This window comes from Eschrichtius robustus, chromosome 20 (genome assembly GCF_028021215.1).
Source record: "Eschrichtius robustus isolate mEscRob2 chromosome 20, mEscRob2.pri, whole genome shotgun sequence".
Lineage (NCBI taxonomy): Eukaryota > Metazoa > Chordata > Mammalia > Artiodactyla > Eschrichtiidae > Eschrichtius > Eschrichtius robustus.
In genome coordinates, this window is record NC_090843.1 from 62547655 (window position 1) to 62691833 (window position 144179).

A 144179-nucleotide genomic window follows, 5' to 3' on the forward strand; every position below is an offset into this window, starting at 1 on the left:
TAGAGAGAAGGACGAGGTTGACCACTTGGTGGCTTTGTCTAGGTCTTCAGGAAGCTAGCTAGCATGGTTAACTCCAAAGGTCTTGTTGAATTCCACGATTAAATGAAATTGAAAATTAACTGAGATTGTCTGCATGGCATTTAACATTTAATTGAGAGTCCTGTGCATTTGTTTATGCCTCTGGCCAATCATATTGAATTCCTGGATTTGGGTCCAGGGGGTTGGGAAAGGATCAAATTGCATGGCTGTCTTTCAAATCCTAAGTTGTTAGAAAGCTTTAAAATTTAATGTATCTTCTATTTTTCATGAAAAAGGTCGTGTGGGTCGTGGATATAATTAGGATTGAAGCAGAACATTTTTCAGTGGCAATCATTGGAATCACTGATTTCATTGAGGTATTTCTTTTTTCATTCCTTTCAAATATTTTTTGCTTGGAGCACAGGCAAAAAAAAGACCCTGTGATTTGCCGAATTCTTTAATGTCATCCCACCTTCCCTATTACAGCCCTTCAGAATGCTACAAGGCATCACCCAGAGGCACAGGGAGAAGGAATTTATGTACCCACCAGGCCTGGAACGGAAGTTGAAATCTCAGAACACTTCATAAATCTAGGAGGGCTCTCATGCCTGTTGGCAAACTCCTGGCCCCTGAGCCATACGTCAGGTTGAAGAGCAACTTTCCTTTAAGAATCTCAACTATAAAGCATGATCCATTGTGCAAGAAGAAGGTCCCTGAGGGCCAGCTGGGTCCGACTTCCATTGCTCTATTGAAAGGAGGTCAGTGTGTCCATCCATTCTTTTTTATTTTTAGGCAGTAAAAGAGAGACACAGATAGGCAAAAAAGCCTGTGACACTGACCTACATTAGCTTCATCCTGAAAATGTGATAGTACGTCTGACCCTTTTTTGCTTCAAGGCTACAGCTTCACCCACTGACACGGCGTTTACTGCCAAGCGTGTGATGACAACATAGCTTTTCTTAATTGCTCCTGAATGTAATGAAGCAGGAAGGAGAAGACAGGTCTTTGGATTCCTAGCCCCATCAGTGGCTAATGAATCAAGCATTCCATCCCGGGATGCCGCTGGTTTTAACTAGCAGTAGGTGTGGGATTTATTGGGGCAGATGGCGGTTATACGGGATGCGGGTGTGCGGAGTTCCCCGGAGTTGGAGAGGCGCGTACCCACCGGGGCAGCCCGGTGCTGTGGAACAGATGTACTTCCTGCCCTGGTTACTTCACCTGAGTTCTGTAACTAAAGAGCTCCCTGCTGACAAATTCCTCCAACACTTTAAAACCACATTTCCTGTGAAGGTCTTTCGGAGGTGAAGTAAAAGTTAACGGGAAGCACCGTGAGGCGCCGGGATCGGGTTGCCTTGGGGAAGTTTATTACGATTCACACGATGCTGTAGACCCTGCAGACGTATCCACTCTGACGTGACGTGGTGAACTTAGAGGGACGCGAGTTTGCCACTTCCTTCGCGTGGCTTGTCCCTAGAGCAGGGGTGGAGCTCCCCCCAGCCCACACAAGAGAGGCCGTGTTGGTGGTCAGAGGCGCCTCCCAGACCTCACCAGGAGGGGACCTGCTTGGTCCTGAGTGATGTTAATATCGGTGACAGCTCACATTTATCAAGTACCTGTCACTGGCCAAGCCCTGCTCTCAGAACCTGATGCACGCAACTTTATTGAATCTTTAAAACAGTTCTACAGATCTGATGTCATCAATACCCCTATCAACAAAGGAAAGTGAAGCAAATTGAAAACACTATCATCTGACTCTGAGATCTCTGGGAACCCAGATATCTTCTGGGCACCTGTATTTCAGCTGTAGGTCTGGGAAGCTGAAATGTGATTAAGTTGAACATACTATAAAAGAGTAAGTTATCATTTGAGACCCTGGGGATCTTGTCCATCTTCCCTTCCAAGCCTCACTTTTCCATTTTATTCCTAGAGTTCATGCCCTGAACTCTAGAGCAGGGATGGCAAATAGGGTTATCACATGCAGGGGCTTCAGTCACTTGGTAGGAGGTTCACAAAGCATGTGGCTGGGGAGGATTCTCAAGGGAATCGGGGTTCAATATGTCAGAGCACTAAGATGAAAGAATGGCGTCTTCCGTGGGTACAGGCGGGAGTGGATGAGGCAGGGGAGGCGGGTTAAGACCGTCCCCACAGTGGTGCCATTGTATCTCCGTCGACCCTTCCATAGGGACCTGAAACAGTAAATCAATTCATTAACTTATGTATCCTGAGATGCTTCTCTGTGGTGGCACCGTGTTTTCTCATGCCTTCACACCACCAGCAACAATCCCATCCATCCTGGGAGGTTCGGGTCAAATACCATTATAGCCTGAGGGACGGTCCACGGTGGCGAGGCTGGAGATTCAAAGGAGAGTTTCACCAGCTACTGGCCCCCAATCAGAATTACTTTACTTGAATCTCCGTGTAAAATAATAAGGAATGTCCTATAAAGAAGCACCAGTGAATGACAGCAACAGACCCTGTATCGTATGAAATGGGTGCCATTTATTACATACACTATAAAACACAAACAAAAAATTTTTTTTTAAAACAGAAATAACACGGAACAGAAAGTATCCAACAAAATATGTGAAGACAGATGTTTGAAACTCTTTAAACCTTTATCACAGAAAACATACATATTTTATGTTACATAGAAAGAGATAGAAAACCTGGTGCAGTGATGCAATTTAATAAATACATTTAAAATGGGATTTTCCAATTTTAAGCTTAAAATTTTTTTTTTTTTTGGCCTCACCCCATGGCCTGCGGGATTTTATTAGTTCCCTGACCAGGGATCGAACCCGTGCCCCCTGCAGTGGAAGCAGGGGACCGCCAGGGAATTCCCTTAAGCTTAAATTTTAAATTTGTTACTATTGCCTCTAACTTTCCTTTTTGTAATTTTGTCACAGTGAGTCTTGATACATTAAATGTAATTAGTACGTTAAACAGTGTCTAGTTTAAATTACTAGAGTAGAAAAGTTAAAGAATTAAGAAAATTCTCAGAGAACCATTTTGAATAAAAGACTGTAGCAGCTTTTGTAAGAACTGATCAAGAATGATGGACTGAAAACAGAAGAAGAAATTATATTTCCTCAGAGACAGAAAATGGTCAGTTGTCTCAGATGGGGTAGAATTTGCAGTACTAAAAAAGAAATTTCAAAGACTTAAAGCACATAAAAGCTATCTTTTTTGATAATTGTCAGAGAAAAATACTTTAAAGGAGCTTTGAAAGGCTTTTTTTTGAAAGTTAATTGTCATCAAATACGACCAAACAACTTGGAACTTCAAATAGAGTGCCCCCTTAATACAGCATATATGTAAGTATAATTTCTACTTCAACAAACATGAGAAAATAAATTGCATCAAATCAACATCCACGACCACCAGTGGTCTCCTTTCAGCTGCCTTTGCTCTCCAGGGGGAAGAAAATAAACAAACACGTACAATTGGCTTAACGGAACCAAACCGTGAGGGGAAACTATGAATTTGCTCGTTTTTTATGAACCTTAATATGTTTGCAGAAATCTGTAGGAAGCCCAGATGTACCCTTGAAAAATTCCAACTTTTAATTTCAGAAAGTCAGGGAAGCTAAGACTGTTTAACCAATTTGATAGATATATAAAATGCTATTTAGTCCTGGTCCGTAAGGCCGGGAGACTTGTAAAGTTTTATTTCATAGCATATAAGTCCTATTTCATGGTAAATACCTTCATTTTATAGAAGTGCTGCTAAAGAGCGTTTCTGTCATACTGAGGTTTTGCAACTGTAATCGTGAATTAATTCCGTGACCTCAGAAGTCTGGTAAACACAGCATCCCAGTTTCATTAACCTAGTTTATAGTCGAAGAGGTTGGACAACACCCTTGCCAGTGTGTGAGGCGTCTCTCACTAGGCTTCTTTCCCTGAAGTTATCACTTGAAAAATCAATGTATTTTAAACTTCCGAGCCATCATCTTTCTTCCTCTTCTAATAAAAACAGGTAATGTGAATTTACGTTGTCTCCATACCAGATGATTGCAGAAGTGGGGTGTGGCGTAGACTAGTTACGAAATCTGCTGGCTCACTGGGCCGGTGGTAGTAATTCTTACAATAAAGAAAATACTCTGCCATGTAGTTGCAAAGGTATTACCGAAGAAGAACCATTGAACTTAGGGGCTCTGAGGGATACTCGGTGATGAACATGAAAATATCCACCTTCAGGGGCTCTGACTCCCCCCCAGAAAAGTTAGCCTTTGGCGTCAAAAGTCTTGGGCAAACTTCAAAGTGACCACAGTTATTAAAATGTGTCATCATCAGGCTTAGCCAAGCGATCATGTTTTCAAGTTTGACAAAAACGTGCACTTTTCCTTGTTTAGAGCTGGTGGGAACCTTCAAAACCATCTATTCTGCTTCCCAAGGAGCAAAGTGAGACTCCAAGAGCCCTAAGGATTTCTGTAAAGCCACAAGAGAGTGGGACACGAGGCTGTGGGGGCTGCGCCAGCCCTGCCCTGGGGAGACCCACGGGTCACTCCACCAGGTAACCCCACGGGTTTGCTCTCTGTAGGATGACTTACAGTGGGCAAGCCTATGTGGTCTCCCTCCTGCCCATGACTTGTTTCTGAAAAATAGAGGCGGGGGAGGTGACTGAGGAGTCACAAACACAGACTCCATCAGTGGGTTTACGCTACTCCCCTCTCCTTCCATCTCTGGGATTCGGAAACTTCCAGTGTGTTTGAGCAGTCTTCTAATTTCAGGGTAAAATAACCTTAAAATGGAGTGCAGTTATCCCAAATTGCATAACCTCTGTGCAAAGAGACCTGGAAATGCATAGGAAGATAGGGATGCACCTGTATGTAAACGTATTCATGCAAACAGTCATTTCCTAAAAGCAAGAGAGGGGGTCTGTAACGCTCCTAAACAGTAGCAAAGAGAAAGGCTGAAACGTGCATCCTGTTTGCTGAGCACCAGGCATTGATACAAGCGCTTCACGTAGCAACTCAACCCTCACGCCAACCCAGTGCTTTAAGTGCTATTGTTATCATCCTTTCTTTACAGGTTAGAAAACTGGGCTGCAGAGAGCTTAAGTATGTGTCCCAGGGTCTTCATAAATTAATACATTTAGAAAGTAATAAATCTAGAATTCAAATCAAATATCCATGCTCTTAACTAATAATTTACACAGACTCTCAGGGTTAAAGACTTCGTTAGAAAATAAGGTCAGACGGGCTTAAGAAGGATGTGAGGTGGTTTGTGAGTTATATGAACATATCTAGTGCTCCTGGTCACCATGGGATCAGTTTGATCTGGCACCACCAGTTAAAATTAAAATACAGCGTCATCATTCCTTTCAAATGGAGCTGAGAGGATGGTCTCCATTGCACTGGGTTGTCCTTGTCTCTTACACGGCTCCATCAGCCTCTCCTGTAAGTTACAGCTACCAGGCGGGAGCAAATGACGAGAATGAGGAAGAGGAACTGGGGAATAAATCAAGAGCCTTGCAACACTTCAAATCAAGGTGAATTTGGAAGTGGTTTTGGGGAAGGCCGTGTGCACGTGGCTGAGTGTGTGCCCTGGCCACATGCTACTGTGATGAGAAGAAGTAGGTACAGGCTGGTCGCCTTCCAGAGCCCAGAATGGAAAAGCCAGACAAGCTGGGGGCATCAGGATCCATCCAGATGAAGCCGCCATGTGCTTTCAGGATAGATGATCAGGAGGGTCTCTGGGATGTGGAATGTTGGGAAGAAGGCAGAGGAAGCCGTGGAAGAAAACAGAGGATGAGTTGGTCCTTGTTGTGGAAAGAAAAGGGGGAAAAGCTGATTTCATCTGAGGGACGGAGAGGGGGGAAAAGGTCAGGGAAGGGCAAGGAAAACGAGAAACAAGTCTATGTACTTAAAAAATAAAAAAATTGAAAAGCCCCAAGAAGAATGACAAGAAGAAGGAAAGGGCCAGAAACAAAGATTTTGAGCCAAGGAATAAGAGTAGAAAAAAAGCATCCTTTTCCCCCCACATCTATTAGGATCGCTATTATCAAAAAATTCAAATAAAATAAAAATCAAACAAAATAACACGTGTTGGAGAGGATGTGGACAAATTCGAAATTTCATGCTTTGCTGGTGGGAATGTAAGATGGTGCAGCGGCTATGGAGATGTCTGGCAGGTCCTCAAAGAGTTAAGCGCAGAACTACCCTATGATTCAGGAATCCACTCTGAGGTATATGCTCAACAGAATTGAAAGCAGAGACTTTAGCAGATATTTGTACACCCATGTTCATAGCAGCATCATTCACAAAAGGTGGAAACAGCCCAAGGGTCCATCAAAAGATGGATGAATAAATGAAATTATATATATATATGCGCAATGGAATATTATTTATCCTTAAAAATAAAGGATCATCACAATGTAGGTGATCCTTAGAGACATTATAAGTGAAACAGCCCAGACACAAAAGGACAAATATTATATGATTCTACCATGAGGTACATATAGGGGAGTCAAATTCACGGAGACAGAAAATAGGATAGAGACTACCTGGGCTGGGGGAAGGGGATGGGGAGTTACTGTTTAATGGGTACAGAGTTTCTGTGTGGGAGGATGAAGTTTTGGAGATGGTTGGTGGTGATTGTTACAGGACAACATTGTGAATGTATTTAATGCCACTGGATTATACACTTCATGGTTAAGACGGTAGATTTTATGTGTATTTTACCAAAAAAAAATTTTTTAAGGACCCTTTTTAAAAAAGAGAGTTCAAAAGATCCCTTGGAAACTAAGTAAATTCCCACAAATCCATGCCAACTAGATTTAATTATGAGGACCTTAGACACAAAGCAATGGATAGTGCCTTTTCTGGTCCCTTGAGGATAATCTTTGGGCAAACCCTAGACTCAGAAGGCATTTGTATGTTTGATCAAGAGGCAAGAAGTATGGTCCTCATTTCCAAATGGTTATCAGTGGTGCATTTTCTCAGTAGTAAAGGATTCACAGAGTGAGGTTCTGTCTTCTTCCTTTGCAAGCAGGGAATGAATGGTGCAGGAGGTGGGAAAAGCCAGAATATTAAAAATCCATGGAAAATAGCATATGTCAAAGGAAAAACATGGTCTGTCTGGACCAGATCAAAGTGATGGTGAAGGATATGGTTAACACAAGCATGAATGAGTTTCTTTATAGCTATATTTTACTGTTCAAGGTGGGAGGTAGTCTGTAAATTAAAGACCCAAAATGGATGGATGAAGATAGTCCCAAAGTAGAAACTGTTATTAAGGACCTTTTTTTTTTTTTTAATTTTTTAATTTAATTTAATTTTTTTTTTTTTTTTAACAGCAGATTCTTATTAGTCATCAATTTTATACACATCAGTGTATACATGTCAATCCCAATCGCCCAATTCATCACACCACCATCCCCACCCCCCCACCGCTTTCCCCCCTTGGTGTCCATACATTTGATCTCTACACCTGTGTCTCAATTTCTGCCCTGCAAACCGGTTCATCTGCACCATTTTTCTCGGTTCCACATACATGTGTTAATATACGATATTTGTTTTTCTCTTTCTGACTTACTTCACTCTGTATGACAGTCTCTAGATGCATCCACGTCTCTACAAATGACCCAAGTTCGTTCCTTTTTATGGCTGAGTAATATTCCATTGTCTGTATGTACCACATCTTCTTTATCCATTAGTCTATTGTTGGGCACTTAGGTTGCTTCCATGACCTGGCTATTGTAAATAGTGCAGCAATGAACATTGGGGTGCATGTGTCTTTTTGAATTTTGGTTTTCTCTGGGTATATGCCCAGTAGTGGGATTGCTGGATCATATGGTAATTCTATTTTTAGTTTTTTAAGGAACCTCCATATTGTTCTCCATAGTGGCTGTATCAATTTACATTCCCCCCAACAGTGCAAGAGGGTTCCCTTTTCTCCACACCCTCTCCAGCAATTGTTGTTTGTAGATTTTCTGATGATGCCCATTCTAACTGGTGTGAGGTGATACCTCATTGTAGTTTTGATTTGCATTTCTCTAATAATCAGTGATGTTGAGCAGCTTTTCATGTGCTTCTTGGCCATCTGTATGTCTTCTTTGGAGAAATGTCCATTTAGGTCATCTGCCCATTTTTGGATTGGGTTGTTTGTTTTTTTAATATTGAGCTGCAGGAGCTGTTTATATATTTTGGAGATTAATCCTTTGTCCGTTGATTCGTTTGCAAATATTTTCTCCCGTTCTGAGGGTTGTCTTTTCGTCTTGTTTATGGTTGCCCTTGTGGTGCAAAAGCTTTTAAGTTTCATTAGGTCCCATTTGTTCATTTTTGTTTTTATTTCCATTACTCTAGGAGGTGGATCAAAAAAGATCTTGCTGTGATTTATGTCAAAGAGTGTTCTTCCTATGTTTTCCTCTAAGAGTTTTATAGTGTCCGGTCTTACATTTAGGTCTCTAATCCATTTTGAGTTTATTTTTGTGTATGGTGTTAGGGAGTGTTCTAATTTCATTTACATGTAGCTGTCCAGTTTTCCCAGCACCACTTATTGAAGAGGCTGTCTTTTCTCCATTGTATATCCTTGCCTCCTTTGTCATAGATTAGCTGACCATAGGTGCGTGGGTTTATCTCTGGGCTTTCTATCTTGTTCCATTGATCTATGTTTCTGTTTTTGTGACAGTACCATATTGTCTTGATTACTGTAGCTTTGTAGTATAGACTGAAGTCAGGGAGTCTGATTCCTCCAGCTCCGTTTTTTTCCCTCAAGACTGCTTTGGCTATTCAGGGTCTTTTGTGTCTTCATACAAATTTTAAGATTTTTTGTTCTAGTTCCGTAAAAAATGCCATTGGTAATTTAGGACCTTTTTTTTAAACAGAATTTTTTTTGTCAGAATCCAGAAAAGATAACGGCCTTATAGTCAAGGAGTGAGAATGCCAGGATTGCAGAGAAAATAGGAAGAAACACACAATTCAAGGGCAGTCATCACTCCTCTGACATTGACAAATGTGGCTAAGTGATAAAGGAAGGAAAGGTTTGGTGGCCAGCTAGCACTGATTCTTATCAATAAAAGCAAATTTTGGTCACAGTTTTTAGTGGCCTATGGGAAATAGGTAAAGTGATTGATTTAATGATAAGCATTTTAAGAGACAGAAGAAAAATAATTGTGACAGCTCCAGCCATAAAATGTTTCCAGACATTTCAGTTGGACTGAGCTTGACGGTACAGTTTATCCTGTGCATTTTTTAAAATAAATGAGAAAATTGAGGTTTAGTGGTACTGAATGATTCATGCAAGACTTCATCATTTCTGGTCAAATCAGGACTGTTCACAAAATAATCCACAGGACATGGGGTTTCATCATTAAGGCACAGAAAAAGCTGATGAAATGAAACATCTTTTTTTTTTTTTTTTTTTTTTTTTTGCTTTTTTAAAGGAAGCTAGGGTTAAGAAAATGGATGGATTGGACAGGTCATGGATTCTTTTCAAGGCATATTTAACTTTGAAGTGTGAGATAAATCTAGTGACTATATAATCATATTATTTATCAGTACGGCTCTACCCCTGGCCTCAAACAGTGAGTGGAGAAAAAAAATTTAAGTAATGTAGGAAATGAGAAGGGCTGCTTAGGAAGGGTCAGGCAAAGGCAGGCTCAGCAGAGTTCTAGACACATAGCAGACATCACAGTGGCCAGAGTAGAAATAAAGGAGAGGACAGTAAAAAGGATGACAATCAGGCTAGAGAAACTGGAGCTAGAGTCAATTAAATAATGAAAGTGCCGTAGGAATAAATGGGCCTGAACAAGCAGGGAACAGACTGGCGAGAGAGCTAGAGACACACATCGAAGGACTGATGATGAGGGAAACAGACTCCGGGCATTGTTATCACACGGGAGATTTGCAGCTTGACTTAGGACATGCTGGTGAAAAGAGATCTGCTTCCCATTTTTCCGTGTATTCATTATATATGGCTCAGGCTAGCGGAGTCTATCACTCCGTTCATACAGAACTTTTTACTCATGGCCTCATCAAATAGCAGAGGCCAAAGAGTCTGAACAAGAGCTCATTATTTACAGCTAGATGGGAGAAGAGCTAAACGTGTTCAGTACAGAATCATTTCACAGTTGGGAGCCAATGCCGTTTGGTGCTTTTGCATCTTAGTGGGTAAGAAGGGATCAGAAAGCTACATCCCCAAGAAAGTTTTCAATTCCAGATGCTCAGACGCTAGTGGGAAGGGGATTTTTCTCTAAAGAGAACTTTTCCTAAAGTGAAAAGGCACACTCTAAGAAAAGGTAAAGAAGATCAAAGAAGGTAGAATCAAGGCCAAGTTTGGAAATAAAAATAAGGTATCGTTCTGGGGCCAGATGGTTACAAAAAGGGAAAAGTAACAATTAAGAGTCTCATTGAAAAGAAAGGCAGGAATCCAAAAAAATAAAGATGCAAGATGACTTTTGGCATAAGGATTTTGATACAAAAAAGTATTGCAGGGTAAAATGTCACCTAGAAGAAAGATGATATGGAAGTAAGAAGGGTGGGAAAAAAGGGGTGAAAAGATATTTGTAAGTTATTCAGTTGAGGGGAAATGTGGAGTTCGCTGGAAATGCCGAAGAGCTATAATAGCCTAAACTTTTTTTTTTTTTAATTTAGAAAGAAAGAAAGGAAAAAAAAAAAAAAAACTATTCAGGCCTAAATATGGTATAAAAGTGCTTTATGACTCATTCTATATATAGGTAAGTTATTACTATTCTAGAATATTTATTTGGACTTTTCATGACAAAGAACAACTGATCTGGGGTTTAAGGGGTAAGATCAAGTGGTCTGAAACAAGAACTATGTTTTGCTCTAAAGGTATCAGTTGATAGTAACTCATCAGGAACTCTTGTTCCCTCTGAAAAACTGCAGTGAAATGACTGCAAAGTTTTCTTGCTTCCTACTGTTGCCTAGTTGACCAGCTGTTGCAGGCTTGAAATAAAGAAATCTGAGCTTAGATAAGGCTTTGTGGGAAAACAGGTGGGAGAAAAATGCCATTGCCCAGACCAGAGGCAGACAACCTTTCAGGAGTGGAATGCCAAGTTGCTGACCCTGGTTCTTCAGGTCAGGGATGAAGGGCAGGGCCCTGGGAACCTGGGAAGTGTCCTTCTAAGAACACCTCCAGCTCCAGTCAAAAACGTGCCCACAACTTTCACCTCTGTTTCATCCATCTTCCTTTGGGCCCTGTTTTCCTAATGTAAATATTCTCGGGGAAAATGAAACTCATCTGACCTGCATCTGTCTGGGTGTCTACATCAGATAAACAGACTACTTTCCGTAGAGCTAAAGCTCAGAGCAGTTGCCCCAGGTGGACCACAAGGTGTTCCCCAGGAATCTGAAGTGTGAAGTGGACACCATCGAGTACGGTGCTTCTGATGAGAGGGTAGAACTTAGACCAGTAGGGTTAAGCCCACAGGGACACAAGGGAGCAGTGGACACAGGCAGGATGAGGGGGGAGAAGTTACTTGAAAAGTGAAGGAAGCAGGGATCTAGGAGGTAGGAGGGGAAAAGGCACATCACTTCTCTTTGTGATGAAAACAAGCCCCCAAGGATGGTAAACACTTTATGATTACTATAAAGTGACTTTGGGTACGTGGACCATAGTTGGACAATGTCTAGACCAGACAGTAACCTGAATGCCCCTGAGGAATTATCAGTTAGCGCCAAGCTAGGAATCTGGCCTCATCACGTACCAGCCAGGCAGAGCTAACAAAGGATGCCGTTTCTCATCATATGTGATCCTTCGAATATACCTAAAATATCAGACCCAGGAATTTGGGGATGAAAAGGACTCAAAACAGTATGTATGATCCCTCTTTATTGTTACTTTTTATTTTGACAGTAAAATTAGAGGAGAATTAAGATGTTGAGCTTATAGCTATTAAAAGAACACAACCAACTGTTGGAAATTTACCTAGATAATTAGGGTTATAGCCTGAAACATACTAAGTATCCTAAATGTCCCACAATGGATTCATATATTAGAAGCAATTTCTATTTTCAGTTTTATTTCCTCCTGACTTAACAAAAATCCATTATTTTATTACTCTGTATTTGAGGTTGCACTGCCTTGTAATTTTCCAAAATTCATTTTTTTAAGCTTTAAACGAAAGACCTGCCATTCCAAAATTTCATGATGTGACAAACAGGTCTATACTTTCCCTATCCATGTTTTTCACCCATATAATTGAGACTCTGAATGCAGATCTGTTTTCACATAGATGAAGATATTTCAGAGACCATAAATTCTACAGTAGCACTGACGTTTCTTGATGTTTGGGTTTTTAAAGTCCCGTTCTTCCTCAGTGGTTACAGGATGGAATAGGAGAATAGGTGGGTATTTTATTTCTACACTAAGACTTTCAATGGCTCTGAGCCATATTTTCTTAATTTGGGGAACCATACGATTCTCTCTTCCCTGGTTCTATGGTGGGCCCATACAAAGACCTGGGGTTTCTAGAAAATGTGGCCGTAAGAGTTCATCTTCCTTTGCTATTATTCAGCCACTCAGGGCCAATTGTAAACCATAGCACATCCATCTGGATTTAGCTGGTTTACAGAAGCCCAGCCATTTACTTCTATTTCTCGACCCTTGGTTGTGTCAGGTGACAAGAAAGAACTGTCATGGCACTCTCATGGAGGCAAACTGAAGCTGCAAAACTTGAACTTGAAAAAGACTTCAGAAATGTTTTATCGGAATGATATTATTTTTCCACCTGAAGCTGACTGATTCCACTTCCCAGAAATGCAGTGATCCGTTTGTTACAAGCTGCTCCTGTATCTCAGTTGTAAAAATCCCAGCTCAGCTATGCTTCTCTCTTTAGTACTTCTCTTGACAAAGCGCACCCTTAAACACTGATCTAGTAACTCTAGTGGAGTCACTTACAGAGTTAGAGAAGGAAAGGTTTTCAAGAGAAAACCTAGAGTGGTGAGTGAAAGAATTACTAGTCAAACCTTAATTAGAGTCTGGTTTTTAGACCTGGTTTGGACACAGACTAGCTGTAACTGGTGTACTTCTTCTTCAACTGGAAACCTCAGCACCACTGAGGTGCTGATATCTGTGTGTGTGTGACAACAAAGAATTATCACACATTTTGGGTGTGATAATACTTTGTTATGAAGGCTCTCATGTACATTATTAGATGGCATCTATAATCCACCATACCCCAAAATATCTCCAGACATCACTTGGAGTGAAAAATTGTTTTTCGTTGAGAGCCACTGTCTTAAGTGTTAGTTTTTTCATCTGTACGGTGGAATGTAAGTGGAGAGTAGGTGTTGGTTTAAGGGGAAAAGATGTACTTAGGGTAATCTGCTACATTAATATAAGCTATTATCGCTGTATAGACATATTTATTTATTCACATATTAAATGCTGGCTATCTTCATGGGTAACAGATTTGGCAGGTCTCTGCTGACAGAACAGGATGAAGGTGTTTAGAAGAAACGTATCCTCTTTACAACTGTAAAATCAAGAGTTAATTTAGAGACACATCAATGTTTTAAACCCCTGCATAACCAGCTAAAGAAAGGATTCAAGTGCCAAATGGGGATTTAATCCACGTCACCATTCAGGTTTATTCTAACTTTGAGGATCTTTGAAAATAAGAAAATTAGAGTGGGATTAATACTTCTGGAATAATAAATATCCGTTCTCTAGAAGCTTATTAATCTATAGTTAATAGGACAAAACTAATTTCCCTTAAAATTTCTTAGTTACCAGAAGAATTTATACACTATAGGCGTGGCCACAAAAGCAAACGATTCAGAATGAAGCTGTAGACCTCTGGTGGTTCTCTAAGAGGGGTGAGCTTGGAGGAAGGATGATTACAATGTTGAAATCAACAGCAGAGCCTATTATCTGATGTAGCTAAATGGATGAAAGAAATCCGAGGCCAAGTCCGTGTACAACAAGAGGAAGTACCACATAAAGGCAGAAATGGAAAATTCATGTTCTGGGGTACACTGATCCAAGATCTTTATACACTTGGCTGGGATCTAAAACCTCTACCACTCTTATGAAATCTTAGAAGTTAGACGGTTTTCCTGGAATGCTCTGTAGTCATTCATTTTAAAAATCATATGACCAAACAAAAAATCTACATGCAAGAAGAGGTTCTTTGCACTCAATTCTGTTCTTTTATTATTTCTTAACACAAAAAGATGAAGGTTGCTGAATACAGTTGTTAGATGCACTTGTGTCCTTGTGCAAGCCACCTTCGCAGAAGGTCCAGCACATGCTTATTAGAGAATCAGAAGCACAAACATGAGTTAAGAGAAAAAACGAAAAGAGTTTAAAATGCGTTTCTTGTTGCTGGTAGTGATGATTCAAGTAAGTAGAACAAAAAAACAGGCTGTAGCATCGGGAAGTTGAGGGCGTAGAAGGGAAGGATATCGGCTGGGAAAGGGGACCTGGATTGGGGGTTTACTTAACCCCCGTAAAAGAGAATTAATAAATCAATCCAGAGATTCAGAGCAACGATAGAATATCTAGAAACTTAATTTTTTTTCCTTCATTTTAATCCCGTGTTAGACTTCTCAAGAAATATTTACTTCACCCGATGCAGCATCTATGTCAAATGCACAATGAAACTGCATATTTTAAAACAACTTTAGTTTCTTTTGATTGACAACACTGGAGAAGAATATTGTTTTAGAATACTGGAGTGTCTGGTCCTTTACGTTTTTAGCAGATATGGAAAATTTCCATGAGATTGGAGACATTTTCCTCTTGGGTTTAAACCTGTAATAAAAATGTTGCTGACAGACCAATTATGAATGTTTTATATAGTTTGTGCATATGTGCTCTTCTCTAAACCAATTTAATTCCCATTAATGCTAATCTCGTTAATGCCCACTCAGAGAGGAAAGGAATACTCTTAATAAGCTATTGATTTATTTGAGCTATTTAAATGGGGAACAGGCAGAAACAGATGGGAGAAGAGGAAAAAGCACCACTTTACCCATATCTGCATTTCTTAAGGGTATTTTCCAAATATTAACGAATATTAGGTTATAACTGGTACAAAGAGGAAATGGGGAAAAATAAAGTGACAAAGTGACAGCCCTCCCTCCACCCATGAAAAATTGGGGCCTTGTCAATGAGACGTTGATTGACCTTTTTTTAGTACTAGCTGCAAGTTTAGAAATAAGATATTACAAAGAGAGGCAGATTTCCTTTGTTAAAAAAGAGGTTTATAAAAATGAGATTCATATTTGTAAGCTCTTACTGAAGTGGGTTTTTCTTTAAGAAAAAAAGGAAAACACAGTCAAAACAAGAATAGGTAAATTCTTCTCCTACCACACCTTGTCCTGCTTCTAGTGTGACTGGCCATCTTGTTCTCCATACAAGAATCCAATAATTATTTCTCTCAACTTCAATTGAGTCGAGATTTCCATGTCTCAGGGTGCTTTAACAACAACAACCCAAGATTGGCTCTTAAAAGATGTTGTGTCCAAGACAGAGTGGTTTCCTTGAGTACGACTGTGTAAGGTGTCTGAGTGCCATAGAGGCTAGCCTAGAACTTAGAAAGCAACAGGAAACCCTCTCTGTTGGTCCCCAGACTAGCTAACCATTTCTAAATGATGTCTGTGCCTTTCCCATTCTCACTGGAAAAAGTGGCACAAAATAGGGAACAAGTGGAAGATGAGGTTTTGTCCAGAGTCCACCATCTGGCCTCAGGACACATCACTTAACCTCCCTGAGACTCAGTTTCCTTATCTGTAAAACGGGGGTAGTAATCTCCATGCCTTATGTTATTACATCACATCTGAGTATCAGGATCAAGAAAGATACTGTATTTGAAAGCACTGTGGTAACTGGGAAGGGATGTGCAAACATACAGCATCACTAACTGGGAAAGGCGTTAAGAAAAAGTGGCGCAGGAGAAAAACTAAAGGGAGAAAAACACAAGGGCAGACATCAGTCTTATCCGGGCTTTGCTAAAAAGAGAGAGAGAGAGCACGAGCTATACCCTCAGGATTTTCTTTAAGTGTTAATGGCAACTGATGCTCATACTTCATAACTGTGCATATAAGACGTGAACTGAAAATGGAAAATGGAGAGAATTTAGATGCGTGCGGGTTTCCTTTTTTGTTTATCCAAATGTTTGCGCGCGCAGTTGTACATGACGGTGAGGGCGGAGGCGAGAACAATCTCTTTAACATTCATGGAAAAAAAATACTGAAACATATCAGCAGCGCAAATATTAAACTGCCTCTTCTCTACCGATTGGTAAAAAAAATATATTATCTTCTGATATTTTTTTTTTTCTTTTTAAATTATAAGGTTATCCGTCCCAGCCGAAGTCGTGGCCCGTCATCTGGTAGAACTTGCGGTTGAAGGGCCGGTAGAAGTCGCGCAGCCGCCGCAGGACCTGGCCGTCGATCTCGGGGTGGGGTCTGCCCTTGGTCTTGCCCAGGCAGTGAGGGCGGCCGCTGCCCTCGGCCTTCTTGAGGCAGGGGAAGCCCTTGGTCTGGTTGAAGTAGAAGTGCTTGTCGGAGATGATGCGCTTGAGGCCCAGGAAGTCCTGCACGCGGCCCAGCTCGCCGGCCGGGTCGCGCACCAGCCGCTCGCCGCTCACGAAGAGCAGCTGCCGGGCGGGGAAGTGGCGCAGCCAGCGCTCCAGGTGCTCGGCGTACAGGCCGATCTGGATGGCGCTCCACGCCCGGTCCACGAGGCCCGCCGTCCGGTTCCTGAAGGCCAGGCTCTCGAAGCTGGGGATGTCGGGCCGCTTGGACAGCGTCTGCGTGTAGTCCGAGACGGCCCTGGTCACCGGGTCCCGCACCACCACCAGGAGCTTGGTGTCCTTGGACATGGCCGAGATGCGCGCGGGCGCCTCGCGCGTCACGAAGTAGCTGGGCGTCTTCTCCATGGTGATCTGCCCCTCCAGGGTCCTCGGCATCAGGTCCCTGGGCGGAGCAGAAAGGCACGTTAGAGCCTGAAGACTGAGCGCCTGCCTTCCCCTGATGGCCACCGCGAGCTCCTTCCCGGGAGAGGGGTGGGGGGGGGTGGGGTCTTACAGACCCGGAGCCTGAGTTGAGGTACCGACCGCTCCACTTAATAGACGTGTGACCGTGATCGCGGAGAAGTCGCACAGACGCAAGGCTGTGCACCCCTGGTTCCTCGTGGATGCACTTAATGGGAAATAATAATACTACCGACCTCCTACGGTTGTTGTGATGATTAAGCGTATTAATATACCTCAACAGCTTAGAAAAGTGCCTGGTATAGAATAAGCGCTGTGTAATTTTTATTTTGTATAATTATCAACCCACAAGGCTGTAAGAAAATAACCTTGATCAAATTCTTTAGGTGAATTAGGATAGTGTCATAAACACAATTATATGACTATGGGATGGTGTTAAAATACCCTGAGCCCTTTCTGTAGTTTTCTAACAAACAAAGCAATTACAGTCAACATAATACCATTGCATAGTACACAAAATACTTCTCTCTATAATTCCTGAATTTTCCTGTAACAAACAAGACATGAAATAATCCATCTTTTATCTAATAATTTGAAATGCCATCCTTCCAGTAGTCTAAATATCTTGGTTCCTCTTTCCATTGGCCCAGTTATCACATTATGGTATATTTTCATGTACATCAAAGTAAATTCTGACTCTGTTGTTCAAAACGTTCTTAATGATTCTTGTCTGTTTATTCTTCCAGATGAATGTTAGAATCACTTTGTCATGTGGAAAAAAAAAATCCTGTTGGAGTCTTGATGGAGCAGAGATTGCTACCTAGTTCAAGCATGCGTTCCTGCTGAGAAGTGATGGGTCTCGAAGCCAGTCCAAAAGCGTAAGCAGGAGAGATAAAACCTATTTATTCTTCCAAAAGTGTACTGCCATTAAAGCCACTATTTATGATATATGTGAAATACACATTATATATATATATATATATATATATATATATATATATATATATTCTAATTTTAAGGCACCGTCTTTCTAATTCCAAGTTTTATAAGAAATAGACATTGTTCAAATCAATATTAGATAAATGTATTTGGGAGATTTATTGCAATGACAAAATGTATTTTGTCCTTTGATCCACTGATCCAAACTGATAAATAACCTAATATTAGATCCACTTTTATTCCTGGAATAAACCCTATTTGATCATGGTATATTATTCTTTCAATATAGTCCTAGACTTGATTCATCATTATTTTGCTTTGGATTTCTCATCCATATTCATTAATGAGATGTTCCTTAGTTTTTCTTTTGATCAACAGCTTAATCAATTGTGAGAACATGAATTATTCCACAGATAAAATGAGTTGAGAAATGTTTCATGTTTTTCTATATCCTAGAGAAGTTTCAATAGCAAAATAATTTTCTATCCCTTCAAAATTTGATGGGTCACCTACAAAGCCACCTACTACTGGTACTTTTGGGGTAGAGGTTAAGAAAGGGATTAGAATCTTCAAGTATCTTTTCAGTTTCTTCTGTGGTTATTGTTTTTTGTAATACTCTGCTTCATCTTGTGTCAATTTTGGCAATTAGTATTTTTCTAAATGAATTACTTTGAAGTTTATCTCAGACATCATATCAACTGGTTCATAAACAATCTGGTGCCCATCTGCATTAACCCGGCACAGATTCCTCAACAGCTGTGGCCATAAGCCACTGATGCTGTGTTAGTTTAATGACACAGGTTTTCTCACACTTTTGCCTTCTTTGATATTTCAGTCAGGTTATCTTTACTTTTTTTTTGGAGGGGGAAATGATAATTAGACATCTCATTTCTGTTGCTTTTTTCTTTGTTGTTTTAAAAATCTGCAATTCCTTTTTCAAAAGAACTTTTAATGTGTGCCCATTCCCCATTTCTTAAAAATGCCTGAAGGTCTGGGTAGGATAAAGCGAAGACCAGGGAGGTCAGTGTTGACACAGGGGAGACACAGACTGTCTTTACTGCCGACGCAATGCTGGAGCCACCGTGTGACATGAATTCACAGATTTCACCACTGTATATACATATACATACACACTATATATATATATATATATATATATATATATATATATATATATATTCCCTTCATGGAACTGAGAAATGGGCTAGACCAACCTACTTTGGAAGGTTAGTTACACTTTTATAAGATGAGCCCGGAGATCTATCCAGAAACTGTTGTTGGACTGTCTCCGGGAAGAAAATTGGCTGAAAGGTATGACAAAGTTTTGGACTGTAAAAGCAAACGTCAAGCATCCCTGAAACTATAAGAAGGAGTATTTGGTGATTTTTTTAAAAAGTCAGCATTCTTGCCTCTTTCCCTATCATCTCTGACTTTTAACCACTCGACCTCATATTTCGGCCAGTACGACAGAGATAATAACATGCTTCACGTGGGAGCTACTGGCTGGTAATCTCAGCTTTCCTGCCCTCCGGCCCTGGGGCAAAGCGCAGACTCCGCAGTAGCCTTTCAGCAGAGATTAAAGCTGCAGAATGTGCCGTCCCAGAGGAAATGTTACCAATATCTCTGAAAAAAAGAAACCATATTTTAAATTATCTCAATAGAGTAGGAAAAAGAGCTCTCCAAAATAGGAGGAGTTTGAAGAGGAAACAGCTAAAATAGGATTTCAGAGGAAAAACACATTAATTACTGTCATCTACAGGACGAGGAAAGCTGACGGGTTTAGCATCCCCATTGGGATGGGGAGTCCGGGTTAACTATGAACTCTCTGCAATCTACTTTCTTCAAAAACAAAGACGTGCAAGTGTAAATAAATCCTCAATGAGGCTTACGTTGTAGAGCACAGACAGTTGTTTGGTAAAAGGATTCACAACAGAATTCCTTAAATAGCAATCTCCCTTTTAAATTCTACATTCATTTTCTTATTGCGATTTGAATTTTAATGTTCAGAAAAGAGCTCCTCTATCACATAAAACAAAATGCACATGTACTTTGGAATATTGTATTTCGAGGTGTTTAGGCAAACTTAGAAATCTTCCTTCCTTACCAGAGTGAGGCATGTACTGTGACTGCTCTGTGCAGGGCTCGGCCTGGGATGGGCAATCAAAGAGCCGTCCCAGTACGATGAGAGCTTTGCAGAAACGCCAGGCATGCGAGGGGAGCGGAAAGGTGTACGCAATGAGAAGACATTTGAGGTTTGTCTAAAGACAGGACAAGCTGGGGTGGAGGGTGAGAAATTCCACTGAACGATGGGAAGGGGAGGTCCTAGGATGCCTTAATTTCCAGGCAGACAGTATTGGCTAGTCCATTCACTTCTCCGTAGTGAAAAGAATTTGGAGACATTTATAGTAAGTATGGGGGAGGAGAAATGGGTAGAAACTAGAATAATAAAGAAAAATTAGAGACGCTTATTTGTTTTCTCCTGAAGATGACAAGGAGGAGAAGGGGTTTTACAAGCAAATGAACGATTATTACCAGGTGTGTCCCACACATTTGTTCTTTGTCCCCAAAGAACAAAAGGAGAATTCACCATAGCCAAAAAGTAGAAGCAACACAAATATCCATAGAGGGCTGAATGGGCAGGCAAAATGTGATCTATCCATGCAGTGGGATATTATTCAGCCTTAAAAGAGGAACAGAATTCTGACACCTGCTGCAACGTGGATGAACCTTGAGGACTTTATGCTGAGTGAAATAGCCAGACACAGAAGGACACATACTGTGTGATTCCACTTGTATGAGGTCCCTAGAGGAGCCGAATTCACAGAGACAGAAAGTAAGATAGTGATCGCCAGGGCCTGGGGGTGGGGGGATGAGGAGTTCGTATTTGATGGGGACAGAGTTTTCGTTTTTTGAGATGAAAAGGGTTCTGGAGGGTGATTACTCAGCACCGTAAATGTACTTACCGCTGTTGACCTGGACACATAAGAATGGTTAAGATGGTAAATATTATGTTATGTCTATTTTACCCTGATTTATTAAAAAGAGAACTCACCCAGAGGGCAAAGACTTCAAATTGCAGCGATAGGCTTGAATTAGATAAATGAGTCTTTTTGGCTTTGCAGGTAATTAAACACTAGCATGAGGTACCTGAAGAAGATGGTGGCCTTGCTTTCCTCTTGCAGGACCAAAGGGGAATATAATCATGATGAGATTTTATGGAGCTGAGATCAGAAATGTTCGTGGCCTGTGTCATTTCTCATTTCCTTTTGGTTTACCTTTTTGTTTACCCTTTTGTTTATAGCGCTTCTGATTTTTTAACTGCCAGAGGGGTGACCACGCGCTACTCATAACCTTTCCAATCTCGCCAGAAAAATCAAGCCAAGAGCTTGGGAAATCTGGATTGTAACAAAGTGTCAGCACGACAATTTCTACAAGGAACACCCCGAAGCACTGCTCTTAAGAAAGTGACGCCTGGTGTACAGAATTCCCAGCAGTCGGGAGAACCCCATTCTGTCCGGATGACTCGGGTCCAGAGGAGATCAGAGACCCCCGGGCGTGTTCCTGGGCCGTCCACACACCTGCTCGCTTGAGGCCTCCTGCTGAGGGCGTTCAGATGGTGAGGAGGCTGACGTGCGAGTTGTGAGCTGGCGAAGTGAATTCTCTGCAAGGACAGCGGCTGGCTGCTTCTGGTGGGAGAGGTGAGCTTGGCGTCTCAGGGGCACCCGTCTCCTCCCGTGTGTGTGTGTGAGTGTGTATGTGTGTGTATGTGTGTGTGCGCGCGCGCATGTGTGTCTATGGGGGTGTGTGTGTGGTGCACTTGTGCCAAGAGGGACGCTGTTTGGTACCACTGCCATCTGATTCATGACACTGTGTCACCTCAGTGTCCCGGGGAATTCATTTGGGGGTCTGATCAGTCCCACGGGGCTGGGTTGGGTCTCCGTGGGCCTCGAGTTATTTGAGCAGTTGTCTGTCCACTGCTGGGGAAAGGTTAAGGCCTAGTAGGAACATGATAGACCAGCCAAATAGCTTCTTTTCTACTCAAACCCTAAATCAAGTGAGTAGTTGATGGTGGGGGTAGCAAGATGACCCACAGGATCCCCCCCACCGCAGCGCTGATAGGCCACTGACAGTCCCAGAGGCAAGGCCTCCCTTGGGACAAAATGCCACTGCCCTTGAAACGGAGCAGGAACCTGTGGTCCTTCCCCCCCATGTCCTCAGCCTGCCTTTTGCCCATGGAAAAACTTTAGCCAAAGAATAAGTTTAATCAGGAAAGTGAGAAAATGCAGAAGCAGAGAAAAGTGGTCGAACAGAACAAAATAGTTAACACTTTAGTCAGTAAGCAAAGTCAAGGACCTTCCCAAGGGCTATAGGTAATATTCTGAGCCGTATCCTGGGAGCTGTGGACACTGAAACCCCAGCAGGTAGGAGACGTTAACTACATTACAACCAGGCTGTAGCCATGACATGAGCTGCCACGATTCTGAGAACCGGCCTCAAGGCAATGGGGACAAGCCGACCCTGGAACTGCAGATTAGCTGTACCTGCAGCAATCAAGAAGACGCTGGTCAGACCACCGTCCCTCCGCCTATAAAAGCTCTTGCCCCCAGTTGTGGGTTGGGGGAATCAGCCTCTGCCCTGCCCGCCGGTTGCCGGCCTCCGAAGTAACGCAACCTTTCCTTCCCACGACTTGCTCCTGGACTGGGTTTTGAGCAGCCAGCAGCCGGGCCCCATTTCGGGAACACCCCGGCCCCGCGCGCACCTGCCCCACCTCCGCGGCCAGGGGCGCCACCCAGAGGCAGCCCCCGATGGCACGCCACAGCCCAGTCTCCGTGCATACAGCACACTGGAGAACGTATAAACAAGGAAGCCACCGCATACGTCTCGCCCTTCGTATCCACTGGGGCCGTTTCCCCTGCCCTCCTGTTGTCGTCCTGCCCCACCCTCCCACTGGAACTGCCACTGGCCCCCTCTCTATAGGTGCTTCCACCTAAAAAATTACCCTTCCCCCTTGTATTTTTAATAAATGGTGTTTGGTCAATTAGGTATTCATACAGAAAAATAAATCTGGACCTCTCCTCTTACCATATACAAAAATCAACTCCAGATGGCTTGCAGATATACAGGTGAATATGGTCAAATAGTAAAACTTTTGGAAGGAAACCTAGAAGAGCATCTTCTCATCAACACAATGTTCACATACACAGCCAGTCACAAAAATGTATATACCAGATGGTTTCGCAAAACCCACCTGTAGTGTTAGATGTCAGGACAGCCGTTGCCTTTGTGGAGGGGGGTGCTTAGTGACCAAAAGGGGCCACAGGGGGCTTCTGGAAAGTCAGGAATATCCCAGTGCAGGACCTGGGTGCTGGTTTCACAAGTGTATCCACCTTGTGAAAAGTCACTGAGTTGTATGCCAGGATCTGTGTCCTTTTCTGAGTGGTGCTATACTTCAATAAAAAGTTTATGGCACTTATAAAAAAATAAATGGACCAATTTTCCATAATTCTCCAAGGAACACATGGATTTCAAACAAGGGCATTTGCTAAAGCAGCTACATCTCCAGTTTGTGGAGGTTTAGGTCATAAAGGGAAAGGAATTGAGCTCCCATTTCTAGGAACCAGTGGTCCTCTTAGTGACCTCTTGCCCCACACCCCAGGTAAGTATCAGAACAGGAGCTGCCTGGCCTCTGCCCCAAACGAGATTCTCCCGGCGCTAAAAGCACTACCGGATTCACGTTATCATGGAAGATGTGTCTCTAAGGTGTGGACACAAGCAGAGGTATCTGAAGAATATGTTACGCTTGCAAAACATTTCATCAATGGTTTTCTCCCTTAAGATAGGCATTATGCTCCCCAATTTTTCTGATGAAGAAGCTGAAATTCAGGGAGGGAAACCTGCAGGTGCAAGTTCCCCCAGTCAGTATATGGAAGGTGACGGAGGTCCTCCCAGTGCCTACGGCCAGGTTATTTCTGTTGCATCGGATGAGAGGAAGTCAGCAGACAAGAGGGATGGGAAAAGGGTATGCCAGAGGTGACTTGGATGGAGCCAGTTGGACGGAAGGAGAACCCAAGGACGTGTGAAACTCACCCAGAGGGTAGCTGTGAAGAGCCTGAAAGGCCCAGACTCTGAATTGAACACAGATGAAGAAATTTGTTTGAAACAGGGGAACTGTATGAAATTAGACTGAACAGGTGAGTGTGTGACTAGTGTCAGTGGTAGATTAAATCTGACTCGGAGCACAAGTCAGGACGGATCAGGAAACTCGTGCAGGTAGTTAGATATTCTGCAAGGCTCCTCCGGTGTAATCCAGGGCTTGAGGAGCTGAAGACCTGGGTTAGGGGCTGATAGTGAGAGAGGAAAAGGTGGTGAGAACGAGAGGAACGTTGATAGGAGAACGGAGGAGGCTGCACAGCTGACTTATGGACGGAACACGTTTTCAAAGAAGATCCCAAAGTTTTACAGGTTGAAAATTATAGAAATTTTACTTTAAGAAACCCCCAAAACAGTTCCTTTCAAGAAAGAAGTAGGGCCCCCTTCCTCTTAAAAAAGGGGGAAAAAGTGTAAGTTTCTCCTTCAGTAGAGTTGAGGCTAATTTTTTTAATACATTTATTTATTTATTTATTTATTTATTTTAATTTTTGGCTGCGTTGGGTCTTCGTTGCCGCGCGCGGGCTTTCTCTAGTTGTGGCAAGCGGGGGCTACTCTTCATTGCGGTGTGCAGGCTTCTCGTTGAGGTGGCTTCTCTCGTTGTGGAGCACAGGCTCTAGGCGCGTGGACTTCAGTAGTTGTGGCACGCAGGCTCAGTAGTTGTGGCTCGCGGGCTCTAGAGCACAGGCTCAGTAGTTGTGGTTCGCGGGCTCTAGAGCGCAGGCTCGGGCTCTAGAGCACAGGCTCAGTAGTTGTGGCTCGCGGGCTCTAGAGCACAGGCTCAGTAGTTGTGGCTCGCGGGCTCTAGAGCGCAGGCTCGGCCTCTAGAGCACAGGCTCAGTAGTTGTGGTTCGCGGGCTCTAGAGCGCAGGCTCAGTAGTTGTGGCGCACGGGCCTAGTTGCTCCGCGGCATGTGGGATCTTCCCAGACCAGGGCTCGAACCCGTGTCCCCTGCATTGGCAGGTAGATTCTTAACCACTGTGCCACCAGGGAAGCCCAAGGCTAATTTTTTAAGTTAAGATTTCTGCCTAAGAATTCTAATGGAGACAAAAGACAACACATGATTGGCTTTATCCCAAAATATGGCTCAGATGGATCACATATTTCCATGAAGAAACCACAGTTTTATGGGAAACTCAAAACTGGGAAGAGAAATGTGGATTCAGTCTTGATTCTGATGTTAAAAGCTGTGTGATCTTGAGCAGGTCACTTAACTTCTCTGGGCCTTGGTTTCTTCATAAGCAAAATAAGACCACCGTCCTCCACGTCTCGAAGGCCGTCCCACCTCTCAGGTCCCATGCAGATTCAGGGCTTTCACTCCTTAGTAACTTGTCAAATTCAAAGTTCTGCACAGCCTCACACTTGCTGCTCTGTTCTGAAGTGTGACTCCACCAATCAAATAAAAAAGATGTGTGTAAATCATTAAGCAGGGCAGTTCTGCATCAACAGAATTGATTTCAAAATCAATGAGGTCGGAAAGAATGCGGCTCCCGTAACAGATGCCTAGGGAAAGTGCTCAGGCTGGTTCAGACGAAGGCTGTAGTGGCATGTCCCTCATGCCTGGAGCTACCAGAAAGACCAACAAGTCCACCAGCTGAGTGCTCTCACTGCCTTTAAGAGGGCAGGGATGAAGGAGACCCATCTCTGTCCCATGCGTCCTCTGTGCCCAAAACATCAAAACAAGATGTCACTGCTAGAAGGTGAGGTTCCCAGATACGGCACTGTTACCAATAACACATACAGGGCAGACAAGATTTCAATCCAAGTGTCCTAGGAAGAACATGATGAAGACAGAAGCAAATGAGCACTTACTAAGCGTTTACCATAGGCCAAGATCTGATGTATTCGTTCCTGTGTCTCACAACAGCAAAAAGCTAGAATTACTGGCATAATTTCTCAGGTGAGATAATAGACTCAGAGAGGTAACGTGAGTTGCCCAAAGACACACAGCAATGAGTGAAAGGGACAGAATGAAAAGCCAGGTCTATTCTGCTCTAAAGCACACGCTCCTTCCACCGTCCCAGACACCCAGGCAACGTCAGCAAGAGCCTTTGGGTGGATGGTGTAGCCATCTTTGACGTTCTGTCAAAACATAGGAATGTTAAATGCACTACTTCCCTATTCATCCCAGAGTGTAACTCATTGGAATCTTGCGAACAGGTAATAGACATAACATGTTTTTCAAAGGCCTTCTTCTGTAAGAGAAGGACCTGAGTGGTAAGGCAAAGGTAATTTACCTGGAGAAATAAATAAATCTGGCCGTGTACACATACAGTTTTTTTTTTTTTTTTTTTTTTTAAGTCTCTGCAACCAAAGAGAACCATGTGTCTGTTTTTGGAAGCCTCCAGCAAAAGCAGAAAATTCGAGGGGAAACATGCTCTTTTCACGGCCACGGCATGAAGGTGGTTCCCGGGGGCCCTGGTGGCGTGAGCCTGGAGCAGAGGAAGCAAAGCAAACTCCGGCGCTGTCGGGCCTGCGTCCCTGGGGCCAAGGCCCAGCCACATCGATATTTCTTTTCCTGCTGTTGTTATGTGGGACTCCCCTTCCCCACCCCCCACCCCCCCCCCCCCGCCCCCAGCCGCCAAACGTGCCTTGTGAGGCTGGAAAGAAAACTCTCTTTCATTGTTTTTTTGAGTTGGCTTCTGTGGGAGAGGAAGACGTATTGTTTTTGAACCAGCTCCCACACTGACCGAATCTGGATGCGCAGATCTAATAAGCAAACTGTCGTCAAGATAGTCAAGCATCAGACTTAAAGGCTGGTACGTTTCCCAGTGCCCTTGATGGCAGGTTCCTTCTAAACCTCTGAACAGTCAAGTTAAAGAGACAGAAAGGCATGGTTCTCACCCTTCCCAGGCTTAATTACAAAGGAAACAAGCTTATTTCAAGAAAGCAACGCAATGTTCCTTGGCACTGAGAGGAGAAGAGAAAAGTCAAGAATTCTTGGTTGATAATTTGGGGTGACCCATGAAAGGGCAGGAAACACATCTCTCAGGTCAGAAAGAAGGGCAGCCCTGAAAGGGAAGGGGCAAGGGTTATCTGGGATCATAAATTCAAGCAAGAATCCTTGATGTTTGTGTGGGACCTCAGAGTTTCCCAAGCAATTTCACAATTTTTCTCATTTGTGGGCTCTTAGGAAGTATAAAAATAGACCAGTAACTTACAAGGCTCGTCGCTTCACCCTCTGATTTTCTCCTTCTAAGTTTACTTCATTGGGAAACTCATGTATTCGTAAGATTTAAAATATCATTTCTAACCTTGTTTACAGCGTCCCAAACTCTGTTTTAAAATAGTGTCTGGCTCTTGGGAACAGATGAGCTTCTCCCAAAGTCCTAACAAAATATCAAAGAATATCCAGAAGGAAAGCCCTAACACCCTTAAAAACTGAAATTCACAGACCCGCTAATAATAATGGCAGAATCTATAAGAAAATCAGAGCCTAAGAAAGCACCTAGAAAAAGATAGGAACTTGCCACTTGTCCACAGTGGGTCTGCCTCTGGATGTCAGATGTTCTTTATGCATCAAGCTAGAAAGGGACAATTATTATTCTACCCAGATGCGAAGAATTCAACACTGCACTACCCAGAGAGGAAGCATCTACCTCCTCAACTTCTGCACCCTGTGTGCTACCGATGCCTCACGCTAGCTCTGGCCCTGGTAGAGACCTACACTCTGAAAGGTATTAGCAAAATGTTTTAGAATTTGAGGGTAAAGAAAGTATTTCATAGGCGTTCACACAGAAAGGCAAACCAAAGAGCAAAATAACTAGGCTGTGACGAATGAAGGTGAGGGAGGGGGAGCTTGGCCCTGACTTCAGTAATAAGGGCCCAGAGCTTATAAAGATGAAAGAGAACGAGACCTTTCGACTGAGCTCAGTTTTATTTCATTGAAAGTAGTATCCAAATACCATCTTCAGATATGCAGTGATTCCGAACACTTGGCATCTAGGCAAGCTTGAGAAAAGTGCAACCTTGAGGTTTCATTTCAACTGAACAACAGATAGAGCAAAATGAAAAGCTTGCGTGTTCAAGGAACGGAGGGGACATCTAAATTCAGTTTGAATAGAAACGTCTTGGGCTTCCCTGGTGGCGCAGTGGTTGAGAGTCTGCCTGCCAATGCAGGGGACACGGGTTCGAGCCCTGGTCTGGGAGGATCCCACAGGCCGCGGAGCAGCTAGGCCCGTGAGCCACAATTACTGAGCCTGCGCGTCTGGAGCCTGTGCTCCGCAACAAGAGAGGCCGCGATAATGAGAGGCCCGCGCGGCGCGATGAAGAGTGGCCCCCACTTGCCACAACTAGAGAAAAGCCCTCGCACAGAAACGAAGACCCAAAACAGCCATAAATAAATAAAAATTAAAAAAAAAAAAATGACCATAGAAAACAAGAGATAAACTGAGATTAAATTGGTCACGATCTAGAGCCTGAAAAATATTTAGAAACCCTTAGAAGTGTGTGTGTGTGTGTATGAGAGACAGAAGAGATCAAGAGTGAATGAGCTGGAGAAAGTAAGTCAGACAGACAAAGACAAATAACCATATGATATCACTTACATGTGGAATCTAAAAAAATAATGATACAAATGAACTTATTCCCAAAGCAGAAACAGACTCACAGACACAGAAAACAAACTTATGGTTACCAAAGGGGAAACATGGTGGGGGGATAAATCAGGAATTTGGGAGGAACATATATGCACTACTATATATAAAATAGATAATCGACGAGGACCTACTGTATAGCACAGGGAACTCTACTCAATACTCTGTAATAACCTATGTGGGGAAGGAATTTGAAAAAAGAATAGATACATGAATCACTTTGCCGTACACCTGAAACTAACCCAACACCGTAAATCAGCTCTACTCCAATAGAAAATAAAAGCTAACAAAACAAAAGCACGAGCTGGAGAAGAGGAAGCCGGTGTACTGGGCTGCCATGTAGGGCAGCGTCGCTGAGAACTGGGAGGGTCTCAGAAGCCCCCGACCCAGCCCCGTGGTTTCACAGAGGCAGGAAGTTCTGAAAAGACGTGCAGCCAGATGGACCCGAGGCTTGGCTTAACTCTGGTCTCCTGAGCCCTGGTTCACTGTTCTTTCCACGATACAGAATTCTTCTCCAGTTCTAGAAATCCGGCATGCTCGGGGTTTGACCACCTTGAAGTTTCAGCTCCCTAAAACATAAAGTTCATCCCTGCAGGGGAAATTCCCTCATGGTACTTTTGAGGCAGGAAAGGTGCATTAAACACGAGCCCTAATTAAAGGGAGGATTGACTGTCCTTCATCCTAGCTGGTACTTTTTTTTTTTTTTTAAACATCTTTATTGGAGTATAATTACTTTACAATGGTGTGTTAGTTTCTGCTTTATAACAAAGTGAATCAGTTATACATACACATATGTTCCCATATCTCTTCCCTCTTGCGTCTCCCTCCCTCCCACCCTCCCTATCCCACCCCTCTAGGTGGTCACAGAGCACCGAGCTGATCTCCCTGTGCTATGCGGCTGCTACCACCCTGAACGCGCCCGATCTCGTCTAGCTGGTACTTTTAAGCGCGTTCTAAGATCGACAATCCAGAGGGGATGTGGAATTCCTCATCAGAGTGGGCGGGGCCCAGGTCGGGGTTGGCGGGCAGCTCTCCCGGCTCTGCAGCCACGACCCGCACACCCCCCGGCTCGGCGCATCTTGCCTCCTGACGGGTTTTTATAAACGACTGGTGTGAGAGCTGCGCTATCAGCTTCTGTGCCACTGTGGGTGGGGCCCTCTCATCAGCCTGGAATCATCAGGTTTTTGCACACACGGCGCTGCAGATGAAGGAAGAACCGTGCTTTCCTGGCCTGAGGTCGACAATCTAAGGACGGTGAGGCAGCTGAGAGACAGGCCGAGGGCGTGATGAGGAAAACCCTGCCATTTTAGAAGGTTCTTTGTTACATTTTGACAATGGTGCATTTTTTGTTTTGGTTTCCTTGATTTTTTTGTTGGTTGGTTGGTTGGTAGGTTCTGGACACACAGAGTGGGTGCTTATCGATATGTCTTTAAAGTTTAAAACAGGAAAAGTGACGTGAAGCTATTATTTTGCAGGGTCTGGGGCCCCGGCCTGCCAGGATGTTCTTTCTAAAGTTCGCCATCAGGACTCTGCCATCAGCATCCCTGGGTTTGAACAACAGAAAACGACCCACATCCTGCCTCACTAACAGAACTTCCAAAATTATCTCACTCTGGTGACACAAAACAAACCTCCAAATCTATGGCGTCATCGTGAAGTGAGGCAAACGGACAAAACAAACTTCAGGAGAGCAACCGGTGAGGGTCCATTAGACCCACACCATCGGCGTAGCTGCCAGATGTGCCACCAAGAAGGGGAAAACCCTCCGAGAGGGACACAGGTGGCCCATGGGTCAAATCCAACTATTTTTGTCAGTAACGTTTTATGGACACACAGCCACGCCTGTTTGCTTACTTATTGTCTATGGCTGTTTCTGAACTTGGACAGCAGGTCAAGCAGTTGTGACAGAGACCAGATGGCCGGCAAACTCTAAAATATTTATGACCTTGACCTTTTCAGAAAATGTTTGCCAACCCCTGCTTTAGATCATTATTGCCACCAGAACAAAACTATTATAAAAATCTTGATGGTAACATACTTAGTATTTTGCTGAAATTAAGCAGGAGAAATGAATTGTACTGCAGAAGATATAATTGCTCATGATGTGTGTGTGTTTCCATTTTATTACTCACCCACACGTCACTGGTCCATCCACGGAACACCGAGCAGAGCAATAACAATCAAATCGAGTTCCCTCTGGTATTCTGCCAAAACTTTCAGACATATAAAAACAATAGACTTAAGCACATTTTTTTCTGTTTTGTTGTTACGAAGGAATATTTGTCAAAATAGGAGAATAGAATATATCATGTTTAACAGTTTATTAGCTTGATTTATCACTTTTGAAATGTTTAGATGCATGGGATGTGGGGTTTCCATGAGTAGTTTTGTCCAGGGACCTGTTAAGGGCGGATCAGAAGAGGACGTACCAGGGCTTGGAGAAGAAATCACAGAGAAGTGGAAGGCAGACAGACAAGGCTTTGGCTCCAAACACGCCTGAGGGCCTCCGGGAACTGGGCTTTCAAAAGGAAGCAATTCACAGGGACCAGGTGGTTCTCCTATGGCAGAGATGTCACAGACGTGCTGTCACTACATCTCTGTGATGGAACAGGAAGGAATCTCTCTCCTATCGGCTCAAGGAAACAAAACACCATATAGGCTGCAGGGTGAGATCATGGAGAAAAATAGCCGCTTTCCAAAAGGACTTTTTTTTTTTTTCTAATTAAAATTTTTAAAAATTTACAAATTGCACAAGTTAAAAAGAATTGCACAAAATTGCACAAATTGCACATTGTAGAAAAATGAGAAAATTCAGAGAAGCCCAAAATTCTGCTACACACGGATGTAGTATCTTGAAGTATATCCATCCAGACTATTCTATGCAATTCTTTATAACATTTGTGAAATGAGACCGTTTTGTACGTAAACCATTCTGAACTGCTTTTCTGCACTGAGGAACAGGAAATTCCTGACCTTGAATGCACATCGACTTCATTTTAAACGACTGTGCAGTAATGCATTATATGAATCGCCATAAAGTGTTTAGTGAATCCCTTGTTATTGGATACTTAGGTTGTTTCCAAAGTTAAACATTTTCATTCATGTTTAATTATTCCCTTGACGTATAAAGGAAGGTGTGTATATTTTAAAGGTTTTTGAATCATATTGCAAGCTGGTCTTCTGTAAAGATTTTTAAACTTTGTCTTTGAATTTGAATATGTTATTTTAGATATCTCAGTTCTATTTCAGTATATTAAAATATATGTCTTCTAATGCATTCATTTATACTGTGTATTATGATATTGCATAATTAATTCCAACAAACATATGGAAGTGATTTTTAAATATTTTAATACTTATGTTTTAAGCTAGTGAGCATTTTCTCATTTATTAGAAATGCTATTTTTAAAGACATTAACCTGGTTATGCATTTTTGTTTATTATTTTCTACTGAGATGCCTCTTTTCTTAGGTTTTAAGTATTTCCTTTATATTAATTTATTTATACCTTTTCTTTTATGTAGCAAATATTCTGGTTTATCCTTTCTCATTTCCTTTTTGTTCATAGTGTTTTTGATTTTTTAGGTGTTTTTAAATCTCAATCTTTTACTTTGTGACTTTTCCTTTATGATGTTTTCTAAGTAAGGTCGTCCTTAACTTTAATAAATATTAAATAAATAAGTATCCATCTTTGATTTTATTCATTTTGGAATTCATTTTAAATTATTGTTGAGGTTGACTTCTAAATATTCTTCTTTTTAAAAAATTACAGATTTTTATCCATTACTGATATGCCACCTACTTCATACACCGAATTCCTGTGTAACTTTCATTTTGTGTATTAAGTTTTTATATTCTTTTCTACGTTTATTTTGGCACTAGTAAAGCAGTCTTTTAATTATTGTAATGTTATGATACGTCTTAAATCTAACACGAAATTGCCTGTCCTATTCTTGAATATTTTTTATTAAATGTGTTTTCTTCCAAATGGACTAAAGGATTATCAAATATTTTCATCAAGTCCTCTTCTTCTCCTCACTTCCATTGGAATTGGGATTTCACAAAATGTAAGGACTAATTTAGGAAGAAATGACATTTTTCTATATTGAGTCTGTCAATCTAAGAAGATGATATGGATTTCATCAATACAGATTTTCTTTTATACTCCTCAGTAAAGCTTTTATTTTATACTTAAATTAACAAATAGTAAAATTGACATTTTCGAAGTATGATTCAATGAAATTCAGTTATATCTAGATTTGTGTAACCATGGTGACAATCAGAATGTAAAACAGTTCGATCACTTCAATACTGTGCTGTCACTTTGTAGGGTAAGGTATCCTTTCTTCACCCCTAACTCCTGGCAAACACTGAATGGTTTTCTTTCATGATAATTTTGTCTTTTTGAGAATATCTTATCCACGGAATCCTACAGTACATCACATTCCGAGACTGGCTTCTTTCACGCAGCATAAGGCCTTTGAGAGCCACTCAAGTGTTGCATGTAGCAACAGTTTGCACCTTCTCACTGAGTAGTTTTCCATTGCATGGATGGACCACAGCTTCTTTATCCAACCACGTGTTGGAAGACAAGTTGGGTTGGTTCCACTTTTCAACAATTATGAACAGAACTGCTGTGGATCTTTGGCACAGGTTTTTGTGTGAATATGTTTTTCTCTTGGTTAAATGACAAGGCGTGGGATTGCTAGGTCATCTGATAAGTAGACATTTCACTTTATAAGAAACTGCCAAACTGTTTTAAAGATTAGCTATACCAATTTGCATTCCCAAAGCAACGTATGGAGGGTTCCATTTGCTCCAATGTATTTCAGCACTTAGTATTGTCAGTTTTTTAATTTTTTGGTTTAGTCTTTCTGACAGTTATGTAGTGGTATCTCATAGTGGTTTTAATTTACATCTCCCTAAAGGCTAATGATATTGAACATCTTTTTGAACATCTTTTCATTTGCTTAATTGCCTCTTTCTTGAAATGTGTGTTAAAGCCTTTTGCCCATTTTTAAATTCGGTTGTTTATTTTCTTACCATTAAATTTTATAAGTCCTTTATATATTCTAACTAGAAGTCCTTTGTTGGATATAGTATTTGGAAATATTTTCCAAGTCTGTAGTTTGTCTTTTTTTTTTTTTTTTCATGATTACTGCACTAAATAGTAATGATTACATTTGAATACTTCTTTTTTTCCAATTTTTTTCTTTTTCTTTTTTCTTGGTGAACACATTTAAGTTCTGCTCTCTTAGCAAATTTCAATTATACAATACGCTGTTATCAACTATAGTCACACCATATGACTATAGTCACACGTTAGATCCTCAGACTTTATTCATCTTAAAAATGACAGTTTGTGGGGTCTGGGCAAGATGGCAGAAGAGTAAGACGCGGAGATCACCCTCCTTCCCACAGATACAGCAGAAATACATCTACACGTGGAACTGCTCCTACAGAACACCCACTGAATGCTGGCAGAAGACGTCAGACCTCCCAAAAGGCAAGAAACTCCCCACGTACTTGGGTAGGGCAAAAGAAAAAAGAAATAACAGAGACAAAAGAATAGGGACTGGACCTGTACCAGTGGGAGGGAGCTGTGAAGGAGGAAAGGTTTCCACGCACTAGGAAGCCCCTTCGCAGGCGGAGACTGCGGGTGGCAGAGGGGGGAAGCTTCGGAGCCACGGAGGAGGGCACAGCCACAGGGGTGCGGAGGGCAAAGCGGAGAGATTCCCGCACAGAGGCTCGGCGCCGAGCAGCACTCACCAGCCTGAGAGGCTTGTCTGCTCACCCGCCGGGGCGGGCGGGGCTGGGAGCCGAGGCTCGGGCTTCGGTCGGATCGCAGGGAGAGGACTGGGGTTGGCGGCATGAACACAGCCTGAAGGGGCTAGTGCGCCACAACTAGCCGGGAGGGAGTCCGGGAAAAGGTCTGGAGCTGCCGAACAGGCAAGAGACTTTTTCTTGCCTCTTTGTTTCGCGGTGCGCAAGGAGAGGGGATTCAGAGCGCCGCCTAAACGAGCTCCAGAGACGGGCATGAGGTGCGGCTATCAGCGCGGACCCCAGAGACAGGCATGAGACGCCAAGGCTGCTGCTGCCGCCACCAAGAAGCCTGTGTGCAAGCACAGGTCACTCTCCACACCGCCCCTCCCAGGAGCCTATGCAGCCCGCCACTGCCAGGGTCCCGTGATCCGGGGACAACTTCCCCGGGAGAACGCACAGCGCGCCTCGGGCTGGTGCAACGTCACGCCGGCCTCTGCCGCCGCAGGCTCGCCCCGCCTCCTCCGTACCCCTCCCTCCCCCCGGCCTGAGTGAGCCAGAGCCCCCGAAGCAGCTGCTCCTTTAACCCTGTCCTGTGTGAGCGAAGAACAGACGCCCTCAGGCAACCTACACGCAGAGGCGGGTCCAAATCCAAAGCTGAACCCCCGGAGCTGTACGAACAAAGAAGAGAAAGGGAAATCACTCCCAACAGCATCAGGAGCAGCAGATTAAAGCTCCACAAACAACTTGATGTACCTGCATCTGTTAAATACCTGAATAGACAACGAATCATCCCAAATTCAGGAGGTGGACTTTGGGAGCAGGATATATTAATTTTTCCACTTTTCCTCTTTTTGTGAGTGTGTATGTGTATGCTTCTGGGTGAGATTTTGTCTGTATAGCTTTGCTTTCACCATTTGTCCTAGGGTTCAGTCCGTCCGTTTTTTTTTTACTTAAAAATTTTTTTTTCTTAATAAATTTTCTCTTAATAATTTTATCCTTTTTATTTAAAAAATTAAAAAAATTTTTTCTTAATAATTTATTTTTTTATTTTAAAAAATTAAAAAAAATTTTAATAAATTTTTTCTTAATTTTTTTCTTATTTTTTATTTAAAAAAATTAAAAACTTTATTTTAAAAAATTAAAAAAAATTTTTTTTCTTCATTTTTTCTTACTTTTTATTATAATAGCTTTATTTTATTTTATTTTATTTTATCCTCTTTCTTTTTTTCTATTTTTTCTCCCTTTTATTCTGAGCCGTGTGGATGAAAGGCTCTTGGTGCTCCAGCCAGGCATCAGCGCTGTGCCTCTGAGGTGGGAGAGCCAACTTCAGGACACTGGTCCACAAGTAGACCTCCCAGCTCCATGTAATACCAAATGGCGAAAATCTCTCAGAGATCTCCATCTCAACATCAAGACCCAGCTTCACTCAACGACCAGCAAGCTACAGTGCTGGACACCCTATGCCAAACAACTAGCAAGACAGGAACACAGCCCCACCCATTAGCAGAGAGGCTGCCTAAAATCGTAATAAGGCCACAGACACCCCAAAACACACCACCAGACGTGGACGTGCCCACCAGAAAGACAAGATCCAGCCTCATCCACCAGAACACAGGCACTAGTCCCCTCCACCAGGAAGCCTACACAACCCACTGAACCAACCTTAGCCACTGGGGACAGATACCAAAAACAACGGGAACTACGAACCTGCAGCCTGTGAAAAGGAGACCCCAAACACAGTAAGATAAGCAAAATGAGACGACAGAGAAACACACAGCAGATGAAGGAGCAGGGTCAAAACACACCAGACCTAACAAATGAAGAGGAAATAGGCAGTCTACCTGAAAAAGAATTCAGAATAATGATAGTAAAGATGATCCAAAATCTTGGAAATAGAATAGACAAAATGCAAGAAACATTTAACAAGGACGTAGAAGAACTAAAGAGGAACCAAGCAATGATGAAAAACACAATAAATGAAATTAAAAATACTCTAGAAGGGATCAATAGCAGAATAACTGAGGCAGAAGAACGGATAAGTGACCTGGAAGATAAAATGGCGGAAATAACTACTGCAGAGCAGAATAAAGAAAAAAGAATGAAAAGAACTGAGGACAGCCTCAGAGACCTCTGGGACAACATTAAACGCACCAACATTCTAATTATAGGGGTCTCAGAAGAAGAAGAGAAAAAGAAAGGGACTGAGAAAATATTTGAAGAGACTATAGTTGAAAACTTCCCTAATACAGGAAAGGAAATAGTTAATCAAGTCCTGGAAGCACAGAGAGTCCCATACAGGATAAATCCAAGAAGAAACACGCCAAGACACATATTAATCAAACTATCAAAAATTAAATATAAAGAAAACATATTAAAAGCAGCAAGGGAAAAACAACAAATAACACACAAGGGAATCCCCATAAGGTTAACATCTGATCCTTCAGCAGAAACTCTGCAAGCCAGAAGGGAGTGGCAGGATATACTTAAAGTGATGAAGGAGAAAAACCTACAACCAAGATTACTCTTATCCAGCAAGGATCTCATTCAGATTTGATGGAGAAATTAAAATCTTTACAGACAAGCAAAAGCTGAGAGAGTTCAGCACCACCAAACCAGCTTTACAACAAACGCTAAAGGAACTTCTCTAGGCAAGAAACACAAGAGAAGGAAAACACCTACAATAACAAACCCAAAACATTTAAGAAAATGGGAATAGGAACATACATATCGATAATTACCTTGAATGTAAATGGATTAAATGCTCCCACTGAAAGACACAGACTGGCTGAATGGATACAAAAACAAGACCTGTATATATGCTGTCTACAAGAGACCCACTTCACACCTAGGGACACATACAGACTGAAAGTGAGGGGCTGGAAAAAGATATTCCATGCAAATGGAAATCAAAAGAAAGCTGGAGTAGCAATTCTCATATCAGACAAAATAGACTTTAAAGACTATTACAAGAGACAAAGAAGGACACTATATAATGATCAAAGGATCGATCCAGGAAGAAGGTATAACAATTGTAAATATTTATGCACCCAACATAGGAGCACCTCAATACATAAGGCAAATACTAACAGCCATAAAAGGGGAAATCGACAGTAACACAATCATAGTAGGGGACTTTAACACCCCACTTTCACCAATGGACAGATCATCCAAAATGAAAATAAATAAGGAAACACAAGCTTTAAATGATACATTAAACAAGATGGACTTAATTGATATTTATAGGACATTCCACCCAAAAACAACAGAATACACATTTTTCTCAAGTGCTCATGGAACATTCTCTAGGACAGACCATATCTTGGGTCACATATCAAGCCTTGGTACCTTTAAGAAAATTGAAATCGTATCAAGTATCTTTTCCGACCACAACGCTATGAGACTAGATATCAATGACAGGAAAAAGGTCTGTAAAAAATACAAACACACGGAGGCTACACAATACACTACTTAATAACGAAGTGATCACTGAAGAAATCAAAGGGGAAATCAAAAAATACCTAGAAACAAATGACAATGGAGACACGACAACCCAAAACCTATGGGATGCAGTAAAAGCAGTTCTAAGAGGGAAGTTTATAGCAATACAAGCCTACCTCAAGAAACAGGAAACATCTCGAATAAATAACCTAACCTTGCACCTGAAGCAATTAGAGAAAGAAGAACAAAAAAAACCCAAAGATAGCAGAAGGAAAGAAATCATAAAGATCAGATCAGAAATAAATGAAAAAGAAATGAAGCAGACAATAGCAAAAATCAACAAAACTAAAAGCTGGTTCTTTGAGAAGATAAACAAAATTGATAAACCATTAGGCCAGACTCATCAAGAGAAAAAGGGAGAAGACTCAAATCAATAGAATTAGAAATGAAAAAGGAGAAGTAACAACTGACACTGCAGAAATACAAACGATCATGAGAGATTACTACAAGCAACTCTATGCCAATAAAATGGACAACCTGGAAGAAATGGACAAATTCTTAGAAATGCACAACCTGCTGAGACTGAAACAGGAAGAAACAGAAAATATGAACAGACCAATCACAAGCACTGAAATTGAAACTGTGATTAAAAATCTTCCAACAAACAAAAGCCCAGGACCAGATGGCTTCACAGGCGAATTCTATCAAACATTTAGAGAAGAGCTAACACCTATCCTTCTCAAACTCTTCCAAAATATTGCAGAGGGAGGAACACTCCCCAACTCATTCTACGAGGCCACCATCACCCTGATACCAAAACCAGACAAAGATGTCACAAAGAAAGAAAACTACAGGCCAACATCACTGATGAACATAGGTGCAAAAATCCTCAAGAAAATACTAGCAAACAGAATCCAACGGCACATTAAAAGGATCATACACCATGATCAAGTGGGGTTTATCCCAGGAATGCAAGGATTCTTCAATATACGCAAATCAATCAACGTGATACACCATATTAACAAATTGAAGGAGAAAAACCATATGATCATCTCAATAGATGCAGAGAAAGCTTTCGACAAAATTCAACACCCATTTATGATAAAAGCCCTGCAGAAAGTAGGCATAGAGGGAACCTTCCTCAACATAATAAAGGCCATATATGACAAACCCACAGCCAACATTGTCCTCAATGGTGAAAAACTGAAACCATTTCCACTGAGATCAGGAACAAGACAAGGTTGCCCACTCTCACCACTATTATTCAACATAGCTTTGGAAGTGTTAGCCACAGCAATCAGAGAAGACAAAGAAATATAAAAGGAATCCAAATCGGAAAAGAAGAAGTAAAGCTGTCACTGTTTGCAGATGACATGATACTATACATAGAGAATCCTAAAGATGCCACCAGAAAACTACTAGAGCTAATCAATGAATTTGGTAAAGTAGCAGGATACAAAATTAATGCACAGAAATCTCTTGCATTCCTATACACTAATGATGAAAAATCTGAAAGTGAAATTAAGAAAACACTCCCGTTTACCACTGCAACAAAAAGAATAAAATATCCAGGAATAAACCTACCTAAGGAGACAAAAGACCTGTATGCAGAAAATTATAAGACACTGATGAAAGAAATTAAAGATGATACAAATAGATGGAGAGATATACCATGTTCTTGGATTGGAAGAATCAACATTGTGAAAATGACTCTACTACCCAAAGCAATCTACAGATTCAATGCAATCCCTATCAAACTACCACTGGCATTTTTCACAGAACTAGAACAAAAAATTTCACAATTTGTATGGAAACACAAAAGACCCCGAATAGCCAAAGCAATCTTGAGAACGAAAAATGGAGCTGGAGGAATCAGGCTCCCTGACTTCAGACAATATTACAAAGCTACAGTAATCAAGACAGTTTGGTACTGGCACAAAAACAGAAACGTAGATCAATGGAACAGGATAGAAAGCCCAGAGATAAACCCACGCACATATGGTCACCTTATCTTTGATAAAGGAGGCAAGCACATGCAGCGGAGAAAAGACAGCCTCTTCAATAAGTGGTGCTGGGAAAACTGGACAGGTACATGTAAAAGTATGAAATTAGAACACTCCCTGACACCATACACAAAAATAAACTCAAAATGGATTAAAGACCTAAATGTAAGGCCAGACACTATCAAACTCTTAGAGGAAAACATAGGCAGAACACTCTATGACGTAAATCACAGCAAGATCCTTTTGGACCCAGCTCCTAGAGAAATGGAAATAAAAACAAAAATAAACAAATGGGACCTAATGAAACTTAAAAGCTTCTGCACAGCAAAGGAAACCATAAACACGACCAAAAGACAACCCTCAGAATGGGAGAAAATATTTGCAAATGAAGCAACTGACAACGGATTAATCTCCAAGATTTACAAGCAGCTCATGCAGCTCAATAACAAAAAAACAAACAACCCAATCCAAAAATGGGCAGAAGACCTAAATAGACATTTCTCCAAAGATATGCAGATGGCCAACAGACACATGAAAGAATGCTTAACATCATTAATCATTAGAGGAATGCAAATCAAAACTACAATGAGATATCATCTCACACCGGTCAGAATGGCCATCATCAAAAAATCTAGAAACAATAAATGCTGGAGAGGGTGTGGAGAAAAGGGAACACTCTTGCACTGTTGGTGAGAATGTAAATTGATGCAGCCACTATGGAGAACAGTATGGAGGTTCCTTAAAAAACTAAAAATAGAACTACCATACGACCCAGCAATCCCACTACTGGGCATATACCCTGAGAAAACCATAATTCAAAAAGAGTCATGTACCAAAATGTTCTTTGCAGCTCTATTTACAATAGCCAGGACATGGAAGCAACCTAAGTGTCCATCATCAGGTGAATGGATAAAGAAGATGTGGTACATATATACAATGGAATATTACTCAGCCATAAAAAGAAACGAAATGGAGTTATTTGTAGTGAGGTGGATGGAGTTAGAGTCTGTCATACAGAGTGAAGTAAGTCAGAAAGAGAAAAACAAATACAGTATGCTAACACATATAGATGGAATCTAAGGGGAAAAAAAAAAAAAAAAAAAAAAGGTCATGAAGAACCTAGTGGCAAGACGGGAATAAAGACACAGACCTACTAGAGAATGGACTTGAGGATATGGGGAGGGGGAAGGGTAAGATGTGACAGGGTGAGAGAGTGGCATGGACATATATACACTACCAAATGTGAAATAGATAGCTAGTGGGAAGCAGCTGCATAGCACAGGGAGATCAGCTCGGTGCTTTGTGACCACCTAGAGGGGTGGGGTAGGGAGGGCGGGAGGGAGGGAGGGAGACGCAAGAGGGAAGAGATATGGGAACATATGTATATGTATAACTGATTCACTTTGTTATGAAGCAGAAACTAACACACCATTGTAAAGCAATTATACTCCAATGAAGATGTTAAAAAAAAAAAAAAAATGAGAGTTTGTACCAACCTCTCCCTATTTTCCCACCCCCCAGCCCCTGGTAACCACTTTTCTACTCTCTGTTTTATGATTTTGGCTTTTTTTTTTTTTAGATTGCACATATAAGTGATACCATGAAGTATTTGCCTTTCTTTTAGCAGTGTCTTTGGCTAAGTAAGTCAAAGTTTTTAATTTTGATGGAGTTCGATTTATCCATTTATTTCATGAATTATGCTTTTAGCATCATGTCTAAGAACTCTGCCTTGCCACAGATCACGAATCCTCAGTAAAGTTTTTTACAGGCAAGTTGTGCACACTTCTTATTGATATTATTCCTGAAAGTTTGTATTTTGGCTACTATTTTGAATGTGATATTGCTGTTTCATTTAATCTAAAAATACTACTTTTAAGTGTTTTTTAAGATGCAGAAGTCATATTTCTTATCCAGTGATTTTGTGAAAACTCTCTTTCTTCTGAGAAATAGAACATATCTATGTATTTACACAGAATTATGGTTAAGTAATGTCAAATGAGTCTTGAGACCTATTTGTGGTAGATGTTTCCCTTTTATCTATCCGTGAATCTCCAAAAATATTTTAGGGGTAGGTAAGATCTCTAAAATATAGAGATAGTGATATGGAAAATTCATATTCTGGCCACTTGCACACTTGTCATGAAGTGAGAATTAAGGCCTATGACAGGGGAAGGGTCATGACGGATGGTCTAACCCCAAATCCCCCAAATCTGTCCTTCGTGGAGCTAAGTCTGACATGGGGTCATGTTCCTATTAACTGGAGGTAGAGGTTCTCAACCGCGGTCCCAAGACTGAATACAGGAAGTAGAGAGCTCACTGCAAGTGTATGTAAAAATGGGAACAAGAACATATACCTATTTTTCTCAGGGAAAAGTCTGAAATTTCATCAGACTCTCTGAGAACACCGTCTGACGTCAAGAAGCCACACTGACATTCTTGCCATCTTCCCATTTCAAGTATATCCAACTCACTGCACATATTCAATAAATATTTATTGAATCACTGAACAAATAAGTATCTCTTAAATTATTTTGATATGGCTACCATTAGTTTTGACCCCCCAGGTGTAAGGTTTTTACTTAGCAAAGCTTTGTCAAGCGCCTACTGTGGTCAAGCGCCCCATTAGGAAGTGCAACTATGCGGATCAGAAGACAACATTCCCATCTCAGCGAGCTTAGCCTCCCGACAGAAAGACGCAGCAGCAAATGTGTTTGGGAGAATGACTGTAACGGGGGTGTTCAGATGTTCAGAGGAGCAGTACCAGTGTGCCCAGGGAACTCAGAGAAGCCTTCACAAACACAGCGGCGCCTGAGTGAAGCCTGGAATGACATTCAACTGCAAACGCTGGGAACTTGAGACACTGGAGGGTGAGTCCGATGCGGAGGCTGGCAGCCAATCACCGGCGATGCTATCCGCAGGCGCACTTTCTCCCGGGTTTCACTGTAGCTTATCGGTCAAGTGGAAGAGAGAGGAGGATTTTTAGAAGAAACCGTGTTTGAAAACATGGGGGCGCAGAAGACGGTGGCACACTCAGGGAATTACGAGTTGCTCAGTCTCGCAGGAAGATAAAGTAAGAAGGATCCCACAGGTTCAATTTACTGAAATATCAGTGTCAGTACACAAACCGTTATGCCAACGCGTGTCCACTGCAGCACTATCCCAAAGGTCCCAAAACAGAAAACAACTTACACGCTCAGTATTAGGGAACTGGATTAAAAACTGCTGGTCTGTTCATATAAACGAACATTTTACAAGGTTAACAAGATTGAATTATATCTGTTTCAAATTAAGAAAGGTCTTCAATATTGTATACGCCATAAAATGATAGGATAGGATACTATCTCATATTTGTAAAAACAGGCAATTAAAAAACTGCTCGTGTGTTAATTACGTTTCAGTGATTGTTAGGCTGGGTGTGTTGATGGCCCCAATTCTTCATTCCTCTCTCTCTCCTGGCCCTTTGCCATGAACTTAGCAGCTTTTTCATCATGAAAGTGGAATCTATTTTCCCATGCCTGGATACTGAGTTGCCATGTGGCTTGCTTAGGTCAATGAGCATTAGCAAGTGTATAGTTATTTCAAGAAGAGGCTTGAAAAACCTCCTGTATATTCCACTCATGTGCCTGGCCACCTCTGTGAGGACATGTCTGGATGAGCCTTCTCTGGAGGATGGAAGACAAATGGAATAACACTGAGTCACCAAGTTATCTCAGCAAAGACCACCTGAGATCAGCCTTCGGCCAGCTGATTCCCCAGACGTGTGAGCAGACCCAGGAGAGATCGGGACAGCCATCTGGTTGACTCACAGCTGACCACACACACATGAGTAAGGCCAGCTGCGACCTCAGGCCAGCCCGGATCACAGGAACCCCGCAGCCTTGTCAAATAAACAACTGCATGTCTCTGAGGTTTCATGGTAATGTTATGAAACACGATTTTAGCCATAATAACTCATGTGATGTATTTGTGTATAATATTGGCTTACTAAAAATCTGGACGGATGCACACCAAACTATTAACAGTGGTGACCTCTAGGGGATGGAATTGTTGGTCAACTTATACTTCCCAACGCCAGAAGTATTGCTGTACCTTCTAAAGAACTAGAGTCGCACCTTCTGATTTGATTCATTTTCCTTTCTTTAACTTACTCTTAAAATGCCAAAAGCAGAGTAGATAAGAAAATAGGCCCTAATCCTGGCAGCCTTAAGATGAAGTCTAAATGGTTACAGCACTGGCTTTGTTTGCAAAAGGTTTCGAATGGTCGTCTTTGGTTCTTGCCTGCAACATTGATGGTCCGAACATCAGTGAAGGAGCCACTTAACCTCTATTTTAGCCCATTTTTCTTTTGTAAACATGCAAGTAGCTCCTGTTTGGGGTGAGGTCATCGAGATAATGATTGTGTCTCCTAGGAATGGGAAAAGCCGGGATGAGAAACTGTTAGAGCTACCCAAGATGCTCTACACACAGGCAAATTAGCTGAAGGTGCTTGGTATGGTGAAGTTGATGATGTGATGAGTTTATTTTTAGCCACAGGAATGGCCACCTGCTACATGATCTCTTAAACCCCTTGAGGTTGATCTAGTTTGGACTTTCAGATGATGAAAATAAACGAGATATTTTTAAATACCGGACACTGATGTGTATAGTTATTTCATTCCTTCATGCCACGTGTCTGGGAGAAGATACGGTTATTGTCTAAACTTGACCAAGTCTAGAAAAAGACAAAGTCATTACAAACTCTTATGATGTGGCTGGATTTTTCTTCCCCACATTAAGCTTCAACAAATACTGTTAACTGCCTGTAAGGCATTTACAATAACTGTAAAATCCAAAATATCAGAGGACCATCCCCTGGTGTGAAGTACAGAATGCAGAGGTAGTAAGATGGGGAAATGGTGTAAAAACAGGCCAAGTTTGGGGACGAGAAGCATCTGGTTCCATTTCCTAATAATTATGTGACCCATAAGTGTCTTACTTTCTGTCTCAGTCTCCTCCTCCACTTAATGGAAGTAGAGTACCCCACCTTAAAAGTCCAGCTCAGTCATCTGCCACCATCTCCCCACTTCTGCCTTCCAAACAGTAAGCAGCCTGCAAAGGATCAGTGAAGGAAGAGCTGATTTACATACCACTGCTATTCACACTCTCCATAATTCTTACAATCGGAAAGTTTTAATTCGTTACTAACTCCCCTTTCCCCGGTATGCTTTTATTTTCTAATTCTGCTTGGGTGGAGATATGTAGAATCTGCCGTAATAGGCCAGTTCTATTATTATCCAATTCTCTTAAATCCATAGTAAGTTCAAGGGGAAACAAAGCTTTATAGATGACACCAGTCCAACCACACATTTAAATATCACAAAAGCCTGGCTCGGAGATGCAAAATAATTTGCCCGACATTCTACTAACCAAATAGGAACAAAAATCTAAGACTGCAGGCCAGAGCAACCTCTAGAATATTTCCTAACCAGTGCATGTCTGTGGAACCAATCCCTAGTGATTACAGCTAAGAATGCTGAAGAATAGGCAACATATTTCCATTTAGATAAATAAAAGGCATCGCTTATTCATAGAAAAACTAGAACCACATCCCTATATGCTGAGTTTGATGCGGGCTTGGTGAGACCACCCTAAACCTTCCACCCAAAGCAACTTCATCAGCTTCCTTCCAAACTCTCCATCTTTCACACGCATTCTGCTGAACTTTTCTGGTCCCACTGGCATCTTTTCTTCCCACTCAGGAGCAGCTGTCTGCAGAGGCACCCTTCCCAAATCCAGGCTTCCGAGTTTCAGTCACAACCTGCTTCTTGGCCGGGTTGGTCCACAGACTACATTCCAAGTCTCTCCACTTTGTGTTCTGCTTTCAGATTCTTTGCTAAGCGCCCGTTCCTTTTGAGGGGCACAAAAAGGGCCTTTGCTTCCTTGCCCCAGTGGGCAGGATGTCCTCTGCTTTCAGATGTCTTAGCCCTTCCAAATATAGTCTTGATCTTGGGAAAAGAAGTAATTAGCCTGATGGGGAAGAAACTGCCATTTCAGCAGTTTTCTCCCTCTTGGGTTTTGCAGTAATAGAGGCCCAAGCAGGTCAGGAAGAAGTTGAGGGCTGTTGGGTCTTAATGCCCCACTAAGCTCAAATACCAACTACGGGCACCCGAAGCTCATTAGTTCTAACCCGACCCTGCTAATCACCCTGAGTGCTGAATCAGCTTCCATGGACACTTAGAGAAGCATTCATTAGTGTTTTAACCTCAAAGTGCCCTGTGTGGCCTTGAAGACCTAAGTCTCACTAGTTGACCTACACTTGAAGAAAGAGTACGCCACGCACTAAAGTAAGGAAAAATGGGTCTAACTCTGTGGGGTCCCCTTAAAGACAAAAATTGTACTTATTATTCCCCTTGGAAGAACCTTGGCATATTAGTAGGGGCAGTGTTCCCCCTTCTTGGTAACCCTAGCAGAGAAGTGTTTTTAGATCTGTGGGCACAAAGCTTCAGATCAGCATTTCTGAGCCTCAACACTATTGACGTTTCAGGGTGGATAATTCTTTGTGGTGGGCTAGCCGTGTTTTGTAGGATGTGAGCGGCATCCCTGACCTCTACCCACTAGATGCCAGTAGCACCCTCCCCCCAGCCCCGGCGGCATGACAGCAAACAAAAATGTCTCCAGCCATTGCCAGATGTCCCCTGGGGGAGCAAAATCACCCCCTGCTGAGAACCATTGCTTTAGAAGATTGCCACCTGCATTAAAAAGAATACACCTCAATAAAACAGGACAGGATAGAAATTATCAGACAGCATCACATAAGATAAGAGAAAGTATTCTTTCTTTTTTTTTTTTTTTTTTTTTGAAAAGCACTTGTTTTTGTTTTTTTTAAATTATTTATTTTTTATTCTTTGGCTGTGCCGCGCGGCATGTGGGATCTTAGTTCCCTGACCAGGCATCGAACCTGCGCCCCCTGCATTGGAAGCGCAGAGTCTTAATCACTGGACCGCCAGGGAAGTCCAAAAGTATTCTTTCTTGAACATGTATTTCACATTTTGTTTGTATGTATATGTTCGTAAATAATGTGGATCATGGTAAAAAAAAAAAAAAAAAAAAAAAAAGTGAAAAATACTAATAGAGTATCTTGACCCTCACAAAAAAATTACTTATCTGTGCTTCTGCTAGGAGATGGGTATTAGTCTCCCACTTAAAAATCTCTAATTTTTCTTCAAAAATTTATTGCATGCTTTTTACTGGGTTCTTTTTAATTTAACATGGCTTTATTTCAACAACAAATGGGCACTTTGTCTTCTACCTTATTAAGACAATTGTGGTGATTTATCTCTACTCTAGATTTACAAAATTATCAAAACAAAACATTGTGGGTCATCCAGCAGATTAGTGACTATGGGCTGAAAGAAAACATGTGAATCCAAACGCTGCCATTTCAGGGTTTATCATCTATTTTAGGAGACCATGTATTAAACGGTGTTTCTTTAAGTCTAACTTTGCAGGCAGGTCACACAGAGTTAGTTGGTGAATATCAAGTCATACAAGAAATGATATCTGCTCTTTAGGGATGTCTGACATAAACACATTAAAAACTGAAACAAGTATACAATGGTAAAATACTCTTTCACAAACCAAAGCTGTTATGAGTCAAGCTTCATAGATCACCAAAAAAAAAAAAGTGAGCACAGAAGAACATATTGCTCTTAGTTTTGGCCACATCACCATAGAACACACAAGTGAAGTTTTGTAGGCGGTGGTAGAGCACTTTCTCAAGCTGAAATAGACATCTGGAATGAGGTAGAAATGCTGAGTGTTTGGAAATGAATCAGAAGTGGGTCAAGATAGGAACCAGAGGCAAGAGGTAAGGTCAAAGTGAGGCATTACACAAGCCAACAGGTTCATAAAGGAGAGAGGAGAAACTGGATCTCAAGGGTTCAGCATCGAAGACCGTAGAATCATCTGAGACTCTAGAATCAAGCAGAAGATCAAGAGAGGTTTTGTCCACTTTCCTCTGGCATTAGTTCCTTTCTAGAAAAAACTGATGTCAAGATCTGGCTGTGTAGTTGTGCAGAAAGTGGGTAAAAGAAGGAAAAGACAAAGAATCTGGTTAGTTTCTTGAGAAGGAAACAGGATCTGGTGATTGAAACAAAGAATATAACGATTGATGGGACAAAGCAGGGGAGGAAGAGGGTGGTGTCGATGAAAAACTAAACAGGGGATGGAGGAAAACCTTTTAAAAAGCGGTCCTGACCAACAATGTCAAAAATCAAATGCTGCAAAGATGTGGGTAAGGACGGTGAGGGCTGGTGGATTTGACAACATGGTGTATGTACCTTTGTTGCCCAAGGAAAGTACGCCCTCCGCAACTCCCCATGGTGAGGCCGTTTTTTTTCCATGCCTCGGATAATGATAACAGAGGAGCGTACTTTTCCATGGAGAAATCTCTAACAGTTTTCTCTCAGTAAGGTTTTGTCTGCTTTTCTTTGGTTGTTTTTAATTTACTTTGGATTGCCTTTCAATAACTGATGTCCTTTGCGTTTCCTGCTGACAGTTTTGGTGACTTGTGTCTTTCAGTAGATTATATATTTCAGGGATATAGATGGTCTGTGATTTATGATGCTTCAGCCTATGATTTTTCAACTTTAGATCCTGCAAAAGCAATATACATTCAGTGGAAACTGTACTTGGAATTTTTTTTTTTTTTTTTTTTTTGGCCACGCCATGTGGCATGCAGGATCTTAGTTCCCCGACCAGGGAATCAAACTCGTGCTCCCCTGCAGTGGAAGTGCAGAGTCCTAACCACTGGACTGCCGGGGAAGTCCCCGTACTTGGAATTTTGAATTTGGATATTTCCCCAGGGGAGTGGAGTGACAGGAGGTATGATGCCCTCTCGTGATGCTGGGCAGGGCAGCCATAGTTCCCAGCCAGCCCCGAGATCACAAGGGTGAACAACCCGTACACTTAGCAGCCATCGTGGACCCAGGCAACCGTTCTGCTTTTCACCTCAATCCGTTATATGAGATGTTCAACGCTTTGTTATCTTTAAATAGGCTTTGTGTTAGATGGTTTTGCCCAACTGCAGGCTAATATAAGTGTCCTGAGCACATTTAAGGTAGGCTAGGCTAAGCCATGATGTTCCGTGGGTTAGATGTATTCAATGCATTTTCAACTTATGATATTTTCAACTTATGATGGGTTTATCGGGATGTACCCTCATCTAAGTTCAGGAAGGTCTGTATTTTAAATTCACTAGAGTAGTTAGTTACATAGGATAGGTTTTCCAGTTTCTTTGATATTTTTGGCCATCAATTCTCATTGTTTTATTTACATTTTGCTACTTTTCTAGTTTTTGAATTTGAATGTTGACTTTGATTTCATTCCTTTCTAATTTGATATTAAAATATATAAGGACTTGAATTCACTCTTCCTACGTCATTGACTGTAGTACAAGTACGACAGGTATTTAGTTTATCATTTGGCCCTTATCTAAATGATCTTTTACTGCAGATTTGATTTCCTCTTTTTTCAAGGATTTTAAAGAAAATGGTTTTTAATCTTGTAGTGGTTTTATTGATTTTATTTTTCCTTTTAATATTACTTTTCACTTGTGGTCAAAATGTGAATTTAACATTAAATTTTCAGGAAATTTATTATCCTTTTTATGGTCAAGCATATAAACATTTTTATAAATGTTCCACAGACTTCTGAAAAGACTGTCTATTTTTTGTTTGTAGGATAGGTAGCCTTCTAATACCTATTATTAAATCAAAGTTAATTATGTTTTTGAGAATTCCATACACTTACTCATATTGTTCCAATTGCTCTGGCAAAGATTCAAATGAATGTATTAGAAAATTCTACTGGTATTGTGATATTTTAAACAATTTATGGTTGTTCTGTGAATTATATAAATGTCATTTTCCTGGTTTTGATATTGTACTATCATTACACAAGTTTGTCATCATTGAGGGAAGCTGGGTGAAGGGTACACAGCAACTTTCTGTCCATTTACTTGCAATCCTGTAAACCTGTAATGATTTCAAAATAGAAAGTAAAGAAGAAAAAAATAAGAACATCAAAAAAATCTGTGTGCATTTCTAACAGCTTACATTTTATATATTTTGATGTTAAATGATTACATCATCCAGCACATAAAGGTTCATGAAAATTAAGCTATGGGTTGTACTCTTGATTGTTAAAAACAGATCTTTTTGTTTCACTTAAAATCTATTATCTTGAATTTTACATTGTCTGGTGTGGATCTGGTTTTCCCAGTGTGCTCACTTTTATTTCCTTTCTTTTTTCTCTTTGAGTGGGTTTTGTCTGCACATGCCCACACACCTGGCAAGTCAGCTTTGACCATTCTTATATTTGTAAACATTATTTCATATTGTTTTAGTGTGCCTCGTATAAATAATGAATAACCAGTATATTTTTACGATATAATTTCAGTTCATTCATTTTTTTTTTCTTGGTATTTCTCTTTTTATTGCATTCGTTGTCTAACAACAATAATACTCATTGGCAAGAAATTTATTTACACGAACAAATTAAATGTAATCAAGGGATTTTTAGATTGGTTAGAAAACAAAGGACCACTGTGATATTTTGTTTGAATGCCTCTGAGAGTTCATTCATTTTTATTGTGATGCCTTAACTTTCTTTATCTTAACTATCTGAGATCGTTTGGTTGGTTAAGAATTATTAAGTCACGAACTTTTTAAAAAACTCCCTCAAAATTCTTGTAATATTAGGCTGGTGCTTTCTGAAATGTATTTTGGGGAAGACATCTAATGCTAACTTCATTTTTCTTCTTTTGAGGGAACCTGTTTTTGTCATCTAGATGATGGTAGGATTTTGTTCTGTTCTGTTTTTCCCACTTCATCCTTTGATTAAACTTTTCTCTTTGGAATCAGGATTCACTGGGGCCATTTTCATTACTTTTGCATAGTATTCAGTTAACCTTTTCCACTGAAGACTAAAATCTTGTTGAGAAAACAAATGAGAGACTTTTCTCAAGTCTTCTCCTGTTTCACACTGAAACTCGACACCATGGAGGGACAGGAAGGGAGGATATTTGCTCTGATTCCTCCACTTGGTTCTGTTCTCTTTAAGGACGGAGGCTTCTGTTTGAGCACCTTTCTGCGTGCTGACCTTCAGGGCGCCAGAAGTCAATCTATACTTGTCCATGTTTAAGCCTGAAACGGCTTCTGCTTTTCCGATTTCCTGTTGAAATCTGTCCGGGCCAGAGGAAGGGAGAAGAGAAATGTTATTTGTTTTCTGGGATTCAGTTTGTCAAATGAAAAGTCAAATGAATAGTCCAGCAGGAGGAGGTGGAGAATGAACGCAGGAGTGGCTGAGACCTGAGATAGCGGTGTGAGCCCCCATCTGCCGCTGGAGGGCCGGGGTCAGCGCTCCAGGCCCCAACCTTGACCTCGCCATGTGCAGGTGCGAAGGCTGCTTGTCCGGTCCTGGTCCCTGGTGTCTCCAGGTGTGGACTCGGGACGTGCCCTTGGTCACTGCACTGCACACACCCGCCCCCTCAGGTCCTGGCGTCTTAGCTGAGGGGTTTCCAGATGCTTCCTCTGCATCTTTCGCACGCCACACTTTCCTCCACTGGCTCCATGTAGATTTCCCTGCATTATATCTTAGAGAAGTTGTGAATTTTTTTGGTACGTGGAAGGTGACTTGCTCTTGTTCCGATACTGATATTGCTTTTTCCCTGTTGCTATTGTTTCTTTGATCTTTTTACTGGGGATTTGGGACAAGGGGAGCCTTGTATTCATATGACCATGTTGAAGCAAGACCCATCTTTAATTTTCATGTTTTTCATAGTATCTGGTTGGCCTAGGATTGGTTTTCATTTCCTTCACCAGAGGACACGTGATGGACAAGAGGGGAGTGAAGTAAAGGTCACGGCCAGAGGCGGTTTCCTACGGGGGCCCCTTTGGGAACGTCCACCACACTGTGCTTCTGGCTGGATGCTTCACTGTTCTGGGGACCAGGGCCCCATCCCCAGGGACTTCCTGCCCCTCCGCATGTGCACACCCCAAACAACCTGCCCGTTTCCACTCCTCAAGCCCCAGGATCTGTAAAGAGAGAGCTGAGACCGGCAGTCTGGGTCTGCCCTCACCTACCACTGCTCATGTCCATCCTTTCTAACTGCTTGTTCTTTTTCCCTTTTCTGCCTGGGCTTTAAAAAAAATACGAAACAAAGGCTTTCTGTGTCCACAAAGTGACACTTTAGGGGAAAGGGAGGGAGGGAATGGGGCACCAAAAAGAGATAAGATGCTCGAGAGACACAGAGTGGATTCTGCCTAATTATACTTTTTAAACTCCCCTAATTGCTCTGTTTAATTATTGATGTGGAAAGTGTTTCCTTTGAGGAAGTTCAGTCATCAAGAGCCCTCAGGACCAAGGAGACAGACATCACCTGCTTTGGGCTTGGTAATTAAGGCGCAATTGTCACCCGAGAGTGGGGCAGACCCCTTGGGAGGGGAAGGTGGGGCCGCGCCCACCGCCAGTGCACAGACCCCAACCCCCAAGCACAAATGCATCTAAGGCCTCGGAGCCCAGCAGCTTCTAGGAAGAGCAACTGCTAAAGAGGAAGGCACTCTGCTACCACTGACTCCCATTCTGTCACTCATCTTCCTCCTTCTACAAACACAAACTTGCCCACAGACTCCCAGCTCTTGCTGCGGCTGATGTGTCTTTGTGGGTTCAGCTCCCCTTATAACCTCTAATTGTTTGGGGACTTCAAGTCACAAAAGCCTAATATTTGAAGTGTCAATACAGTTTTTTGTGTGTGTGTGTAATTGAACCACTGGGCCTAGTGCCGATATCACAAATAATCTCATTTTCTTCCCTGACATCCATCAGCATTCATTTCCTTGGCCCCCAGGAAAAGGCGGTGCCTGCCGGGGCGGCCGGATAAATGGATACTTGAATGTCATTGGAATGAAGGAAGAGGAATGGGAATGGTTGGATTGATCTAGAAGATTCTGATTTGAGATTCAATTCAGAATGGATCCTAGAATGAAGGAAATCATAAGACAGTGTCTCCACTTCCTCGTCTGTAAAATGTAGAGGCTCCAGTGCATGACCGTTAAAGGTCCTTTCCGGCTCTAATATTCTGGGTATGTAGGTCAAAGAGTGAAAACTCTGATTAGCAGCAAAAACGATGGAAGACACAGAGATGAGCTACTCCGACCCCCTTTCGTGAAAGGACTTGCAGCCTGGCTGTGCTCCCAGCTGACAGGCCCCAGCAGTTGGAGCCCTTAGGGTCCATCTCACTGCGAAGCACAGGCTTTGCTCCCGGGGTCTCTCCGTCAAAGACTGGACAAGGAGGTGGCCCGGGGGCTCAGCCCCGTCTGCCCAAGTTGGGACGTCTCTGATGACTGATCTTTGCTCCGGGTCTCCCGCTGCGGCTGGCAGAGACTGGCAGGTCTACACTGGGTCTGCCCAACCCAGATTCCTTCCCTTTTCCTCCGCAGGTGGCCTCTGTCCAAGACATCTTTTATACACCTAACTCCTTCTCAGGATCTGCTTCCTGGAGAAGGAGAACCCAGAGGGTGATGGGGAATGAGCTGTAAACAAAATGGCATAAAACTCAGGAAAGGATGCCGTGAATCCAACCATGGGGGGAAAGCACAGTCACGAAGGAAGTGGCATTCAAGATCGCCTTTGAAGAATGAGTGGGTAGAAAAAGAAGAAAATCGGCATTCCAAGCAGAGGGATGGATGCATGCACAAAGGCACAATGATATAAAGATACAGGATGTGGGACCACGGGCAGTGCCTGGACATGGAGTATTCCGTGTGTGCAGCGGTGGCGGCAGGAGGGTGGGCCAGAAAGGTAAAGCTGGAAAACACGGGATCCAAGATATACAGCTGTCACAAAAGCCCTGTATATATAGTCCTATTGGTTTGTAGACTCTGATATAGGGAAACGGGAACGCTGAGAGAAGAATGAGCTACCCAAAGCAATAAAATATGGGAAATTCCATAGCATAGTACTTTTGACAGCCCTAAGAAAATGATATTTTACTTCTATGTAGGTGGTTTCCTTGAACGAAGACCACCAGCTATTTGTCAGGGAGAAAATGAATTGCTTGCCCCACGTTATGGCCAAATCAATCATATCATAACACCAATCTATGAGGGGAAATTCAGTCTCTAGGCCCATGTTTTCAGGAAAGAAATTGGTTGGCAGTTAATACTCCTATATCCCTTTTTACTTATTCAGGAGAAAAAAGGACCTGCCCACTGGGTCCCAAAATAACTTCCTTACGACCGTTATCAAATTCTGACGCTGAAGTTCATCCATCCTAACAAAGTTTTCATTTTATAAATCACAATTTGCTGTAATAAAAACAAAAACAAAAACAAAACAGCATTTCCCAAACTTTGTTCCAAGGAACACACAGTCCTTTGGGTTTTCATTGTCAGGAGGGAAACACCGTGCATGACAAATCCCATTTACTTGTCATATTGAACCTTAGAAACACAACTCTTAGAAGTCCACCATGAGAAAACTCTTAGAAGACCACCATTTAAGTTTGCTGAATCCACTTCCCATTCATATTTGACCACAAAATCTTCCTGCCCTCATAGCACCCACAAACACTATAGAAGTAACATTATAGGGAATACATTTTGCAGGCTGACTTTGAGGATTTCAAAAGCATTTCCTATCGAAATGTGATAGCAGTAAACAAAATCATTGCTTTCACAAAATTCCATCTTTTATTCTTGAACTTGGTGCCTCAGGACTCAAGGGTAAAGTTAAAGGGGTTTCATTCCCAACCAGGTATGTGGATGGTCCTTCCAACTGGTCATGGTGTGGAAGGTCCAGTGAAAAGTGGGATGGGGAATATTAAATTTACTGTTTCTGTGGTCGAAAGAAAAGCTCTAAGCTGGAAGCACACATTGAAGGTATAAATGAGAAGTTCCAGGCCTATGGTTTGCTGAGCTGCCAAACAATCATCTATTGAACGAACTTTCTATTCTGCAAAATTAAGGAACGTTTGTATAGAGTTGACTTAGTGTTTGTGACCTCAGGGCAATATTCCTGTGTTCACCTGAAGTTTCGGTGATGTGATCAAAATTGCACATTATTAAAAAATGATGCAAATCTGTCCCACACAGCTAGAGAAAATGCCAGCCAATGAACTGTGCATTCAAACTAGGCTGAACACAAACCTCCAGGCTTCTTGGAAATGTGTTAGGGACACCCTACTAGGTGAGAGGGTGGGTCAAGCAGGTGGGTTCTGGACACCCACCCTCCCTCATTCAGTCAGCACAGATTCTTTTATAGAGTAAGAGGTGGCAGGAGGTTTGTACAAACATTTGAAACCAGAACTGTAATCTATCTATCAACACGCACACACTGGAAGGTAAACCTGTCATTAGGAAAAGGGACATGACCAGGGGCTTGATCGCAGGGAAAGAAATGCCCTCCTCTTTATTGCTCTGAATAAATGCAACATGAAGTTCCCAAGGGATTCTCCTGGTTAGATATCCACAATCCCACCTAAAATACAGTTCTTGTTTTCGGCTTTGAAAATAAGAGGAAATTGCCAGGTCCAATGTCTCCAGTCACTTTAAGTGCAAAGGATGTTTACAAATGATGGGTCTAGAAATGATGGCTTCATGAGGTCATGGGTCAAATGACAAAAATCACAACAATAACAACAAGATAGTTCACATACACTATCTCTATGGTCTCCACCTTTCCGGATGGCAAAACTGAAGTGTGCAGAGATTCACCAACTTGTCCCAGGTTACCTGGGTGTAAGAAGGAGTGCTGGGACTTGAACCCAAGATCGGCAGTGCTGTTACAAAGGCAGTGGGTCACATTAAGCAACTTTAAAAAACCCTAAGTAACACATCTGTTCAGATATAGGACAAAACAGATTATTCTCAATGATCCTCAAGGTGAGCTTGCTTTGTAGAACTTGGAGGAAATTGCTACCAGCCAAAATTTAAATGGTGCTCAAAAAGCTGATAACCCTGAATCATGGCTTCCTCTGCTTAAACTTCCCAGTGGCTACACTCGGTACAATGTGCAGTCATTGCACGTGGACACATATTTAAAGTTTTGTAAATGTGACTTTTCATTTTGTTAGTGTCACGTGCAAGGATGAGGCGGGCATTTCCTCTCTTCCACCCAGTGGTTTTACAGCATTGAGTCAAGGCCTTCTCTCCCCCTGCCCAGACCTCTTCGAGGAGGGCCAGTGAGGGTGTGCTCACTCTAGCCTGCCCAGGAACGAACCCACTGGCTACCTATTCTGATAAACAGAATCAAGACCCGTTTCCATTTGAGCCAGTCAGGCAGCTATCCCCGAGGTCACTTTAGTGTCATCCAGAATTCGAGAGAATCCATCTACTGCCCAAGCCTGGATGTCTTGACTCATTCAATCAAACACTTAGGGAAGAAAGCACAAAAAGACGGCTGTGTAATTTTATCATGGCTTCTCTCCCAAGTGCATTCAAAACAAAGCATGGATTGAGTTTGTTCAAAGAATGGCCAACTCCTTAGACACACTCACTAGTAAACAGCTCGCCTTCAAAGTCTAGAACCCACGGTTGCATTTTCAGTTTTCAACCAGTTTTCGTCATCAGTGCAATTCCTGGGTGATCACCTACCCCCACGCGTGACATCCCCTCTCATCAGAACAGGAGTTTGCAAGTGGCAGCTCTTGTGAGGGTGGCATGGGGGTGTTGGTCCTACCCACATCCCAATATCGGAGCGAAAAAATAAATAGGTTTTGTTCCCTTAAAATGTTTCAGGCAGGAGAGACCGCCTTGAATGTTATAAACTTCAAGAGAGAAAATAAAATGTCCATTCTTTTTCCCCACACCCCACTCTGTTCGAGTCTCAAAAAACATGTAAATCTTGGCCCAGACTAAGCAAATCACCTCAAAAAGGAAGGTTGGAGAACTGTTTATTATTTGAAATGTCTCTCCCTAGGCCTTATTTTTGATAAATTGGCTTCGGCTCCATTACTTCATGATATATCTCCCTTGACATTTAATTATACTTACTTCAAACACATTAAGCGAATCAGTCTGAACAGCTTCTTATTAATATGCAAATTTCTCCTTTGAAAACCCATGAATCTGTGAAAAATCTCTTTAGGCTTCCATTAGACCCACTCAGGAAGTTGTATACCTCACACAGACACTCGCTTCATTCACTGACTCAATGATTCAGCATTTACTAATTGTCTGAGTTAACTATTCTGAACACATCAAGGGGAGTTGGGAGGAAAGCGGGGGGAAGGGGGGTGACAGGGAACCAAATGGGATTCAGAAGCTGAACACTTAAAAAAGATGAATGATCAGAAGCCCAGGCCTGAATTAGCGGCTGTAATTAGAGTTGAAAATCAAGCCTCTCTGCAAACACAATCAGCCAGATGAGTTGACACAGCCCACTCTGTGGCAGAGAAGCCCCAGCTCACCAGTGAGTGACTTCTCTGGCCATTGCTCTCCAGGCCAGAGTAGGGGCAGCCGAAGGTGGGCTCCTGTGTGCGACAGATCTCCGTGCAAGCTCAAGTGTTCCCTGCCCATGTGTTCACTTACAATCATATTTGCAAAAGACCTGGTTGTCCTGTAACAGGGGGGACCAAGATGGACTCTTGTAGTTCTCAGAGGAACAAGACAAAGACCAACGGGACCACTCAGAAGTTCAGACTTCAAATTGGCAAATGCATGGTCCTGAGGCTGTCAGGGGTCAGAAGCAAGTTCCAGAAGAAGAAGCCATAGTTCCCAAAATCATGACAAGAAGGCTACACTTCAGGAGCAAGCAGAAGTCCTGGCACCGAGGAGACAGAGGCAAGATGGTGGGAAAGTGAGATTTCTAGGAGAATCCAAAGCCTGAGGGGTCAGAACAGAAGTGGAACAAAGTGGAGATCAAGGGAGAAAAGGAATCTGGAGATCCAGACTTTATGAGAGAATTAAGGAATTCTTGGCTCTCTGTTGATGGGATACTCAAGATGGGGAAAGACCACCATTCTCCATGGTCCTCGGACAAAAGTGTGGGATTTGGGACATCTGGGCAGCAGAGGATAAGAACATCGAAAAGCAGCATGTGCCGGAGGCAGATTCAGTGGCTTTATAATCGTGATGGCTTTGAATATTCCCGAGAAATACTTGCAACTAGTAAGCAATATGGTGGCATATTTGCTTTGACTCGTGAGGAAAATGGAGGAAACGTTAACAGGTTATTTTCAGTGACATCTGTGAGTGCCACTTCGTAGCTGTGCCAACCTGACTCTTTGTTCCTATAAATGGTTTAGTGCCCTATCTGCAGTGTTGCTGAGAGAATCTAAAGATGATGTATTTAATTAAGGTACTTGGAATGAGGAGGAGTCGCGAATGATCAGTACTGTCATTAAACACTCCTTGAGGATGGGATGTGTTCTACTGCCCTTCGCATCCTTCACCTGAACAGGTGGGCTCTCAGCCACACAGTCAGTCTGTTCTCGTTATTCCAGGCACTTTACAACGTCCCGCAAACACTGAATGGGAGAATACTGAATCATGCTCCTAGGGGAAACGCAGGGTTAGGCTTCCATGAGCCTCTGGTCACAACATTTTCGTCAATCAATCAGTACATCACCTTGTCTTACGTGTGTTTCTGTTTAAAGACACCTCATTTAATATATCCTGTTGATTCATTAAGGTTGCACTTGCAGCCAACCATGCTCTAACTCAGACCTGAACAAAGGTCATCTAACACACGGATTTTCTCCATAGAGCACCTCGCAGCCTTAGGAACACCAGACAGCACTTCAGTTCTACACTTCGGGGCCACTTTAAAAAGTGAAATCACCAACACAAAGCACGAAAATGAGAAAAGCGTGGCACTAAGTAGATCCCCAGAAGGACATCTGTTCACAGTCTGAGCTGAAACAGCAGGGCAAGGCGTTGCTTTTTGTGATCTTGGGTGGGAACACACACACAGGGTGACTTCAGTTTTCTGTGCTCTGCCCGTGTCCAAAAATGACCCTGAAAGCGCTGCAAGTGAAAATTGGGGGATTGCAAATAAATTTTAGCAAGTAGGCGAATTCACAAACACAAATCTGTGAATAACAAAGGTCCACTGTATTTATTAAGTGGATGAATAGAAGGTGAAATGAAAAACCTGTAAAAAGCAGGCCAAGTGCATTGCAGGGCTTCTTCCAAATTAGGTTTTCTGCAGGTCAGAAACACACTCGTTCATACGAAATGGCACGTTGATGTCAAATTAGGTTTTCTGCTCTTACAAAAAAAAAAAAGCAAAACATCTTTAGGTCAGAAACACACTCATTCATACGAAATGGCACGTTGATGTCAAATTGCCTTCCCTATGCTAATAAATGAATGTACTGACCCACTGTCTATTCTCTGGGGCATGAAAAGGGAGAAAAGAACAGATCTACAGAATTATTTTAGATTCTCTCATCAAGACCAGAAACGGAAATATCAGCATGTTTTTCTGACGACTCCAGAACCTTCTCTAAAGAACCCAGAGGACCACAGAGTCGCTCATTGTGCGGCTGCTGCGTGCAGAGTGCGGCCTCTCAGAACTCACACGCCAAACCTGTACGCTCAGGTTCAGCGACCCGTTCACGGTTCAAGCAAGAAAAGGTATCCTTCATCCCATTCGCATTTGTCAATAACCCAGAAGTTCAACTGCAGAGCGCAAGCTTTAAAGAAGGCGCTTGGGTTTCAAGGTCTCTTTTCAAATACATAAACCTGCCAAAGTCGGTTGCAAAGTCTATTCTCCAAGATAGATCAGCTTATGCTAGTTTTTAAAACTTGCTGCTTGGGGACCAAAAAAGAGGTTTAAGTTGTTTTTTTTAAAAAAAAAGGCAAAGGCTAATTTTTAATGCAACTGAATGGACTTGGTTTCATTTTGTAGATATGAGAAAATACATTCTTCTTTAACTTAAGTTCTCCTTTGCTCTACAAGACAATGGCCACAAGCTTTCTGCTCCCCACCTTCTGGGTACCCACGAGGGTCCACAGACCTCTCTGCACAGACGCATGGTTTGCACAACAGAATAGGGAGAGGTCCTTCGGGCTTAAGGTTTGAATTTCATAATAGAGAGAAGATCCTACTTAATAATAATGTTGCTAATTGATCCCACCAGTGCTCCCCCCGGCTAAGGTGAAAGCTGACGATCACGTCCAATCCATTTAAGGCATGAAAACCGAAACCTCAAGATGAGAAAAAGCTTCTCGTCTCAGACTCGTCACGGAGTCGGGATGGGCTTTGTGGGCGTCAGACCCACCATCCCACAGGGCGCATGCTCAGAAGGGCTCCACTCTGTGTTCAGTGCTCTGCTGTTGCACCTAAAAATTCGCCATAATTTTTTAACAAGGACCCCTCCATTTTCAGTCTGCATTGCGCCCCATAAGGTACGCACCTGGTCCTGCATGGAGCTAATTACTGACTGAGGGAGGACTCCCCAGATCCCTGGACCAGTGCTTCTCCCATCTGGACGCAGTCACCCCACCTGAGGTCCACGGCACAGCTCACCTACACAGACATGTGGCATCAACTTTGTGCCCCAAGAACCCATCCATCCATCCGTTCATTCATCTGTCCATCCATCCATCTGCCCATCCATCTGTCCATCCATCCAACCGTCCATCTGCCCAGGGCGGGCTGTGAACCAATCTCTCTGCACTGCCCGACTCGAATGCACTGGAATCACAGCCTCCACTCTGCTCTGCACAGACCCAGTTTAACTTTATGAAAAGAATGAGCTAACAGACAGGCAGGTTAGGGATACAATTGTTTCCTGGATAAACAGCACGGCCTTTGCTCATATGGCTGCATCGGTGGCATATTTTATGCGTATGTATTTTTATAAAGCAGCTAGAGAAATAAAGCAACCGTATATCATCTAAGAACAACAATATGACTTTCTGTTTGGCCGGCTGCCCTGCAACCCTTCCCTCCACAGCTCCTGGAGTGGTCCCCCGCCTGTCCCCATTACTTTGCACAAAGGTGAATAAATCAACGTGAAACTCTTACTATCTTATTTTCTCTCTGCTCCCCGCCCCCCGCTTCTGTCCTCTGCATCTTGAACGGTTTGAGAAAAATTAATGCCCGTGTCTCTGGCAAACGTATTGCACCTATAATTCAGCTTTAAAACAAGCACACCAGCAGTGGCCAAACCTTGGGTAGAAGGTTCATTTTTCACATGAGTAATTGAATCCTTCCCTTCAATTCCCTTTCAAGTATTAAAGACGACTTATGCCTCGCTGAAAAATCTTATAAAACTTCCACCAGACACTTGTCAACTGAGGGTAGAGATGCCTCTTGTACCAGACAGGGATGGGGGGAGGGGAGAGGAGACAGCGGGAAAGCATTCTCCTGTGGTTCACAGGTAGAAGGTTATCCCGAGGTACTGAAAGTAATAAGAATCCTTTATTTCTTCAGCCTCCACTTTACGCCATCAATATTTCAGTAACATGAAAATCTGGACTTTAGTGTTTTCTTAGGTGACATCGCCAAATTTAACTGAGTTTTCAACAAATGCAATAAACATTCTTTAGCCGATTGTTTTGCCCTGCCAAGGTTTTAAAGAGTGTTTTCTATCAAGAAATATCTGTTTGGCCTGTAAGTGCTACATTTGTGTATTTTAAGTGACACATAAATTTTATAGTGTTTTTCTATCCAACAGAAGTGACAGGTCTGACCACTTAATCGTCAGACATCCAGCAACAGTTTCATGCAATGAAGCTCACTGTGGTACTGCATAGCTAAGTCACCCTTTGTGTTTACAGATGGTGATTCCACCTGTTTGTTGTTTTTCACATTTTTTTTAGCGTTCCCTGAAATGGCTCAGTGATTCACCTCCAACCGTCTGGATTGGCCACTGAGTTGCCCAGGAGAGGCGGGATCACCATTTTCCAAGTCCACTGAAGTTGTCTCTTGATATTTTGATGGTAGCACTTTCTTTTCCTTGAAATTCATCCCCCCCCCCCCACCTTACCTTATAAGTGTCTAATTTCCCATTTCTGGTCCTTATCACTACCCGCTTCTCCCTGAGGGTTTGTATTCTTAAGAAAGTGTGTGTCACCTGTCACTGTCTTCCTTTGCCATGAGAATTGAACACCAAGCACCAGTAAAATAACATGGAATGTGAAATTCATAAAACCATGACCTGCACTGGTGACCCCTCCTACAAAGCTGAGAGTCACATCAGGACACTGGGGCCAGGTCCTCCAGCCCCATCATCCAGCCCCACTTGGGTGGAAGGGAAGTTCTGCAGCGTCTAACACTGAGAAGTCCCTGATGTTTTGTTTTTGTTTTGCTTTCCTTCACCTAGAGTCTGAGCAGCCTCAGAAGACACAAAAGCAGCAGAGTCTACCAGGAGGAAGGAAAAGTATCAGGGAAAAGTCTATCAAACAAAATCCATCAGAAATCTCCTGGCCAACTGTCTCAGTTGGCTACTACTGTTTAACAAAGCACTCGACGCTTAGAGTGATACAAAGCATTTTGTGTTTTAGGAAGAGCTTGGCTAAGTGGTTGTTCTGCGCCCCACGATGTCACTTGGACTCATTTAGCTTTATTCACCTTGGAGCTCAGCTGGGGCTAGAATGACCAACACAGCTTCCATCACACGTCTGGGTCCTCCACTGCAGGGACTGAAGAGCTGGGGGCTGGCTAGGCTCTTTCTCCAGCAGGGTTGGTCTCCTTGTACGGTGGCTCAGGGCGCCAAGACAGCAAAAGCAGAAGCTGTCAGCTCCTCACATGGCTAAGCCTGGAACTGGCATGGCTTCACTTCTGCTTCCCTCTACTGGCCCCTGCAAGTCACATGGCCAGCTCAGATGCAAGGGGAGAAGAAATCATTAGATTCCACCTCTTGATGGGAGAAATGGATGAACAAATATGGATGGGAGGAACTGCCTGTGGCCATTGTTGGAGACAACTCCAGACCAAAGCCCAGTGTTCTTCTAATCCAAGGTCCTAGCTTAGGAGAGGGTACTAAAGGTCAGTTGGGGGAATCTGTGGTCATTCTCTATGATTTCACTTCACAGGCTAGATGCACTGCCAAAGAACACCTTTTCCCTTAAACAACACCGCGTATTTGCTATTATATCCTCATTTCAGGTTTATTGGAGTTACACATCAGTCCTATCACTAGAAGTCAATTTGTGGATAAAGTAGGAAACTTGTACAGTGGAATCAGATCCCATGCGATTCCTCAACGTACTCAACTAATCACTCTCAAAGAGAATGAAACACCCTAAAAAAGAATGGAAAATTGGGAGATTGGGATTGACATATATACAAGAATATGTATAAAATGGATAACTAGTAAGAACCTGCTGTATAAAAAACTAAATAAAATAAAATTCAAAAAAGCACAAATAAAACGACAAGTTTGTAAGAGTGCTATGAATAAACACACTGATGAGCTTTAAAATCAAAAAAAAAAAAGAATGGATACGTGTGTATGTATAACTGAGTCACTGCGCTGTACACCTGAAGCTAACACAACACTGTACATCAACTGCACTCCAATAAAGTTTAAAAAAGAAAGAGAACGAAACGTATAATATATTTATGCTGCCCTGCTTAGTTCAAAAGAGACCTCGGCTTCCAACAACACAGGAAAAAGAATAATATCTCAGTCAAATTTCCAGGAAGAAAAATAATATATGATTTGTCTTTGGGCTTCTGTGGGTCTAAAGGATTCTCAGAGACCATTTTGATTTTGTAGCTCACTGATATTAAAAGCTCAACACGAGGGCTTCCCTGGTGGCGCAGTGGTTAAGAATCTGCCTGCCAATGCAGGGGACACGGGTTCAAACCCTGGTCCGGGAAGATCCCACATGCCGCGGAGCAACTAAGCCCGTGCGCCACAACTACTGAGCCTGCACTCTAGAGCCCGCGAGCCACACCTACTGAAGCCCGAGTGCCTAGAGCCCCTGCCCCGCAACAAGAGAAGCCACCGCAATGAGAAGCCCGCACACCTCAACGAAGACTAGCCCCAGCTCGTCACAACTGGAGAAAGCCCGCGCACAGCAACGAAGACCCAATGCAGCCAAAGATAAATAAATAAAATTTAAAAAAAAAAGCTCAACACGAATCATATAAGATGAGATTCCACTCTACATGTTCCAAACGTACCACAGAAGAGCTATAAAGAAAGGGTACCCCCCTGCTCCCGAGTCTGGGCTCAGGTAAATAAACCCAAATTCCCTCCACGAAAACATCTGAGCCTTGCAGGTGAGCCTGACAGACTGATCTTTAGAGTTCCAGCAGAAATCAGTTCCTTGCAATACATCTCCGGTACAGATGAACTGCATTTTTGTACAAAGAAAGTAAATAGTTTCTTTTTAATTTCTGATTGACTCTGATTACTGAGCTTTTCTGATAGATCAAAATGTCCTCAAGCAACACTCCATAATGTTCTAGTGTTATCTGTGTCACTGACTAGCTTCTCAACATTGGGCAAGATACTTTTCCATTCTCTGAGCTCCAGTTAAGGGGTTCAGTGGCTGGTCATCAAGGGAATGTTAAAGAAAAGGAGTAAACATCATCCTCAACACTTATTCTTGCAAAGTGTTTTACAGGTTACAAAGCACTTTTATGTCATTATCTCACTTGATTTCAATTTCTGGGGTCCCTGCCATCTTCAACACTGTAGATTTGATGGATTAAAAAATGCATGGTCAATTGATAAAATACACCTTGTTTCAGCAGTTTGCTTTGAACAGTCAAAGAGTTTTAAAAGCTCCTGCTGTGGGGAAAATCTGATTCTTTTAATCTCTACATTTACGTTGGAAGACCACATATCATTTTCAAAATAGTTTTCAAAACTTACGGAGAGGTGTGATTCACTACTTAATGATCAGCTTCCACTCACACATGCTCTGCGGTTCGGGAGAAATTCACTGTAGAATAAGAACCTCCTAGAGAAAACGCATTCGATCTATCTTCTTGGAAGATCTTGGCGTTCGTTTCCGTTGGGGCGACCCAAAAGAGGGAAATCGAAAGGCGGGGGGTCTCTGAGACTTCACATCCTTTCTTCAAGCACAGCAACTTTCTCTTACCAGTATTGTTCTATTTTACTTCAGTGTAAAATTTCATTTGAACCAAGAGTTCTAAGGTCACCAAGTATTTGAAAACTACTGCTTAAAGAAACACATGTGGATTTGTAAGTCTTGCTGAATCTACTTAAATATTGTGATATAATTCTCCCTACCGATGCTGTAAAAGAACTTTTTTCTACTGAAATCTATGATATGAACTATTCAGACTGACCCTGCCTATCCCCAAAGGCCTCCTTTATAGTCCTACCCTGTAGTTTGAGTGAGTGTTGAATGGATGCCAAACATTTCCTATCTCCGGGCTAAAGAGCCTAAGACTGCAAAAGAAGTCAAGCCAGGAAAAAAAAAAAAAAACTAAAAAAAGATCCAGTCATGAAGTCTGAAAGAATTCTCAGATGTTAATTCTGACCCAAGTGCCAGAGTGATTCACTGCTGGGGGATGCTGAGTGATCTTTACTTTGGACTTCTTAATCCATGTTCCATTGATGGATTTTAGCCACAGCTCAAAAGGTTAGGAATTAAAGACCACATTTCCACCTCTTTTTATTAAAGTATTCTAACCTCATCCTGGGTACCTCATCACTGTCTCACTCACTCTTGGTATACGTGTCGGGAATGGAAGGGCCAGTCTGTATAATTACCCTCTCCACCTTCCCAAACATATGATAAGGAGTCAAGGCCTGGGTCCGGTTTCTTTGAGATGTGAGAGGCTGATTCTTCCGATTTGACATCCTGTGCTACGATACGACAGCCAGTTCCAAGAGACTCCTCCTCCATGAGAACTCTCCTCTCTCAGTGGAATCATAAGCTTGATTAGTTTCAACGCTGATTTAGGTTGAGTCTTCGAGCATCGTGGCCAGATGGCTATCTGTTGGCTGTTGACACAACACTCCTTCGATGGACACAAATTCCGAAGGCTATTCAAGTAAGGGAGATGCAGGTCAGCTCTTTTCCCATCTGTGAGTGGTGCTGGTTTTCTCTGTTTTCTGTACATGTAATAAAGTATGCTGAAGAAACGAAAACCTTGACCTAACTGTACCTGTTATGCGCTCAGTGTATCTCCTTAAAACTTGTGTGTTGAAGCTTTAACCCCTAAGTGACTGTATTCAGAAACAGGGCCTTTAAGGAGGTAATTAAGGTCAAATGTAGTCATAAGGGTGAGCCTTAATCTAAAAGGACTGGTGTCCTTACAAGGCGAGACAGAGACCACAGGGACGCACGTGCAGAGGAGAGGCCCCTTGAGGACACAGAGAAAAGGTGGCCATCTGCAGCCAGGAAAGAGGTCTTACAAGAAACCAGCCCTGCTGATAACCCTGATCTTGGCCTTGCTGCCTCCCAAACTGTGAGAAAATAAATTCCTGTTGCTTAAGCCACCTAGCCTGTGGTATTTTATTACGGTGGTCCTAGCAGACTAATACAGTACCATGTAACCTCAAGACCTGGAATCAGCATAAAGATTAGTTTCCAGGAGACATTAGGACTGTCTTTATGTGAGGGGTTGCTACACAGAGAATCTAATTTTTTTCTCTGTGTGCCTAGCAGGAAATCCAGAATCTGCTAGAATTATAAAGCTAAAGATTTGGGCTCAATTATAAAAAAGAAGTTTTAATGGCTAAAGCTATTCAAAAGAAGAATGAGCTATATACAAAGGGAAATGAGATCCCTTCACAAAATAACCATTTGTCAGGATTTTGAAGCATCATGTAGAACGTCAGACTACTATGAGTCTACGATGACTTTCAGTGGTATAAGTAGGATTAAGGAGACCTCTCATCAAAGTTGACCACTAACCAGATCATGATCTTGGCAGGTTGCATAACATCTCCATCTCAGTTTCCAAAATCTTTTTTTAAAGCAAGTACAATTGTTGTGAAAATCAAAAAAGACTATTAGTGAAGCATGATATGAATGGGAAAAAATAATCATCATCACCACCATCATCATGTTTTTTGTGACATCAAATGAAGTGCCTATATATATATATACGTATATATATATACATATATATACGTGTATATATATATATATATAGGCATACCGCGTTTTATTATATCTATGAAGCTTTATTGTGCTTCACAGCTTTGCATTTTTTACAAATTGAAGGTTTGTGGCAACTCTTCCTCAAGCAAGCCTAATGGTGCCATTTTTCCAAGAGCATTTGCTCACTTCATGTCTCTGTGTTACATTTTTGTAATCCCCACAATATTTCAAACTTTTTCATTATTACTACATTTTTAGGGTGTTCTGTGATCAGTGATCTTTGATGTTACTATTGCAAAAAGATTATCATTTGCTGAAGGCTCAGATGCTGGTTAGCATTTTTAGCAATAAAGTATTTTTTAAGTAAGGTACGTACATTGTTTTTTAGACATAAGGCTACTGCACACTTAATAGACCACAGTACAATGTAAACATAACTTTTATGTGCCAAAAAATCCACGGGACTTGCTTTATTGCAATACTCGCTTTATTGTAGTGGGCTGGAACCAAAGCCACAATACTTCCAAGGTATGCTCATGTCGGCATCACCCAGAGCATCCAGCACAAAAACTTTAAAAAAATCAGGTGAATCTTTATCTCCAGCCTCTTGCCTGCGTCTATATACAGTTGGCCCTTGAACAACACAGGTTTGAACTGTGGGGTTCTTGAAGATTTTTTTCAATAAATATTACATGATCCTCGGCTGGTTGAATCCACGGACATGGAAACGAGGATAAGCAGGGCTGGGTATGGGACTTCAGCATCTGTGGATTTGGTATCCATGGCGATTTTTTTTTTTTTTTTTTTTTTTTTTTTGCTCTGGGCTTGCTTTAAAAATATAAACATGTGTTTATTGAAAAGGCAATCATCTAGACTCCTCTGCAAACCAAACCCTGAACTTTTGTATTACATCAGAAGAAGAAGAAAAAGCAGAGGTGAACTTGGACAGAGGGTTCTGTTTTCCAAAATAGGTGTAATGGCATCTGTATAAGCTGTAGATGGAGAGAAAGAAATGTCAGTCCTTCATGATAAGGTCTGGGACGACCTTTGTAACTCGGACAAAACTGCCTTTCCTGTGAGTCACCCTTTGGAGGAAAGGGCCGTCTGCCCGGGAGCAGATCTGCTGTCTCCCATGCTTTCATCCATCACTCCTCGGGCCCTGGACGTCTGGCACAGCCCCAGCCTCTTTCCTGGCTCCCTTCGGCTCACGTTGCCGTGGAGAAGAGATGTCAGGAGACTCTGACTCAGGTGAGCGATAAGGAGCAGACGGTGCCTCCGCTACCCCGGCCCCTCCGTGCACCCGGCTCCTCGGAACGCGGGTAATTATTATAAATGGGCGGGTGCTGGGAGGAGCAAAGACGGGGGTTTTCCAAGGGGACCTGAAAGCCTCATCCTCTAAAGAAGAAATGCAGCCTCGGAGTTGGGCAACACAAAGGGACCCCTGATTGGACACTGTTTTCTAACACGATGCTCCCTCCGCGGGTTGTCCTAATCTGATTAATGAAATGACGGTGTTAACGGGGGGGGGGGGGCTTGCTGCATCTCGTGGCGGACCAAGTTGGGCAATTCCCTCTAGAACATCAATTCTCGGCGCCCTTGTCAGATAACTGTTTATGACGAGATGAATGCATGTGGCCATCTCGGGTAAACGAGGCTGATGGATGGGTTCGTAACGATGGAAATAATCAGCTGGGTAACAGCCGGCTCGCGTTCGTCAAGAGCCCGCCGGGAGGGTGAGCGGCCCTCAGGGCCCGCGTCTTTACCTCCAGGCTGGAGTCTGACAACTGCCCAAGATCACCCATGAACAAACACTGCGTCTTCCCCAGACATCATCAACCTGCCAATGCTGACATGCCTAAGTAACGTTGATATCGTAATGACACCAGAGAGTGTCCAGGCAATGAGAGCGGCGTGACGGGGGCGGGGACGAGGCATGGAGACATCGACCCTCTGCTCGCTCCAGGGGGCACTTCCCCCAGTAACCCATCCCAGGGTTTGCTTATCATCAGGCTTTCATTTTTGGATTTTTCTCTCCCCTTGGTTTGCCATCACCGCCCCAGAAAGCTTTTCTTTCCTCTCTAGACTTGGGGGCTAAGCATCTCTCCTCACGAAAGAAGTTTTCATGTTTTCTGTCCCACTCCAATGGGCCTTATTTCCGTGGTCACGTGGCCTCTGAAATAAGCCAACTGTGCTCAGGACGTGGATGAATGTGGATCCTGGATCTGGAGCTGCCATCACCTTGTCCGTGAGGTCACGGAAGAGACCCCGGTCCTGGACGTGACCGTCTCCTGATCAGTCTGCATCACCCAGAGCATCCAGCCCAATAACTTAAAAAGTACCAGATGAATCATTATCCAACCATCTTACGGCCTCAGGGGATCCCCCTAACACTGATTCCTCGCAGTGAACCACATCCATTGGTCCTTTTCTGACGGTAGCTGGTCCTTACTCTCAACTCTTGTTTACGGAGAAGCTCAGATCGGGGGATTTATTCAAAGACAGGACTAGGGTGACATGAGTCAGAGATTTTCCTCTGGTGTGCAATTTAAGGGGGCACAAAAAATTCAGTCATCAAGATAAATAAGATGTTAACGCGATATTTTAAGAAATCAGAATTGATGCAAAAAATATCGATCACAAGCAAATGAGCAACCTTTTAAATAAAGGCAGGATCACCGTTTATTTGCTCCAGCAGCGTCCTCCCCTAATTTGATAGGTTTCCACCCTCTACCATGCACACAGCACCAACGAACTGTCCTAAAGAACAGCTTGGATCTCACCCTGCCCTGCTCAGAGGACCACAGATAACTCTAAACTCCTGAGCCAGCACCCTTCACTCTCAGGCTCCAACTATTTTCCATGCTTTGATGAATTTCTGTCTCCGAAAAAAAAAAAAAAGCAATTTAAAAAAACTTTCTTTTGAATAAACTGTATTCGCTTCTGTCTTGATGCTGTGCTTAAACTGTTTCCCATTCTTAAATTTTCACTCTTTACCAAACCCTCTCTGTTAAGATCCAACCATCTCCTTCATGCAACTTCCTCATAATGACCTATTTGCCTCCTGCATTTCCTTTTCTGTTTTTCATATATGATTTAACCCAAGAATTATTATTCAACTTTGTAGGTTTGAATCTACTTTATTCAACTAAGCTGTGCGCTTTGTGAAAGTGAAGAAAGTTCTGTCTTATCCGACTGACAGGCACTTAACTGATTTGATTTAGGCCTGAGTTTATGGCTGTCTGACTGGCAATTGCTGTTTTTTGGTTTTGAACACTTTAATTTTCCCTTGGCTGGCCACGGTACTTACAATCCAAGTGCCGAGGTACGTCAGGGCAAAATACGATTGCGACCCTGATCGATAACAGCCTCCCCGTGAAAGCATCCTCAAGGGTGCATGGAAAGTGGATGTGGGGACGGTGGGAGGGGGGTTCTTTCTGCCTCTTCTTAGGTGGATGGCTTTGGCTCTGTCACCTCATTTGTAATTTTATTTGTACAAAAGAGTTCCCATCTGTACTGAAATGTGTTTGTCTCCAGAACTCTGCCTACTGGCTGGAGAGGCAGTGCCCCAATCTACCTTCAGGATCGTGATCATTCAGTACTGCATTTGTTATTAACTTTTCTGGCAGGTCTGGGGGACTTTCTCAAGTGCAAATTAAGGCAAAGAAAGGTACAGCTAAAACGTTCCCTCTTCCAGCCTCTTCTGCAGCCCTTGAACTTGAGAAGGGGGATGGAAGCTGCAGAGTAGGGTAAAGAGCTTCCCACACCTAACCTTTCTGCAGCAAAAGCAAATAATCAGAACCTTCAGTAACCCAGTCAAGGTTCAGATTATTTGGTTACCGACTAATACTGCTTCCCCTTTAGCAGGGAGGGGATTGCAACCAATTGCTTAGAGAAGTGGCCTTTTGGTGTCATTTGGACATTTGGTTCCCCTGGGACTAAGGCTTCCTGGCTTTTTCCATGATCAAGTAGTTTTTTTTTTTTTTTTTTTTAAATGCTTTACTCTTTTTTAAATTATTATTTATTTATTTATTCATTCTTGGCTGTGTTGGGTCTTCGTTTCTGTGCGAGGGCTTTCTCCAGTTGTGGCAAGCGGGGGCCACTCTTCATCGCGGTGCGCAGGCCTCTCACTATCATGGCCTCTCTTGTTGCGGAGCACAGACTCCAGACGCGCAGGCTCAGTAGCTGTGGCTCACGGGCCTAGTTGCTCCGTGGCATGTGGGATTCTCCCAGACCAGGGCTCGAACCCGCATCCCCTGCATCAGCAGGCAGATTCTCAACCACTGCGCCACCAGGGAAGCCCTAGTAGCTTTTTTTTTTAAACTTTGTATTTTATATGGGAGTATTGTTGATTAACAATGTTGTGATAGCTTCAGGTGTACAGCAAAGTGATTCATTTATACATATACGTGTATCTGTTCTTTTTCAAATTCTTTTCCCATTTAGGTTGTTACATAATATTGAGCAGAGTTCTCTGTGCTATACAGTAGGTCCTTGTTGGTTATTTATTTATTTATTTATTTATTTATTTATTTATTTATTTATTTATTTATTTACTTATTTATTTTTTATTTATTTATTTATATATATATATATATATATATATATATATATATATATATATATATATATATATATATATATATATATATATATTTGGCTGCATTGGTTCTTCACTGCTGCGCGCTGACCTTCTCTAGTTGCACCGAGCAGGGGCTACTCTTTGTTGCGGTGCGCGGGCTTCTCATTGAGGTGGTTTCTCCTGTTGCAGAGCAGGGGGCTCTGGGCACGCGGGCTTCAGCAGTTGTGGCATGCGGGCTCTAGAGCACAGGCTCAGTAGTTGCGGCGCAGGGGCTTAGCTGCTCCACGGCATGCGGGATCTTCCCGGACCAGGGCTTGAACCCATGTCCTCTGCATTGGCAGGCGGATTCTTAACCACTGCGTCACCAGGGAAGTCCCCTGGTCATCCATTTTAAATATAGCAGTGTGTACATGTCAATCCCAATCTCCCTAACTATCTATGATCAAGTAAATTTAAATTCCTTTTTTTCCTTCCCATGGGGCAGAGTCAACTCAGTAAGTATCACTGTGGCCCAAAGGCACACACAAAATCCAGAGCCCTATGAACAAGAGATTGGCTTGTGTCTTCAAGGCTGAGTAGAGACTGGAGCCAGTGCCCCCCTTCAGCTCCTCGTGGCCACTGAGCGTGCAGGGGCAGGGAGACAGGAGAGAGTTGGGGTGCTGTGAGTTCACAGGACAGCAAACTTGATGCTGCCTGAGCAGGTGTAGCGGGGGGGTGGAAACCCAGGAGAGCACCTCCCGGACCCCGTGCAAGAGAAGCTGCCTGTGGGAAGGAGCAGCTCTCACGGCTGCCCTGCTAATGCAGGAGCCGTCCTAAGGCATCACTGCAGGTTCTCAGTGCGTTGATACGGATTTCTCTGCTGATGATACTATGCTTTCTCTCTTCATTGAAAAAAACAAAGATCTTTCCTACCTGTGGTTCCTTCAGGGTCCTCAAGACTTGTCCAGATCAGATCACGTTCTAAAGAAACTATCCAGGTACTGAAATTCTAAACAGCAGTTCAGATCTCCCTAAACATCTCTGAGATGATGCCTCACCAATCAAGTTGCCATCCACAGCGCTCCTTGCTTTAAAAAAGGGGTACTTGGCGTGAAGTGCCCCTGGCCGGCTGATATGCTACTTTCTGAACGCTCTGGCGTTTTTCCCAGGCACATGAAATGGTGTTGATTTCCCAAAATATATATATTTTTTAAGTTCCTCATCCCTAACCTCCTTCCCTTACCCTTTCAGGTACTTCCTTTTAAAACTGTAACCATCTTGGCCTAACCCCTCACATCTTTATCAAATTTCCCTTATAATGTTACCCAGGAGGAATCTTACTCTTTTGGAAGCCCTTACAGATAGAGACTTCAGAGCAAGGGATGATCTAATAATTTTCCTACAGAAACTCCAGGCAGGAATCTACAACGGAAAGTAGACACTGAGATAAGGAAACGGAGCCTCTGATATGATCGCCAGCAAGCAAGGGGGCTGGAGACCCCAAGGAAAATCAGAGATTCAAACAAAAAAGAACCTTCTCGGTAAATTAACCAGAGTTGGCGACTTCCTGCCACATAAACGAGGCATCTTATCCATTCGACAGATCGTAGGTTTATTCCTTGGGGTTTTCTTGCTTGTTTGTTTTCTTTTGCTTTGTTTCTGAGAGTTTCTATCGAGTTGCCAGCCTGTGCTCCAGGCAGGACTGAGGCTCAGAGCTTCGCAGGTCTAGCTGCAAAGCCCACAGCCCAAGTCCAGCAGTTCAAGCGGCTTGGAGCCCTCCACACTGACCGCAGCAAAGTAGCAGGGAAATTCGAAGCGCTCAAAGCGGTAATTGCCAGTTATTGCTCTACTGGTTCCAATTTTAATAGTAAATTAGCAGTGTATCAGACTTATTAAAAAATAAAAATGAGAAATAAAAGTGCTCCAAGGGGAATGGCAAATCCACGAAGTTTTTCCAGACACAGCCGTGACCAGAGCCTCCATCTGACTGCTCAAGGCCCCACGTGGCACTGATGTCCCTGGGATGCGGTCACCCGCCGGGCACCCAGGGGTCACTGCACAGCCCTGACCGGGGCACAGCCTTCCTCGCTGAGCGCCAGTGATTCAGGAACTGTCATGTCCCAACCCTATGAGGGTAGCAGCACACTCAGCCTTCTTCCAAAAGAGAGATAAGGCAAAGGTTTTGTTTTTCAAGCAGGAAGAGGAAAAGTTCATCGAGGTCTTCCAGACCTGCTGAGGTGGGGAAAGACGCTGTCCCCGCAACAGATGTCACCTCCCTCCAGCATCTGTCCACCCTCCGTGCCTTCTTATCTGTAAACTAAACTATGTGATGTCCTCGTAAGTGATCTCCTTGTAGGCAAACCGCGTGAGCGTGCTTCTGTTGAAAACAGACAAAAACAGCCAACTCCCAAGAAGCCAAAGCCCACGTCAAAAGCAGCCACGTAGCCCAGCAGGTTCACAAAATGAACAGGGGTCGGGGGACAGGCTGGAACTGTTTCCCTGGTAGGTCCTCTGAGATGCCACCTCTTCCCTCCGGCTCACAGTTGCTGAATCACTTAATTAGACTGGATTTTTCATTAACTGAACCTCCTGTTTATCTGCGGTGATTCACACACCCTATTTTTCGCGCAAATTAAAGGCCTGAATAAAACCTTGAACATTCAAGTATGAGTCAACAGATAACAACAGACACCAGTTCTAGAAAGAGAAGCCACAAAGTTAAAGGAACAAAGCCCTAAATAGAAAGGGACTACAAAGGTACATTTTGGAGAGAAAAAAAAAATTTACAACAAATAAACAAAACCCAAAGTAAGTTTTAAGTGGTATCTGCCCAATATGCCCACAAAACTTAAATATGGACTTTACGGAAACAGAGATAAATTGTGAAATAGTAAGGATAAAGACAGGCTAAGAAAGAGCGAGTTGATGAAAAAGAGTTGCCATACAATCCAGCAATCCCACTCCTGGGCATAGATCTGGACAAAAGTCTAATTCAAAAAGGTGCATGCACCCCTATGTTCACAGCAGCACTATTCACAGTAGCCAAGCAACCTAAAAGTCCATCGACAGAGGAATGGATAAAGAAGATGTGGTACATATATACAATGGAATACTATTCAGCCATAAAAAAGAATGAAATAATGCCACTTGCAGCAACATGGATGGACCTAGAGATTGTCATACTGAGTGAAGTAGGTCAGAGAGAAAGACAAATACCACATGGTATCACTTATATGTGGAATCTAAAGTATGACACAAATGAACTTATCTACAAAACAGAAACAGACTCCCATACACAGAGAACAGACTTGTGGTTGCCAAGGGAAGTGGGGGGGTGATGGACCAGGAGGTTGGGATTAGCAGAGGCAAACTATCATGTATAGAATGGATAAACAACAAGGTCCTACTGTAGCGCACAGGGAACTAGATCCAGTATCCTACAATAAACCATAATGGAACTTTGCTGTACAGCAGAAACTAACACAACATTGTAAATCAACAATATTTCGATTAAAAAAAAAAAAAACTTTACAAAAAGGAGTGGGTTGAGAGGTAACAGAAATGGGAAGGGAAACAGGACAATCATTAAAAGACACGAAAAATACAAAGGTAGAAAAGTTCATCATCATTGTGGAGGCCAAAGGTGACGTTGTCTCCTCTTAGGCTGCAGAGAAAAGTTGTAGAGAGAAAAGGACAGAAAAGGGGGAAGGGCAAACAGAGACCAGGGCTACACAATGTGGGGATGGACTGCTCCAGATAAAGCTCTCATGATCTTAAATCTTGAGACAGAAAGGGTTTACCACGGACAAGGACGACTACTGAAAAGGGACAAACATGTGATGCATCCTGGTAAATATTTTGAATTTTAAGAATAAAGACAAAATCATACAAGTTACCTAAAAGCAAGACAACAGTTGTCTAAGGCATCTCTTTCACAGCATGAAATACCATAAAACCAGAAATCAGCTTCTGCGGAATTTGCGGGGGAAAATATCTATGACTCAGGAAAGCGAACATCTACCAAGATTTCATTTAAGAGAAGTTTTTTTTTTTTTTAATATTGGACATGCAAAGAATCATTATGAAATGCTGAAATATTAAAGTACTACAATGAATACATGGATAAATGGAAATAAAATGTTCAAATATCTTACATAAACTTTAAAAACAAAAGAGAGCAGTTATTTATGGTATGGGTCAGTAATAAAAATAAAAATATACAACTGAATGCTTTTTTAAAAAGACTACCACAAGGGACGGAGTATAGGGGCTGGAATCAAACAGGGACACAAGGAAACTGACATGAAACGACACCAGTTTAGGTCTTTGAAAAACATCTATATCATCCATCTCTACCTATGTCTGAAGCAAATATGGAAAAAGGTCCGGTCTGGTACATGAGAGATCATCTGTATTATTTCTATGCTTGACATATTGTATATGTCCTTTAAAAAATAACTGAATAAAGGAGAGATCAGAGAATAAAAGGCCTCATCATCAAATAAGCTAAATACAGAAGTCTAAATAATTGTCATAAAAAAGTTTACAAAATGCCAAGGTCAAAAATATCTCTTGAAAAAATGACAAGGTTAATGAAAAGTAATAATAAGATGCCAGGGGATATAATATTAGTAGTTTAAGGTCTGAGTTCGGGGATAATGCTGATCTGTGTTCCGAGCCTGACTCCAGCACCTAATGGCTGTGTGACTTTAGGAAAATTGCAGCACCTCTCTGAATCAGTTTCTCCCTTTGTCTTACAAGGTTCACAATGATACCTGCCTCCAAGGATAACCGTAACAATTATGTGAAACAACAATTACAAATCTCTCATCCTAGAGCCTAGAACATATGGAGTCTGAATTAATATTAGCTATTACCAGTATTATTAAAACAAAAAATGGGACAGGGTGGAAAAAGTGTTGCAGGAAATAAAAGCAAGACTATCAGTTCATCTTTCAGAAAGTAAATCGGTACTTTTTCTCTCCATATCCTCATTATAAGAGAAATATAGTTTCAATTTTTAAAAAATTAATGATAAAGTTAGCAGAATTAAGAATACGATAAACATCAGCCAAACTAGTTTTAGAGAGTTAATAAAAAACATAGTCTGTGTAGAAAAATAAAAGAAAAGAAGTTTAAAAATAAGTAACAATGACAACAAAACCCATGAAATGGGATGATCATTTGTCCAAACATACGATATGCTTATATGAACAAATGCATGAATGAATGTTCATTCATTCATGCATTTGTTCATCGATGAACAAAAGTGGGGTCAGCCTATCAGACTGTTACACGTATTGTAAAAAATCCAGCAACGATTTGCTCTGAAGAGATATACCTAAAACAAGGTGGCATCAAATGGTTTTAAAAAGTAAAATTAAGGCAAAGAACTTGAACAAGCAACAATGAATAAACAAATTAAGTAGGAGAGCAACACCAAATAAATCAGAGTTTAAGGGCAAATGCACTGAATAATGGTAACAGTCAAAACCTCTTTTGTTGCCCATATGGCACCTTGATGCAGGTGTGAAAAAGCACCCCATCCTTGGGTGCTGCAGCCCCGGGGGGCAGGATGCTCAGTGCGGCATCATCAGCCATGAGCATCTTTGTTTCAGCACCCCAGGCCCTCAGCTGGGTACCAGCACCGAGCAAAGCTGGGGAAGGTCATTTCATATGAATGGACAGTCCCTCCCCCAAATATCTAGGAACTCAAACATCTGTATATCCAAACTTTAGTTCTAGACTACACTTACAGCTAAAGAGAGATTAACATATATATTATCCATGTCTCTATATAGCTATAGCATATGCAAAAAGGTTTTAAGCAATTTATTATGTCTATGGTATCCTTCCCCTTATAAAATTCTGGAAATGAGCACACTGTTACAGCAGATAGCTTCAGCGAATAGCTGACAGGGACCAGCATTTTCTTAGTCACATTCTAGGCACAGAATGTCAGCACACACTAGCCTTAAAATAACTGAGGAAACTGATGAACAATAGGCAAATGTAGATTTTGATTTTTTTTTTGTTTAGGTTGTGCAATTAACAATATTCATTTTTCAAAGAGTTCATTTATAGTTGGACCACCGACTTTTTTTTTAGTCAATTCTTTGATTCCATAAGCTTTTATTTTGAAAAATGTCAAAGTTCTAGGAGAGTTACAACAATAGTAGGAGTGAATTGCCCATTAAATTCTTCACCTAGGGGCTTCCCTGGTGGCGCAGCGGTTGAGAATCTGCCTGCCAATGCAGGGGACACGGGTTCGAGCCCTGGTCTGGGAAGATCCCACATGCCGCGGAGCAGCTAGGCCCGTGAGCCACAACTACTGAGCCTGCGCGTCTGGAGCCTGTGCTCCGCAACAAGAGAGGCCGCGATAGTGAGAGGCCCGCACACTGCGATGAAGAGTGGCCCCCGCTTGCCACAACTGGAGAAAGCCCTCGCACAGAAACGAAGACCCAACACAGCCATAAATAAATAAATAATTAAAAACGAATATCTGCTTATAAAAAAAAAAAAGAAAAAAAAATTCTTCACCTAGAATCACCAACTGTTTTTGCTTTTTGCCACATGTGCTCCTGTGTGTGCAAATGTATATATTCTTTTGATGAACTATAGCAGAGTTAGGTGCAGGCATAGTGATACCTCATCCCTAGATGCTTCCGCATACATCTCCTAAGAACGAAAGTCATTCTCCTAAATAATCAGAATACAATTGCCACGCTCAGGACGCTTAACATTAAGGCTTTCTTTTTTTTTTTTTCCTTTTTTGGTAATAACATGTGTCTGGATTTTTGGTTTAGAACATAAGGTCTCCATTAGTCTGGATACCTTTGCTGATTATGCTTATGCTAAAGTGAGCTGACCTCTTCCGGGGCAAAACAATATAGCTCCATTACTCAAAGGATAAATCTCTCTAAATGATTCAATTTTTTCAATGTTTTCTTCTTTTAAATGATAAATAAACCAAAGTTTCGGAAATTAAAGTGGCATTCCACAAGTTTACGGGCTGAGAAAAGGTTGGTGAAATTCAAATTCCAGCAGTGTCATCCAGCAGAGCACGAAACCTTAAATGCTTAGACTATGGGGGATGTGGCTGTAAAAGAGTCACAGAAGACCAGAAACAAACGTTTCCATCTCCCTCATTTCTGTAACTAACACATCCAAACAGAAGCCCCACCCGTCATGCACATTAGAATCATCCTGGGACCATTTACAGGACGCCCAGATGCTTTGGCGTCCAGCTCAGACCAATTAGATAGGAGACCCGGGGCATCAGTATTACCAGCTCCCCAGGGGGCTCTAGAAAGTGGCCAGCCCCCAGGACCCAGTGTCCTGGAGGAACGGCAGCCCAGACATCAGCTGCAGCCAAGTACTTTTGTCCACTTCCCACAAGTGGGAAGTTTCTTGTCTTAGGAGGTAATGCTAGTCTGCATTTTTTCTCTCCTCCCTGCTGACTCTCTCCCAAGCATCCTCCCTGAGATGCTGCCAGGCCAGAAGCATCCCTAAACGCACTGGCCACAGACCTCCCAGCGAGCTAGAGGCAAAGAGGAATTCCGCCAGTAGGTGGGCCCAGCAGCAAGCAGCAGCCCTTTCACTCACAGAAGCACCCAAAATGCTGTGCGTTTTGCAAGAGCGAAGGTCCCCATCACAGGGGTGACAAGAGGAGGCTCCCAAAGCAAAGTGACAACGTTGTGTGCTGGTCTGTGCGGAAGGCAGCTTCCTCGGATAAGCTCTTGGCCGTGATGGGGTTCTCACTGCGCTGGGGAGCTGGGCGGCAGGAGAACCCCACACTTGCCAAAGCAGGCCGCAAGTTCCACCCTTACGGACAGCTGGCTCCTCAAGCCGAGACCGACCAGTCTGTTCAACCTGTCTCCAAAAACCTAAAACTGGGAACCAATGATGGATCGGACTCCGCCCCCTTCCCCTCCACCCGAGGCCTTCCAGCCCTGTCCTGCGTGGCTGAGACCAGCAGTATCTTTGGCTGTGTCTCCAGCTCTGCTCGCCGCACGACAGGCCAATGAATCGGAGGTGAGGTGACTTTGGCCGGCAGACCGAGAAGACGGCAGACTAGTGTCTCCGAAAAACCACCTTCTGGGGGTTTGGATGCCAGTTTCTTTTATAGCACAGAGAGGGGGAGGAGATGAGGAAGTAAAGTAAAAAGGCGCACGTTTTGCAAATATCCCCTGGAATGGCCAGCCTCCGGGAGGGGATATGTTAATTTCTTCTTCCTTGCAGCCATCCACAGGTGGGCAGGGTCCAGATGTTTCCCTGAACAAAGGCACTTTAGTTTAACATTCAGGCAGAAGGACAGGGTGCCCCGAGGCAGGCCGTTATGTACATATAGACAGTATCCTTTCAGTGAACAAAAGCAACGGGAAGCAAATGTTAAAGTGAAAGAAGGATCCAACGTGTAGTCAGGTTTGGCTCTTCGCTGTTACGGGGGCGCCCAGCAGCCTGCAGGCGTACTGCGTGCCAGGAGATGAGTCAGACACAGACCTGGCCCGGAGGAGTCCAGGGTAACCCCCTCTGCAGAAGGCAGGGACGGACCCGGCTGCCTCTGACAGACACCCCAGGCCCCTCGGTGAGCACTGCACATCCTGTCACCAGTGTGGTGGCCGGGGACTCGCGGACAGGAACCCTATCCGAAATCCTGACATCGCCGCCCCCTGCCAACCCCTCTGATCTCTCTTACATCCTGGGATCAAATGGCCCTATAAAAATGTCCAGTGTGAAAGACAGATTCAAAAACTGGAGAAACATTACCCCGAAGGAAGTCCTTTACCATCCTCCCCCCAGGCCCCTCCATACCCACCCCCACCCCCAACCCCAGCCCCGGCCAGGCAGAGAATTTATGGGCTGTAAGTCCTATTTTTCTACAGTGATGGAAAACTGCTGGCAAACATTTCCACTGGGCCAAACTGCATCCAGAGAGTCAAATATCAAGGCACCCAGCTGAGCTCCAGGACTCAGGGTTTGTGAAGCCAGCCGACGTGCCCTGCGACCGTAAACCATCTTATATTTACTATGACAGGACCGTATTTGAGCTCATAGAAAAGATGATTTTTGTCTAACTTCGGTTGCCTGGAAGGCCCGAGCTTCTCTTACAAGGGGATGGTGTACGCAGAGCGGGGACACAGCCTGCAGAGCTCAGCGGGCCCACTGTCGCTGCTCACTTTGTAGGGGAAAAGGAGTCAAATCAACCCCACGCGGTCCGCGACAAGACCCCCAAGATTCGCAGGGCTGCACTGGAAGTGGGAAAGAGACAACCTGTGATGTACAGTGCAGACAGAAGGCAGGAGAAGGGGAACCCATTTTCCCCAATCGAGTACCAGACCCTCCTCCCTCCAGGGGTGCATGGATCCCATTCGGAAAGTAAGTGACGAACCTTTCGGACGGGCCACCGGAACCCTGGGGAAAGTTAGATCACAGGTCATCTGTTCAGGGAGGCAAAGGTACTGAAAGACACTAAAGGTGGAGCCCAGGGAAGTGGAGGGGTTAGAAGGGCACCCACGCTACTGAAACAGGATGGCGAATTCTCTGCTCTTTGAGGCACCTGAAGGGTCTGTGTGCTGGTACCAGTGTCACGTTCGGATCGCGATGCAGGAGGACGTTACGTCAGCTGGAACCAGGGCAACCGGAGGAGGATCTGTGTAGGTAATCTAGAAGTCAGAATCTGGGCAAACTGTAAATGTCACAGATGTCCAGCCAGCCTGCTGACCCCAGTGCAGGGTGGCATGGGGGGTGGGGTGCAGGGGGCATTTAGCTTGTTCATGTCTATAGCAGCTTGGCGGGTTGGAAATTCAGAAGGTTCTTTCAAGCTCTACCTCTAGGAATCACTAATACAAAGGCGTTTAGCTCAGCAAAGCATCACAAAATGACCTTCCTCCAAGACACGGGTTCCCCATGCCGGACTCGAGGCTCTGTCCTCTCTCTTTCTGGCTATGGAAACATGTCCCCAAAGAACATGGCTGGAGCTCCTTCCTGTCTTGAGTAGATGTTTCTGAACTCTTAAAATGCTTTTCATCAACTGAGAGAGGGCAAGTGAAAAATCACAAAATTGCAACTATTAGCACTGGTGCTGGGCGTAGAGTTTTTCTTAATTACTGTTGAAGGCGTGGCCCAATGTACTAGTACACAATGAAACATGTGGACGGGTCCCCGTGACCAAAAAGCTGCATTACCACTGCTCTGTAGGAAACTATAGAGTTTAGGTTTGACTTTAGGAAACTTTTAATGTTAATCCAAGAAAAGCCATTCTTCCATCAGCAGCACCTCAGGACATGTGTTAATGATATTTTTTCTACACATTGATCTTTATTCAGCCTGTGCACAGCAACATGTATTTTAATGCCTTGGTGTAGAAGATACTAGAAGTGCAGTGTATTGCAGAAGTTTGAAAGGAGTAGAAATTTTCTCCAAAGATCCAGGTTCTTTTTTGATGGAGACTTATGCTTCTGAGAAAATTATCCAATCCAAGAATCTTTCAATGTCTGAGTTGAATCCATTTACATTTATTTTGATTACTTATAAATTTGGACTTCTTTTCTACCATCTTATTTGATGCTTTCTAGATTCTATGTCTATTCCTATGTTTTTTGTTCCTATTCTATCTTGCTTTTTTTTTTTTTTGCTGCTTTGTTGACTTCTATTAGGTTGATTGAGTTTATTTATATTGTTTTACCATCTCTCCAGTTTGAAGTTATTTTTATTCTTTTAGTGGTTACATGCAAATGGTTTGCATGATGATTAACTTAAGAAAATCTAAAGTGAGTATCACTCTCCTTCTCACTATCAACACTACCCTTCACCTCATTGTCATTAATAATCCAACCAATTTATTACTTTTATTAATTTTATAGTCCTTGCTCATTTAGATGTACTAGCATGTTTACCCAATTCTTGGCTCTACACGGCTTTTATTACATCGTGCTTTCCTTACGGGTTCAGTCTTTCTTGCTAAAGTATATCATTTAGTAGTTGTTTCCATGAAAGTCTGTGTGTAGTTTACTCTTTATTTATCTGAAAGTTCTCCACGTTCTGGTCTCTGGACGTCTTACTGAATGTACCTTGGACCCACTTAGTCTATTCTCTGTGCCTATAAACCACCCTCTTCTACTCCTCCGTCTCTTTATCTCTTTGGTTAATTTCATCAAACCTTTTAGTTATTAATATTTGCCAGCTGCTTGGTTCTGCTGTTTGGTAAACCTATCAGATTGATCTCTTAGTTATTACCAAGTTTGTTTCTGCTACTTTAATCTGCAGCTTAGCCTATCCACTGAGTTTTTAATTTCAACTCTACTGTTCCTTTCACATTCTCTTTGGTTCTCTTCCAAATCTTTTTTATGATGTCGTAATTTTTCATTGTGATTTTTATATACTTTACAATTTCTCTAATAACTCAAAACGAGTTGTAAACACCTTTCAGAGTGCTGTATCTTTGAGGCCTTTCTGGGGTTTGCTGAGCCCCCCCCGTTTCTCACTCATGGTTGATTTCTTTTCTCACGTGATTGAAATTGCTAATGGTGCCCTCATCCTCCATCCTGGTTGTTCATTCTGGGGAATTCTCCTGGGAACCAAGTTATAAAAAATCCAAAGCAGTTTTTTTTTTTTTTTTTTTTTTGTCTGCCAAAGATACCACGGGTTTCAACGGCCCTGGGACCAGTTTTTATGTTGATTTCTCAGTGTGTGAAATCACAGCTTATACTTCTCAGTTTATACTTTACAGGAAGTATAAACTCAGACCACAAGCCAACATACAGAACTGCAGTTTCAATTTTTTGTGGGTGATTTTTTCTTTTGTCCAAAAACCTATAGAGAAGGCAAGCCTCCTGGCCACATTTTTCTGAGCTTGATAGGTGAGCCACGAGGACAGAGAGCAGGGGGTTCGTCACGGCATTTGGCAGATGTAGGGGCCACCGTTTTGTCTCTCCTGGCAAACACAGGCCGCATCCCAGGACCCCGGCCTTCCGCCTGTGGGCCCTCCCTCCTGGGCATCCTCTACGGGTACCACAGCCTCGGCCTCCACTGCTCTGGCAGGCAGAATTCCCTGCCTTTGGACTCTGGCTGGGGGCACTTGTTTTTGTTGTGGTGGTTGTGATATTTTCTGCAACATTCCCGTGTGTTTATTGTTAGTGGCCGAGGGAGGTGGGAAGGGGATCACGTCTTTCCCCAGCTCAGTCCTTCTCATCACTGGAAGTGTTTCAGAGATAAATAAAGGTTTTCATTGTGAGGCTATACTGGTCCCACATCTCATGAGCGGAGAGGCTAAGCGTACAGTGTCTCCGTGCATTGCAGGAACACACGGCAGACGCATACCGCACAGGAGCCCTCCGAAGGAGACGACCCTGAAATGCATCGCGTGCCCAAAGCCTGAGGCTCGCAGGGGACCCGAGAGAATGAATCCGATGCGTCATCACTCCTGTTCCCAGGCCGCGTCCTGCCAGCTCTTCCCGTTCCTCTTTCTCTGTACAACGAGCCATGCTTTTTAAGATGTCCATTTCTCACAACTAGCAACTTCTGAAATTTTGATGCAGGCAACTAGACTGGAAGTAAAATTCTGATGTAAATCCCTTTCCCTTGGCAAAGACAGTGGGAGGAAGAAAAGGGCAAAAGAGAACTTGTGAAGCGCACACCCAGGAACTTCAAGGACGCCTGCCCTTGCCACCTCGCTGGTTTTCGCAGTCTCTGTGCTTCAAAGCCTAAAATGGGTCTTGAGCCATCCCTCACTCCTCCCACCTTCCTGCTCACGGAAGCTGGGCCCCGGGAATTCCATTCTGGGTGCCGCTAATCCCGCTTGGAAAGTGGCACGGTGCGGAGGACAGGAGTTAGCAGGTTAGCCAACGGTTAATCTAACCTCTCAAAGTCTTCTCACAGCTCCAAGTGATAAAATCTTCTAGAATTATTGACAGTCAAATACTCTCCACACATTTGTGAGACTCCAGCTGTTACCCAGGGATGCAAAGTAAACAAATGTTCTTAGGCTACAGAAGGTATAAATCAGCAGTCAGTACTACTAGTAGGCAAAGAAGGTTCATTTCTGTGATATTTCAGTTTCTCCCCCAAATGACTGATGGCTTCCTTCTTCCACTACCTACTACAAAAATCATTTCCTGCTTTTTGTCCTAATATGATGAGAACAACAGATGCTTAGTCCTAACACACTGTTCCACGACAAAGGGAGTATCACCGTATAAACAATTTTGGAAACAGGAAGAGGAAATCATCACTGGTCCCTAATTCTAGCATGCTAGCATTTTACTGTATCTCCTTTCAGTCTTTTTTTTTTCCTTATGACTTTTATTTCAGTATCACAAAATGATATTTAAAATCATTTTACCCCATGTATTTTTCATGTATTTACAGGAGTTTGGGGTTCCTAAGTATCTCTTTTTTTTTTTTTTTTTTTTTTTTTTTTTTCATCACAACAACCCTCTAACTTGAGCCCGGTAAAAATTCTTGGCCATATTTTACAGAGAAAGAAACAAGCACAGGCATTTATCTGGTGGCTGAGTCGCTCAGCATCACAGAGAGACAAGAGAAGCTTGTCGTCATGAAAGCTCTCCCCTTAGATGTCTGCAAACACAGGGAACTCAGGTTTGCGACTTCAGCCCGCACAAGCTCATGGGTGCTGAGAACAGCAGCCACAGCTGGGATTAAAGGGAGAAAGTGGGGTGAAGGGTGGCTTGGAGGAATAGCGTCACTAGTCTAACCAGCGTCTGTCTGTTCCGAGCAAGAAAGCCAGTTTTCTTATGAGCTGTATAGTCCTGAGGGGAATTCCAAAAGAAAGAATCCCCCCAAATACTCTGGGTGATGGCAACACTGGAGGAGGTATATAGCCTCCACTGGAGACCGCTTTGATGAACTTTGCTCATTTGGATTTACAGATCCTGTGCTTTTTTCATATTCAGTCTCCTTATTCTTATATTTTATATTGTGCAGTTGATGCATCATCTTAGCAAAAGCTCTTCTCTGTGAAACTACAGGAAGAAACTCTCCCTCAGAGGACATCCAAGATGGCTCTGGGTATGAATCTGCCAACTCCAGTGGTCTCAGTGACTAACTGGCAACTTACCCCAACCTTCCCAGGGCCCTGCGGTGTCTGAGGAGAGTCACCATGCCCTAAGGGACCATGCAAACAAAAGAGAATCCACAGTGCACAGAGGACACATCGATGGGAAAATATGTGATAAAACAAGCACAATCAAATTCTAAGAGTAGACTCTAGGTAGTGAGTAGATGGGTGTTTCCTGCAGAAGTCTTTTAACTTCACGATATACTGAGATATTTCATAACAAAAGGCTGTGTTGAAAATTAGTGTTCTCCTAAGTAACAGAATGCTGCTGGATAGATTTTTTTTCACCTGCCTTCATCTCTCTTCACCTCACCCCCTCACCGTGTCTTCCTTACCTCTACGATTCCTTGAGAACACATCTCTGAAGATGACCAAATATGTTCAGAACACACTGAGTCAAACCCAGTTTTTAAGAAAACAAAACTGAGGTCCTACCCAAGGGGAACAGACTTGTCCCAAATCAAGTCATCACCTGGCGGGTTCAGGAGTAGGTCTCCAGTTTCCAGATCACACTGTGACACTTTCCTTCCTAGGAGATGGACAGTTGGACCTTTGTATTGTGGACATTCCTTGAAACGATTAGAAAACCAACACATTTGGACATTTTAGAAGGAGGTTTAGAAGAAGCCAGGATGCTAAGGACAAGGCAAGAGCCAGCAGAGGTGACACGTGAGCAGCTGAGCAGCTGATTCTGCGGATACAGGGCTCGTGTTTTCCCATTCAAATGAAATTCTCTGTTGTTTTAGAATCCCAGAAACAGAGAAACTTGGTCACATTTCTACCTGTACAATACTGCTGGGAGTATAAATTCACACAACCCTTTTGGAAATCAATTCAGCAAGAGGTATCAGATATTCACAGCCTTTGACCCTACGAGTCTATTTCTGGCAGATCATTCCAAACAACTCGTATTCAGTATTAACAAAAAGCGTTACAAAGATATCCATCAAAGTACTGTGTATAAGAGCCCCAAATTAAAAAGTGCCTAAAGGCCAAATGATAAGTAAATTATGATACATTCTTAAAAGGGGATTTAGAAGTCATTACAATATTTATAAAAAGGTCTAACAATATGGTTAGAAAATGTTTATATGACACTCCTAAATGATAAAATTTCTAACAAATTGTACATATGCCCTGAACCTAATTAGATGAACAAATTTAAAAAATATGTGACACATAGTAAAATGCCTGAGAGGAAATACATCACACTGGTTACAAGGCTTGTCTGTACTGCATTTGCTACATTTTCTGTAATGGTATCCAGTCAGCTGTGCTATAACTCCAACATATGCATTCCTAAAATCCCTCCACTACATAAAATCACACAATAAAAACCATAGAGCTTATGGGGAAAATGGAGTTAAGGTACAATACTCTCAAAATTTATCAGTGGCAAATTTTTTGAAAGGTAGGAACCTAATAATAACGGTACCCCAGTTTTCACACTTTAACTGGTTAAGTGATTCATAAACAGTACAATAAATATGACACTTGACCTTGAAAAAGCCCTAAAGTTTTCTAGTGGAATTGCGCATTGGGAGGGTTGCAGCTTGGGAGTTATTGAGAAGTGGTGGAAAGCAGGTTATCAAAAATGGGACGGGGGCTTCCCTGGTGGCGCAGTGGTTGAGAATCTGCCTGCCAATGCAGGGGACACGGGTTCGAGCCCTGGTCTGGGAAGATCCCACATGCCGCGGAGCAACCGGGCCCGTGAGCCACAACTACTGAGCCTGCGCGTCTGGAGCCTGTGCTCCACAACTAGAGAGGCCGCGATAGCGAGAGGCCCGCGCACCGCGATGAAGAGTGGGTCCCGCTTGCCACGACTAGAGAAAGCCCTCGCACAGAAACGAAGACCCAACACAGCCAAAAATAAATATAACTAAATAAGTAAGATTTAAAAAAAAAAAAAAAAAAAAAAATGGGACGGAAAGCTGTTCTCCAGATGTAGATGAATGTAACTCAGAACTGGCTCTGAGCTGAGGTGGCTGGTGGACAGTTGAGGCACATTGTGTGCACATGTGTGCACGTGTGTGTGTTCTTACACGACTCACTTCAGCTGAGTGCAGTTTTCTGCATTCATCTAGTGTTTCTTGCTGATGAAAATGTACACGAGCTACAAATGTACAAATCTAAAATTGGCAGTATACGCAAACGGTTTCCTAAACTATGAATTCCACTGGAACAAACTCAACATGTTCGAAACAATCACTCTAGCAGAACTGCTGTATTATCTTTCTAATAAATAAATAAACGTGAATGTGAGCTACAAAAATCCTCTTTCTAAAGTGGTCTACACCCTCTGCACTCCCTCAAAACAACTAGTCGCATGAATAAAGAATAAACAGATGAGATTCTGCTTGGCAACCAGTAGGCAAAAGAAGCCAAGAACTGACTAAATAGTTTATCCTTCAAATAAGTCAGGTTATATCAGTGTTTGAAGACATATCAGAAGATTATCTGTTGACTAGAGCAGCTATGGAACTCATTTAGTATACTTTGGCCTGTCAGATAAGTATTGGGCTAGATGACCTGGAGGTCATTTCTAATGCTAATAATGAGATTCTATGATAGTGTACTTATTTCTTAATAATTAGATAATTTATTTGGGGGTGAGAACAAACAAGTTCAGTTCCGAGAGAATTGAGATTTAGTACAAAGTCCGTGAAACTCAAACAGGAATTGAAAATCATAAAAGTAAATTCGGTCACACTGTTCTGAGCCTAAATATTTCAAGTTTTCAAAAACTGTTTATGATACATTTCATATTTTGTTGTGGCTGTGTCTAAAAAAAACTGCAAATCTGTCTTATTTCCATCATTTTTATACGAACATACGCTATTAAACAGTCTACATTACTTTCCTCTGATTACGGATTCCTCTTTCCTTTAACTACCGTCTTAGCGTTTCTGTGCCGGCAGAATACAACCCACAGACTCAAACTTGTAAATATCACCTGAGAACAATATGAAATTTTCCTCTGATTTTTAAACTTACCTTGACTTAAGCAAACAAACACACGCACAAAAAAGGCCTTTCCTGGGACACAGTTTGCCCAACAGAACACTTCCTTTTTTCTGATGGATGTGAAAAAAGGGGAAACAACTCATTTGGCAAAGTATAGTATATCATTACTCAAAGCTGGGTTCAACAGTTCAGATTTTTAAGGCCTTGGGAGTAAGGAAAAGAATTTTCTTCATTTAAGGAAAATTATTTTGCCCACGCTTTCAAAACGGAGCTAGCATTCTACAAAATTCTGGTAAGAGGCGCTCAGAAGTCAGACGCCCAAATCGATACCTTGAAATTGTTTATATATTTAGTTATTATGCAATTTCAAGAACTTACTGTTTTGAAGGGCAATGATTTCACCCAAACCTTTAAAACTGTGCTGCAGATTATGACAATGGGTACATATACGTCCTATGTTCAAGCCAGTGTACTAATGGAGCTGTTTAAATAAACTATTATTTATTTGCTTTCTTTTATGAAGGAAGGGGAAACAATACCTGAAAGAAGAGAGTCAAAATATAATCTATTTGAACGGATACACAACGAGGTCCTGCTGTAGAGCACAGGGAACTAGATTCAATGTCCTGGGATAAACCATAACGGAAAAGAATACAAAAAAGAGCGTATACATATGTATAACTGAGTCACTGTGCTGTGCAGCAGAAACTAACACAACACTGTAAATCAACTATATGTCAATAAAAAAATCAAAAACATATATATATATATATATATATATATATATATATATATATATATATAATCTATCCCTTGACGTAGTTTGACGAACAATCAGGGGATTGGCCATGGAATGAGACATTTCATGTCCAACAGATTTCCAAGTATTTCATAATAATCACCTTTTACATCTGCATACCCCTGTTCATACATTGTATCATGTGACTCATGATTTTCCTGTTTCCTCTCCCCCAAGAAATCGATAATCTATTAAAAAAACCATATTTGAAATACTGCCATATTTTTCTGAAATCCTCTGTTTGTCGTAGATAGTAACCCCCAGCAGACACACTGATGATATGTAAGCAGACTGCACAGTTCACGAGGTTCAGACGTGTGTTGATTTTGTAGACGCAGATGATGTGAATTCCTGTGAAGGCACACAGCCGTTCAGTCTCCACGAGTGTGGGGAGATGCTTCTTTTCGAGAAAGATCAAGTGGACAGAATAATGAGGACCTTTACTGGAAATGATGGCCACAGGAAGGCTTGCGGACGGGGAGACACACAACGAGGGGCAGGTGCGAACATTTCCACATCTGAGAATTTCAGGACTCACGAAAGTCCCCAGAGGTATCTACCGAAAACATCAAGGGTGCCAGATCCGAGCCAGATCTGAACCCGCTTTCCCACTCCACGCCTCTCCACGTGGGTCTCCGGCTCCCTTTATTGGTGGCCTCTGAAGCATTAGCTCAGCAGTGTTTCTCTTTCTTCTCCCCTTCTAGTTTTCTACTTTCTCCACTGCTGCAATTGTGCAGCCCTCTGGCCATGCAATGAAAAGTTCTCCAGTTCTGTCACACAAATGCAAAGGGCGACACGGTGGCCCGCTTCATTTTAATCAGGATATTAGATGAGTGAAGATTTCATGCAGTCATTTGTTTACACTTAAGCCCTCGAGCTTTTGAGTTCCTTGGTTCTCTGGACGTCTCACCCCACCCCCCCTTCCCTCCTCCCTCATCCTTTCCAAATCTCACTACCAGGCTGACCTCTCACCACACTCTTTAAAGGTCCACCCTCAATTTCTGAGTGGACTAGAAAGGATCATCATGGTGAAATAGATGAATTATTTGCAATACCCTAAGACTAAACCTAGAGAGATGCCATGAAAACAGTTTCTGAACTTTAGATACGCGAGTCCCCTTATTTTAAGCAATTTTCAACTTGAAATGTCCTTCACGTCCTTTCCCTAAGAGCCTCTATGAATCAGAGAGAAATGACTGCCATTGACTTAAATGAGAAACAAACACTACAAAAACAATTTTTTTTCCCCATAAGCAATAGATCTGTGAGTCAGACAGTAGGAATAAGTTGGTTTGGTTTTCTCAGGTTTTTCTTTTTTTTTTTAATGCTTTCTCATCAGCAGCAAAATTTCCGGGGAAAAGAAAGGAAAATATTAAAAGCGTTACAAAGAATGTCTTCTATTTGGTATTCCTAGAGAAGAAATAAGATGTCACCAATGGGGACTTCCCTGGTGGTCCAGTGGGTAGGACTCCGCACTCCCAATGCAGGGGCCCAGGTTTGATCCCTGGTCGGGGAACTGATAACTAGATCCCGCACACATGCCGCAACTAAGAGCTCTCGTGCCGCAGCTAAGACCTGGTGCAGCCTCAATAAATAAACAAATAAATAAAAATAAATCTTTAAAAAAAAAAAGGACGTCACCAGTGAAAGAATATCCATGGTTGAAACTTTAAACTTCAGTGTTGGTGAGAGAAAACACAAAGCATTCAGAAGTCTTCATTCTTTCAGGGAATTTTCAAGTGAGTTTTCAAAAAGACGGAGATTCTTAAAGCAAGTTTCTTTTGCTCCCCAGCCTTGCAATGGAGTTTAGAATAGGCTGGTACAGCATCGCCTTGAAAATTAGCCACTACACTTTTACCAGAATGTTCAAGAAACTTAAACAGGCCTGTCAGATGCTACTTGTGTTCAGTAACTAGCGCAGGAAGTCTTAAGCATCCATCCAAAGAGCACGGTCTGCCAATTTAAAATAGAAGACTTCCTAAAACCTTGTGATACAGAAACTGCTGATCAGGCCACCAGGCCTAAGTAACAACATGCATGCAGAAAACAGGACACACAAAATGCAGTAGCCAGGACAGAAACATACTAAACACATTGTAGAAACCTCCTTTCATATAGGGAAGTTTTATTTACATGGATGACCAGCCATAATGGTCATAAAGCGAGTAGGAGGACCCCACTGGCCAACTCAATCCAGGAAAAAGAGGGAGACAGCAAAGGTCAGGCAGACACACGGGTGAAGTTCATCACACTCTCTGCCTCTTCTGAGTAATTTTCTTTTACCCATCAACACACTGCCCGCTGGCTTTTGTCACACGCAACAGCCCACCTGGTCTCAGGGTCACCAATAGCTTCCTAGTTGACGAGACAAACATTCTTTGGTCCCGGACCTCTGTTCACACCTTCTGTAGCATTTCATGCCACTGACCTTGAAACTGTCTCCTCCCTGCTACTGCCAACGTTTTCTTAGGAGAATTTTAAACGTAGCAAAAATTGGTAAGAATTGTACAACCAAACACCCATCTACCCACCAACTAGATTCTAAATAGGGGTTTTTCTGCACTTTTATTATCACATATCTACATCTCCCTCTACCCATCCATCAATTCATCTCATCCTTTTGAATGTGTTTCAAAGCAAATTCTAGACATCAGTACACTTCCCTCTGAACACTTGTGCGTGCACGGCATAAACGGTAGAAACGGCCCTTCTTTGGGGCAAGAACATAACCACGTTCTCCTGTTCCTGCTCTTCCCTCCCTGCCCTTGTGTCCTTGCTCCACTCTTTCATATCTCGGCTACAGTGATGGCTGGCACGGCCTCAGCCATCAGGCCCACGCTGGCCCCAAGCCTGACCTGATCTGTGGGCTCCAGACCACCTCGAGGCTCCATCCGCTTGATGGGCCTAAAACAAAGCTGTCTGCTCCCCTTGGTACCTGTTAACTCCTTCTGTGTCCCTCCCTATGACAGTCGCACTTAATCATAAATATCCCCGAGCTAGAAATCGTCCAGTGTTCTCCAGTTTCTGCCCCTTTCCTCCTTGTCAGCATCCCACACAAAGCATCCCACACAAAGATTCCTTCCACCAAAACGTCCAGCAAATCTCCTTGCCACCACTTCCCATGGCCACGGCCCTGTTCTAGTTCAAGCCTCCACCTCTGTCCTTGAGACTCAACAGCCAGGGCCTTGGTGTGCATCCCCCGCCCTTCCCACGCCACCTCGGATTGGGCTTCCTGGGCAGAAGCAGAGGACGTCTGCGGAATCAGCTCTCTATGGAAAGCCTTCAAAACCCCTCCCCTGGCCCTGCCTCAAGAGCCGCAACTACCCAATATGGTAGCCACTGGCCTCAGGGAGCTACTGAATACTCGAAATGTGGGGGGTCGGAATTGAGAAATGCCGCAAGCATAAAATGCATATGAGGGACTTCCCTGGCGGTCCAGTGATTAAGACTCTGTGCTTCCAAGGCAGGGGGCACGGGTTCGAACCCTGGTCAGGGAGCTAAGATCCCACATGCTGTGTGGCACGGCCAAAAAATAAAAATGAAATAAAATAAAGTGTTAAAAAATAAAATAAAATAAAATGCATATGAGATTTGGAAGATTTTGTAGGAAAAATGCAAAATGTCTCGTTGATAATGTTTTATTGTTGATTACATGTCGAAATTATAATATTTCAGACAACTTGGCTTCAATCAAAATATTATTAGAATGAACATTGCCTCTTCACCCCTACTTTTTTAAAGAAGCTACCAGAACATTTAAAAGGACATAAGCGGTTCCCGTTACATTTCTGTTGGACAACGCTGATCTAGAATAAAAGTCCAAACTCCCTAAACGTGTTATTGAATGGTCTCAAAAATCTTTTCTGACACTTTGATCCCAACGTGATGCCTCACTCTTCACCTGCAAACTCGGACTGTTGACTGAAACTGCTGGGTGGCATTGCTTCTCAGGACAGAGGTCAGGTGACCCCATCACAGGATGCCCAGGCATCCAAAAGGCAGACGGAAGAATGGAGAAGCAGGGGAAGATCTATGTAAATTAAACAGGTACTCAAGTACAAAGTCAAGGAAACAGCAAAACGCATTATTAAGCTTTTGTAAAAAAATGACCAAAGACTGTCGATTTGTCTATTCCAAAGTAGAACATTTGTCATTGAGCATATGAATCACCGTTACATGCAATGCCACCATGCTGAACAAGTCTGCATATTTCAAAAAGTTCCCACTGGTCACTGCCTGGGATGGACACTTCTAGCCTCATCCAGCCTCGAGGAGCTATTTCTGAGCGGCACCTCGCACAGGGGGTCCCCCTCAGCTACACCCTCAGCACCTCCCATGAATGTTCGTGGTGGATACTCACATGAGCATCACATGCTAAGTAAAGTAAGGGAAGGTCCAGGGACATCTCTGAAGCTTTTAGCCTATCCTAGAAGTCTGCAAACCAGGCCAGGGAGCCAAAGGCCTGTTTTGGTCAATAAAGTTTTACTGGAACATAGCCACACCCATTCATTTACATATTGTCTAAGGCTGCTTTCCTGCTAAAAAGCAGAGTTGAATAGCTGTGACGGAGACCATATGACCCACGAAACCTAAAACATTTACTATTGGCCCTTTCCAGGAAAAAAATCACTGAGCCATGGCCTAAGGCATCATTGTTTTTGTTAAACAAAGAGTGAATCCCTTCTGTGACAGGTACAGTTCCAGGGCCCAGAGATATAAAGTTGAAAAAGACCAAGGTTAGTTTCTTGAGGGACCCTGAAGCACGTTCACTTTAGTCTCTTCACACAGGACTTCTGCTCACACTGGCCAGTGTTTTTCAAACTTTTTTGTATTGAAATCCACTAATAACAAGTACATTTACATCCAATCTTTCAGCACACACTGATCTGTTTATGTATGTACATACCTGAACCAAGCCTGTCAAGATAATATTTGCCCGGCTTACTACCTGGGATTCACTCTCTTATTTTATCCTGTTATAGCCCCTTCCATTAAAAAAATAATAATAATTGGTTTTATTATACACTAATGTCTTGGGATTCACAGTTTGAAAAACTCTTTAATACACACCAGCTTTTTGTTGCTAACTCTGACCTTCACTATAAGCCAAAGGTTATAAACTAGCAGCCCCTCTCCTCCAGATGAAATTGATTTACTCCCTCTATGCAGAATTTTGGTTTGTGTTAGGTTTGGTTTTTAATATGTTAATTATTTCTCAGTATGTCTTTTAAAAAATCAGTATCCCAAGATTCTTTAGAAAAATCAGAGGGCAGGGCAATCATGAGTCTACTTTCTTTCTTGGCAACTGTCAGCTGGAGCTGAGAAGTGGTTTCTCCAATGTCTGCTTCCAACTTGCCACCCTCTGCCACAGGGCAAATGCACCTGAAAATCCCAAGAATTTTCATCACAAGCATTAGCTCCCCAAGAACTCCCCCCCATATAAATATAAAACAGATCCAGTGTGTTTTCTTTCCATCATTAAACCCTAGCAGGGCATTCTAGTAGACCCTCTGGCTTTGGGGAAAGCCTTTTTAACAGATACTGTTGTAATCTCAAGTCCTCCTACACCAAGAAGAAAGAGAAAGGCCTCATTAGAAAGAAAAACAAGCGGCCTTTATTTCTTTAAGAAAAACCCACAACATTTGATGAAAGAAACTACAATAATTAAAGTCCACCAGAAAATTAAGAAAAAACCCAGATGCCAGTTTTTGTTTACTCTAAAGCTTTGTTTGTAAAATGAAATCACTTCATCACTGCAGCCTTTTCTTACCGCCAGAACTTTTCAAAACATCGATTGCAAGCAAACATGGCTTCAGTTAAGAAAGGTGACCAGGGGCGCAGTTAGCTCTGGGAATGTAACTTTCGTTGCAGCTTAATCCAGTTCCCTTTTTAAATACCTGAGTTTAAGGAGAATCTGCAAAGATTTACGACCGTAACAAACACACCACTTTTGCATTTGTCATTCAAACCAGCCTGGCAACTCTGACACTTCCTATTGAAAGGAGAGCTCTAATCCAAGTAAGAACTCTGAAAAGGGGAAAAGGAATTTTATTCCCATAATTTGATTGATTACTTCCTACTCTGAACACTGGAGAGAGAAAAAGCAAACTTTTTTTCTGTCTGTAGTTGGATTTCTCCCACTAATCTTTTACAAGCAGGTAACAACCATGAAACACAAATTACTGACAAGGATCCACAGGCCAGCCGTGCTAGCTGGGTTCCAAAATCTATAAGCATCAAAATACTGGGGAAAACATCTGAGATGAAAACCACAAATGTAAAGATGAATTGATCACTGACTATATTCAATTCAATACTTTTAATTCACCAGTTCTGGGAGGAGAAAGAATAATGCTATCAATTGTTCCATTCTCTGGAATAATTTTGCCATCGATACAAACCCTCCAAAATGATATTTATGTAATTCAGAGCATGCAATGGTTTCCCAATTGTAGTCTCCAGAATTTTACCCTGAAAAATGGAAGCTCTAAGCTCTTGTCTTTTAGCTTAACCTTGGGCAAGGCACCCTGTTTTCTCATAGGCAGAAGACAATCTCTGAGATACTTTCTAATTCCAACTTCCTTTATGGTTTATGATTCTGTCTGGTTAGAGCCAGAAGAGTTCAAATCAACAGCCATGCCTTATTTGGCAATGATCCGACCACTACAGTAAAGAGCTTGGCACTATTAAGGACCAGCTGGCAGGATAATTAGATAAAAATTATTAATAACAATAATAATGAAGATAGAAGAGTGCTTGGGGGTAAAAATTGGGCTATGGCCTGATGGGGAATATTAACATTTCTAAAGAATAAAAAGTGTCAATCAAAAAGTGCAAATACATGTATATGGAAGGCTGAGTCACTTGGCTGTGCACCTGAAACTATCACAACATTGTTAATTGGCTATACTCCAATACAAAATAAAAAGCTAAAAAATAAAGTGCAAATACAGAAGAGAGTGAGAAAGATGGACTTTGGCATGACTCAGCCATAGCTGGTTGGGGGTTTCCTACAAAGTTGAAGACACCAGGGAATGGGTACAACCACCAACTCACCTTGCCCCACTTCCAGGAGCAGCCAGCCACCTTCTCATATATCTCTGACAATATTTTGGCTTCCCCATGCAGCCATTCAGAAGGAGGAAACTTGATCATTTGGACCACTAAACAAAGAGGTTTTTTTCACGGTGATGATTTTTCAATGGGTGTGCGAAAAGTCAATTGAATGGCTCAGGATTTCTGATACGATCAATAAGATGAGCTCTGTGATCAGATTGTATTATTTCTTAAAAAAAAAAAAAAAGAATTACACAAAAAGTAGAGGTGGTTTTAGTTATTCCAGACAGGGCAATAGACTCACAAGGATATTTAAAGACTTAAAAATTCGCTTTGTCAACTCTACGGTGATATGTTGCCTAGTTTTTAACTAAAGGTCTAAGGCCCAGAATCAAACATGTCCAAGTCCTTCTATCACATGGGACAGGCTTTCAGTCCCTACCACCTCTGAGCCACTGATGGCTGGATATCTAGGCAGGAACCACACTTGGGCAATTCCATCTGAGAACATGATGCTTCCCAGCAGTGAAGCATTGGCATAAGGCAGGTGGACTTGGGTTCAGCACTAGTTCTACTATTTACTTGACTATATGACCCTGGGCAAGTTACTTCATCTTTTTGAGCCTCAGTTTCTTGAGCTACAGAAGGTAGTAAATCATAGGACCTACCTAATGATATTAGTCATATTAATAAAATATCCAGACTACATGCAGCAGGTCATGCAGTAAAATCTAGCAACATCCAGTGTGGGCTCAACAAATGAAGCTATTATTACCTTACATCTAAAATGATAGATAGGGCTTCCCTGGTGGCACAGTGGTTGAGAATCTGCCTGCCAATGCAGGGGACATGGGTTCAAGCCCTGGTCTGGGAAGATCCCATATGCCGCGGAGCAACTAGGCCCGTGAGCCACAACCGCTGAGCCTGCACGTCTGGAGCCTGTGCTCCGCAACAAGAGAGGCCGCGATGGTGAGAGGCCCGCGCACCGCGATGAAGAGTGGCCCCCGCTCGCCGCAACTGGAGAAAGCCCTCGCACAGAAACGAAGACCCAACACAGCCAAAAATTAATTAATTAATTAATTAATTAATTTTTAAAAATAAATAAATAAAATAAAATAAAATCATAGATAGATCATTCAGACAGAAAATCAGTAAGGAAACATTGGATTTGAACTACATGTTAGACCGGATAGATCTAACAGACATATACAGAACATTCCATACAACAGCAGCAGGATGCACACAGAACGTTCTCCAGGGTGGATCGTATGCTTGGCCACAAATCTAGTCTTAACACATTTAAGAAGACTGAGATCATATCAAGTATCTTTTCTGAACACAATGGTATGAAGCTAGAAATCAGTAACAAGCAGAAAACTGGAAAATGCACAAATATGTGGATGTTGAACAACATCCTACTTAAAACCAATGAGCCAAAGAAGAAATCAAAAAGTAAATCAAAAAATATCTTGAGACAAACGAAAATGGGATCTGAACACACCAAAACTTATGGGATGCAGCAAAAGCAGTTCTAAGAGGGAGATTCATAGTGACAAATGTCTACATTAAGGAAAAAGAAAATCTCAAATAAGCAACCTAACTTTCCCCTTAAGGAACCAGAAAAAGAAGAGCAATCTAAGCCCACAGTTAGAAGAAGGAAAGCAATAACAAAAATCAGAGTGAAAATAAATGAAATAGAAACTAAAATGACAGATTTCGTCAAATGTACTTTGCAGGGTTCAAATAGTTTGCTATTTTTAAGAAGTTTCAACATGCATGAAGAAAAGCATTATACCAACTAAGATGGAAAAATGTCAAACAACAAGCCCAGAATGGCATTAAATCACAGAAATTATTTTTCTCTACATAAGCATTTAGTAGCCTGTCCTTTGCACGATATAGGTTCATAAGACAGATGCAACCAAGGTAAGTGAGCCAACGATTAAGAGGAAATACTGTTATCTTCTCTGAGTCTCAAGATGTACCAGGTGTTGTTTTGTTTTGCTTAAGTAAAAATGTGATTTTAATTTTGACAGTTGTTAAAAATATCAAAGGAAATGTTTTGAGGCAGATTGTCATTACTCTATTAAACCTGAGCCTCTGAGGCACAACAGAAGCAAAAAATGCCAGCGTGCTACCTGTACAGGAACTTAAGAGTCTGATAACACTGGCATCCCAGGCTTAGCTGTTCCAGCAGGAAGGACCACCAGGATGCCCAGGTCCTGTCCTCCAGGGCTCTGGAGGTTGGATTCTCTCCCTTCCACCCTCTCCTTCAACCCCGTGATTGCTCCAGGTCTGCTTTGCTCCCGTGGCAGATCCCATAAGCCAGGGTCTAAACCGAAGGTTAAAGCACAAAGGGCAAGGAAGCAGACAGAACATTTAAGCTGACCCAGAAAATCCAGACTGTGTTGTCATCTGAGCTGTAAGGAGTGTCCCCAGGCACGGCCCCATCTCATCACCGCATCACCAGCTTCCCCACCCCTGACAACTGCCCCTCCTACACCGGAGGCAAAAAAGCCAGATGCCCACATCAGATTTTCCTCTGACCCCTACTTCAGTTCTTCGTGTTCTCAAAAACTTGCCACCGACATCAGAGTTTTTGCTCTCCAGGCAGAGAGGGATTCAGTCAGGGCTGCGTGACTTTTTATACCTTCTTGACTTGACACTTGCCAACCATGAAGAAGAGACAGAAAGACAAAACAGTCTCTGTCCGTGTTTCAGAGACAAGAGAGTAGGAGGGGAGCCCTGAGCCGATTTTCTTATGAAATAAGCTGAGGGAAAGATCAGCATGTCTGGAGCAACAGGTGCTGGCGTGGAGGGAGCTGGCAGGCTGTGCTGGGGGCCCTGGGGAGGAGAGGACTAAAGGGCTGCTTGGTGGAGTGTTTCGGGATGACCCCTCGCACCCTCTGCCTTCTTTGTTAATGGTGTTCTTTTCCCTTCGGTTTTGGAGTCATTCTAGACAACAAAACCGTAAAAAAAAAAGAAAAAAAGCAGTACAGAAAAATCTCAAGAGACCCCTTCAGCCAGACAGTTTCCCCTGAGGTTGTCATCTTCCATAACCCTGGTAAAGGATCAAAACCAAGAAATCAACCTTGGTATGACACCGTGAACTAAACCACACACATCAGTCACATTTCCTCAGTATTCCACCAATGCCCTTTCTCTACTCCAGGATCCAGTAGACGGTACCAGACTGTATTTATGCATTAGCAATTAGTCTCTTTTTTCCCCTCCCAGGGTGACAGTTTATCGTTCTTATTTTGTTATTCATGATCTCGCCATTTGTGAGAAATGCTGGTCAGGTATTCTGTGGCTGTACCATCCATTCATGTTGGTCGAAACGTTTTCTCACGATTAGATGGGGGTCAAGGATTTAGGGGAAGAAAACCCCACAGGTGAAGCCCTCCGCCCTGCCTTACACCAGGGGATACAAGATCTCAACACGACAACTAGGGAATGTCACCCTCAGCACTTGGTTCAGTGGGGTCCGCCGGGTTCCTCCACCATAGCGTTCCCATGTTCCCCTTTCCCCCTTCCTTACTTTTTTTTTTTTTAAATTGAATTATAGTTGATTTACAATGTTATATTAGTTTCAGGTGTACAGCAAAGTGATTCAGAGGTACATACATATCTATCTAATCTTTTCAGATTCTTCTCCCTTATAGGTTATTACAAAATATTGAGCATAGTTCCCTGTGCTCTACAGTAGGTCCTTGTTGGTTACCTACTCTATATATAGTAGTGCATACCTGCTCACCTCCCTCGCCAGGCCCTGGACCAAAGTCACAGGAAACAGTCTCCCGCTGGAACTCTGAAAACACCTTCCTATAAAACTGTCCCACATGGTGGATCTTCCCAAAGTGTATCTCAGGTGTGTTAAGGGTTAAACAGGCTTCTGGGTGCTGCCTGTTAAGAACCCTGGGACCCTCCTCCAGAGCCTGTACAACACAGGGATAGAAATAAGACTGCATTACTGATGTTGAAACAAAATCATCTGGGAGTATTTTCATGTGAAGCTGGCTTTCAGAAACAGGCAAAACACACTTAACAAAACTGATCTGGGCATATGGCATTCCTTTCAGGTACACACATTTCTAATATAAATCTCCTAATCACTTCTCTCTTCTTTTTCAGGTTTATTGTCAAGGCAGGTCTTTTTTATTTCTCTCCAAAGGGTAACCTCCCTGCCTGAAAGAGCCGGCTCAGGCGCAGTGGCTGTTAAAGTGCTACCCAGGATGACTTTCCCTCCTTTTTTAAAAAAAGTGAGACCAAACATACTCTGATCATGATGAGGTTTTCCAAGTCCACCCTTTGAGTTCCTTGCTGACTCTCCCTCCCACTAGGTGGCGCTAAAGGTCACATTCTAAGTGGGCTGCTCTCAAAAGAGTCCAGGAAGAGGATTTTTTTTAACCTTTGTGAGAGTATCACAAGTACGAAACTAACGGCAAGTACTAAACTTCCTTCTTACTAAGCAGTTCCCCTTTCCTTTTTCACATTTACTGCCACCTGACAGCTTCTGAAACTGAGCAAATCTGAACTTCTGGAATCCAGCTTTCAAGGAATCACGGAATAAATGTAAATGTTAGAGGCATAACGGTCATGACATGAGTGATATATAAAATCAGCAGTTGCATCATTGGAGGCAAGCAGCTGGGAAGACGTTTCAATTCTCTGAACTCAGCATTTCCTTGGTTTCTACGTTCTGTTTTCACATAAGTTTAGTTCACGTAAGTTTACTATATCAATATTCCCCCTCCAAAGAGATTTTTTAAACTGTATCAAAAGAGCAAAGATTTTAAAGTGCTTCTGAACATTTTTTTAAGACATTCTTGAAAACGCAAAGACCAGGGAGCTAAAATATTACTTAGGTGCAATTTCCTCTGGTTACACATCAAAGGCATATGTTTTAATAGGAAACCTCATTTCCACAATTACGATTCATCACTTAAGGAAAAACAAACTTTCTAAAAGCTTCGAGTCTAATATCATTGGGAAGCACACGGAGAAAGGACGCTCTTTATCAGCCCAGTTCCTGTTCCTTGGGGGAGGAAGATGAGCCCCTAAGGGAAATTGCTACGTCTATCAAGTTCCCAACCCAGCCCAGCAATGTGACTGATGTGCAATCATTCAAATGCATCCCGTAGAGATAGCAGGCCTTTTTTGTTTACACCAAGTCAGTTTGTTTGCTCTGTGACACTCTCCTACTATGATGTGAGCATCTGGTCTGTGTAAGGTCAGCCCCTGTTGCCATTAATTGCACAGGCTTATTTTGTTCTCATGACCCCTCCAGAATACAGATTTGGCACGTACTCTTTCTGGGCCAATCAACAGACATTTCTATGAGACAAATATTTTGGCCAGAGCGTTTCTGGATTTTTTTTTTTAAGAGGAAGGCAGAAGATTACAATATTGTGGAGGATTTTCACTCCTATTTGGCTACGCATTTCACGTACACTACATCAGCGCATGATAAATCTCGTCACTACAAGGGAATAATCACTCACATAAGGTATTCCAATTCCAGGCTATACCAAACATGGTTTTGCTATTGTTGTTTTTAATGCCTGGACTCAATAATCCTAGACCTTGTTCCACCCTGGGTGTCTGATGCTGCTCAGAAGTTCCCCAGACACTAAATAACTTTTCTGTTATCAATTCTACCACATTCCCCACCTACTGGGTACCTGCTCTTGCATACATGTGTGTATGGGTTCATGCGTGAACCTCGTGTGCCACACCCACACCCACACACACACACACACACACACACACACACACACAGAGAGAGAAATGAGACTGTTGGACTTGTCTTGCTGGGTTGGTCTACTGGCGAGATGAACCCAGGGCAAACAAAATGGCAGCACGTGGCTTCTCAAAGGGGTTCTTTGCAACCTCTCAGTTGATGGAGAGTGTCCAGTCAGTGAGGGCTCCAGGGAGCAAATGCATGAAAGAAATTGGGCCCTCCCCACCCCCCCCACAGACATGTACCCTAGACTCAGGGCCCAAAGCTGCTTCTCCCCAATTTCCCCCCTACCTCTTATCCCTTCCAAGGTCCTTCGCTTCCCTCTGAGGACACAGAGCCCCTTTGGATGTCAGTCCCCAGGACCTTGCATGGGTGGCCAGACTCCCTTGGCTCGAATTTCACTTCCAACCCTTCATGTAGAAGGGCTGGTGGCTCAGGAGGGTGGGAAAGTACACACGGAGGTACTCTGCAGCTGCTCCCAGCTGCTCCGAGATGCCGATCGCCCCCGATAGGAACCGAAAGTGCCTCTGCTCAGCCTGCCTCTCCCGTGGACGTGATAAACAAGGCGGTGAGTAGGAAGGGCCAGAAAACTTCACGTTCTGATGAAGCCATGGAAAGAACCAGCTCCTAAACTCCAAGCTGAGTCATCTTTGATCTTTCTAGATGCTACAGAGTAAAATAAGTTTAGCGACATTCTTCTCTGCAGAAATCATCCAGTCTCACTAAAGAAAATGAGTCCAAATATAGGAAAGAGACATGCTAGCACAAGAGATTAGATGATGAACACTTACTATCTTGTCCCCAAATAAAAGACTGAAGTGTTACAGAATCCAAACATTTGTATTCATATACCTATATAAATATATAAATATATATATATACATACATATATATATATATATATATATATATATATATATATATATATGTGTACATAGTATATATAAGCACACACATATCTTTAAATACTTTATAAATAGGTATCTTTTGTCTTAGGAGAAAAATAACCATACCCTCTAGTTGGTGCAGATATACAGGCAGAGAAGGGGAGGGGCTTCTTTTAGAATGCCAAGTTCACCTGCTCTTGAACCACAGCAGAGGCTTTTGGTCTTAACTTCCAGAAAAGATCTCAAAGTTCTGAAGGTAATGAAACAATTCCCCCCTTTTCTTGAGGAACCCACCACACATCCGATGGAAATGGAGACCGCTCACGGTGAAGGACTGCTTTCCTGTGACACACAAGCCACAGACATTTGTTGTCCTGATATCATGTCAGCTAAACTAAGTAATGTGGAATGTTTTTTAAACCCCACCAGAGTGGAGTTTCATATCCAGAAAAGTCCACTGAAGCGTCCTACATTATCATCAACAAATTTCCTGGCATATTAAAATGTTCCTTTATTTCATTTATTTTAGAGTAATATTAGGACATTTTTAAATCAATAAGAATAATTTCCTTTTTAGAGATTTTAAATAAATTCGTTTTCTTGGCCTTTACTACACATTTGTCCAAACGAAGAAACCACTGATTACACTGTTCTTGGGATGTAGTTTATAAAGTACTTTTAATTTTTTTCCCAGAGAGAGAAATTTATTGCCACATCCTAACAACAGGCGTTTTTAACTCTCACACTCAATTTCCAAGAGACTTTCTTCCAACTTCGCAGCAACAACAGATTTGTCCCGTTGTCAGGACGGTAGGGGGCGCTGCCACAACAAACTATTATGGCAAATTGAGAGAATTTTCACTGGGCGAAAAAACAAGGCTAGACATTATGATTCTCCCATGTCAATGAGCATGTAAAAAATATTGTACAAATTTTTTCCTCTTCCATAATTCACTTCAGGGTTCAAATACTAGGGTTTTCTTTCTGTTCGTGTGTGTGTGTGTGTGTGTGTGTGTGTCTGTCTGTGTGTGTGTGTGTCTGTCTGTGTGTGTGTCTGTCTGTCTGTGTGTGTGTCTGGTCATAAATGTGTGTTAGAAACCCTATATTACAATTTTGGGGCTGACTGAAGAAGGTCTTACCGAATCCCTTTACCTAAAATACTGGCTAAACACAAGCAGCTAAAACGTGCCTAATTCTGTGTGATTTTTTTGTCATAGGTAAGTCTTCAGTCTATTTCACAAACATCTAACTCCAAGTTCAGAGCCGAGATGAAAGAGAACTGTAGCAAAGTTTCATTAAATAATCGCATGATCCAGGCCCCACAGGTTGGACTTTTTTGAATACTTTTCCGTGTAATTGAGTTAAACTTAAACTTATGCGTTCAATAAAAGACCATTGCAAATGGTAAAACAAAGACAGTGCTCCAACACTTAGAAAATTAAATTCACCAAACCATGAAGTCTACTGTGCAGTTATTTTTGTAACCACCATAAACTGCTTTATAAAACTCCTCTACCGAAGTAAACAATCCAAGGCGATATTTACTTTATAGCATGCCTCCAGTTTCCAAACGAGACAGCAGCCTAAAAGTTCATGACTTTTTCTTCTTCTTTTCCTTTCCTGGTTTTGTTTTTTGTTTTTTTTTTTTTAAATACTTGTGTTTCTAGTTACTTTGAAACCTTCCCTCTCTTGCACAAGCTCAGAAAGGTCAACGGAAAATAAGATCCAGCTCTGTGGATATACTGTGCCCCCAAATACTCATTTCTGGAATAGGAAGAACCAGTCCTACTTTGTGGAAATAAAGGCTATATAGCAAAATGAAAATAAAGGGTTTTAGTACTAAATATTTTCCCATATTTAATAGCACCTCAGAGTCCAACACTGTCTTAGATGTTTTTGGGCAGGCGGCTTGAAATGTGTTCACTTATAGCCCTGTACCAGGCCACATTCAATGCAAACTGCTATAGATAAGAGTTTCAGGGGTCTTTAATCACTTCTTTCTTGTGTCCTTGATGGAAAAAACAGAGCTGCCTTTGTGCTAAGAAGAAGGACCTGTTGTTTCCAGATTCAACAGGTCATTTTTATAAGAACTTCCCAGAGGATACAACATAAATGACAGAGACACAAGGGGATTTTTTAAGTGGCTGATGATTTTAAATGATATATATTCTATAGTAAGGGAAGGTTGTTTGTTTTCCTCTCCAACGAATGGAAAGTTACTGTTTTAAACACGTTTAATGTTCTAGTTCGACTTTTAGGACCAAACGTTTTCTCATGAGTTGGGTTACTGTAAATTTGCTTCCTGTGCTTGACCCTCAAGTAAATAAACTTGTCAGATCACATCCATTTCTCTTTGGGGGATGAATGGTTAATTGAGAGGGCTTTTGAAATATATTTAAATGGTATTGTAACTTCTGTCCTATCATTTCAGTTAAGATAACAAGGAGACTGCAAATTTAATGAACAAGATAAAACTTTATAAAATGGAAAATTCTGGCCTGTTTTTCCATATACTCAGAGGAAAGACAAAAAGGCCAATATTTTATGGCAAACAAAATCCAGGTGACACTAAGATTTATTAGAGTTTGGCTTATTCTATTATTAAAGGTGGCCTGAATTTGAGAAGACTGGCAAGTTTAAGATTAAGACCTAAATCAGACTTGTTTCCTACACTGTATTCGGAGGGTTTTTCACAATGTAACCAGGATCCCTATTTTTCCCCACTTTTCTTCCTTTCAAAACATTTTGTCTACCTCATTTTTAAAGGGAATTGTTTGGAGATCTTTAGAAAAGTTTCTGCCAGTCCAGAGACAAAAGGTACTCTTCCCTACAAATACAGAAAGCATTTTATACAAAGTCATTCCTAGCCCCAAACAAAAGTTATTGCCAACGAAGCCTTCTTTAAAACACGCTGCTCTCACATATATCTCCCCAAAACCTAGAGTCTAGTTCTTGACACTTTAACTGCGTCTATATTACTCACTACCTAGGACAATTAGGCAAAGAGTTAAGGTAAATAAATAAACAGGCGATTGCAAAGACTGCGTTAACCGCAGGGAATCGCCCAGAAGATAAAGAAGAAATAAAAACAGGCTTCCTTGGGAAAGGGATCCACTAGGTCACATATCTAGTAATTGGTGAACAGGTTTCTAACTCGGAAGAGACATGTTTCTTTTTTTTTTTTTTTTTTTTCTCTTTAGCTACGCACAGGGAAACTTTCACAAAGCAGGAGAAAATGATGAGATTGGCTATTTGGGGAAAAGGGAATTCCAAGAACTAAAGAAAAACTCTGCAAGGCCAAAATTTCCTTCCCACCCGCTCCCTCTTCCCCGGAAGAAGGCAGGGTGGGGAAGGAGACCCCTCACCTTAAGGACAACTACCGATGACCCTCTGCCCTCTGCATGAAACCGGGGAGGGCGATGAACTGGGTGGGCGTCACCACGGGCCCCTCGAGCCCCTTCCCCGGGCTCTGCCCGCCCCCGCCTGCCCGCCTCGTCCGGCCCCAGCTCACCGGTACCAGGCGAGGCCCTTGTCGTAGCTGCGGTCGAAGAAGTGGGGCTCGGCGCCCACGGCGCGCACGTCGGGGTGCACGCGCAGGAACTCGAGCAGCGCCCGCGTACCGCCCTTCTTCACGCCGATGATGATGGCCTGCGGCAGCTGCTTGCTGCCTTCGTCCAGCAGCAAGGCCAAGGTCCCCGGCGGCGTCTCGGCCACGCTGCTCCCGGCCCCGGAGCCGCCGGGACTCCCCGCCAGGCCAGGGGGCTCCTCTTCCCAGGCCGCCACCTCGCCGTCTTCCCGCGGCGCGGGCGGCCGGCGCCTCGGCCACGGCTGCACTTGCAGGAGGCGCTTCCCTCGCGCGGCCGCGGGCCACGCCGCCGGCTCCCCCGGGCCTCCCGCCGGGACACCGCGACCTGAGGCCCCCGCCTCCTTGCCACCGCCCGACCGCCCCACGACGGGGCCCGACAGGGTCTGGCAGCGCTCGGCCAGGCAGTAGAAGACGTAGAGGGACGTGAGCAGGGAGCAAAGCATCAGCAAGAACTTCCGGAAGATGCTGCGGGACAGCGGCTCGGCCGAGGTGGGGTGGGCGCCGGCCGGGGCCGGAGGGGCCATCCTAGCCGGAGGCGACGTCGGGCAGCGCGCGGGCCATGCTAGGCCGGGACTCCGCCAGGTGCCGTGGCATCCTCCGGGGGGGCCTGCGCGCTGGACGGAGACCACATCGCCCTGCGCCCCTGCGGCCGTGCGAGCTGCCCGGGCGGCGGCAGCCGAGGCTCCTCGGGGAGACGGAGCCCCCGGAGCCCCGCGCGGGATCCCAACCTCCGGTCGAGGGGGCGGGAAGGGGGACGTGGTGCCGTGCTTAAGAAACCATCGTCTGAGACTCGCCCAAGTCCTGAGCCCGGGGCCGCGCTCGGCGCCCCCGGTCCCCGAGAGTCGCCGGAATGGGGGTGTCGGCGGCGGTGGCGAAGGCGTGCGTCTCAGCCCCGGGCCGGAACGGCCTCTCGGCGCGAGTCCCAGCTCAGCGATCGTGCATCCCTCGCTCGGTCCCGGTGAGGGGACGCGCGGCTCCGGGGCCGCTGAGCTCCGTGCGCTGCAGACCGCGGCGGACACAGTGCCTCCCAGCCGCCGCTTCCTCGGTCCCCGGCCCGCCTGGGCGCGCGCTCTCGGCCCCGGGGCGAGGTCCCCCGAGTCCCTCTACCCAAGCGGGAGCCAGAGGGTCCGCGCCGAGCCGTCCGACCCTCTTCGTGCGCTCCCGGCCGCTCCGGCGGCTCTCGGGCCCCGCCTGGGAGCGGCGTGGCCGAGCCGGACTGCGCGGGACCTGTCAGCAGCCGTGGCCACTGCGCTCGCCGCCTCCCGGGCCGTCGCTGCCGCCACACGTGGGGCTCCGAGGGCAGCAAACTTGGCGGTGACGTCAACGGCCAGGGCCGGACCAGCCCCCGGACGAGCGCAGCGGGGCGGGAGGGGTGCGACGGAGAAAAGGTGGCGCGGACCCCGAGGCGGCCGCCCAATGACATCGGAGAGGGCGGGGGCGACAGGGGCGACGCCCCTTCCCCACTCCCCCCACCCCAGCCGGCGGCCTCTTCCCCCCTCGGAGCGCTGCCGGGTCTGCGGCGGCTCCCGGGGCGTCTGACTGACAGCCAGGGCGGCCGGATCCCCAGGGGCCTGACTTCCACCCAGCCAGCCGCTCGCTGGATCAGGGGTTCCCAAACCTCTGCGACGCCGCTCAGCCCTTCGCAGCCCTGACCCCTCCGAGGGCCCTGGTTCCCTCCCTCCGGAGTCGCGACATCCTTCCCCCGCTCCGCCCCGCCCCCCGCCCCCCGCCACCTCCGCGAACCTGTAGAAGTTTTGTTGGCGGAGGTTCCCGGGACCGAGCCGCGCGCCACGCCCCCATTTGTCCTGGGCGAACTGAATTCCTCCGCTGCGGCTTCGCCTTCCACCTACTCTGCTGTCCACTGCCGGCTCCGGAGCAAAGCCTTTTCTCCCCACAGCAGTTTTTGGTGTTTTTTGTTTTTTGTTTTTTCATTTGATTTTTTCCTTTGTATTCGTTTAGGATGATCAGAGTTCCCCAGGAACTGGAAAGGAGCAACCTCTTAGGAAATGAGCCAATAAATAAGGGGAGAAATTAAGATTTAAAAAATTGTATCAGCTACAATTCCAAATCCATATGCCCAGTTTTTAAGGGATTTTTTTAGTGTTGCTTGCACTAGTGTGTGTGTGTGTGTGTGTGTGTGTGTGTGTGCGCGCGCGCGCGCTCGCCTCGCTAAAGGAGTTATATGTCCTTTCCTAAGCGGTTTCCTCTTTCCCTTGCCTCCCCTGACCCTATATCCTCTCCCTGCGCTCCTCGGAGAGCAGGTCAGGAAGGGATACAAATCGCCTTGCTGTTTAATGGAGGGAGGTGGCCCGTGGAACCTGCATGGGGTGGTTTTTAATTCCAGTCCGATTTGTTCCCGATTTCTTGGCTTCCTCGTCTCGGCAGGACGCCCCGCAATGTGGGCGGTAGCCTGACCTCCTCATACCCACCCTTGCAAGCTGTGCAGGCTGCTTTCGGGGCGCGCTGCGGGTGCTGACCAGGGCTGGCAGCGGCAGCAGAGCTAGGGTTGCAGGAAACTCACAGGGGAAACTTCTGCTTCCTGTGCTCTATCTGACGTGGAATTGAAGTCCTTTTTAACCTTCCCAAAGGGGACCTGGTGGTTCCGACTCGGCGCCTGGGTGGAATCGCTGTGTTTGTGCCGGTTGGATAAATACTCAGGACTGGACGTGGTTTTCTGTTTATGAAGTGCCAGTCCCAACCTATTCTGTAAACTAGTGACGAGCTTGTTAGGTTCCACTGCCGTAAAGCAATGGGCTTTTACAAGGATGAACAGTAAGTCCTGCCAAGCTTTAATGCCTCTTTGTGTCCTAAAATTGGACATCAACAATCTAGTTGAGGTTTAATACTAACTTGAGCTTTAATATAGTCTAGTTTGTCTCTTGGGATTTCAGTCTGACTTGCAAAAGTAAGACCAAAAAAAAAAAAAAGAAAGAAAGAAAGGCAGTTTTAAAGTTATTCTGAAAGTATATGCAATCCCATAAATGTTTACAAACAAAACATGCTTGGGTTTTCCCATCTGGAAAATGGTGGTCGCCAAGTTCCCTTCTAGCTCTAACATGGTAGGATACCATGCGTTTTGCTTTTACATTCCCAGCACAGGTACTTCCTTTATGTGGGTATTAAAGGGTTCTAAGGACCACTCACACCACATCTAGCTCTAGGGCAGCTCTGTACATTAGAAATAAAATATAAGCCATGAACACAAGCCTCATAGGTCATTTAAAATGTCTAGCAGCCACCTTAAAAATGGTAAAAAGAAGCAGGTGAAATTAATTTTACTAAGATAGCCAACATACCTAAAAATGTGATTTTACCATGTAGTCAATGTAAAAATTACCGAGGTCATTTATGTTCTTTCTTTTCATACCAAGTCTTCAAAATCCAGTATGTGTTTTACACTTTCAGCACTGCTTTATAGGGACGAGCCACATGCCAAATGTTCAGTCACCACGAGAGCTAGTGGCTCCCATGCTGGACGGCACACATGAGGATGTTGTTCTTGGTGAGAGGAGTGTCTGGTGTCGATGTGCATGGATTCGTGAATGGTTCTCCTCAAAGAATTTTGGGTGCTTCACGGGACCTTTCATACCGCCACCCTTCCCCCCGAACACTGACACATCTCGGGAACAACGCTATGGCGCTCCACTGCGCCATTCCTTGTTTTAGGAGCTTATGATCTTAATGAGACAAAACGTACACACACTCTTTAGAACGCAAAATCGCGTCGTGTTCAGCTGAACACAGGTGTGCTGCCCACTCACCAGATTCACATCCAGCTCCTGGATGTGCCCTGTCGCTTTCTGTCCCAAAGCACATGGTGTTTCGACCTAGAATGTACACCCTCTTCATCCCTCAGATGTCAGCTGTACACATCTTTAAGGATGCCTTCCCTCTGCATCCCCTGTCCCTGGTTTGATCGTGTCTCCTGGTACAGGTTCTCAAAGTTCCTGGCAGTTTCCTTACAGACTTGATGAGGGTTTGCAACGTTACGGGTGTGTGGTGATGTCTGTGTTTCCCCGTTAGAGTCTGAGTACTCCAAGGAGCCGGGAACCACTCCTCAGTGGCACACCTGGAACATCTAGCATATTACTTGGTGCAAGGAGATGCCTGGTGAAGATCTGTCGATGAACTAATGAACCTAGAGGATTGGGGGCTGGGCATCCCAGTCTGAGAGAGCACCACATAGAAGCCAAGAGACGGGAGGGAGCATAGTGCAGTGTAAACCGCTTGTGTTTCAGTGTGAACCAAGTGTGGGCTGGCCTGGGGAAGGCACCGGGGGGGGGGGGGAACTAGAATTAGCACAAAAACAAGACTAGAGAAGAACGCAGGAGTCTTGATAATTAGCTAGAAATAAGGAGGGAGATTTGGTGGAGGTGCTGGATTTCAACATGGGTCTTAAGGAATTGACTGGGGTGGGGGACATGATATTTTAGGTCACAAGGAATAAGCACTAAGGTGTCTGCTGCAAGACACAGACAATAAATGTTGAGTAATGCCCTGTGACCGAATCTTCATTTATACTTATTTCAGCCCTAAGGAAGTGTTTCAGTGCTCTCTCTTTTAACTTAAGAGACAAAAATGTTAGGGTCTGCGATCTTCAGACTTCAAATTCAAGTGGCTGACTTCTTGTGCTCAGTCCAGGAATAGTGAAGGTAACATTTTAGAAAATTACTCTGCGAGCTGAATGCTGGGTTGGTTAGAAAAGCTTAGATGCAGACAACCCAGTGGAGAGTCCAGAGTTAGATGTAAGCCATGAAATCATAAAATCCCAAACTGTAACGTTAGCAGAGGGTACAAATAGAGAAAATCTAAAAATATCTTACAAAGAAACATAAAATCTGTGATAGGGCAGATGTCGCAGTGAAAGAAAGCTCAGAAGCCATTCCAAGTATCGCCACTGAATGGGTCCTTCTCCAGTTGGCCTGATGTGTGTTTGCTAGTCGGTTTTTTCATCTGTCTTTGCAGTTGGGCATGCTGGTGAATGCTCTAAATTGACTTGGGGACCTGCGAGTAGGATTGGAGAAATGGAGCTGAGTAGGTAGCAGTCAAATGGCCAAGTGGGAGTTGAAGGTAGATCAAGTCACTATCAGAACTGAAGACACAGCGTTGGACACAAGACCGTTCTCACCAAAGGATGAAGCAGACGTGACAAGAGGTCCCAGTGACTATTTTGATCACTATGACCCTTACTCATCTCATGTGGGGGGCAAAATGGTTTTCCCAATCTCAGGTGACATGTTGATTAATATGTATTAATGGCTATGCTGTGAGTCATTAAGAGTTCCATTAAAATAGAAAGATCATCAAGAATTCCCAAAGTGAGTGGCATTTAAGAAGGACCTTGTAGAAGAAGGAGTAAGAGTTTTGCAGATGGAGATGAGCATGGTGGTAGTTCCAGACCGAGAAACAAAATAAACAAAATTATTACAAGACAATATTAAGAAGCGTTCTTACCACCATTAGTGACCAATATTAGTCTTTGTAGTTTGGACAAGAAAGGATGATGAGGGAGAGAGACTAGTGATATCCCCTGAAGGCCAGACATTGTGCTGGGTGCTGGCGCTGCTCCTACTAGGTCTTACTCTGAGTGGATGCTCAAGGCTTTTCTTGCCATTTCTAATGTTGGAAGAGGCCAGAGTTTCCCCAGATATAGCCCTCATCCTGGGAAATGTTCCATAGCAAAGTATTCTGTGATAGAATAAATTTGAAAGACTACCCTCTCTTGAGCATTCCTGATAAACATTAGCATGTTACAGTCTCTGAAGTGACTTTTCAGTGAAGATACCAGTTAAATTTTGCTTAATCCAATGTTTTCCAAGGCTTTTGGACCATGGACTCCCATTACCGATGCCCTATCCAATAATATTCCTTGTTCTCAGGAACACGTATCAAGAAATGTAATCCTAAACTTTACAAAGGCTTGCTGTTGTCAGGAACTTCGAAGGACAAATGTTTTCTGAACGTACAGGAGCCTCAGCTACAAATAGTGAGGGTTTGGTTTACTTTGAGACCAGGTGGGGGACATTTCACCAAGTATCTGGATTTTTCTTTGTTCTATTATTTCTCCAGGGACCCACCTCCCCCGAGGGATAGGGCTTTAACTAAGGTCTTGACAAATGGTAATTTTCATGAATTATTGATTTAGCCAAAAATAATTGGAAAGCTTGATAATTACACAGAGATTTTCTCATGCATCTTGCTTCTGTCCTGAGTCAATTCTTTCCGATTCTGTGACATATGAAAGAAATGGGTGCAGGTTTTGAAATACACCTTATTAAGAAAGTAAATTAGCATGCAAAAGGATCAAGGGACATTTTCAGTAGACTGACCACTCAGGTTCTCAAAATCTCCAGGCTACAATATAAGTTAAGCAAGAAGAAATAAGAACTGTTAGTTGAAAAGCAGGACCTATTTAAATAAATAATAGAGAGCTAAAAGTTGATTCAAGGAGGGCTATATGGTTATTTTTCATTTATTCTCAGTTTCTCTTCTGAGAGTAGAGGATGCTGAGTCCATAATTTTTTCTTTGGTTTATTATAATATTGGTATTTCTTTTATTTAAAAGATATCACATACTTTTTATGGTAGTAGATCAAAATTGAGTTAATCTTTTAGGTGAACTTTAGAAGGATGTGGGGCATAAATAATAGACCTGAAGGATAAGGGCCGTCAGAGTGAGTTTCCTTGGTCCTCCACCTCTAGAGGAGATCTTTAAACTCTCCTTATGCTATAGGAGAAGGAGGTATGAGTCAGAGGGAAAGGAGGAGAGCGACAGCCTGGTGCTTCCTATCTGCCCCCCTCCCAAGGCAGGAGCTGGAGGAGAGACATCGACCCCCTGGATGAGCCGAGGGAATCTGAGAGCAAAGGGGCCTTGTGCCTCGGTCCCCAGGCAGGACCCAGGGAAGCGGCGAGCCTCAAAGAGCTACCCCACCTCACAGCGGCTTGACAGCAGAAGAGGAGAAGGGCTGTGGATTCCTCAGAAAGCACCAGCAACAACTCCCGAGGGGCCCCTCACAACTCCAGAGGCACGGAAGAAGAATCAATCAGCTGAGAGGGAGCAGGGTCTGGGGAAGGATGCAGGGTCTGGAGAAGCCTGGGGGTCTGGAACAAGGCATGACGCGACTGTGATAGGCGTGGGCTGGTGACCAAGGACAGGAAGGACAAAGTACAGCCCATCAGACGCCCAGTGGATGGGTGACAATGGCCAAAACCCAGCTTCCCTATGATATCTTGGCATCTCTAAGACCAAGCAAGAGATATGGAGTGGGAGCAAAGACTGGGGGCAGGGGGAGGGAAGGGGAGGGAGGGGGAGACCTGAGGGTCCCCAGAAGGGACTGAGATTACATTTCTGTCATTGTGAAAAGCAGGCGCTAAAAATGGAAATCCAGCTCCGTTTTCAGAAGCATGAGAAAGTTACTTTGTGCACACCTGATTTCCAGCTTGAGATGTTCGTGCTCATTACACTCTCTGAAGTAGGTGTAGACCCCGAGGCTCAGTTAACTCATCAGAACATATAAGGCATGCCTTGACACACCCATGCATAGCACCTCTTTCAACAAATGTTTTTATTTTCCTTTTTAGTTCTGATTATTGTCTCTACACAATCATATAGCTTTTCCAGACATATTATTAAGCAACTGAGTGCAAGACTGCAAGATTCATTACTGCTGATATTTTTCTGCACATTGACTTGGTCATTTTATCCATCTGATCGCCCCTTCTCTTTAGCATTCTGCCCTTCAGCTGCTGGCATAATATGAGCTGGGGCTGCAAAGATAATGCTTATCTTTACTAATTAAACACTAAAAGCCCAAGCTCACCTCTGAGCTTTTTACAGCTTAGCCTCTGACACGGCTCTCACTCTTTTAAAGGATTTGGAATAATTCAAATCCCAGACTATATAGGAATGTGATTTTTATAGACCATTTTGCCCAGGAAAAAAATAACATTTTTAGACATGGATATATATTGATTTTAAAAAATAGTTCCTTCCTTGTATATGATTAGGTCTCTTTTTTTCCTTTATAAACAGGGGAATTCAATCCAGTGTACTAAATATCTCAAGAGATTATGAATGAGACCAGGGAAAGTTACCAAGAAAGGGATATTCTGAGTACGTTTCTTACCTAAAGAATTTCTCTGTGTTGTAAGGTAACCATTCAACGTTTTCCCCCCACAAATGATGAACTAGTTTTCCTAATACCTATTCTTTCCTTGCTGACTTGAAATGACATGTTTCTCTTATATTTAGCTTGATACGTACTTGAATCTGTCCTGGGACATTTTATTTTGTTCTGTTCACCTGTTACTATCTATCGTTATAGTACTATCATTATAGTACTTACCACACTATCATTATAGTACTTACTATGTACTATCACTGTGAGACTCCAAACCCTAAACTACCATTCCAAAATGTCTTGACTATTCTCACACCTTTATTTTCCTAGAAATGTAAGTTTATTAGATCAATTACCCCCCAAAATATGCTGTTTATATTTTTACTGGACTTTAATTTCATTTACTGATTTCTTGAGGGGAAATTCAGGTATATATAATATAATATAATATAATATAATATAATATAATATAATATAATATAATATAATATAATATAATACAATACAATATAGTCCCTTCCAAGAACATGGTATGCCTTATTCTACATCATCACCATTATTCTGTTCTATTGAATTATATTGCATGACCACAGGAAGAATTTTTCATTGTCTTCATAAAATTCCTGCGTCTTTTGTTATGGTTATTCCTGTATGAGTTAAATGTATGATTGTTTTGTAAGTGAATCTTTCCTCAAGATATTTTTCATGATTTTTCCTTGATATATAAGCAAGTTATTACCTTTTCCACATATATTCAATAACTGGCACCCATAATGGATACTCTTACTAGTTTCAATGTTTTTCAGTTAGACAATTATTTAATCTCTAGTTGACAAAAATTTTAAATCCTCTTTCCAAAAAGTCTAACTCATTCATTTTTCTTGCCACATTGCATTGGCTAGAACTATAAAAATAATGCAAAAATGATGATAAAGGGCTTCCCTGGTGGCGCAGTGGTTGAGAATCTGCCTGCCAATGCAGGGGACACGGGTTCGAGCCCTGGTCTGGGAGGATCCCACAGGCCGCGGAGCAACTGGGCCCGTGAGCCACAGTTGCTGAGCCTGCGCATCTGGAGCCTGTGCTCCGCAACAAGAGAGGCCACGATAGTGAGCGGCCCCCGCTCGCCGCAACTAGAGAAAGCCATCGCACAGAAACGAAGACCCAGCACAGCCATAAATAAATAAATAAATATTTTAAAAAAATGATGATAAAATATGATGTCTTTCTTCTGTTTATGCTATTTATGGAATAATTCTGTATTTGACCTTTAAGTATGATGTTTGTTCTTTTTTCCACTAAGGAGTCTTCATCTTATTAAAGAATTAGCTAACTTCATTTCTAATATAAAAATACACTTTAATTATAAATGAGATTTTGTTTAAGGCCTTTTACAGATACTGAGATACCTGTTCTTTTTGGTTTGTTTTCTGTGATGTAATATGTTATGTTACATCAATTTGTGTTAATGTTGAAGTGTACTCAACTCATATTCACCTCCTTGGTAATGCTATATTATTATTATTATTATTTTATTTTGCCATTGTATGTGTTTTGCTAAGATTTTATTTGGGATGCTTGTATCTATATTCATTCAAAAGGCTAAACTTTTATTGTATTCAATTTTGGTCAGGTGTTTTTATTATGATTAAGCTGGCTTTCTAAAAGGACACGAGAAATTCTACATTTTTTCCGTGCTCTGCAAGAGTATAAATTATTTATATGAGAGTAATATAAAAATTATCCATAAAGCAATTCAGATCTGGAGCCCTAATGGGGAAGGATATTCATCAACAATTTTAAAAAATCATGGTTGTTATATTCAGATTTTCTAACATTTCTTGAGTCAGTAATTATTCCTTAAAATCATTCATGAGAATTTAGATCAATATAGTCAAGTGAGCATGCTCATTACCTTATGGGGAGGAAAATAAAGGAAAAAGTGTAACAAGTGTAACAAGTAGACCAGAAATGTTGCAGAATGCATGAAAGCAAGACAGAAGAATAGAGTAGATACAGGGAACCAAGTGCTATCCAACATGCTGTAGGGCAGCGGTCCCCAACCTTTTTGGCACCAGGGACCGGTTTGGCACCAGGCACCGGGGGCGGGGAGGGGAGCGGCTGGCGGGGGGCGGTGGTTGGGAGGAGATGGTCAGGCGGTAATGTGAGCGATGGGGAGCGGCAGATGAAGCTTCACTTGCACGGCCCAGGGGTTGGGGACCCCTGCTGTAGGAGACGCTGTCACAGAGATGAGCGTGGTCCCGTGTAGTCTCAATGCCATAGTCAACAGGTGGGTATGAAAAGTGGAGGAGTAATTCCTCAGGGTGATGAAATGGGAAGCAGTGCTCAACCTCCTCCCTCTGCCCCTCCCGCCCACATTGCTTGCGGTGTGGCCCCGCAGTGGGAAGCCCTCAGAGGTTCTGGTTCACAAGGGGCCAGCCCACCCAACCCAGTAACCCTATCGGTGACCAAACTACATGGAAAAGCATAGGCAGAGAAACAGAGGGTCTTACGAGACTTGCAGAATATGAATTCACTGTTTTTGTAGGCTACAAAATAGTCAAACATCAGTAATAACATTTGGTTAACCTGCTTTGAACCACCAGGAAAGATCGATACTTAATTGCATTAAAAGAAGGAACAATATCCACAGGTAAAATTGCAAAAAGAAGAAGCAAAAACACTTTTCAATAAGTAAAATTAATATTGTCAGTGATGATCAAGAGACCATTGCATTCATAGAAAAGAATCAACTCGACTTCTGCCTTAAGATTGAAATTTCTTCACAGAAAATCTCTTTGCCAATACCTAAAGAAATGAGTAAAAATTAAGAAACAAGCTACCTCTCTCCCATTACAAAATGTATCAGGAAAGAAGGAAGGGAGGGAGGGAGGGAGGGAGGGAGGGAGGGAGGAAGGAAAGAAGAAGAGAGGAGACCTAATTCAATTTGAGCAGAGCTGGGGATAAACTTGATTCTGCTCCTATGTCTGTTTCAATACCTAGAAACCATTCTGGTGAAGAGACATAAACCTGAGAAATTTTACTAATATTCCCGAGTCTGGAGAGATGAAAACTGAGGAGGGAGCTTTATCTTTTGACTCTTCTGATCAATAAGTAACAGAAATTACTGCTGGGGAGCAGTGAAAGCATGAGATATATCGCCGGGTGGCCTCATCCAATTGCCAGAGTAAAAACACTGATGATAGAAAAGATTTTCAAGAATGAGCAAAAAAAAAAAAAAATCTAAAAGAGTAATGTGAAAAGTATATTGGTGTTGACTTTTAGGAAGGTGAGTTGCCACCCTCTATCAAACTAGAAATGATAAATCCTTCCAGGAATTTATGCTAAAGAAATACTTGCACTTGTGCCCAAAGAGGCAGAGATGCTCAATTTCCATGTTGTTGATAACAGCAAAGTTGGTAACATCCTAAATGTCCATCAACAGAGACGTGGTTAAGTAATTTAAAAGGCTACCTTCCCAAGGAACACGCTGAAGCTGTAAAATTGGATAAGGTAGATCCACATGTCAACACTAGATTTACCATCAACTCATTTGCTTAAGTGAAAAAGGAAGTTCCAGAGCAGCATGGATAATATTATCTCACATGTGGATTTTCCCATATGACACCGAAGACATAAATACACACATATGTAAATGCCTCAGTGGGGGAAAACAATGAACATTCAACTCTTGACGGTGGTTATCTTTAAGAAGAGGAGTTCAAGAGATATGGAAAAGGGGATTTCTTGGTTTTGCTGTACTTAATTGTTTGATTTCTTTCTATGACAATATGCTCGTGTTTCACTTGTATAATATTGGCTTAATAGACATAAAACATGCTAAAATCATTCTATTCAGCAGTGTTCAAATTGTGTATAGTATTCAATTATAATTTTTAAAATACTGTATCTGTTTATTTCATGATTCTAATTCTTATTTAGTACACTTGTGTTTTAGCCTCCCCTCTATTTTTTTAATTAAGCTTCCCAGAGTTATGTATGCTTATTTATTTTGTTCAAAAACAAAAAACTGAGAAGTAAAACTACCATTTTCTATTTTCTGATTCATTGATTTTTGCTTGTAAGTTTATTATTTCCTTTCTTCTTCTTTCCTTAGATGCATTTTGTTGTTCTGTTCTAGAATCTTGAGCAAGAATAGAGATCATATTTTATTTATTTTCATTTTTTGGTTGTTCAGTGATGGAAGTTTTTAGGGTTATAGATTTTATCTAAGTAGAACTTTGTCTACATCCCAAAGCTAGTCTATGTGCTGTTTGTATCGAGCTAATGCTTGCCTGCTATGGGCTGGGCATTGTGTTATGAACCTCATATACAAGGTAGGAACGAACACTCTGTCTCATTTTACATGGGGGGGGGGGGGAGCCAAAACATCTCTTTGGGGAGTGAGCACTCCCTCATTCTTAGCCCATGTGGCCTGGGAAGCATGGATCCAGCCTGCTTTACAGGGGTGGGCACAAAAGCCAGAACTTGGCCATAGTGATTTGTTCACAACCAGGCCAATGACCCAAACCCAGCTAATTAAAACCTTTCATGAGACTTCTACTAAGTCTTAGGAAAAAAATACACTCTTTATCACGGAATCTTTAGTTACATAACAAAATGGAAACAGGTGTCTTTGCCTCCTTGTGGATAGAGTTTGCCTGAGATTGAAAACAAACACAAGGGTGTGAAACTGTACTGTCTAAGAGCAGGGGAGTGAATTTATCCAGAAATGTAGCACAGTAGCCCACTTGGCACTTGTGGCCACGAACTTAAAGTACAACAAATCAGCACAGCTGTATTTTCTTGAGTCATGTGCAGTTTGTTGCCTGGGTCCAGGCTGAAATACATCAAGATTAGGGACAAACCAAGGTGGAGTTTGTCAAAACAAATACTCTGAAGCCAAAGAAGAAAAAGGAAGTTAAGGGAGGGACTGTATGAAAACCACAGAACCTAAGCTGAGTGGGAGAAAAGGGGAGGTGTGAGTGTGTATCAAACAGTGAGAAATGGTAACACCAGTGGATCTGAGGTGAGTGACTAGAGAAATAAGATGTGATGTTACAAGGCTTTTGGAGATAGTGCAATGATTGGTCATGATAAGACCTAAGGCAGTACTTTTAAAACTGTTTTTGACCTTGACCTAGGGTAAAAAATACATTTTTCATCACAACCCAATACACAAATACATACATGCATCTCTACATGCATCTCTCTCCATATATTTTATTTATTTATTTATTTATTGGAATTGGCTCATATGATCATAGAGGCTGGCAAGTCCAAAATACTAGCTTTATGCTAGATGCTTTATCTGTATCAAGTCTAAACCTTACAGCTCTCCTACAGGATCTTAGATGCTGGGCCAGGCTCAGAAAGCAGAACAGGTGTCAGCAGGGATGCGTGGCAGATCTGCCTGGCTGTGATCTTTCCACTCCACTGCACGTGCAGTGATCTGGGGGCCAACGGTGTGCCCCAGAAGGCTTCTTAGCAAATGTTCTCTATCAATTTGGCCAACACACATGACTTCACAGGATAGCAAGCATTTGCCACCAGCCCTGCTGGTCCTTTTGTAGAACTAACCTTGCCAGGTGTACCTCTAGCATCCTTGGATCAAGTACCAATTATAACTGAAGTGCAATGTCATTAGTCACACAATTTTGAGCAGCTGCAGTTTAACTTCATTAAACTTGTATCACCAAACTGACATAATGAAGGATTGCTGACAGAAGGAAAATAGGTATAAATCATACCTTCATGTACATTTGAATCATGGTGGAGTCATATCTAATACTCAACCACTAAGTGTAGACACTCTTAATTCAGTAAAATTTATCATTAAAAAATCCTTGGAATTTATACACAGATGAATTTCTGATCATATACCCGTTATAGAAATAAACTGGGATACATCAGATCAAACCTAACATCCCCATTTTACAGACGAGGGACTGAGGGGTTATATGAAAGAGTAACTAACATTTATATTGTGCTGAGTTCTGGAGTTGAAATATCTGGGTTTAAGCCTGACTCCACCATCTGTCAGCTGCCTGATCTTGGACAAGTTACCTAATCTCTCCTGGCTTCAGTTTCCTTTTCTGTGCCATGAAGATAACAGTAATGTGATTGTCTATCATAATTGAGTTGATGTGAGCAATAAATGAGTTAATACATATAAAAGGCTTTATAGAGTGCCTGACTCATAGAAAGTGCTCAAAAATGGTAAGTTTGTAATTGCTATTATTCCCTTTTACTTACTTTTAGACATGACAATGGGAACATCTTGCAGCCAAACTTGTGGGATGGGTGCTTTATATCTTGTTTTCGAGGGTATCTCCACAGCAGGAATAAAGGACTTTAAAACATGTAATTCTCTTTGAGGAAATAGTGGTTTCTTACTGGAGAAAACTGGAAGATTGTGAGCTCCATGACAGTGAAAATAAATCTGCCTTGAACACACTTCCCCAGCACACGGTGGGTGTTCAGTAGGTCTTTTCCAACTGATACACTAACTGACCATCTAGTTAGAACAGAAAGGCAGGCACTCGAAAAGCTCATTAACAGTAAAAGGAAGAAAATAAGTGCCCATCAAAGAAATAGAATTCGGCCAAAGGAATGCCAAAATGGAATTTATAATGTTCATGGATCTAATGAAAATGTATAATTGAAATGATATTTAATGATACAAAAGATATGCAGTCAAATGCAAATTGTGCAATAAAGATCACGCAGGATTAGGGTATCTGTTGCCAAGGTGCCAGCCTGGTGGGCCTAAGGGGGCGACGTTATTGGCATCCTCTCCCCCCCTTTTCTGGGGGTCGAGAAGTCGAGGCTCAGCTACCCAGAGATGGAGGGCTGTCGTAACGTGCTCGGCCTATTGGGCAACGACGAGATCGTGGCCCTGTGCGACACCATCACCAACCGCCTGGTGCAGCCTGAGGGCCACCAAGAGGCCATTCGCGCAGTATCAGTGTACAAAGTGCAGAAGAACTTCGGAGGCGTAAAAAAGTCCACCGAGAAATCATATTTAAGTACTTGGCAGTACAGGGGGTTATTATACCTCCAGCTACTGAAAAACACAATCTTATTCAGCATGCGAAGGATTACTGGAAAAAGCAGTCACAACTGAAATTGAAGGAAATGCTAGAGCCAGTTAAGACAGAGGACGTTAGACTCTTTGAACAGCAGGAGAAAGAAGATAAAAAAGCTGAAAAGTTTGATTTTCGTCGATTAGGTGAAGAATTCTGGCACTGGTTCTTTGAACTTCTTAATTCTCAGAATGCTATTCTGGGACCACCTCAAGAAGAATGGGGGGCCACAGCACTTCTGGCATGATGTCAAGCTTAGGCTCTATTACAACACATCTGAAACAAAATGTGATAGACTACCATGGAGCAGAAATTGTCAGCCTTCGTCTGCTGTCACTAGTGAATGAAGAATATCTTTTTCTCAGTCCCACACTAAATTCCCCTGGACTGAAACGCGCTTCTTCTCCCCATGGTCTCATTATGGTTGGAGTTTGCTGGGACCGTCCACCGAGGGAACACCTATTTGGGCATTTTTGAACAGATTTTTGGACTCATCCACTGCCCTTTTGGGGAGAATACTTGGAAAATCAAACTTATCAACCTGAGAATTATTGGAGAGTTCCCTTGCTCCTGGGACATTAATGAAACCAGCTATTACACTTGAACCAAGTGATCTAGAAGCCTTTTATAATGTAAACACTTTATGTGGTCCAGTGAAGTACGACTCAATGTAAGGCAGGCACTGGATAGTGGGACTGGAGACCAAACTTTATCTAGTGGAAAGGAGGCACTGTTGAACAAAAGAGAATTAATTTTACCTAGCCCTTGAAGCATTGAGTACTATATGTCAGTCTGAAAAATCTTGTATACAGAAATTCTTCCAAATACTACATCAGTAATGTTTAAATGATTTCAGATTCGGGGATTGACGTATTTTAGCTGGAATGTCTTTCTTGACTACAGGCTAACATATTATGTGAACACTTGCCTCCTTCTACTTGAGTTGCAGCAAATGTTCTGAAAGCTTCATGCAATTCATCAAATAAATCCCACTTTAAATGTTGTAAAAAAAAAAAAAAAAAAAAAAAAGACCACGCAGGATTAGAAATTCAGAAAAGAAGTTGCTCACTGAAGGCTGGAAGAATCAGAAGCCTGAGGAGAAGATTCCTTTTTTTTAACGCTTAGAGTTTGGGTAGGTGGAAGGAAAGGAGAGGACTTCCAGGCAAGGGGAACGGCATGAGTAACAGCATCGAGGTGGCGATAAACGTGGGCAGAAACGATGAAATGAACCGGGAAGAAATGACGGACTCTTTTTAAAGGTTCGGCGCGTGGTATCTTGGCCGAGCTGCCCACAGTGGCCGGTGCAGTTTGCGACACCGTTTTTTTGAGCTCTTCCTTGCGTTCAGGAAAGAGGAGGCCTCTTTATCTATATATGGATGCTTGGGGTCACCTCAGGTGCCTCATCACAGCCTCTAATTTGGAAGAGCCCAGTAGCCCTCCGAGAAATGACTGGACCTCACCCACAGGTAAGGCTATTTACAAATATGTTTGAGAATTTTGGAAAGGGTGTGCGTGTGTGCATGTGTGTGTGTTATCTAGTTTACAGGTATGGAAAAGAGGGCGGTTAGTGACAGAAGGAACGACAACTCAGGGACAGGGCAGCCACGAGGTGGTGGCCCGACATCAGTGTCACGTTGTGATCAAATTAGCCCCTTCTCAGGGTCTCTCTGGGTGGCAAAACTAAAAAGAGCTGTTTCACCAGGATCCCAAGCTGCTCTCCTGGAGCTGAGCAGAATCTGAAGGGACTTAATCACCCAGTGTCCCTGTGTCCGTCCTCCTACACAGGGAGCCACCGACAGGAGAGAGAACCGAGTACCAGCTACCAGGAGACAAGTAGCCAAGGACTCCAGGTAATGGCAGTAAAGTGAAACAAGCATGCCAAGGTGTTAAAGGTCAAAGGTGGTCCCCAAAACACCTGAACGGCAAAGGTGGAGAGCATCACCAGAGAAGGGGCAGAAGGCATGCAGCTCAGGTTATATGTGACCCCCTGCTCACACCAAAACCGTCACAAACACACTCTTTCGGGCGATGTGACCCAGAGTGTTCTGCTGGCCAGACTCACCTGGGACCCTTGTTAGGTGTGCTAGAACCCCTGCCTGCCCTCACTACTGAATAAGGATCTCTAGTGGAGGGCCCAGAAAGTTCTTTGAATAACAAGCATTTACCCCGAGGGAAGGGTTATTCTCACCACTGAGGGAGTCTGGACAACCCTAACCTCAGAGACTTCTTGAAAGGTGCAAACGTGGAAGGCGGCAGTCTGGTCACTTAGCACATAGAGGTTATTGACACGGCAGAACTGTTAAAGCGAGTGATGCTAGCTGGTGGCACAGAGAGGACACTTGGGTGACAGTTGTAAACAATTTCGAGTTGGCATGCTTTGCCGATGTCAGCCTGTGTCTGTGGCATGCATTAAATAGGCCACAAATCCTGGGCAAGAGGGACAGTCCGCCATCAGCAAATGTATCATAAGTCTTCCTCCGTAAGAATTTTCCTGATGACAGTGTAGGAAACAAATCTAGATATTCCACGGAATTAATGCTGTCATTAACAGATTTACAATGTAATCAATAATACAGGCACTTCAGTCAAATGGACCACATAGGAATAACAGTATTAAATGCCTGACAGCTTTAGAAGTTATTTATCTGTCCCTCGCTCTATAAATCCATATGTATTTTTCAATCAATAGAGAAAAAAGGAAATGCATATAGAAATACAGATATATTCCTTTGAACAACTACCAGCTTCCCCTTAAACTTATCTCAATTTTCAAACGGCATGCTAACTATAAAATAAAGTGTGCCATAAGTTTGTCAAGCACATCTTTAGGAGCTGGAATAAAGTTTCCATGACCCAGAAGATAAAGCTTTTGCACAAGACAGAGGGAAAAAGACTCATGGGAGCTTAGTGGGGAGAACCTTCTATGCCTTTCTGCCTTTGCATCCTATAAATATTGTCTACTTTGCAAGTTGGAGGTATCCCACCACTTTAATATTAATTTGCATTTCCTGTCTTATATTGATTCGGCTGGAGTTTGCATAAGCTGCGGCGCTTTGCCCACCAAGAGAGAAAGTCATTCAAGTAAACTTTCCTTTCTTTCTGGAATTCACCCCAGTCCCCTCCTTTTCTCTCTCCCCCTTCACCTTCACCCCTCTCTCAGCCCAGCTCTGCCCTTCCCTTTTAAAAAAGCTGCATTAGTTCTTTACAAGTGAGCAAGAACAGAACCAAATGTTTCACATCTGCTCTCCGAGTTCACGGATTAGCATGAGAATGAGTGGCCAGTGTTTCAATGATGCACAGTCCAGTGGATGAGAATGGGGGCTCAAGCCCGCTATCAGAGGGCTCTCTGGCTCCTGCCAGATGTCCTAGGCCCAGGACACAAAAGCAGTGAACCCAGGGCTTTAACAAATCACCTTTCTCTGGGGCTAATCACTCAAGAAAAGGTTTTGTTGTGGGTTTGGAGAGGGTCAGGTTGGGCTTTCTCCAGTGATCTGTAGCTTCGCCCAGTCCCTCCAAGCCTTCACCCGGGGGCTTTCTAAAGAGACCTCTTATTTCTCTCCCCCAGACGCAGGGCTCTGAGGGCAAAAGCTGCATGCCAGGGTCTCCCGAAGGCTCAAGGGCTGCAGGGGGGCTCATTAATCAACGGTGGCAACGTCGCTGGTCTGGCACTCACTCTCTCTGTCTGCACAATAAAGACTTTAGCAAGAATAAAATGGCTCAATGGGCACGTACAAGGTCAGGCCTAGTGGCAAGATGGTTCCGGTGTGATCACAGTCGGAGGAATCCTGCACTTCCTGGAGGGAAGGCCCATAAACTGGAAAGCGGTGGTTCTCAAAGTGTGGTCCCTGGGCCAGCATCATCAACATCACCCGGGAACTTGCCGGGAGTACAGATTCTCCGCTCTACCCTGACGTCCTGAGCAGGAACTCTGGGGTGGGCTCAGTAATGTGTTTCTAACACACCTGCCAGGGGACTGTCATCTCTAGAAAGTCTCCTTAGTTCCAAAGAAAAGAAACTCCAGGAAAATTTTTAGTTTTTTACAGTAATTTTACACCCGTACCCCTTTTTATTCTCATCTTAGAAAGACAGGGTGACCAACCATCCTGATTTGTCCGAGACTGGGGTTTCCCAGGAAGCGGGACTTTCCATTCTAAAACTGAGAAAGTCCCCGGGAAAACTGGGACAAGTTGGTCACCCTATCTGAGGAGCAGGGCCAGTGTGGTTATTCCTGGACTGACCTGCATTCCTTTCCACCTGTCCGTTGCTGCCCTGCTGTTCCATCACCTTCTGGGTTGCAGGGGACAAAGAAAAAGAGATTAGCGAGAGAGCCATCAGCCAAAGGAGAGAGTTCTCACAACGCAAGAACAACAGAGGGCTCAAAAAACAACGAAAGGAAAGCAACTACGCAGAGGCCGTGGATTTTGTATGAAAAATGTCTCCTTTGACAAATAAGCGCTGCCTTTAGAGAAAAGGCTCGGAAGCTTCTTCCTGCACTCAGGATGACAGGGTATATATTCTTGGTCACCTTTCCATAATCTTAGCAGAAAAATCATTAAACCAGTTAATTCTTTATACTCCCCATTATACATTCTATATATCTCAGTGAGGATGCTGTCCTATCTCATCCTGATTTATCTCCTCTGCTGCCCTTTAGGAAGTCATGTATCTGGGCCCCGAGGTTAAAGGTGAGATTTAAACCAGAGATGGAGTTTGAGGGAGTTCCCTGCACTTGAGAGCGTATATGGAAAGGGAAGAGCTGCCTTTGAAAGTCAGGGATCTGTTAACTGATGGGATGCCAGACACAGGTGGAAGGAAGGATTACAGGTGGTCACTCTGGATTGGAGGGGGTACTTATGGGATAGGTACGCAAAGGTCACAGCACCGCCATGCTACTTGACCTAGAAGTCTTACCCCACAGGAGGTGATGTGATCCGGCAGCTGTGCAGGGCCAGAGAGGTAGTATTTGGTCCCTAAGATAAGAAGAAAAGGTCTGGTAGTGACGGTGATGAATATGCTCATTGGCAAAGACGGCAACGCATTATCAAACTCCTGATCAAATTTGGGAATGTTTCGTTTAAAAACTATAGAAAAAAAGAGAAAGGGAAAACTTAAAGTGCAGTAAAAGGGGCATAGGTTTTGGAGCTCAACAACGTCGAGTTCAAATCTTGCCCTTTTACTTACTTATTATGGGACCTTGGGCATGTTACTTAAGCCTCCTTTTACTAGAAATCTGGACAAATAACATCCGTCTCCAAAGGGTTCTTTGAGGATTAAATAAGGTAATAACGTCCTTTGCAGTGTACCTGGTACACAGCAGGTGCTCCATAAATGCCGAGGAGCAATGTGCTGTAGTAGCAAGGGTTTGGATTTTTGCTTCAATAGAGACTTAGGTTCCAACTTCTAACTCTGACCCTTTTGAGTATGTGTCTTTAGTCATTTAAGCTCCAGCTGTGAAATTAACTGTGTTTATCTCTGAGAATGCTTCAAGGATGAAATGCGCTTGCATACACAAAGCGCTCAGCACTTCGCTGGGTGTCACCCCCCTCTTCCCCAAACCGTGTTAACCAAACCCTTCTCGGAATTCCCACATAGCTCTCTTAAACTCCTCCCACCCCCCATGCATGGTCATTGGGTACTTTCCAGGCTTCTCCTCTCTAAGTTCTCCGTGTGCATCTGTGTGTCTCTAGCACCTGGCAATGAACAGAGGTGAACTGAGCCTTAGAAAACGGACATCTGGCAAATACGAGGACCAGTTTAACCTGACCCCTGGATCTGGGAAAAGCAGGCCTCCTACAGGCAGGCCCTCTTTTTTTTTTTTTAATTGAAGTACAGTTGATTTACTATGTTGTGTTAATTTCTGCTGTACAGCAAAGTGATTCAGTTATACATATATATATACATTCTTTTTCATATTCTTTTCCATTATGGTTTATCACAGGGTATTGAATATAGTTCAGTACTGTATATTGAATACAGTAGGACCTTGTTGTTTATCCATTCTATATATAATAGTTTGCATCTCCTAACCCCAAACTCCCAATCCATCCCTCCCCCCGCCCCCTCCCCCTCCCCCTTGGCAACCACAAGTCTGTTCTCTCTGCCTGTGAGTCCACTTCTGTTTCATAGATAAGTTTATTTGTGTCATATTTTAGATTCCACATATAAGTGGAATATCATGTGGTATTTGTCTTCCTCTTTCTGACTTACTTTTTTTTTTAATTTATTTATTTACTTTATTTATTTTTGGCTGCGTTGGGTCTTCATTGCTGCGCACTGCCTTCCTCTAGTTGCGGCGAGCGGGGGCTACTCTTCATTGCAGTGCGCGGGCTTCTCATTGCGGTGGCTTCCCTTGTTGCAGAGCACAGGCTCTAGGCGCGCAGGCTTCAGTAGTTGTGGCACACGGGCTCAGTAGTTGTGGCTCTGGGGCTCTAGAGCACAGGCTCAGCAGTTGTGGCGCACGGGCTTAGTTGCTCCGCGGCATGTGGGATCTTCCCGGACCAGGGCTCGAACCTGTGTCCCTTGCACTGGCAGGTGGATTCTTAACCACTGCGCCACCAGGGAAGCCCCTGACTTACTTCACTTAGTATGATCATCTCTAGTTCCATCCACATTGCTGCAAATGGCATGATTTCATTCTTTTGTGGCTGAGTAATACTCCATTGTGTCTATGCACCACATCTTCTTCACCCTTTCACCTGTGGATGGACATTTGGGTTGTTTCCATGTCTGGGCTGCTGTGAATAGTGCTGCTCTGGACACAGGGGCGCATATGGATCTTTCTGAATTACAGTTTTGTCTGGATCCATGCCCAGGGGTGGGATTGCTGGATCACATGGTCGCTCTATGTTTAGCTTCTTGAGGCACCTCCATGCCATTTCCCACAGGGGCTGCACCGACTTACGTAGGCAGGCCTGCTTCTTGCTGCCCCGACTGCTGTGACCCTCCCAGGCTCTGAGGGTCTGGGAACCAGGTCAGGTGGAGTCAAGGTTGGACCTCACCAGACCTCTGGCTGGGTTTTGTTTCTGCTCTCCAGGCAGTGAGCAGCAGGCAAGAGAATCCTGGAGTTGGAGTCGGCCTTTGGGTCAGGCCTCCAGGCTCCACCGCTTCAGGCTGCATAAACCTGGGCAAGAACTGCGGCCCCATCACCATCCAGGGGGCACTCGCCAGGCCCAGTCCTCCCGGGTGGTCTTCCCTGCACCTTGTGAGGCAGGCAGGAGGCAAGACCCAGGTGTGGGATCATACCCAGATGTGACTTGCGGATCACTGAGCTGCCTGATGTCACGGGCTGGTCTGCAGCACAGTTAGGACTCTGGGCAGCCTCTCTGATTCAGACTGCCCTGCTACACGGCCTCCTCCAAAACCATCTCTTCACCCCAGTTCCCTCCTCTGCAAAATGAAGGAGTTCGATGCAAGGAGCTCTAGAGGGGTGAGCCCAGGACAGCCCATCTAGTCCTAGGACTCGCCATCTCCTGAGCTCTGACTGGTGGAGGCTGGTGTGGGTAAGAGCACACGCTGCGAGCTAGTCGGGCAGCCTTAGGATCCCATGTGGCCTTGGGCAGGCACGTCCACAGGCCTCAGCCTCCTCAGAGAAACGGAGATAATGATACAGACAGTAACAACGTCCTCGGTTTGTGGTGACATCTGCAAGGAGTCAACATATGTGAGCCGCGTGGAGCCACACCAAGCACTGAGGGCCACCACGTGTTAGCCGAGGTCCCCTTGTCATGGAGTGGATCCACCTCGCAGTGATTTCAGTGGGGGCCTGGAAAACAAGGACTGGCTTTAAGCCCAACTCTGGGGCTCTGTCCCCTGTATCTGCTTGATCCCCCGCTTCCAGCCTGACTCACCCATTGTGGTCAGAGTGGACCCCCCGATGATAGCTAATGGCGATAACTAACGTTTCCTGCTTTTGCTATGTGCGCACCCTTTAATGCATCCTTCATAGTGCACACGCTAGATGCAGGGCGAGGACGAGGAAACAGAGGCACAAGGATGCTGAGCAAGTTGCCCGTGGTGGTGAGTAAGCGGCCAAGTCTGAGGTGAGACCCTGGAGGGAGGGCAAGCAGGGGTTCTGCCGAGCAAACTTTCTAGAAGGCGTTGATGGAAGGGGAGGCCACTTGACCTTGAGCGGGTTTCCTAGCAGAGTCCCTGCTCCCCAGGGCTGCTTGCAGCGCCTTTGTCCCGGAAGAAGAGAAAGGCACGGGGTGGGCTGAAGGCTGACCTCTCAGCAGCTGTTGTTTCATAACAATTTCCACTTGTTTATAAATCACAGGCGGAAGTTGATGTGTTTGTAATCCCAGCAGGGTTATCTGCGGGCCGGTCCCTGGCTCTGCCTCGGGTTTGGGATGACGCTGGCGAGCTCATGTGAAGCCTCTTTGGCTCGCTGGGTCCATTTCCAGTGCAGAGTGGACCACGCAGCATCACTGAGGGAGACAAAACCAGACTCCTTGTTGTGTTTTTGTTGCAGTGTTGCAAGCAGATGGCAGCATGAGTCCTGCTGTGGCCCAGTTCAGTGGCGCAAGTACCACCACCAGATCACCAGGGGCTCCCTCTGCACCGGAAATCAGGGCAAAAAGCAGCCCAGGGCCCCAGTCAGCTGAACAAGGGAGGCCCCATCACCCATCTAACTGCCCCCAAGCACAGGACCAAGAGGGGGTGGCACAAAAGGCAGGCCCCTTGCAGAATGAGCCCCGACGAAGAGCAGCCCGGGCTGACTTCCACTGGCCTCTAAATCTTGAACCGGGAATTCAAGTGCTATTTAGCACGGGTGAATTGGGACTTGAAGCAGAATTAATTGCCTCCAAATTGTATCTTTCCTCCCAGCCATCCGTTAGTTGTCCTGGCAGAAGGATAATGACACTTCAGGAAATACAGCCACAGGATCGAGCCTTGTTCATCGCATCCCCGGAACGAGTCCAAAAACGTAAAAACTTTCCAATAATATATTTTCCCCCAGGGTGAGAGTGAATAGGTCACCATTCCTCTCTCTTAAAAGGAAAGCATATTTGTTTGTTTTCAAATAAGGAAATTTTGGAGCCTTCTGGATTTTACGGTAGAGGACGGTTTTTGTTTTAAATTGTAGTAAAAGTGTCTGATCTTTATTTCTGTGGTGGTTTGTTTTACCCAAGGTGCATCTCCTTCCCGGTGAATCTCACTGCCCAGAGAGAGGGAACCGGACGTGACTGAGGTCGAGGTGGTGCTGCTACATGGTTCCCCTTCGAGAGTCTTTTCAGTCATTTTGGGAAATTGGTGTTGGTGTCAAAGCTGAAAGCCAGATCCAGGAGAGACGGAGAGTCACACTGATGCAGCCACTGGCTCCGTTACAGAAAGGGTGATGCCCACATAATTTCAAATCCTTTTGAAGGCATTTAGTGTTCAGAAGGAGTAGCAGGAAGATGTCAATGAGGAATTTAATGCCTATATTCCAACTAGCAACCGACTAGAGGCTGAAATACCCCAGGATCAGTGATGCCCCAACTGCAGATCAAGAGGGGCTGAAAGGATCTGACCAGTAGTGCGTGTGTGTGTGTGTGTGTGTGTGTGTTATATATGTATGAGTTCTGCTGTGGCCAGGTCCAGCGGAACAAGTACCAGCATCAGCTGATAGTGAAGAAATATAATTTAAAAGTTGTTTTTTATTTCAGGGCATGTTGTATTTGTAAACAGAAAATAATACTATCTAATTCGTGTCATTGTTTAAATCAGGGCCCCCGAATCAACTGTCCACGGAGGAGACAAGTGACGTGAACAAGTGAAGCAGTGGAGGAGAGGAAGCAAGTTAATCCAACTCAAGCCTGTCGTTGCCAAGCCACAATGCACACCCAGTACTGCCATATATATTCATTTTTCAGGAGACCCTGGAAGCTCTGGTTTTTTCAATGTGAAACTGCTTTTTAAAAATTGGCTTAATTGTTAAACACATATATCTACGATCCCATCTATGGGCCTCATCCAGCCCACAGGCTTCCAGCTTGAAACCTCTGGTCTAAATCAATGCTTTTGCCTGAAGAAAAGATGAAGCAAGTGCTTCGCTGATATTCACAGTCTCATTACTGGTGCCTGGAGCCAGTGGAAACAGGGGGAGGGAGCAAGGGGGAGCTAACATGGTCTGCTTGGAAGGAATTAAATCCCTTTTCAAAATTGGCCCTAAACCCGCAAGCCCTGAAGTGTCGCCTAATGTCAATATTTTTTCTCTTCCCCTCTGTTCTCCACACCTGCCCTGCCCCTCCTGCCACCAAAGCTTATGTTGTTTTAATGTCTGGCTGGTTGGCTGTTCATAATTCAATAGAGGAAATGAATAAGAAACACAGAAGTCTTCTGCTTACTTGTCGAGTCAACAGTAAAGCAGTCTCATGGCTGAAACCCCTGTGGGTTCTTCAGATGAGGATTGACATATACACACTACCATGTGTAAAACAGATAGCTAGTGGGAACCTGCTGTATAGCACAGGGAGCTCAGCTTGGCGCTCCGTGATGACCTAGATGGGTGGGATTGGGGGTTGAGGTGGGAGGGAGGTCCAAGAGGGAGGGGATACAGGTATACACATGGCTGATTCACTTCATTGTACAGCAGAAACTAACACACCATTGTAAAGCAACTATACTCCAATAAAACAAGAAAACAAAAAACAAAAAAAATAGCCCTTGGGTTTTCCAGGAAGCTGTGAGATGTGGGAAAGGTCGGTGAACAGGAGGGCAGGGGTCCTGGGATCAAATCCTGGCCCTGCCACTAACTAGGTGTATGACCCAGGTGAGTCTCATCTGCTTCCTCAGCAGTGATGGGGAGACTTTGGTTGGGCTATGATGTCCAAGGCTTCGCCCAGTTCTGACCGATCATCTGTGATATTTGCTCTTCTTGTCTTTTCTTTCTTTGGATGGAGGGCAGAGGCTGAACTTGAGCACAAATTGAATTCAGCTGAGCTTGGTATCGGACTGGGTGCAAAGAGGAGAACACGCAGTTGAGTAAAAGCCTAAAATCCCATAACTAAAATTACAGTGAGATACGATCTTGAGGTATTATTCCATGTTTGCACACTTTCTCCTTTATTTTCTTTTTTCCCCTTCCTCCAAGTTAAGTAAGTAGCTGGTTCTGCCTTTATTGCTACTAGGAAAGGATTCAGTAGAACATTCTAGAAAAAAAAATGATAATATCTTCATATTCTTGGAGAAGGCAGAGGTTTCTTAAACAGGATATAAAAAATAACGGTAAAAGAAGATTTTCTAAAAATAAATTAAAATTATTTATAAATGGATAAATTGGACTTCATTAAATTTAAGTACTTTCACATTCATTAAAATATTCTGTTAAGAGAGTAAAAGACAAGCCACAGACTGGGACAAAATATTTGCAATGCACATAACCAGTTAAGGACCTGTATCCGAAGTATGTGAGCAACTCCTACAAATAGATAGTTTTAAAAAGAAAGAAAATCCAGTTGAAAAGTGAGCGGGATACTTAAATGTGCACTGCACAAAAGGGACGACCCAAATGGCAACAAATATATTAATATGTGCTCTACAGCACGTTCATCAGGGGAATGCAAACTGAAACCACAGTGGGATCTTACTATATGCCCACCTGAATGAATAAAATTGAGAAGACTGAAAATACCAAGTGCTGATGAGGGTGAATAACAATGAGAACTCTAGCGCGTTGTGGGTGGGCGTGTAAATCGGTACTACCACCGTGGAAAGACGTTTGGCAAGATCTTCTCAGGCTGAGCACACACCTAAACTATGTTCCAGAAATTCTACTCCTGCAACGGTGGTCCAAAAGCAGTTCTACTCCATTACAGACGGGTACCTGTGTCCCCAAAGACATACACAGAACTTATCATAGTGACTTTACTGTTAGCCCCAAATTGGAAACAGTCTGATGGATAAATAAAGTATAGCTGATTCAAACAATGGGCTAGTACATAGCATTAAGAAAGAACTGCTGATGCAAGCAGCAACATGGATGAATCTCACAGACTTTTGAGCGTAAAAAAAGAGAAAACACACAAAAGAGTTCATACAGTATCATTCCATTTAAACTAACAGCAAAGGAAACCATTGACAAAACGAAAAGACAACCTACGGAATGGGAGAAGATTTTTGCATATGATATGATTAATAAGGGCTTAATATCCAACATATATAAACAGCTCACACAACTGAATGTCAAACAAACAAACAACCTGATTAAAAAATGGACAAGAGAACTGAATAGCCATTTTTCCAAAGAAGAAATACAGATGGCCAACAGGCACATGAAAAGATGCTTATCATCACTAATCACCAGGGAAATGCAAATCAAAACCACAATGAGATATCACCTCACACCTGTGAGGTAGCTATCATCAAAAAGAACACAAATAACAAATGTTGGAGAGGGTGTGGAGAAAAGGGCATCCTAGTGCACTGTTGGTGGGGATATAAATTGGTGCAGCTACTGTGGAAAACAGTACGGAGGTTCCTCAAAAAACTAAAAATAGAACTACCTACCACATGACCCAGCAGTTCCACTCCTGGGTATATATCCGAAAAAAAACCACACAAAACACTAATTCGAAAAGTTACATGCATCCCAATGTCCATAGCAACCTAAGTGTCCATTAACAGATGAATGGATAAAGAAGATGTGGTGTATATATACAATGTAATACCACTCAGTCATAAAAAAAGAAGGAAATTTTGCCATTTGCAGCAACATGGATGGACTTGGAGGACATTATGCTAAGTGAAATAAGTCAGACAGAGGAAGACATATACTGTACGATATCACATATATGTGGAATCTAAAGAATACAATAAACTAGTGAATATAGCGAAAAAGAAGCAGACTCACAGATATAGAAAACAAACTAGTGGTTACCAGTGGGGAGAGGGAAAGGGGAAGGGGAAACATAGAGGTAGGGAAAAAATAGTATATGTCAATTATATCTCAATAAAACTGGAAAAAAAAGAACAAGCAAAACTGACCTCTGGTGATAGAAGTCAGAGTAGGGACCGCCTTAGAGAGGGGTCATTGACTGGGAGGGGCACGCAGGAGCCTTCTGTGTTGTAAATGCACTGTTCTGATCTGGACAGTGAATACACAGGTGTAGAAGTTTATTGAGCTATACAGTTAAGATTTATGCACTGTACCTAGAAGTCTCTCTGGCTTTTGTGTTTGAAAAACATAAGAAGTGGCTTTAAAGCCCCACATTCAAGGACACTTCGAAAAATTACTGTTGGCTGGATCTTCTCCAGACCAAATCAGAGCCTATGGGAAGGGGATGGGGGCGGAGCGTCAATTCTGATGGAGTAGGAATGGCTGTTGGACTATTACACACACGCACGCGCACACACACTCCTCAGGAAATTATAATTCACAGCCAGCATCGAAAACCAGTGCCTAAGGGGGATTTCGAGTAATTGTGAGTAAGTAAGAGAAAGAATTCTGGCACAATAGACAATCTTGTTGGTTAGAAGCAGCAGGAAACGTGAGCCTTTCCTGCAAGTCCTGCGGTAGCCTGAAAAGAGATGCGTCTGGGCAGGAGGAGGAGAGAATAGCAGGGCAGCTCGTGCAGGACCCCAGATAGGAAGTGGCGTGCGGTTGTGCCCTGAGCAGGAGCCAGGCTCCAAGGTGGCCCCTAATGACACGTGCTTCCGGGCATCCATACTGTTGTGTGATTCAGAGATGCCTCACGCGACCAACAGGATAGGTGGCGGTGACAGGGAGTGATTTCCGACACTAGTCATCACAGACATTACAACTTCCGCCTTCGCTCTTTTGTAACTAGTCGCCATGCCGTGAAGATGCTCAAGCCGCCCTGCGGAGGGGCCCACGTGGATAGGAGCTGAGGCTCTTTCATCCATAGCACTCCATCCACCTACTTCTCTGTCCTGTGCTTCTGAAACCAAGCAAGACCCTGTGGGGCTCCTGGGCACAGAAGCCTTTCTGTGTCCCCGCTTTCTTGTTTATAGGAAATAGGCTTCATTCAGCCTCCATAACCCTCCTTGAGTTCCAAAGGGCAGGTTCAAACAGTTGCTAATCAGGGAAGGGAGGGGATGCAGAGACAAGGGAGGAGCGGTCAGGACACAGTGATGCAGCCTCAGGGCAGCGTCCTGGTTCCCCCTCAAGGGATACACATGACAGTATATTTGAGCTGTTCTGCAGATACTGAAATCCCCACCAGGTGGGAGAAGTTAACTGCGTGCTGCCCACAAGCAGTAGACCCCAGACTGGTTGGAACCAGAAGGTAGACGACGCTCACTCCCACTTACCTCCCCACCAACCAATCAGAAGACTGTCCACGAGCTGACCACGCCCTCCTCTTTGAACAATTCCTATAAAACTCCTCACTACCCCCTCCAGGTAGGGACACACAGTTTTGAGGGCATTAGCGCACCGTGACCCCCCTTGCCTGGCAAAGCAATAAAGCTATTCTTTTCTACTTCACTCAAAACTCTGTCTCCAAGATTCAGTTCGGTACCCGTGTACAGAGGCCGAATTTCAGCTGCAGTTCTGCTGCTTTGTGGGTCTTGATGTGCCCATGAGCACATCCAGAGGTATATGCAGAGAGCTTTGATGAGCAGACCAGAGCTCTGTGACTTACAACCATCCCAGAGCAGGTATCACAGTGAACTGTCAGAAAGAAGAATGGTTCAAATCAGCCTATTACCTTCTACCATTTTTTACTACCCATTTGGCGTGATTTATGTTATGGAGAGCTCTTAAGATGACACTCAAGAGATCTTGGCTAGACAAGTGACGCAGAAATCACAAAATGAAAGAATTTTCCCCCAAAGAACCATGATTCCAAAATCAACCAACGGAACTCGATCATTTAGTTACACAAATGATTACTTCTTTTTTAAAAATGTTTCATGTATTCTGCATGTGAAAAGGCTATTTTCTTATGCTCAGTTCATTTAAAAATGTAAACAGAAATATATATTAGTATTATGTGTTAAAAATAAATATGTTAGCAGTACTGCATGGTATATTTGCACTCATAGCCCTTATGAAGCAGGCATAGGTTTTTGAATCACTATTATCAGTTACTGACTATCCTTAAACTGGAAATTCTTATTTATTGAAATGCTTTCTGTCTTAGCTTGTGCTACCATAAAAAAAATACCTTCGACCGAGTGGCTTAAATAACAGAAGTTAATTTCTTACAGTTCTGGAGGCTGGAAGTCCGGGATCAAGGTGCCACCATGATTCAGTTTCTGATGAAACTTCTCTTCTTGGCTTGAAGACGGTTGCCTTCGTGCTGTGTCCTCAGATGGTCTTCCCTTCACCTGTGCAAGTGTGTGGAGAAAGAAAGAGAGCTCCAATCTTGCTTCCTCTTCTTATAAAGACAATAACCCTATCAGATCAGGGTCCTACACTTATGATCTTCTTTAACCTTAATTAATTTCAAAAAGGCCCTAGCTCGAAACACCATAACCCTGGGGGGTTAAGACTTTAACATATGAATTTGGTGGGAGGACACAATTCAGTCCATAGCACCTTCTACTAACAAATGATCTGGGTAGGAAAAGCTTTTAAAATACGAACATGCAGGCTTTCTATGGAAACCTCTTCTCCATGGTGGTTGTTTGCATGATTCTCTTGTCAAAAATATAAACAATGAGGTTTTTTTTTCCTTAAACCTATATCGCATGAATGAAGTAATTCCCACACTACTCCCATCAAATTAATAATGTCATTTTAAGGCCAAACTGAACATGATGTAAAAAAAATACACTGAGATATATGGAAAGGAATGCATTTAGAGTTATTTAAAATGTGTTTTCATGTGTAAACTCTCACATATTGAGGAACTGACTATTCAGGGTGTTGTTCCAAGCTGATGGTGAATAAACTTTTAAGAATTTGTAAGCTATACTTTGTTCAAAACACAGCACAAGATAGAAATTTGTGTAATCAATGTTTCTGCTGGTCCGTAGAGAAATATAATAAAACTGAAATTTTTTTTAAACAAAGGGAATTTCTAAAAGCCTCAGAAAAGAGAAGACAAAGTTTCCTTCAGTCAATTGGAAGAGAAAGCAGAGAAGTGAGGACAGATAACAGGGCCTGCGTTGTAGGCTTTGGAGGCTTTCTGTGCAATGAGGATCACTCTGTCTCTTTAGTACGTTCGGATTTTACCTTATGACCGGAGGAAGGCAAAGGGATGACATGTCTAGGAACCACGTGCTGAATTCAAGCAATTAATTTTTGTGTGTATGCATTAAAATACATACAACATAAAATTTACCATTTTAACCATTTTTAAGTGTATAATTAATTCAGTGGCATGAATTGTTTTACCATCACCACCCTCCATCTCCGGAACTTTTTCATCATCCCAAACGGAAACAGCCCAAACAATAGCCGTGAAACCATAATCCCCACTCTCCCATCCCCCAGCCCCTGGTCATCTCTATTCTGCTATTTCTATTAATTTGGCTATTTTGGTATCTCATATAAGTGCAATTATACAGTATTTACCTTTTTGTGACTAGCTGATTTCACTTAGCATAATGTTTTCGAGGTTCATCCATGCCGTAGCATGTATCAGAATTTTCTTCCTTTTGAAGGCTGAATTATATTCCATGGTATGTGTGGACCACATTTTGTTTATCCATCCATTGCTGATGGACACTTGGGTTGCTTCCACCCTTTGGCTGTTGTGAACAGTGCTGCTGTGAACATGGGTGCACCTGTGTCTCTGCCTTCACTACTTTTGAGTACACCCTCAAGTGGAATTGCTGCATCACATGGTCGCTTAAAGTTTAATTTTTTGAGGAATCACTGTACTGTTTTCCACAGCAGCTGCACCATTTTGCATTCCTCCTAATGATGCATAAGAGTAAAACCTTATAATACACTTTTATTATCATTATTTTTTCTTTAAACGGTCATTGGTCCTTTAAACACATAGATCTCTTTGTATATAACTTTAAATAAAGTATATACGTATACTATTTATATGGACTATATGACTACTAAATGCCGTTTCATATTTGTACACATGCTTACCCTCTCTGGTCCTTTTCAAGTCTCTTTTCCAGCAACTCAGGCTTCCATCTCGTGGTGTTTTCTTTCTCCCTTTCTTTCTTCCTTTAGCATTTCTTGTGGTACAGATCTGCTGGGGATAAATTTTCTCAGGTTCAGATTTTCTGCAAGAGTATTTCATCTCCATGTTTGATGAATATTTTTTCTGGGCAAAAAATTCTAAGATATTTCCTTTTTTTTCTGACCTCCATTGCTTCTTCAGATGAAATGTTAGCTATTACATTTTATTGTTTTCCCCTGTTTCTAATGTGCCATTTTTCTCTGGATGCTTTTAAGATTCCCCCACTGTGTGTGTGTGTGTGTGTGTGTGTGTGCGTGTGCGCGCGTGCGCGCGCCTGTCTGTCTCTGTTTCTTAGCAGTTTGGCCATGATGTGCCTACATGTGTATTTATCCTGCACGTGGTTTGCTGGACTTTTTGAATCTGTAGGTTAATGTGTTTTGGGAAGGCTTTCATTTGTGTTCAGATGCTTAAAAAAGTTCTTAGCATTCACTGCTTACAGAGGACCAACCCAATTTGCCATCCCAAATGAACGATCAGAAATAGTGGGGATAAAAGGGTTTGCTCTGCAGAGCATCTGAGCTGTAGAGCCTCACTGTGACTCCATCCGACCCTTCCCTCTCTTGAGCCCTCCTGGCCCACTACTGGAATATTCCAATCTTAATTAGCAGTGGGGTGTCCTGGAAAGGAGCTACATTTGTATTTGAGGTCTGAAAGCTGCTAATTATGTGACCCTTTGCAAGTGACTTAAATTTTCTGAGCCTCAGGTCTATCACATGGGCCCCTATCTTGCAATACTGTAGCCAAAATTGAGATCGTATATAGAAAAGACCAGCACGGTGCTTGAGGCATGTTTAGACCGTGCAGTCTCCTTCTGTTCAAAGCAAATACACTCAGGGTTTCTTCACCCCGTGACCAAAACTGGTCTCCGCTGATTCTCACTGACTTCTCTGCTCAAAATTTTCTTACCACTAGCTCATTCCCACCTAAAATCCCACTTGATTCCCAAGGCCATCCCAGACTGCTTCCCTGACCCTGCAGTTCCCAAGGGGCACGTCTCTGAATCTGGCCTTCACATGCACGGCCTCTTTCCCATCTGGGTCCACTGAGCCGTGTCTTCTTATATCCTAGGATGGTTTCCCTTGATCCAGGTACTCAGCAAACCTTCATTTGACAGGTTTCACAAGACTTTCCAAGATTGTGAAAGCCTTTTTATTTACAACTAAAAGTTTAGACTCCTCAGCAAATATGTCAGCATGCCTAATGGGTGAATGAGTTGCACTTGGAATTCCACATGTTTTTTGATGAGGAATCACTTTTTTTCTAAAACTCTGTGGCCTGCCTCAAATGCTCTTGTAGACTCTCCTGAGCGTCATTATGGGGCGATTCCAGATTATCTGACCCCATGTTGCATTTTCAAGTCCTTGCACACATGCTATGAGCTCAACACATATTTGTTGAATAAACAAATGAGAGCGGATGGGAAGAAAGGCACCACCTAGCCTCCCCTACACACTCAGTAACCTCAAAATCCTTGGCAACTTAAAGCAGCAATAAAATCTGCCAAGTCGGGAATTTCTTCCTAGCACCAGATCTCATACCAAACTTAGATGTCAATCAGAGGATGACAACACGATGGCTGTTATAGTCGTAAAAATGCCTGAGGATGCCACACACATGCCTCCCCAGGTCATATAATTTTTTAGAGCCTGGATTCTCTTATAAAAGTGACATTCTTCCATGTATTAATGCAGTGATATAGCCATTTTTGCATTTTCATGCTTGCTTATTTGTATTCTCATGTCCTTCTTACATCGATTTTATATTCATTTGTACTATAAGATATACCAGATACACACCAAATAATTATGCATTATATTTTGATTACTGAGATCCAGAGTGTGGGTAAAACTGAGCGCTTTACCAGTAGATCAGTAATCTGCCCTCAAGTCCTGTGTCCGCTAGTAGCTTACTTTATGTCCCCGGGGAGGGGTTCTTAGCGCCTACTCCTCTGTAAGCTGAGGGGACGTGAGCTAAAACCAGAGGCCCCACTGCAGCTCCAGGACTCTCTGTCCACAGCTCTGCTGGTTAGCTCATGAATATACACACATCTCAGGACACACTATGCTCTATAATGTATCACTTTCACTTTGCACTGAGGCTGTTGTTAATACTGCCAATGCCTGTGGCATTTCAGGCACCATGAGAACGAGCAGTTACTTCCTTCTGAAGGTCAGAGACCATGTGGGTCACCGTCACCACGTCTCTGGACCATCTGGCTGCCGACGACACAATACTAATATCCACACTCAATTTCCCCCCTGGGGAAAAAAAGGATCCAAAAGAGGCAATGTCAAAATAACTCATATAATCCAAATTTGATCCTGCAGAGAGCAGCTGGCTGGGGGAGGTTGAGGGAGGAGAAGACCTTCGGCCTATACGCATGATGGGATTGTCCCTTTGATAGTGGAGCGAGCAGTTTCTTGAAGTGTGATTTAAGAAGGTAAAGGGACACAGGCAAAGTGTGGGGGGATTTCTCTGAATTCTGGACAATCCTGGGTGTGAAGGAGGCAGTGGCCACCTAAGAAGGAAGCAAGCACAGCCTTTCCTTAGTCTCACAGCGATAATGACATGGCAGGGAGAAAACCCTGGAGACTTTTGTCTGGATAACACATAAGGATGCAGGGCCCAGGCACAATGCAGTTACCGATCCCCGGAAAAGTGGTACAGTTCTCAGAGGGCCTTACTCTTTCTGCCTCACAAATCAGAACAGGTCATGGTGAGCCCTCCTATAGGAATTGCAGGACATGTAAACTTCTTTTCTTCTCTTTTTTTTTTTTTTTGGCTGCACCATGAGGCATGTGGGCTCTTAGTTCCCTGACTGGGGATCGAACCCATACCCCCTGCACTGGCAGTGTGGAGTCTTAACCACTGGACCGCCAGGTAAATCCCAGGACATGTAAACTTCTGAATTAGGGCTTTGACTTTGAAAGCAATTTGAGCTGTATTTTAAATTTTTTACGTATTCTGAAGTTGTTTAGAGTTAAATTATTCTCTGTTAGGTAAAAAAAAAAAAAATTCTCTCCAGTTCTTCTTTTCTCTAGTCCTCACTTGCCATCTCGACCTGAACACTCATGCCATTTCAGACTTAGTTTCTGTTGTTAGCTCCTTCACCTACTGCTGGAATTTGGGCTGTTCATATCCTGAAGATAAAACCTTTGGCATCCAAGGGGGGAGGGGGGCGGGAGAGGGAAGGATCAGGAGTTTGGGATTAGCAGATGCACACTAGTGAATAGAGGATGGATAGACAACAAGGTCCTACTGTAGAGCAAGGGGAGCTGTATTCAATGTCCTGTGATAAGAATAGTGGAAAACAGTGGAAAAGAATATGAAAAAGAATATATGTATCTGAATCACTTTTCTGTACAGCAGAAATTAACACAACCTTGTAAATCAACTAGACTTCAATAAAATTAAAAAAAAAAAAAAAGGCCAGGCATTCCAAGCGTTGACCCCACATTCATGTTGTAGAAGGAAAGTTTCCTTAAAAAACAAAACAAAACAAAGCAAAACCACCACCACCTACAACAAAAAACCTTTGGCATGAATTGGTAGTTTCCAGGCAGCACTTAAAGCAAGGATGGATCCCTGTCAAGGGGCCCGGACCTGGCAAGACAGTCGATGGAAAGAAAACCCAGGAGATCATGGGAGACAAGGCTTGGATACGGAGGCTCTAGGGGAGGCTGCATGAGCTCAGACCTACACCATTTCTAAGGGTACTGTGTAGATCAGGATAATTAGCTCTAGGAGGTGGACTAGTTTGGGTCACTCCTTCCTTAGGAGGTTGACCACGATTTGGAATAATGAGAGAACATGTTAAACCAGCTCTGCTGCTATACAAAGAGTTGACTTAGTGAACCAGACCTAAAGGCAAATATCCCGATGGACCACAGACATAACAACTACCTTGGGCATCACACATCTTCATGAACTTGGAATTGACAACGATGATATAACATCTTGATCTTCCAGGAAGGTATAGGAATAAAAAATTATTAGATTCTAGTCCTGGTTCTGAAACTTGAGGTCAATCACTTCCCCACAGTGACGGCATTTCTTTATTTGTAAGGTTGTTTCCCAGGATGAACGTTTACTGACAAAAGGTAGTCCCAGTTGAAAGGTTCCAACTGGAGACAGAGGATTTTGACGAACACACAAGTCCAGCTTCTCTGCATGGAGCTGATCTCAGGGACTGCTGTGCTGGAGCTCCCTCCTTATCCCACGGCCACAAGCCTCATGACACTGGCTTCTGTCCTTTTTCCTTGCTCCTACTTCCAAAGGGCTCCACCTCTGCAGGGTGGAGAAGGTTTAGAGACCCTTGTTACCATCTCAGTAAGATTTCCTGAGTGTATGAACATGGAAAACAGAAAACCAGGTTTTCAGGACACCCACAAAACTGGGCATCCTTTACAGTATTTTCTGGGGAAGAATTTTCGTTCCCTGAAGAATTAATGTCTATCGCTGAAACCCTAACACACTTTCCTTCCCACTGAATGGTTCCACTTTTGTGGGAAGATGTCTGCCAGTAATTTCCCCACTAAGCTAAATCTAGAATAGCCAATATTTGGAATTTTCTTGAATTTATTTATGGATATTAGATTTGAAGGATTTCTTGGAAAATGTTTTTTTAAAAAGCCCAGTCAATTGGAAGTCAGTGTGTCCAGCTCTGTTGCTACAGATGTGGGGGGATTTTGAGCCAGTGACTTGACTTCTTTGGGGACTCAGTTTATACATTTGTAAAATGAGAGTGTTGACCTAAAATAACGCTTGAGGTTTCCCAGCTCTAGTGTTCAATGTTTCTATGTTTTCAGTATTTATTGATGTTTTAAATAATGTTACTTCATTCCCAGAGGCCCCTGGATCTGCCATACCTCTGTCCAGATTCCTCCACAGATAAATAGTTCCAGGTGGAATTCGTTTAGATTTATTATTATTATTTTAATAGCTACCATATATCCAGTGCTTACTATGTGCAGAATATATATTATCTGACATAATCCATGTGTAACCCAAATACTAGGCTTACCTTCCTCCATATTTTGGGAAAGGGGAATTTGCCTTAAAACTGTTTCTTGCTCCTACTGGCAGCTGCTTCTCGGGCTGCATACTCCCTGCCACTGCTCTAGGTTAACCTCTTGGACAACACTCCCTGTGCTGCGGGCCGCTACCTGAAACCCTGACACTGTGATCCTCCTTCAGGTGGTCCTGCTGCTGCTGTGCTGGCATCAGGGGATTGGGAAACGTGGAGTGGTACTTCCCTTCCCTCTTGTAACTCTTAATTCCTCCATCCCAACCATGCATGTCTTTGTGGGGTTTGTGTTTTTGTTTTGTTTTGTTTTTTGGCCACGAGGCTTGCAGGATCTTAGTTCCCTGACCAGGGATTGAACCCA

At 43.1% G+C, this 144179-nt stretch overlaps 1 protein-coding gene across 1 annotated transcript; it reads right to left on the reverse strand.

Annotated features, from left to right (window-relative positions):
• Nucleotides 1-16284: 16284 nt before the first annotated feature.
• Nucleotides 16285-107024, reverse strand: HS3ST3A1 (heparan sulfate-glucosamine 3-sulfotransferase 3A1). The gene is made up of 2 exons (XM_068530750.1): nt 106426-107024; nt 16285-16906 (listed from the first exon to the last, which is right to left on the reverse strand). Exons 1-2 carry the CDS (start codon nt 107022-107024, stop codon nt 16285-16287), a joined length of 1221 nt encoding a protein of 406 aa, XP_068386851.1.
• Between the last annotated feature and the right edge of the window lie 37155 nt (nt 107025-144179).

Bases quoted from the DNA above. Each gene is read 5' to 3' on its own strand.
- HS3ST3A1 (XM_068530750.1), bottom strand. From the start codon at position 107,024: ATGGCCCCTCCGGCCCCGGCCGGCGCCCACCCCACCTCGGCCGAGCCG. The intron at 16,907-106,425 runs GTGAGCTGGGGC...TGCTCCGCCCAG, and splicing joins AAGGGCCTCGCCTGGTACCG to GGACCTGATGCCGAGGACCC.